Source organism: Anarrhichthys ocellatus, unplaced genomic scaffold (assembly GCF_004355925.1).
Source record: "Anarrhichthys ocellatus isolate YVR2014 unplaced genomic scaffold, GSC_Weel_1.0 scaffold7, whole genome shotgun sequence".
Taxonomy (NCBI): domain Eukaryota; kingdom Metazoa; phylum Chordata; class Actinopteri; order Perciformes; family Anarhichadidae; genus Anarrhichthys; species Anarrhichthys ocellatus.
The window spans coordinates 10,408,201-10,513,765 of record NW_022280037.1 but is presented as its reverse complement, the minus strand read 5'-3'; the positions used below and the strand labels follow the sequence as shown (position 1 = coordinate 10,513,765).

The following is a 105,565-nucleotide window of genomic DNA, read 5'->3' as shown; positions in this document are numbered from 1 at the left end:
GGGGTTAAACTATATACTGGAACGATGTCTTCACATTTCTAAGAGTTATGTATCTTGCCTAGGTAAAAGTATGACATTGTATTTTATTTATTTACTGATATCTTGCTCTCACTCGAGTTTCCACCTTTTCAATCAGAAAAAAAAGAAGAAAAAAAAACCTGTGTTGCTGCAGAGGTAAATTCAGAGGTATTTTTGTACTCTTCCTTCCATGCACTTTGCTGTATAGTTCTATTTATGGAGACTTCTACTTGTACACGTGCAAAAGGCCAATATTAAAGGTGTCACTATGGACTGAACAGAGTGCCTGTGGAGGGAGAGGCGTTGGCTGCGGCCGCCCACACTGACGAGCTCTTCGCTCAACTCAAGAGTTTCTTCCTAAAATGGTGCATAACCATTTTTAAAGCTGCATTAATAGATTTTTGGCCGCTTGGGGGCAGCTGAAACCTTATAGACCGGCATCACATCGATGTGTCGGGCGCCTTGATGTTTTGTGCCGATGAGGTCTATAGAAACCTGAAGTCCTGATGCTGCTAGCTGTTGTTTCGCTAGCCTTTGTATCTCAGCACAAAATGTAGGGTTTCTCTCATCTGTATGTCTGAAAAATGTTAATCATGTTCCTGGGTTCCACTTTTTGAAAATACATAAATGAGTATCTACAAAGTTCAACGCTTCACGATACCTTCAAATTAAACAATTCATTTGTTACAGAAAGCTATTGCCCCGACAAACATTTTCCTAACTTTCTGCCATAACCATGATATACACCAACACTATCTTACAATGTAATTTTTCCGACTATTTAGCTGTAATTTCTGCCGTCACAAATCTGCTAACTTTAACCATTCGAGGTCAACGCTTAACCTCGACCATCTCGCGAGAGTTTCGCAAATCAAAGGTTACCATCGAGACAAAATCGTTCGGTGCTTTCTGACTACTATTGTTACAGCGAGCCGTTCGTCTCGCCTGCGGACTATAGCATCATTCTGTCGACCTGGTGACATTTAACCTGCAATGGTCCAAGGTTTACGGAAGCATGTTAAATGCCACTGAAAACAGATTTATACTTTTTATTGTTATTATTGTTTACCTTAATTTCCTTGTGCTTAGTTACACCTCCAGTAGACACACGTCAGTGTTAGCATTTATTTGGAGTCGTGTTTTTTAAAACCTGATGAATGTTAGTCCAATTTGATCTTTTAGCTTTGTTTTGTTGACTGCTGATGAAAATATCTGTCTCTTCAGCTGCTAAATGCTCCACTTTGGTCACAAGCTGGACGCTATCTTTGATTGATGTTTGGTGCTGTGAAGGTAGCGTAAACTGCTCAAAAAATTGGAACTGAGGGGAACTGGCAGACTTTGGGGTTTTTCAATTAGTGCAGCTTTAACAAAGAAAAATCTTAATTTTCTTGACATTACATAAAATCAAGGTGGTTCCTATATCAGATGTGTAGGTGTTTTGTTGGCAGCACTTCAAAGAAAATGACTCAAATTTGGCTTCATGTTTTTCCATAACAACCTTTGCTCATTATGTAAAGAGTGGGTGTCAGTGCTGCTCATTTTGGATTGAAACTCTTCAGTGAAGAAGCAGGTGTGGGTGTCAGAGCAGCAGATAGCTCCAGGATGAATATGAAGGTAGCCTGATGCTGAATGCTGTTTAACACACGACTGGTGCTTTTTAAATAACAAGAGTAAAAAAAACACAAATTACACTTTTAAAACTCCCAAGAAGCAGCAGAAAAATATGTTTATAACTTAATTTGAATAAAAGTGTATGTTAGTATATAGCAAATCGATTCTTGGCTAATTTAAAAATCACCCAAGAGATTACCAAAGAGGTGTGATGAAACATCTGTTTAAAAAAATGAAATAAAATCAAAAGTAAACAAAAAAAAGAGTGACAGTAAGTGGCAGTAACACTGTATTTCCACGAGGGGGATGTCAATCTCCAGTCCCTGTGGTCATCCCTTCTTCTATTTCTCTACGTAGCACTCTTCCTCCTCCTCTTCCTCCTTAGTGTTCTTCCTTTGTGGTGGGCAGTGTTGTAAATACGTCTCGTGGCTGAATCGGATGCCCCTTTTCCTGGCCCTGGACCACACCTGCTCACCCCACTCCGTCTCTGTCCTCTAACACATATATAAACACACACACATTAAGAGTAGAGTGAGGGGTCTACTGCTGCACAAGAGGGAGGACACTAGGCTGACTGTCCCATTCAGAGGCAACACAAAACCCACATTATGTACATCATTTTCAGTGTATGTTTACATAGACACAGCATAGGTGTACGGGGGGGGGGGGGCATGTCAACACGACTCACATCTCATCTAACAGGATATCTGCAGTCGCTTCATCTGAGCCAGTGTCAGTGGAAGTGTGACGTTTTTATTATCTTCTTTTTGGGGCTCACTGTTTGCCCTTTCCCTTGTTCAAATCCTAAAATATTTTCAATCTCGAGTTCAGCAGGTATTCATGATGTCAAGGAATTGCCAGTGTTCTTAGTTTTATCTTCGCCTTTAACGGCTATTTGTATATTTCATTTGGTTGTATTTTTTTATCTGTCGGGGATGTGTTGAGCTGAACGTCAACCAGTGTGTGATTGTGTGCTGTGCATGTCGCCAGGCTGTGCGTCCTCTTCGCACTCGTGTGTGTGTGTGTGTGTGTGTGTGTGTCTGTGGATGTGTGTGTAGGTGTGTGTGTATGTGTACGTGTGTGTGTGCATGCACAGGTGGGGTTGTTCTTCACAGGGGCTCTAAATTGGTTATGTTATTGTGTCTTAAAAATACATGTCTTAATTCTGTAAAAGATGAAAAATATTTATCATTCACTTCACCTCTCAAGGCACCAGTCTACCTTTTCCTTTTGTTTCTCAGCCTGCGGGGTAGAAGTGAAATATCACCGTGTAGGAATTGGACAAATGAAGTTGTGAAACACTGAGGAAAGCTTAATTGATCGGGTGAATACTGTTCTTTTTAACTTCTTTGTTTTTTCTGGCCTGCGATGAGATGTCAAAATTTAAAAAAAGCAAATTTCCAAAGCTGACGGTGTTTTGAGATCAACCCGTTCTGTTTCTTCTACTGTGGAATAAAAGCAGCTTTCTGGTTCACAAGCAAACTCTAGTTGCACTGACTAAAATCTAAAAACTATTAATCGTATCGTCACTGTCCACAAATTATCTTTTCAGGAATGAATAACTGTTTTTTTGAGATTATATGTTTTAAAAGGTTTCCACAAACAAACCAAAATCCTCAAAACTCACGATAAAAGTTAAAAAAATCTCCAAAAAAGTTATTTGGAGTTTCACAAAACAATAGTGATGGGTTGCATCAGTGCATGCTGTTATTTAATTATGTGGCAGTGAAAAAGCACAAGCCTGTCGTCCCAAACTGGTCACATGGAGGTGTGGATTTCTTTTTGTGATACACGGTTCCTGGCATGGATTAAATGAAATATGTTTATTTGATAATGGCACGTTTAATTTTGCTTTTCCCATCCAATCCAGACACTAAGTGAAACAAGTATTTTGTCCCATTAAAAACACATTGTTCTCATTTTGTAGATGCTCTTAGTTCATTTCTATGAAACCAGTTCTCTGTCTATTATCTCATAACTTTATATCAATGCTCTCCATATCTGTTGGTTGCACTTCACTGCATATCTTAAATAAATTGAATTGAATATCTGCATCAAAATCCAGCAAAGCCTCCTGGAAGTGTTAAATCAGACCACATGTTGCCTGCTGTGGGAGGTTTTTGTGTTTTTCATAATGCTGTTAAAGTAGCTGAGAGCAGAACGGCAGAGGAACTTTGTTTACAATTTGCAAACTGCTAAATATTTAGTTGTTTTTTTTTTAACAGAGGCAATGGTCCTGTAAGCTGCAGAAAAGTAACAGTGAGATTTTTGTTCAAATCCGAAGTTTATTCTGGGATTTCCTGGTACATAAAAGCTTAAATAATTATCAAAGGGTCCTGTCTATCTCACTTTAATACACTCTGTCTTTCTCTCACCCTCACAAGATATAGCCTTAAAAATGCCCTCCATTGTGCCCGATATCTAATAAAAGAGCTTGATCTTAGAAGAAAAAATCAAAATGCAGAAAAAAGCTGTCACACATATGGAAGAACATCTCCGCAAGAAAGAGAAAAAATATATATACAATAAAGATCATAATAAAACAAAACAAGTAAGAGATAAAAAGTCACAACTTTGACTTCTCTCATCATTTTTATTTAGTGAGCTAAAATGTAGAGTTGTATTGTTGACTCACTGTTTAAAAAACGTGACTTAGTTAGCAAGATCTGACTCATATCTGATAATTTTTACTATGTCATTTTTTCATAATTCTTACTTTGTAAATTAAAACTTTCCCTTTTTCTCATAATTTTGACTCAGTAAGATACATTGCTGGCTTTTCATAATTCTGATTCAGTATATCATCATTTTCATATAGTATGCATATTGACTGGCCAACAGTATTTTTATTTTTAATGTGACTAACTTTCCATCTGTTTTTTTTCTTTCACTGGCACAAATGGGCTTCCATACATACGTTATCTTCTCTGTCACAATTTCCCCAAATACATTCTTTTTTTATTTACCACCTCTGTGTGACTACTCTGATGATATCCCGTATCTATAAATACAAACCTTAAAAGTGCAAAATCCCCATGAAATGTGTCAGGAAGTGGACTGAAGTTGAGTCTCGGTTGGATTCGTCACTCGTGCTCTTTGGCTCATTGATCCATTTTTGCAGACCAAACACTGAAACACTGTTATTGCATCTCCACTGTTCGTACAGGACAGGTTTACCTGAACTGTCCTCAAAGCTCAAAGTATATTCCTGATGTCTCACCACATCACATTTAGGGTTTATTTCCTTGTGTTGTTTCTCACGGACAGGATGGAATTTAATCAAGTAAAAAAAAGAAATTTGAGAATCTCTGAATCCTTTTCAAGAATCTGTTTCTAACAGGAGGGACATTTGTTTGACTTTCAACTACACACACATACACACACACACACACACACACACACACACACCTGATCCTGTCATCACATCACTGAAGTAGTTGGGATTGTTCATTTGACTGTTTGTTATGTTGACTGTTTTTTACTCCTTTCTATGGATTCTGTTTTTATTTCAGGGAATTATGCATGGAATTTAACATTAGTTGAGTATTTTGTTATGTTTTGGTCATTTTTGTTTTTTGAGGGGGGGGGGGGGGTCAATAACTAAATAAAGGAGACAATTTGAAGAAAAGAAAACGCTTCCTTGTGTGTGTTTAATTGGCGTGCAGCCGGTTCACGCTGTGAGGAGAGAGGGGGACCAGCGTTTGACGCTGAAGAGGGCGAGAGCTAAACTGTTGCTGACGTGTCCGTGCACCAATAGGAAGCCGGGGATGACTCGCACGTTGGTACAATTGGCTTAAAAATAAAGACGACTGCGTCCGATGGGTTGCAGCGATGATTGGGTGAAGGATTGTGCATTGGAAATCACCAAGCTGGAGCTGCGTGTTTGTTAGCAGCCAGCGGCGACTGAAAGACAGACGATGCTGCAGAATGGTGCTTCTAGTTTCCTGCAGTGTTTGGGTGCCGGTTTAGCCGCTACTTAGCTTTGTGTGTGTGTGTGCAGACGCTGGGCGCCCCAGAGCTGCCAGCCGCGTCAGGTGGATGCGCCTGCAGTGATCCAGGTCGCCCCTATGGATCGCGTCCATGGATGTCTTCAAACCCGCTTTGGACAACAGTTTGAGTCCCAAGGCGTCCGTTTCCTCGTCGGAAGAAGCAGAGGCAGATGTTTTTCGCTGGCCGAGACCGGATGATGGCATCAGCGCCGCGCCGGATGCGGCACCCGCAGCGCCGGGCTTCTGGACGGCCGTGTTCGACTACGAGGCGACCGCGGACGACGAGCTCAGCCTGCGGACGGGGGACCTGGTGGAGGTCCTGTCCAAAGACTCCCTGGTGTCCGGAGACGAGGGCTGGTGGACCGGTATGATAGCAGACCGGGTTGGCATTTTCCCATCCAATTATGTGAGCAACGGGAACGGCATACCGGAGGAAATACGGGACACCTCGGAGCAGCAGTACTCACTGCCTCCTCTGCACCGTGAGTATCCCATTGTGCTAAACTAGCACAGAGCTGCTACTGCTGCTGTGTGTCTCCCCCCTTGTCGTCTGTCAGAGGGCCAGAGACACAAACCCACGTTGAGAGTGCTGTGTCATGGTAGGCGCAGTGCACTCTGGTTGGCCTAGAAACAGGCTGGCCCAGGCATCCTCACAGCTTCTGGGCCGTTATTCATCACACTGCCTGTCAACCCCAACAGCCAGCTGTGATGCACCCCACCTCAAATTGCAACGCACAATGTTGGCTGCATCCTCAGCAGAAGGATCATCTAACTGAACATGCAAGTCCTGTGCGTGCAATATTACCATTAGATATTGTATAAAGCTATTATTAGGCTCTCTAAGGAAATACACTGGCGTGGTATGCATGCAATGTCACGGTGACTGGTGGTGTTTGCACCAAGATTGTGCTGCAAGAGAGAAAACGCTCCTGCAGCTAAATGTGCAGCCAAGGCCTCAGACGGATCCAGTAAGCAGAATCAAAAGCAAATAAAATGCACTGCACTGTGGGATCGAAAGTGAGAACACTTTGGTGCCAGCTGTGTGCAAAAGGATGCTCTTCAGCAACAAAACCACGCCACAGATGATTACAAATCTCATATCAGCTTGAACAGGCAAATAAAAGTTGCATTTTAAGGTTGAACACCATTTGTTTTGTCGGACCGGACCACACCGCCTCAGCTGTCTTTGTTGGCTTTCATCTCCTCATACTCTGCAGCAGCTGGCCTATTTTCACATCCCATCCCACCTGAAATATTCATCAAGGTCAGTCTGCTTAGTAGACTGTTAGGAATCCACAATATTGGAGTTTAAAGGCACAGACATAAAGGCTGCTGTTCACAACATCAAACACACCTTTTCATTTAAACTCTTTCTTGCTTCCATCCTTCTCCCACCGTCCCAGCCAGAGTTGAGGACAGATGCTCACACTTGTGTAGTAGCAGGAGGGGTAGTTCCACCACATCCTGTATTTGGGGCAGCGGGGTGGTTTAGTGAAGGCATCCTTCAGCTGATTGACCTGGTTTTGAGGTCCTTGTTGGCAAACATTTGCCTTCCTCAAGAGTAAAACTGTGACCGACCCTGACCTTTTAATGTCATTGGAAAGGCGTGTGCAAAAAAAAAAGTACCTGCCTGATAAAGACCAATGTTGAGTGATGAGATTGTAGTTGTTTTGTCTCTCTAAATCTTTGTCTTCTATTCCTGCATCTTTCCTCAGTCCTGGAGATTGATTTCTCGGAGCTGACCCTGGAGGAAATCATTGGCGTGGGCGGTTTTGGGAAAGTCTACCGCGCAGTGTGGCAGGGCTCAGAGGTGGCGGTGAAGGCGGCACGGCGGGACCCCGACGAGGACCCGGAGCAGACTCTGGAGAGCGTGCGTCAGGAGGCCAAACTCTTCGCCATGCTCAACCATCCCAACATCATGGGTCTGCTGGGGGTGTGTCTGCTGGAGCCCAACCTGTGTCTGGTCATGGAGTACGCCCGGGGTGGCCCCCTCAACCGGGCCCTCACTGGGAAACGCATCCCTCCGTGCACACTGGTGGACTGGGCAGTGCAGATCGCCCGGGGCATACTGTACCTCCACAGCCAGGCCATCGTCCCCATTATTCACCGGGACCTCAAGTCCAGCAACAGTAAGATTCCCTCTCTCTTGCCATCCCATGGTTGTTTCTGCTTTCTGTTGAGAATTTCTCCCAAAATTATGCATGATTTTAGAGCCAACAGAACATTAATGAGCTCCAATTTTGATTATTTTAATAGGAATTATTTGTAAGGTTTGGTGATTTAGTTTTCGGATTTCTTCTAAAAAAAGACAAACAAAACAATTCTAAATACAATTTCCTAAAGTCCAATGTGACGTCTTCACGTTGCTTATTTTGTCTGACCAACAGTCCAAAACTCAAATATTTAAAGTTTACAATTGTATAAAACAGGCAAGAGTGATATTCCCTCACATTTGAGAAGCTGGAACTAGAGAATGTTTAACATTTGTTTTTCTTTAGAATTTGCTTAAAATGATAAATCACTTCTCTGAACAGTTATTACAAATTATTACTTTTTTTTTATTTTTTATTATGGGTTTTTAGTCAGAACCATCTTTGAAACACCACTGTGGGTTCTAGCAGCTTCTGTACCATTCAACGTTTTTGTCAAATGATAGGCTACACTAAAAACTTAAATACTAGTTATTTACAGCACTAGTCCTTTGTGTCCTTAGTGTGTTTCTTGCATAGTGTCGGGGTGAAACTTTCATCAACTTGATGGGGAATCAAGAAATTGCAGTATCATCAGTCTTGTGGCAAAACCTACAGTATCCTGTAATATAATTATAGATACTCATGTTTCATCCATGCTTTCTGGTACACGCTGTGATTTGCAGTGATAATAATCACTGTTTGGAAAAGAGAGCAGAAAAGCAAAAGGAGTTTGCATGTATGTTTGTGGAGCGGTTGTAATCTTGCATTTTACCCAACTGGATCCCCTAAATCCCAAGCCTATTACTGAGGATTTGTCCAGCGCTCGGCCCCAGCCTCCTCCCTATTGGTGGCTCCGACTGTACACACAACCAGCTTCTTGCCTGCCATTGGCCCTTTCTCTGATGATCAGCTCAGGCGCTTCACTTCCAATAGGCTGCTTTAAAGTGTTAAGTCAGGCTAACCAGTTGCCATCCTGGGCTCTCAGGGGAAAACCCATGCCCTCTTCACAACACAGGGCAGTGCATCATGCCAGTCCACTCTTTTCCTTTTACTTTTAATCCTTGCAAGGGTCTAATCCAGAGTTTTTCTTTCCTTTCTTACCTATGAGATCACATTTAGGTTCTAAGAAGCAGTTTTTATGTGATTAAAAACCAGTATGTTATTCATTTATTTATTTATTTATTTATTTATACACACACAAAACACACACACAAAATAGGACATAACAGTTTAAGAAATCTACATATGACCTCATTTTCTTGTCAAGTGGGACCTTGTGTGGTCTAAACCACTGCGTTGAGAAACTCTAATCAGTGATTACAGAAGTCGCTCAGGATGTGGCACACTGAGACTCCACACTGACTCCACCCTGTGACGCAGCCCTGTGGTTGGTGGCGATGTGAAGCTCGGTCCCTAAAAAAAAAAAAAGACACAAAAGTAAACATTTCTTTCCTGCAACTCTATAGCATTTTTGTTTTCTCCAAGGCTCATAAACTCTCTTTACAGCTTAATTTCCAGCCACATTAGCATTGTGGTTCCAGGGACGACAAAGACGGTCAGTCGGTCCACCAATTGTGTCCAGACTGAAGTATCTCAAGTATGGGATGGATTGTCATTAAATTCTCTACAGATACCCCAAATGAGTTTGGTGATCCCCAGACTTCCCTCTTGCATCATCATGAGGTTCCCTTTTTTGAAAGATAAATTTAACAGTGTAGAGACAAAGCCTGGAAATGGGGGGAGGGGTATGACAACTGGAATCGAACTTGTAACATGGTGGCATACGCTGTAACTGACTGTAACCACTATAAAGGCCCACTTTGGTGATTTTGAATAAAATGTCAACAAATTGATGAATTACCATTAAATGTGGTACACTTGTCCCCCACAAAATTACTGGTCCAATACTTTGTTTCATGAACAAATATCTGCAAAACTATTTTTCATATAGTTTTCAAACATTCCAATCAGCCTGAGATATACTTAGTATTTAGTGCTACTTAGCAAATGTTAGCATGCTAACTAAGATGAAAACCATAATAAACATCAGCATGTTAGCTTAGTCATTGGAAGCATGTTGGCACGCTATCGTAAGCTTTCATCTCAAAGCATCCCGGTGCTGAAGTACAGCATCATGGTGCAGCATGGCTGTAGACGGTATTGATTTCACTATTTATGGAATACACCTAATATAAAAGCCTGGTTGTACACCACATCTTGGTGTTTCAGTTTCCACTCCTCCTGGTGAAACAGCGGCGGTTGAGGTGCACCAGAGAACGCTCAGAAAGGAGACTGAGTCAGCTTCTTGTTTCTGTATCACATGGGTTTTATCAATTAACTCCAATGGTAGAAGTGTATATGTCCGATTCTTTTGCTCCATAGTCGCCAAAAAAAAAAAATTTGACCCATTTAGTACAAGCTACATATCTTCAGAACAGTCTGACACTGAAACAGGATTTTTCAGACAGACATGTCTGGGGAAAATTGACTTTGTTCGAGACCTTTCTCTGTCTCAGCAACACAATCTCGTGTGATCTGACAACTAACGTTTTGGTCATGCTAAATATGGCTGTTGGCTGTGTAAATATCTAATTTTAGCAAAAGAAAATATGAATACATTATGCAAATAGAACCCAATCTGCTTTTATCCATCCACACGACGTTCACAACTTTCCAAACGAGGTGTGGGGGATGAGGAGGCGAGGTGAACGCGCCATGACCACGCCATGACCACGCCATGACCACGCCCACTTAGGAGACAGGAAGTGTAAATACCAATTCAAACCATTGGCGGAGCTTGTAAAGCTTTTGTATATAGAGCATCTGTGGGTGTGCTCTGTACACCTTTCCCTGACTTTAATTAATGTGATCAATATGTGACACCAGAGCATGGACATTATTCTTTCCATAAAAAAATCTTTTGGCAGCATCCAACAAACACTACATTTGCTGATGTGAACTTGTAAAACGCTAAATCTTGCAGCAAACCGAATTGTAATTAATGCTTCAAAAACAAAAGGTGTGATAGCAGCAAACACTTATTCTATTTGTAAGCCACTCAGTAATTTGTCATTTAGCAGTCTTAATCACTTAATCCGCAACAATTTAGTTTGGTTTGTACCTTTCAACTATCTCTGCTGCCTCCCTCTCACACAACATGCCCTTTCATAGATGCTCTTATCGAAAGCACTGTGCATTACAGTGAGTGCATATGTTTTGCCTCAGGGGGGAATCAGCCGTGTTTGTCTCATGTTCTGCCTCCTGAGCTGCACAGGAGCAGGATTTACTTAAGCCACACGTCTGGGTTTGGGTTTCTTTAGAAAGTGCCTCTGTAGCATCAGAGCCGCATGAGCAGCAGATGAAGGGGCGCTTGATGTGCACCGCAGCCTGCAGACACACCCTCTCCACTGGGCACAGCCACAGCAGATGGCCTGGCATTGTGGATCTGAATGGGGGAGAGAGAGGGAGCATGTGGTTAGGAGGAGCGCTGGTTTGTGCATAGTGGGTTGTTTTTTAGAGCCTATCAGAGCAGATGGGTGTGTCACAACAAGCTATTTCTGTAGTTTAACTGTAGTATTGGTGTTTGTTTGAAATGTCCTGTTACTCAGTGAGATCAGTGTTTTTTTTCTTTCTGCTGTTGTAGTGGCTCACTGTCTCTTCATTTCTCTTTTTCTCTACTCTGCTTTCATCCTTCCAATCCTTTCATCATGGCCTCTCACCAACCGCACCCTGTTTTTGTTCATCCACCATGTTTTTGCGTTCCCCCATGCGTTGTGTTTTACCTTCCCCAACGTTACAATCCTTGTGATGATGACCTGAAACCTTTTTACTTTACCGTCAACCCACCTGCCAACTTGCATCCTCCACCACCACATCCTCCCAACCCTCCTCCCCATCCTCCAAACAACATCCCCACATCATCCTCCCGCTCCACCGTCCCCGACCACCTCAGTCCTGATCCTTGAGAGGGTTGAGATGGAAGACCTCAGCAACAAGACTCTGAAGATCACAGACTTTGGGCTGGCTCGGGAGTGGCACCGCACCACCAAGATGAGCGCCGCCGGCACCTACGCCTGGATGGCTCCCGAAGTCATCCGCTCATCTACGTTCTCCAAGGGTAGCGACGTTTGGAGGTGGGCAGAGGAAGAGAAACAAACTGCACCAGGTGGTAGAACTGGTCTGAGAAACATCAGACCAAGAAGCAGTTTATTCACCCTGCACAAGGAAAAGTTCAGCTCTGGCAGCAGTTGCTGTAGTAACAAAGCACAGATGAGGCTAAAGAGTACATGTAACTATAAATATGCATTCAACATTGACTTTATCCGTGCAGCACGAAAGTTCATCTTGTGTAGATTTATGTTAACAGTCTGGTACAATACAGTGTGATATAGCACTGCATATTTCAATTCATCTTTTTCTTTTCTATTTGAAGATTTAAAGACTTTTATTTGTCACATGCTCGTACATTAAAAGCAGTGAAATGCAGGTTGGCATACTCTTGAGTCTGTGCTAAACGGGCTAGTATGCAATAAAGAAATCAAGAGTGAAGATGAGAATGAGGAAAATAAATATAAAGGATGAAAATTTCAAGATGACGCAATGTAATATCTTAACGGTTGAGCTGTATGTTGGCTACGTAAAGGTGCTCTTTTAGTTGATCCAAAAGATCAATTATTGAAATAGTTTGATTCATTTCAAAATAATAATAATAATCAAAGTCATATTTTGAGCAAAAATGCCAAAACCTTTAATGCCTTTAGCTTCTCAAATGTGAGACTTTCTCTAACATTGTATAAATCTTTGGGGTTTGGACTGCTGGGAGTACTAAACAATCAATTTAACGACATCACTCTGGACTCTGAGAAACTGTGACCTTTCTATGGAGCTAACGATTCATGGATTCAATTGAGAATACCAGCAGGTTAATAGATAATGTAAATAATAATGTCTCGGCTCGAACTGCAGGTTAAACCTGCTTTAGAACACTGGAGCTAATTGGCTTTTGCTCTGTATATGAACCTCATGATGTTTGGCAACTTTTGATACAGTTCTTGCTATTGTAAGACCACAAAAGCAAAGATGACGCAGCATACGTGAATATCCTAGTATGTGATTCATTGTCACAGTGCAGTGATGCTTTGGTGTTGTCTTTTTTTCAATACATTTTGAGTTTGGGACTTTACAATGCTCTGGAGTTATTGGAAATGTCTGGAACAAAAATCCAGAATTCATAAAGTGAATAGACATGTAAAAAAAAAAAAAGCAGCAACATTTGAACAATGATTTAGAGTTTGAAGCTTCCTTCAGTACGTTGACATTCAGACTATTCAGGACAGCCCTAGCTTAAAGGCAAGTGTAGAATAAAAGTTGGTCAAATGATGATCCTAAATAATTTCAATGGTTTGTTTTGACTGGTTTAATCGTCACATGATGGTTTGCATTAGACAACACAGTCTGAAAGGATCATTTCTTCAAATGCTACCACTTGCGGTATTTCCAGGTATTATTTGATGTTCATTTGGGTTTATTGATTGATAACAGGACCAGTGACTCACTAGGTAACTAACAACAAATCCATAACTATTATCTTAACACACTTCTTTCTGGTCTGTTTGATTTGTTACAGGTCTTTTTCTCACAGTGCATCAGTGTGTGGTTTTGGCAATAGTCTCATGGATCTGTTTGCCGCTGCGCTACTCTGTTGAGATTTTCATATTTTGACCTTTTCTGTCTCGCCTTGGTATTTACATGAGTGAAAAATAGTGCCATTCTAATCCTCCTTTGACATTTCTTTTCAAGCGGCGCGCTTCGCTGTAGACTCTCACTATATTTCAGCAAACATCCTGCTTGACATTCATATATTCACCCACACATTTATTTTCAGAACCAGATTGTCAATTGTGCAATATTCAGATAGTATTTCTAAGTATTTACAGATTAATTCAGCACCTATATTCATGTTTTTCTCCCTTTTTTTAACGGTAAAGTTTTGGCGTGCTGTTGTGGGAGCTGCTGACGGGAGAAGTTCCCTTCCGTGGTATCGATAGTCTTGCAGTGGCTTATGGCGTGGCAATGAACAAGCTGGCTTTGCCCATTCCCTTGACCTGTCCTGAGCCCTTTGCACGTCTTCTGGGTGGTAAGAGACACTAAGTACTTTTATGCTCAAAGCCAAGAATCCTCCTCCAAATAAGATGGAAATTATTTGAACTGTGTCCAAACATTTTGTACCGGAGAGCCACAGGCAAACAGAAGTATCTGTTTATGTGCCAGAAAGATACCGTTGAACATTTATTATTAAAGTAGTAAAGAAAATTTAGTTCAACAACTGCAGCTAGAAAAGCCTCTGAATTCTAACCGAGTAGCATCGTATAAACAGAATATTTGATCACTTTCTGGAACCATTTGAAGGTCCAAAATGTTTTTTTGCTGAGGCAAATTTGGCTCAAGGTTTTTGAGACTGTTTCATCACGTGCCACAGAATGCTGGAGCTCAGACCCTCACTCCCGGCCGCAGTTCCCTTTAATTCTGGACCAGCTGACGGCCATCGAAGAGTCCGGCTTTTTTGAGATGCCAGCAGAGTCCTTCCACTCTCTGCAGGATGACTGGAAACTGGAGATCCAGGAGATGTTTGATCAGCTTAGGACCAAGGAGAAGGTAAAGATGAGACATTCTCTACTGACATACATGGTGGAATATATTTGCATAGGGACGTTTAAGGTTGGGAGTTCATTGCAGCTGTTTCACAGGTTCCATCGATTTTTGTTCCCTCAGGAGCTGCGATCGTGGGAGGAGGAGCTGACCCAAGCCGCGCTGCAGCAGAAATGCCAGGAGGAGGCGTTGAGGAGGCGCGAGCAGGAACTGGCCGAGCGGGAGATCCACATCCTGGAGCGAGAGCTCAACATCATCATTCACCAGCTCTACCAGGAGAAGCCCCATGTGGAGAGCCGGCAGGGCAAGTTCCGCCGCAACCGCCTTAAACTCAAGGATGGGAACAGGATCAGCTTACCTTCAGGTACTGCAGACAAACTGCAGTGTATGTCAACAGTATGCACAACATGTCTGGAATATTGGTCATCATAATAATCAAGATTTTTAGAATTGTATAGACGTAAGCTATAGAGTCCATTACCTACTTGGACATCATCTTCAAATTGATACTTTTTATCTCATAAACAGGTCACACCCACCTCCAGTTTGAGTTGAACTTATTTTATCAGTATCAGCACCCATACCTCAAATAGTGTGATGTCATCAATATCAAGGAAACTGTCAATCAAACATTGTGATATTTGAGCTTGTTGGTGTTGCCAAGCCTCGTCCCAACAGTTCACTTAATTTGATGAGCTTTCTGTCCAGCTTGTAGGCTGATTAGGTGACTCAATTGTAAAATGCACAAACAAAAAAAAGTAGATAGTGTGAATGCAGGCAATTTGTCATTGTAGATGGGAAATTGACCTTTAGCTAAGCCCCGCCCCCCTACTGCTACTCCTTAAAGCTGTCAGAGCTGCCATGGAGCCCATACAGTCAATAACTTCACTCCCTGAATAAATATTGTCTAATATTTGGCAAAACTGAAAAACGATTTCAGAGAGAAGCAGATAGAAGGGTCTACAATAAACAGACGACGGATATGTCCAGGATATCAAACTGATGTTAAAAAGACAAAGCTAGAAGCTAAAGCCTATAGATCAGTTAACCACCACATCACCTGGCAATCAAGACGGAAGACAATAAAGTTAAAGAACAAACTGTTGCTGTGAAGTGAGGTCTTTATTCACTGTTTCACTCATAAAAAAAGCAGCATGTCTATACATTCAGTAGCTAGCATAGCATGCAAGTGCTTTCGCTAGTTAATGATGTGCTAACATACTCAGCTAATGTTAGCTCCACAGCTCCTTTGTTTTAGAACAGTGTGACAGTTGAGGAGGAGGATTTGTCTGAAATTCCTCCAGTCTCCTTCCAACCTCTCCGGTCAACGAGTATCTCTCTAACATAACGTTTAACCATGACTGTCTTCAAATTATGCGATTGCTTGAGTCTATGGAGCAGATCCGGATCCGATGCTACGCTATGATTGGCCAGTCTGAGTTCGAGGGGCGGGACTGATGGAATGGTCAATGGAAAATTAGATGGCAGATTAAAAAAGGCTGGTTAGCCAACACTAGAGCGCAACAGAAATGTTGATGAACATATGTTTATGTCAGTACTGTATTTAGGCGTGTGATTAATGTTTAGCTGTGTTATACCATCATTGCTTTGGTATATTGTTGCTATGACTTCCCTGCGTTGAGGATATTTTCCGAAATTTGAACAAATATAATATATGCAATTTGGTTATTGTTATTTAGCTAGAAAGTTAAATACAGAATCTTTAGATATTGTTATTATTCGATTTTCATAGCATCATATTCCTTATTTAATGTGTTGTGTTTTTTTAATCCTTATTTAGATTTTCAGCACAAAATCACAGTGCAGGCGTCTCCCTCACACGATCGGCGTAGGAGTTTGCTCAGCAGCGGTTCCAGTCCACCGAGCAGCCCGCCGATGCTGTCCCGCCTGAGAGCCATCCAACGTAAGCGCCGTCACTGTCTTGTGTTTAAAATTGTATTTGATTTAATTGATAGTTATTACCATGGAGCACAGAATTTGTGTATTCTCCAATGATGTCTCAATTAGCGCGGTTTTCTCCGTTCAGTTATTCGTTACATTTAATGTTTGCCCTTGATATCCGTTCTCATGTTTTATTTTTCCAGTCACTCCAAGGGAGGGATACACAGCCCGGGGTCGCAACACAGGTTTCCATCAGGATGAAGACGAGGGTGAGAGGAAGGGCTCCAGGGAAAAAGGCAGAACCCGCGGGTGTGGCCCGTACAGGGAGCACAGCGCTGATGCCACGTGAGTCCAGAAATAGTCCCACCTTCTCCAGATAACCGTAATGTTTTTATGCCTCTGCGTCGATGACAGCTGTGGCAGGAGGCGTCATGTTTTCAGGTTGTCCATCTGTCTGTCTGTCTGTATGTCATCCCGTCAGGCTGTGTGTTTATTTGTAAACTACAAAAATATCTGTTTTCCATCCTTTTAACCTGACAGTGTGAAGCCTCCCCATGAAGGCAGCAGGCAGCGGTCCTGCAGCGCCCCAAACCTTCGCAGATCCCCGAGACACAGTCCAGCAGTGCCTGGAGTGCCAAGCCTTGTGGAGATGGGTAAGCAGGGCCATCTCCCTCTGTCTGACATGCAGTTTGCACACTCCACCTGATAACACAGCTGCAGTCTAAAGGTTAACGCATTGGCTGACTGGCTGGGAAAACATGGAAGGAGGAAGCGAGAGATAGATAGTTCGCTCACACACGGCTCTTAGTGGTTGACCAAAGCTCACAGATGTGCATGTTTGTGGCTGTGTGACTGTAAACAAGCTGATCCCGAAAAAGCATCATGCACACTCGGCAAAACAAACTTGGATACGGATTGCAGGCATTTTCGTGGCTCGTCCACTGTTCAATATCAACGACATTCTCTCTGTGAATATATCTACAAATACTGGTTTCCTATGTATCTGCTTCAGTTTCCATGCATTATAAGACAATATGAATGATCCTGTTTACAGAAAATGAAGACTGCTGCTTCACTACTGAGCCAGGAGCAGCACCTGATCAGTCCTACCTCTGCATCCCCTTCCACAAGGAGGGCCACACGGCGGCTGCTGACGGTGATGGAGATGAGTACTGCCCCAGCGGCCAGGTTCCAGGAACACCACCATGCAGGAAGAGTCCCGGTGGGGGCCGGCGGTCTGAGCTTGTCCTGCTGGGCTGTGGAGCTCTGCTGGCAGCCGTCGGACTGGGCTGCAACCTGCTGACTCTGGCTCAACCGGAGGAGAGCATCAAATCAAGATGGGAAGGTTTCTTCCACAGAACAGGGGGCCAGAGGCGGAGCACCAGCCCCCCGACTTGCAGACTGTTCCGGCGGGAAAGCCCGCTGAAACCTTCGGCGCCCTCGCTGCCCGAGCGAGGCTTGCCCTCCTCTTATACCCTGCTGTCCTTATCATCGGTGTCCGACTGCAACTCCACCCGCTCACTGCTGCGCTCTGACAGCGAGGAGCTGTTGGTCTGCCGCCCTGCCTCACCGCTCAGACAGCATCCGGCCGTCCAAACTCCGATCAACCCGCTGGTCAACACCCACCTCGAGAGCTTCAAGCGTAACCCCCGCCAGTCTCTCACGCCCACACATGTACCATCTGTCCCCAGTTCCGCACGTAGCCTGCGTCGAACACCATCAGACGGCGCCATCAAGAAGAGCTGCCCTTCTTATAATCTGGAACCATTGCCAGAAAAAACAGCATTAGAGAACGCAGGTAAAGTCTGGCGTCTTTTTTAATTCTAACATGTGCAGTCATAGGAGTGTTTATGTGACATTCAGTTCCCTCATAGGACATCCTCAATCATACAGTATTATTGGCATGATAATAACCAACCAAAATATTGGTCGAACCCAAAAGAATTCAGTCTGGAAATATTGTTATTCTTCCTCTTCACAACAACAGGCTTCAGAGGTTTAAAAGAAGACTGTCCAGAGGTCCCCCGGCTCCCCGATCCGAATCTTGTGTTCCCTCCGACTCCCCGTCGTCGCTGTGCTCCTGAACGCCCCAAAACCCTTGACTTTGTGGCCCGGCCTCGGCCGTCACCACGGGCGCACTGCGATAGGTTTTGGGCGGACGCGAGGCCCAGGGGAAACGGACAAAACCTGGGTAACGGCGAGTCCCCCGCCCACACCTCCAGCACAGAGACTCCTCCGACTGTGGAGTTTGGTAGGGACCCGGCGGTCCTGCCCACCCCCATGGAGGCCCCGACGCCCTACTCCCCTCGAAAGAAGGAAAACCTGTTGGATCGGCTGGATGAGGTACAGTGCCGGGATGGAACCGTACCACTCTGCAGACCGGAGATCAGCTTTCCCAAAGACTCCCCTTACCGCTACAGACCTGGATTCTGGTCCTAACTCTGCCCCGAACAGCCCTTCACCGGTCCAACACAAGGAGGGGACTGTCCCTGCTGTTAGCCTTTGGTTTCCCACAGTTCTGGGTCAATTATCAGTGACGGAATGAATCTGTTCTAGCTTTAATCAGGACTCAATGGGGGTGGCTCACCTGTCCACATCTACAATATTGCTGTTAAATTACAGAAAGTCATTTACTGTGAATATTTTACCTCACACTTATTGCAATTTGTGATAATAATTCTCATATTTGGCCTCTAAGAGAAGTATTTTAAGATACCCAGGTTTTGCATTGGAGTGACAGAACTTTCTTGATTGCTCTCACTTACACAGAAACCGTTCAAAATTATTTGTTTAGGAATAGGCTAACTACTGGCTTTATGGCAGAACGGCATCGACAGTTTCACAAAGCTTTGCATACTTTTTTTTTTGTTTTGTTTTTAATTTCAAGCTTGAGTTCCAGATTGTGCATTCAATGAAGTGCACTTTTGGAAAGCGTCATGAATGTAAAGCTTCAGGTTTCTTCCATCGTCAAAAAACTCTGTCTCTGATTCTCCGTAACTTGTCGGTAAACGCATCTTGTTATTTGAACTCCTATGTATAGTTCACTCTCCTGTGCCGGTGGCTGATGGATTTCGAGTACCTGTCATCACCAATCACTTGTACACAGCAATATCCCAGGAGATGGAGACGGGGGATGTTGTTGTATAATATCAGCACCTCCTTTAACCCGCCGTGTCAGTACAATGTCTGACACCGTCTCGAGCCCTGCACGGTGAACTTTACTATAAAGAAGAATGTCGCTGCTGCATCGGGTTTAAACTGGGACCGAAATGCTGTCAGGAAGTTGCAACCAAATATATGAGAGAGTTAAATTCCCCGTTGAGTCCGTTCTTTGTTTGTGACCCTGTCGGAGCAGCTTGTTTGGGTCCCGAGCCACCAGTTGAGAAACATTTCTCCCAAACTAAAAAGGGAACGTTGTGTTTGTAACTCTATAAATTGTCTGCCTCATAAGTTGTTGATGAAGATGGGATGTAAGTTAACGTATGAAAGTACTGTTGAATGGCACACAGGTGAAGCAGGCCCTGGTGGCGTGTGGAAGTTCATTCCTGATTATTTATATTTATTTAATTGTATTTATTGATTAATTATTTTGTATTTATTATTTAATTTATCTTTTTATAATTCATTGCATTTGCCTTGATTTTTGACACTTGTTAATGTCTATGAATGTTCTTAGAGTTAAATGTGGCTTCAAACGAGATGGAGCCACATTTTACTTGCTTCATATTGATTTGTCAGTTTCTCGCATTTAAAATAGTCAGGTTGTTGTTTTCAACATCTTTAACAAGGGTGCAACTAGCTTCAATCCTACTATAGAACTAAAGCTGACGCGATGAGTTGCTGAATCAATATTATGAAGCGAAAATTTCAAACATTCCCGATTTCCAGCGTCTCAAATGTGAGAATTTGCTGTTTTTGTTCATGTTTTCTCTATTTTTCAGACTGTTATCCTGAGAAAACAAGCAATTTGATGACTACACGAGCTTACGTGAATTGTGACGGGCAATTTTTAATTGAGAAAATAATCAACAGATTAGTCAATATCTAAAATAATCATTAGTTGTCGCTCCAAATACAAAAAACATCAATCAAATCAAAAAAGTTATTTAACTGAGCCTAATGCATTAAAACTGGTCTTTGCATTTGACTTGTTTGTCTGGACTAGACTGGGATTGTTTGAAGGGAATTCACAACACTGGAGGAATTTCCGTAAGTGCCAAGTTACTGATGCAGTCACCGGTGGGAAATCCCACCTGTCGACTGTCAAATGTGTCAAGAGCTAATTAATGATCAATTATTAGAAAATACAAACATGACTCTGGTCTTCACGCCTGTTTCTCTCTCCATTTTCAAATGTTAAGTGGCCTCTCAGCCTGGCGGACGGCATCCTCTGAGATTTGATCCGTCCTTTTTCCCCGAGAGTGACCCGATTCTACGTGTAAACGCGAATGCTTTTTTTTTTTTTGTTTTTTCTCTGAGGACTGTGCAGAATGTGAACATGCTCGATGTACAAACACAGTATTTCAACTAAGAGTGCTAGTTGAAACAAAGCTTTCTTGTCCGAGGTGTAGCCAAGGTGTCGTTATCTGTCTGAAATGTTACCACGAATAAGCTGATCTTACTGTTGCTGATGGACATTGTTCAAGTTGGGAATAATACCGTTATTGACTGACTTGTATTTGCACTGGAACACACTGATTTGAGTAAAATCATAGTAAACAATCCAACTGGGTCACCTTTACTTTTATAAAGCTCTGTGTTTCCTCGTTGAATTAATGTGTATAAAATCTATATTTTTATAACATCAATGAATCACAAGAGAGAGCGACGTCTCCTATGAAAGAGGTCTTTCACAGCGATGACCCAATCACCTGACTCCCGTGTTGAAGCATCTTTCAGCTCATTGTTTTGATTTACTGGCCCGAAACGTTACTGTTTTGGTTCACTCTCACCGCTCTCATTGAGTTGTTTGTCACAGGCAGCAGTTTTCAGAAGGAAAAAAAAAGCTACAAATGTGTCTGTACGCTACTTTCCCAGCACAGTGTAGCATTTATCAGCTAAGCAGCCGCATATTAACCTCAGGCGTTAGTGGAGAATAGCAACAGTTTGTTCTTATTATGCGTTAGCGTGAGATTTCAGTCACGGGGCCAAGCAGAAAGATCGTTACCCGGTGTTTTGAAGAACCATGTAGGTTGTTTAACAAGACTTACTGCTGTCCTGGTGGTACTTCCAGAATCCTCAAAGACTCTTCTAACCATCTGGATGAATTTTTAAATCTGTCCAGGTAACTAACGCACATTGGAGAAGTTTCCCTTATGGACTTTCTGACATAAAGGGTTTATTTTAACCCAAACCACAATCTTTTCCAAAACCTAACCAAGGAGGGTTGATGGCTAAAATGAAGGAGATTTATGTCAAAAAATCCCTAAAGGCAGACTTCTCCCATGTGCATAACTGACTGGTGGCCATCTTTGTTTGGATCAGGAAACACAGGTTCAGGTTCAGGTTACTTTTATTGGTACCTGTAGGTAGACTTGGTTTGCAATAGAGGGCGAGGCAGCCATCTCAACACAAATTACAATCAACACAGACAACAAGACCAATGTGATAAAAGTACACAAGGCTACAAATAAAATAAATAAGTACACAAACGTTTCTGTAGCATCTGTGCACTGTTTGTTCACCTGAGTAGAAGCTGAAACTCCCTGTGCAAAGGGTGGGGGGGGAGTCCTTTAAAATGGAGCCGGTCATCCGTTGCAACTGTCTGGTGTTCAGGGACTCTGGGTTAAGCTGTGACTCACCATTTGATACAGAGAGTTTCTGTTCTTTAAAGATAGGTTTCCAAACCATGACACCAAAGGAAAAAGATCAAATCGATTCAATAAAAGCACGATAACATAAGGTCATCATGGTGTTAATGTCAATGTGGAAATAGGAGTTTCCTCAAACAAAACTAACGCTGGTGCACCTTTTTGCACACGGCTACACAGTTTGCTTCAAAGTTCAGTTTTGAGTCAATATTGTCCCAAGATATTTGTAAGATTGTACACATTTCTCTGTCTGACCCTTAATGGATATGTGTTCATGTGTGTGGGCTCGTCTTCTAAAATCAACTGTCATGTCTTTGGTTTTAGATATGTTTAATTGAAGATAGGACTCCTCATTTCACAAAGTTGTCGATGACCGGGCCGTGGCTGGTCTCATTGTCCTGTAGCCGACTAACAATAACAGTCATCTGCATACTTTAAGATGGTCTTATTTTCATACCTGCTCCGACACATATTTGTAGACACAGTTACTTCTGCATTGTGACACCACGCTTCATTGTGTCATTTTCTTGGAAAATCAACTCCATGACTCAACTTATTACTCGAGCCTCACCATGGCAGCTACCGAAGGTGAAAGGGTACAAAATCATTTCAGTCACTTTTGGTTCACTTATTTATTTACACATGTCGCCTTTCGGGAACATAGGAAATCCACTGCTTCATCACAACAACAAAAAGTACTTCAATCAATAAACACATTTATTACACGCAGACCTTTACAATAAACATACAGTATTTGTTGATACAGTAATGCTGTGAATGAAGTGCTTTGTTTTGGCATCAATAAACACAAATCGCTTGTCTCTCCATTATATTTTTCATGATTTATAGAAAGTAGCCTATTTACATGTTGTGATATGTCTCTTAAGTTCATACTGCAATTAGCACCCATGTGCTCTTGATGTTCTTGCCCACAGCTAGAAACCTACTTAATGAAAGCACCTTTACTTCAGATATAATCGAGAGTATTGAAAAAAGTGTCTTTTGTTGTACTTTCAAAGTCAAAGTGTGTAGGTGGTTGTTACTCATTTACTCTGTGCCATTCAAGAGACATCTTGTGCGAGGGCACGCGCTAATTGGCAGTTACACTCGCCTGCAGACATGCTGGACTCACTCTGTGGAACTTGTTGCTCCTGTCTTTATCACAAGTGTTGGCCTGTATGTGCAATGTTTGGACTGGCAGTGCATCAGTTTGTGATGGTTAAAAAAATGCTTGGGATGGATTCATACTCGATCAATTTGGCGGTTTGGAGACAGACACTCGGCATCAGGTGCGCAAAAAAAAAAAAAATGCTTCAAGCACACAACAATGAAGTTCAATCACATAACTGGCAAACCGGATGTTGTGCAAGGCAAAAGCAAACAAATATATTTTCACACCAAGACCTCTGACTCATGGTGTGTAAGGTCTGGGTGGCACAGAATTGGGCCGAAATTAGTGACGGGTGAGAAGTCATCAGATAGCCAGTCCTTATGTCGCCTCTTTCTTTTCCCTTTGGGCATTCCGGCGAATCTTCATCTCTGTCAACTGGATGTAGCGGATGGCGTTGGTGTCTGGAGAAACAAAGACAGGAAAAGGCTGATTTATTTCCCGCTCCGACAGGAAATGGCGCATCAATATGCACATAAATCCTCCCTGAAGTGAACTCAGTGTGACATAGTAAAGTGGATGCAGGAAATAACTTGTGGAAATGTTTTTTCAGGAACTACGAATAAACATGTTTTTGTTTCCAGATACAAGGCCATGCTTTTTCTTCTAATTTATCCTGCGTGTTTTTAAAAGGCTCTCACAGAACCAATGCTGGCAAACAATTATGTTATCAATCAAGTGCAGTTATTGATCAACAGTAAAGCGCTCAATGCAAAGTGATGAACCATTTGATGAAAACAAAAGTTGAATCTTGAGAATAATTTATCATAGATGTTTTCCCTAAGGTGATGAATCCCACCTTCACATTTAAAAACGATGTTAATTAGTCCTACTCTAATTCTCTGAACAGACGGATTAGTCTTTTGTTGATCTTATTCAATCTTGTGAATGGCTCATTGAATGGGTAGAACATGGTCTCAAAAAACAATATTTCACATGGCAATATGTGTTTAAAATAACCAACATGCAGCGACCGTCATGGGACTTAATCAGGGTTTCTTTGATCATTTAAAAAACACATACATGTACTAGAGAACTACAAAAGAGACCACATCACAACAATACTTATTTTATAATAATCAAATGGGACACTGTGAGGGAGACCAGCAAGAAGCTAAGTTTGCTTTGTTGTGTTTCTCATAGCTAAGGTTCCTGAAATGAGGCCTTGGGACCGCTGCAGGTCCCCGACAGGTTTCCAGGAGGTTCCCAGCATATTATAACTTCTTTAACTTCTCTCCCTAGAAGAAGAGCATAATTAGTAACCCTGAGGAGTTTTTGGCTGCTTGTAGTGATATATGGTTACAAGCACGCAGATGACGCAATGTGCATACCTGCCAATGGTCTCACTTCATTCCACTATTGTTCAGGTGGCAGTAACATGCAAAGAAGCGTAGCAATGCACAAACAAAGGCAGGGAAGAAGCAGACTGCAAGCTAGACAAGAACGTAAACAGCGCAGATGAATCAGCTCCGTAGATGATCTTTGAAGAGAGAAATGCATTCAACACCGTTTTTCAGACCTCAAAGATTCACACAATGTGTTTTGGTGAGTAAGACTGAAAGCAAACATGCATTTTGTTTGTTGACAACAAAACTCCACAGGGCACCTTTAATAAGAGGTTCCACTGTCACGGCTGCAAACAGCTCTTAATATTCTCTGAACATCATTTTTCCTGCCAGTCACCGGCTTGCTATTCCTCTCCTGTCCTGCAGTGGTGCCAAGTGTTTTCCACCGTCAGTCGTCACCTGACTTCTACACCCACCTGCACACCTGTTTCCAGTCCCGTAATTAGCTCTCCAGCATATTTGGGCACAAAACCAATGTCCCCCCCTTTTGGCCTTAAACCCTGAACCCTCAGGGACCTAACTGATGTCGCCTGTTAAATGTTTGAGTGTGAGGCTTGAAATGGAATAAATACAAATGGGTCTGCACTTTGCTGTGACAAATTCCGTTACCATACCACCATCATAAAATGTCATGTATAATTGTGGGTATTTATTTCATATTTTTTACTACCTTATTTGAACGTCTTCCAGGCTTCTGCTTTATGAGATGAGCGGTAACTGTTAAATAATCTATTTGTTTTTGTCAAAACAGCTTCAATGACAAAATTAAATGGTTGATGAATAACTCTGTGTAATATAGTCTCTGCTTTAATGTGTTTTTATGTTCCATCTTTAACTCTTGATGTTTCTAAGTAAATGTAATATGCCAGGCTTACCACCCATGTGCCGTCCTCTTTGTTTATCTTTTTAGCTTACATTTCCGGCTTCCATGCTTCCACTGGTAACCCTGTGTTTAAGGTCATATTGCTATGAATTGTGGGTAATTCCCTGAGGCAAAGTGAAGTGTTCATAAATAATGGCTGAATTCCATTTATCTGCTTCAGTTTCATGGTTCTGGTATTAGGCATGCTGGCTCACTGACATCTCTTCTTTTCCTACTACGACAAATTAAAATGTCTACTGTGAAAAATGCCTATATACTATGCATTCTATTGAAGCTTTATTTTTATTACGACATTGCTGGATTGTTGTCCCTTAAGCAGCATTTTGATGTTGTCGTCAGGTTGTGGTAATTCTAACAACTTGATATACTGTTCGGCAGTTTAATCTATAACAATGCATGTTTTTTTTGTTGATCCTATATTTTTGTGTAAAATCCTAATATATAAAGTGACCAGTAACTATAGCTGTAAATAAATTCAGTGGAGTAAGAGGTACAGTATTCCACTCTGAAATGTAATGAAGGAGAAGGTGGCCGCAAACCAAATCAAATCCCCAGGTATGCACGTTTGTTATTAAGAACACCACCATTGAGACGGCACTCAGGCCTGACCTGATGGTTCCTGTTTGTGTGACTCCTTCAGGTAGTGCAGCGCCTTCTGGAACTCTCCTAGGTGGTAGTAGGCCACACCGGATCGGTACAGAGCCTTGAAGTTCTTCCCTTCCTTGTAAAGCACCTTCAGACAGTATTCCTTCACTCGCTCGTAGTTCACCAGCTCCATTTGCAGCAGGCAGGCTGGCGTGGGGAAAGAAGAAAAGACAGGAGGAGTGAAAAAGTTACTGATGATAATGCACGAGCCAATGTTTGAATTTCATTATACAACAGAAGTGCTGCTGTGTGTTCTGTCAGGCAGCAAGCAAAGATAGGTTCTTTGGTTAATTCTTGAATGTATAACAAATATAATAACTGAATTTGCTGAGGGGTGAATAAATATACCATCAATATGAAGTGGATATCAAAGGAAAGTGAGGCGGATAGTGGGGTAAGCCTGAGAATGACTCATACTCATCATGAATCATTCATGAGCTCAGGACTATTCCCAGAATCTTTCTCTGTTGAAAATACAGCAGATACGTGTAGTGTGTGTGTGTGTGTGTCTGTGTGCGTGTCTGCGTGCGTGTGTGCGTGCGTCTTACCGGCCAAGCTGTTGTAACACTCCAGCTCTGCGTTCTCCATGTCTCCCTTCTGCTCATCCGTCAGCGTGGTGGACTTGCTCATGGTTGGCAGGAGGGGGGACGGGGGCTTGGAGCCGGTGTCCGGATCCCCCAGCACCCTGCACAGCCCCTTGATCTCCAGCAGAGCGCGGTGATACTTGCCGATCGCCTCTCGGTACTTCTTATCCTTGTAGCACTGGGTGCCTTGGCACTTGAAGTCCAGCGCGCGTCTCACGACGTCGGCTGGCTCGTTGAGCGACGGTTGTTTGAGCATGGACCCACCATGATGCCGCTGCTGCTGGTACCTGGCATCTTTGGTCCGGCTGCTGCTGCTGCTGCTGCTGTTGGGAGGCTGAGCGCAGTGCTGCAGCCTCGGGGAGCCGCCGCCGTTGTCGGTGCGGCCGCCTCTGCCGTCGTGCCCGGGCTGGATCACGCTCATTGTCGTCGATTTTATTTTAAAGCTGCCGTGGCGTCCGGCCGTTAAATTAGCTGAGGACTCTGGAAGCTCTTCTTCACTGCATCCTCTCGGCTGCGGCTACGTCTTCTCTGTGCTCAACCCTTGCGCGATGCGCGCTCCTCCGTTGCAGCCTGTCCTCGTATTTTTTTTTCTCCCCTCCGACGAGCCGATTGGTCGATAAATCTAAGCCAGTGGTCCTATGAGGGTCCTCCAGCAGGAAGAGGAGAGGGATTGATTTCATTATCAGTTTATTTGGAGATAATTCCATCATCAGTTTGTTTGCAACTGGACCCAATATCGTATTATTCTAAACCAGATTGACACTGTTTTCTTTGTAGATAATTGGAAATTCCAATCAGCCTTATTTGTTCTGAATTGACAAAAATCACATTTTTATCACAGTTATTATTTTTTAATTTATAATTATTTTCAGTGAAATAAGATTTGCTTAATATAACTTCATATATTTTATGTTCCTTATATTGTGTCTTGTATCGTTTTGTATTCATTATAGCAAAACAAAGCCCAAATAAAACCTTTTTTTATCGGAGAATGTAATTATGAATAATGGCTCATTTTATCAGATTTCTCTGAGCCAAGTTCCTTTTGAAATTACAATATTTCATCCACCTCAAACTAAATACGATCTACAGTAAGAGGAGCATTAGAGGACCGTGAATAACAACCCCCTCCTTCCTTATACACTTAAATATCCCTTTCAGTCTCTCGCCCTTATCTCCAATCGGAGGAATGCAGTCATCTCCACTCAGATGAATCAGATCATCCAGCCTGTCGTCTCTCGCTCGAGCAGCCCGCAGCCCGCAGCCCGCCTCACCCAGACTGCTCGCATTCTGCGCAGCCGCTTTGAACACACTCTTGACAGACTCCAGCCCCTATAACGACAGGCTATGATGTCATTCAAACCGGGGTTTATTCGGGGTAATGTCGTTATGGGCCTATATTATGAAGAGGGGAGAGAGGTGATGAGTACGGCCGTCCCTTTTGCCCTGACAAAAGAGCTTTTCATGTCGACTGCCATTTGATCAACAACACTCTGTGTGTGTGTGTGTGTGTGTGTGTGTGTGTGTGTGTGTGTGTGTGTGCGTGTAGTTCGTGTATTCACCATGCTTAAATCCATCTGTCCTGTCACAGTCACAGGGCAGTAAACTCAGCTGTCTGGGTGTGTCTCTGGAATTTCAGCTCTCTGGAAATGCTGCTGATCAGAAATAAAGACCACGAACCATGAGAGGTGTTACATTTGACTGATTGCGTAATGCTCAAACTGATGCTTGTTGTTGCAATATCACGCGCCTTTAATTGGGATCTATAGGCATGCAGTTGTTGTCGTGTAGGATGCACTCATGCACAAACCCTTTCTACGTCTCTAACACAATTTAATTTAAGGGTGTTTTAAAAAAAAATAAAAGTTAAAATACAATATTGCTAAATTAGGCAAAAAAACTACAAATCATTCCGATTAATGATGAGATGTTTGCGTGTAGCCCATGGGGGTATACAATAATACTAATTAATAATAATAAACAAAAAATAATAACAGTAGTGTCTCTTTCTAAATCATGTTCTTGTTCATTGAAATTAATTAGGGACGCTTTATTCCTGCCCTTTTATTCCAATTTAACCAATTAAAACGTTAAGACGACGTCATCAAACTACGACCGGAAGCATAACTGAAGACGTCTTTTTTGTGAGACAGATTGTTTACATCATGGCGGCGTTGGATTTCAAAGGTAGCTAAAATCGGCTGTTTATTATTTGTCAGTTATCTTTGCAGTAGTGATATTTAATATAGCAGCAATATTCTGTTGAGATATGCTGCTGCGTAGATCTGCTGATGGCAGGTTCCAACTATATGTGTTAGTGCTAGAAGCTAACTTTAGCAACGATTAGCATCTCCTCCGCTTGTATTAGCATGTCGGCTAACTTAGCTAATGTTGACTGTCAACAATAACTGTCACTACAGCTTTTTAGTTAAGATAACTTAACTCGTAACGTTACTTAAGGGTTCAGCCGTTATCAGATAACAGGGGAGAAATCAACTGTTTGTATCTGTGTCATACAATACAATACTACATGGCATTCTATTCATTTTAATTTAATACTGGTATGAACTGAAATACTTCCAAACAGCAGCAAAGGCAATCGGGATATTGGGACATTAGGTTTGACTTGATTTTGTTCCGTCATGCAACATAAAGATAACACAAAATATTCACAAAACAAAACAAAAAAAAAGGTTTTAAAAACTGAAGACCCAAAGAAATGTGTTGGTGATTAAGCTCTTCTGAGATGCTTACAGTCCTGATGGCAAATTCAAAGCTGTTATTCATTATCCTCTTTTAAACAGACCCGGACATTATAACCTGATGATGATGATGATGATGATGATGATGATGTGTATAACATTAGTGCCTGCTCCGTCCATGCCTTAAAAGTGCTCGGCAAAATCCTGATATCATTTTGAACCTGACATATAACCAATGTAAAAAGATTGGACTGCCCTCAGCTTAGGACGTTAGTTACATTTTTTTTTTGGTTCAATTTGCAGACAACCTTCTTGGGATTTCCTGGGTGGACAGCGGCTGGGTACCGATTCTTAACCCTGGAAATGTACTGGACTACTTCTCTGAGAGAAGTAACCCCTTCTATGACCGAACCTGTAATAATGAGGTAGTGAAGATGCAGCGGCTTACTCTGGAGCATCTGAAGTAAGTTTATATTACACAGTGCAATTTGGTGCTATAAATACATATGAATAAAGTGTCACATTGATCTAGAGTGTTGATACTGAATGCATTGTAAGATTCATGCAAATAGACAACACCAACACAGATATTGCAGTTATTAATACTTGATCTGTTTTAACGGTCAGAGAAATATTCACTACAGATCTGCTAGTTGTAGTGATGAGTGTCAATAAAAAAGCTGACATTGTTTGTCTTATTGTCAGTCAGATGGTGGGAGTGGAGTACATTCTGCTTCACGCTCAGGAGCCAATTCTTTATATAATCCGGAAACAACAGAGACAGTCGGCAACACAAGGTGAGCAGTGTAGCGTCTGATTGCTACTGATGCTCTACAAAGTGCATGTATATTACTGTTTGATAATGATACAGTTACTCATAAGCAGCCTGGTGAATTGGAGTATCGATGATGCAGCTGACCACACGTGTCCTCCCTATCATTATTATCCAGCAACAGAGTTTATATGTTTTTATGTATTTAAATGCCAGATTTGTGATTATATGAGCTAATACTCATGGCTGTCACACAAAAAATACACACAATTGTTTATTTTAGGCTCTTTTTTTAGGATATTATTGCCACTTCCACTTTATGTTTTCATCTTCCAGTGATTCCTTTGGCTGACTACTACATCATAGCAGGAGTGGTGTATCAGGCACCAGATCTGGGAACAGTAATCAGCTCCAGAGCGGTGAGATAGTTTGATCCTCTTAAATGCACTTGGAGCAGAGTATTATAAATGTTGTTTATGGTAGATTTATATAACACAAAAATCCTGTCACATGAATCTGTTTTAGCTGTCTGCTTCCCATGGAATCCAGTCTGCTTTTGATGAGGCCATGTCATATTGTCGCTACCACCCATCCAAAGGATACTGGTGGCACTTCAAGGACCAGGAGGAGAGAGGTTCGGTTTTTTGCAGTTCATTTAAATGTACATTTGACACATTGTCGTGGTAGTGTTATTCAAAGTGAGATAGTTCCTGTAAAGCAACAGGTAGTGAAGACTACAAGAGCCAAAGTTGTGGTGTCCTGCAATCCAAGGTCTTAATAGTAGTGAGTTCAAGTTTAATATGAGCAAAAGCTGATTCACTTCTTTCTTTTTTTTTTTTTTTTTTTTTTTTTTTTAGAAAAAAACAAACCCAAGTCGAAGAAGAAAGAGGAACCGAGTTCTATGTTTCAGAGGCACCGTGTTGACACGCTCCTTTTAGACCTCAGGTCAAAGTTTCCACCAACATTCTACCAGGTACATGTTACACCGACTCACAACACTTATTCATGTCAAACTTTCTCCATCTTTTCTTCAGAAACATCCGGTCATACAATTATTTTTCAAATTATTGCGATTGCCTCGAATAATGTTTTTCTTTCTGTGATTTCAGCCCAAGCCTGGTGAGAAGCCAATTCCAGGTAAGACCTTAAAATAGTTTGATTATATTCAGATCCTGAAGTTACTTAAAAAATAAACGCTGATAGAGCTGTAAATTGGGTTATATTATATGGTTTTGCATTTTTATTTTGTGCGGTGCTTGTGGTGGTATTATTATTAACCTTAAGTTTATGTATAACCGTCAGTTTAACATTGTCTCAACATTCAGAAATTTCACACGTGACATCTAAATTTCAAAGTAGACATTCAGATTTTGATGATGTTGTGAAGATATATCCACAAACTCCACAACTTTTCCTCAGATCGTATGCTCTTGTATCGCAGTTGAGGTGAAGAAAGAGCCCGAACCCCCCGCAGAAGCTGTTAAACAAGAGGAAAGGGAACCAGCCACAAAGTCCTCCGCCCCAGCTCCGCCAAGCAAACCACCTCCTGAGAAGAGAGCAAGGCTGCAGTGAGAAGAACAGTTATGCTTCTCACACTCTTGGAAGATGGAGCAAGGAAATGTAGAGTCCTACAGCACTAACCAGCTTGGGAGTATTTCTGTTCTCTTGTCAAATTTGAAGATCGTCTGCCCCTCTGCTCATTCGATCAGTTTACAGGAGGCTAAGAATGAACTGGCACAAAATAATGCCAGTTGCTTGTCTCCGTGCCAGTACTACTTTTACATCGTAACCTAAGTCTTGTGCACGTGATCAGTTTGGCATCATGGACATTTCGGGCAGCTGTGCTACAAACAGGGCTTAACTGCTTGATGTCAGCAGACATTTAGCAGTATTCACAGAGGATGAGGGTTTTTTGATGAAGAGCTGACATCAGCATCAATGTCGGTTTACTGTCGACGTGAGCGTAATATTTGTGTTGTAATCATTTCAGAGGACAGTTTAGTTCCCAGTGTGCTTTACAGGGTGATGTGTCAGAATGCATCATCTGTAAAGCACAAAGCTTCTTGACTTCAGCACCTCTCTTTAGTTACAAATACTTTCATCTATTGTTTTGTAAGGACTATTTTTGTTTGTGTTTTTGTATTAAAATGTATCAGCTACTGTATGGTTTGGTTTTTGATTGTTGACAAGTAATAATCTTGCTTGATCAGTGTTCTGAACAGAAGATCGATCTATATATCTATATATATATATATCTATATATATATATATATCTATATATCTATATCTATCTATATATGCATACATTTCAGAGGCAAATATTGTACCTTTTACACCACTACATGTGTCTGACAGACAGCTGGAGTTACTGGTTAATTTACAGATAAAGATTTTACATTAAAAGCATATAAAACACAATGTGTAAACACAACCTTTTAAACTGGTGACCCCTTAAAGAGAAGATCCGTGTCTAGTTGAGAACCGTGTCACTTTTTTTTAGATGTCTGAGTTGTTTGCAGTTCTACAAATTATGCTCAAATGGTTTCTTTCAAGGTCCAAAGACACAATTATCAGTATTTCACAAAAAGGTTAGGGAATGGAACAAATAAAAACAAATGTGTGACTTTATCTTGACTTTTAGGACCTTTCAGTATCAAACTACCAACCCGTGTTATGTTTATTTAGCTGTATTTGTAATTCCTGAGTGCTTCCATTACGGATGGTTTTGGTTTATTCTCTAAAATCACAAAACAAATGAGCAGCAAGTGAGATAGAAAATGGGAGAATGTGTCCAGCAGGTGTCGCCATTTGGTCATATTTAGTCCGAGCTCCTAATTGCCCGATGATGCATTTGATTTCATGCATTTGTCTTTTTAGTCACTCAGGATATAATATTATTTCACCAATGGGAAAGAAAGAGGGCAACAAAAGATTTAAAAGCACAAAGCAAGGTGTATATTTTCTTTTAGCTGTTAAATAGCTGCTCCCATGCTCCTCTGTTGCGACTATCGATCGCTACTACGTATTACGGAGGCCACGAAGAAGAAGTTTCTCGCAGGGCGTGGTGGGATAGCAGTCTCCTCACAGTGGAGGACTGAGAACAGTGCCCCAGCTGGCTGGCTAGCAGCAGAAGAAGAAGATGGCTGCAGAGGGGGTTCTCAGGCCAGTGTCTGAAAACAACAGAGCACCGTTTGTCATGTTCAGCGACGACTAGCCAGCGTGTCACCCCGGTTCCGCCCGTATATTCGTCGGAGGGGACAAGACAACATGGGGTCGCAGACTCTACAGATCCTGAGGCAGGGGGTCTGGGCTTCAGTCACAGGCGGATGGTACTACGACCCCGATCAAAACACATTCGTCAACGCTTTGCATCTCTACATCTGGCTGTTTCTGCTATGTTTCCCCTTCACACTTTACATGGTGAGCCGTGCTGCGTTTGTTTGTTTTAACCCCTTTATAATCCCTTTGTTTATGTTTTTTTGTCTTGACTGTTGACACCGTTAAGTTACCGAGGCGAAGGGTCCGTTAAAGGTTAGCTGCCACGGGGATACTAACGGGTCGGTCCCTGTCTATTATCTGGAGCGGAGACAATGTAACGTCTCACCGAACTTAACGAAACGTCACGGAATATTTCCACGACACTCAAAAACGTTTCGTAAAACCAAAAAGGTTGCCGTAATTACACGCAGATAAAACCTTATTTTGCATGACACAAATGGCAAAAAATAATCTGTAAATGGCTGCCCCCCCCCCCCTGAAGTGAACCGTCCACCACATAGATAGGACCAGAATGCGCTTTTGTGTTAATTTCTGTGGTGCAGTTCAGATCCGTGAGGATATGATCAGTGGATTCCACTGTGTCAGGCTGTAATCAGTGAATTTAATTCCCCCCCCTCTTGTATCTCGTTGTTTTCCTCCTGTCGGTGGTGATTTGCGGTATCACCAGTTCTCAGGAGCTCCCAGCTGTGAACTGCAAAGAGCACCAGCTGACCAGGATGTAACAGTAATCTGGCAACTTCAATGTCCAAGAAGCAGACTCCATTAACTGGCTGCTGTTTGCTCACTTCATTTGTCACAAGGTGTCTTTGTTTTTGTTTTAAAGGCACTGCTTTGTGTTTACTTTTGCACAGCAGTAGCTCGCCCTCTAAACTGTTTAAGGACCTGACACCTCCACATAAGTTATACTCCACTTGTGCCTGTTATTTATGGGCTGTTTGTCCAAATAGTTCAGACTCCAGTACAAGTTGTAATGGCAGTGCAATCATTGTGTTTTTAACACAGCTTTTTTTTATTTTTTAAATGTACTCAGGTCAGGAAGTGGTTGTTTGCTACGCCTGCTAACTTCTATATTGAGAAGCTGGTGTTTCAAAAAAGGTTTGTGGTTTCCGTTCTATTCCTGGAGTGGAAATGCGCTGGTCAGCTCTGTGGTTTATGTCGAGCCACAGATCTGAGTGGTGCTTCACAGATGCAAGCGGTGGGATGTCTCAAGGACAGCAGAGATGCAGCTCAGGCACCTTGTGGTAAACGCACAGGTGTCTCCTTCCTGGGCAGCTTCACAACTGGAAAGAGACATTTAGAAGATGATTGAATGCTGTAGTTTTTTTTTCTTAACACGCTGGCGTCATAAATAATTGGCTTAATGGTCGCGATAATGCATTCAATCATTCTCTCAGCTGTGGTTAGGGGAGCTAACTTGGATGCAGTAGTTGGTTACAGTTTCAAGATTATGAATCCTGTCGGCGCTTGATCTGTCTGCTGAGAGGAATAATTTAAGAGTAATATACAGTCAGCGTCATCCTATTCTTTCTACATTATCAGATACCTTAAATTAACTTCTACGTCTTTTTCTAATGCCAGGCACTGCAAACGAGCATGGTGATAGTGGGAATCTACTGTGGTGTTATTGCTGCCATGTTCCTGCTGCTGAAGACGGTGAATTTCCGCCTCCACCATGCCCTGGATGAGGGGGAGGTGGTGGAGCACCAGGCCAAGGAGAGTCAGGGCAGCAGAGGTGGCACCGAGGGGGCGAACGATGTCGGCGTCACCCGTCGGCAGGACAGCAATGGCCCGGGGTAAGTTCATGTCTCGCTCGGCCCAATGGGGGGACGCGATCTCTGGCGACGTAGGACAAAGACGCTCCAGGAGTGTGACTAAGCTGCTCGGATGATGAGGCAGAAACAATTAAGGCTGTGTAGGAGTTTTGTGAATTAGCTGGAAGATGTCATGCTTCCTGACCAATGATGGCGAAGAGTCACATGGAGTTATTTAAAGGCGATGTCATCTGGAGCTGAGGTGAAAGGTCTGGTGCTCCAGTGGTGAAAAGACACAGGTTAAATAAATCGCTTTAGAGGCTTCCAGCAAATCGAGCTCAGCTGTAACGGCAGAAAGGATTGCTACTTTTCACCGTTATTTAGTAGAATCACCTGCAGAAAGGGAGAGGTCTTAAAGACAACAGACATTTCAATTTATTAGATGAGACACACCATGCATGTTTAATCACCAGTGCATCCTGTGGGGAGTTTACTTCCAAAGTATTCAGGTATTCCCTTGTTCAGTCACTTTTAGATTTTAAAAAATGTGTGCTTTTTAGTGTGTTGTTGATGAAGCATACTTGAAGGTGCCCTGTGGAGTTTTCTTGTAAACAGTATTTCTTTTAACATTCAGTGTTAATGTTGCATTGTGGGATGTTTACGTTAGCGTTGTGGCCGGTGTCTCCAAAATGTAGTATTTCACTAGAAATAGTAAGCAGTTCAGCCATTGTTTGTGTCTTTGAGGCCTAACAAACATGTCGATGCGAATGCATTTCCTCCTCGATAAAACACTTTCAAAGCCAAATTTTTTTTTGTTTTTAAAATGTTTAAAACCTGCATGGTTTACATTCAGCTTTACTTATTTCTGCTGGCGCATTGCTGTGGCTCTTGTAGGCCACGTGTAGACCAGTGATATACCGTAGTGTGAAACAGTTGGCAGCAACGTGCATCACGTCACCCACATTTATGTCTGGGCCCACTCACAGAGCATCTCCTCCATTTAAGTTCATTTCAGTTGTAAGCATGCTCTTTTACCCAGGATGCAGCTGGTTTTTCATATATTCTCACTTTTTTTATGCTCTGCTCCGATGCTATGGCACATGCGTTGTTAGAGTGGTATTCATGTGTCGTATGTATAGACGCATGAATACCGGCTCATAAAATGTCATGATAGAACTTGTCATACCTCTTATGCCACCGCTTCTTTTGGAGAGCAAATGATCCGACTAGATTTTGGATCATATTACTGCTTACATTGATATCTCTAAAAACACTGAATATCCTCAAAGCACAAACATTTCCATGAGTAACCCGTATGTTTTTTAGAGTGTGTTGACAGTGAAATATGTGCTAAATGATGCTCTGATTGGGGACATTAATGAGTTCATAAGTATGAGGGTTATTAGAAAAGCCAGTGAGGTTCCGGCGTTTTACTGCCGGAGATGTGACTCATGTTCACATTCCAGAGGGAGTGCTTAGCGGGACGCTGAGAGAAGGGAAAGGCAGCAAGAAGAGTGAGAGCTCCCGACCACAGGGGCAGTCGCAGCTTTGCCCACACATCTGGAGTTACATTCCGGGTTGTTTGAGTTTACAGTAGAGCAGACGAGCCGAGCTGAAGTTGATTAAGGGTGTTTTTTTTTGCACCACCGCCCACCCATGTTCCCCTCACTGGTCCCTTTTTCTAGTGTCCGCTCATCCGCTCTTTGCGTTCTAGTTCATTACTTGGTTGTGTTTGTGTTGTGGTTTGACCCGTTATGAAATGTTTTTGGCAAATAGAAATGATTTATCGACCATCGCTGGCAACTTGCTTGTTTCGACATACCGAATGGTTAAACAAGCACGTCCGGGCTAAAAATAGGCCGGGACAAAAAATCTACATGGATGCTTTCGTCTGTTTTTGCTCCTTCAGTTGATTTTAAAAACCCACATAACAGATGTAAAATACAGGCCTGTGTAATAAAGTTACATGATTTGTTCAGCTCTAAATTGAGTCAGGTGTGAGCCAACTGTACGTCATCCAAAAAAGATGAATTGCACTCTTCAGTCTGTGCTGTCCATTCAGATTTAAGGGAGGGGGTCCACTGTGCCTGTACTGGTAATACCAATGTGTGTGTGTGTGTGTGTGTGTGTGTGTGTGTGTGTGTGTGTGTGTACAGGGACCCTGGTGGGGGTATTGAGATGTCAGACTTCATCAGGCAAGAGACTCCACCAGTGGACTGCAGCTCCAGGAACTCCTATATTGGATTGGAGTCTAACCAGCAGGTAAGCAGAGCACTGATCTGCTGCGTACCGAATACTGGGCTGAATATAAGATGATTGTGATTACAAGACCCACTGCTCTGCTCCTTCTTTTTAGGGAAGAGAAGATAAACATACATGAATATATATATATATATATATATATATTTAATTGACGTAAACAAATTAAAGTAAGTTTTGCGATTTGTAAAATGGTGCAATGGTGACTAAATGGACAGTCAATACTCTTTAAACATAATCAATGGATTAATACATATTTAAAAAACAATAACTACTATATAGTACACTATATTTACTGTCCACCATTTTATTTGAGTGTCCAAATTCTGAGTATGCACTTCACTGCCCTCAAAAAACTCCCTCAGTGAAATGAAGAAGTATCCTTGGCATGTAACGATCCTGCAATGCTTTGAATTGTGGGGTTGTTGATGTACAAATTGCAGTTGTACGACACTACAGCACGCTGTTGTAGAGGGAGTAATGACTGTGAACAAGGGAGACGAACTGTCTTTTGGAATACGATGTCAGCCCCAATTAAGCAGAACAAACATATACTTTGTGATTGTAACACACACAATTTAGAGTCCTAAAGTAGTAATTTAGTTTGAGATGTATATACATACTATTGTGTTTGCATTTAACGAAAATTGTGTCTACGTGTCAAACTGAACTACGTCTGACTCGTACGAAGCCAGAAGGAGCAGTTTATTCACAAAATGGTTGAATCACTGCTTGTGTTACAAGTGATAAATAATCAGTAAACTACTGCTACACGCTACAGGGAACACACTTTAATCTTCCCACAAACAAGCGTCATCTGCTGAGTCCTGACTGCTTTCAAACCTCCCGTTGTACTGTGTTTACTGTAACCCATCCAAGATGCACAAAAACAGGCTAACTCAAGGAGTGCAAGTTTAAGATGGACTTTTGTTATTGCTGGACAAGAGGAAGTAGCTGCTTGTGTGTCTGTGTGTGTGTGTGTGTGTGTGTGTGTGTGTGTGTAGAGGGACCTTTTCATTAGGTATGATCCTCACGTAGCTTGCCATCAGCTGATATTTCCATAAATATTCAAAGTTATTTTGCCGTTTTGTTCTGTGAGATATATTTAACCTCTGAATCCCCACGGGTGCTGTGCTCTACGTCTTTGTGCCGCGTGTCCTTGAGTCGCTAATCAGCCCGCATGTTCTGCTCAGCTGCTGTGTACCGACTGTGGAGGGGACACCAAAACTTTTCTTTGCGATGACAGTGAAGAAGCGCCGGCTGTTTGCATTACACAAGCTGCGTCTTCTATTGGATGTTGTGTTCTCGAATGATCACACGTCTCTGATGGACATTTAACTCCAGAAATTAGCTTTTGATATCCCGACAAAAGGCTTGACTTATCTTTTTACGCAAATTTCAGATTGCATCCACCCATGGAAGATCAACAGGAGCTAAAGGTGACTATGATTACCTTTTCATGTTTACTAAAAATCATTGTCCTTTCTGTCTATGTAAGAACTGACTTGTTACAAACATATTACTTTGGTTTTACGGTCTTCTTTGTGACCCTGTGATGCATTTTCTTTTCTGCGGGATCACCACATCCCTGACCATGATCACTTCAGCTGCACGCGAGATGTGGTCTGATTCAGCGTTACTGTGTCAGTCCCACTTAGATGAGGCAGCTTCAGACAGGAACTGTAATACACTCCAATAACCAGCATGGGAGTCATGTTTCAGGAACTATTGGAAAGCTGAGAAGAAGACAATAAATATACTTGTAGCTATGCTGTTGGGTCCAATGTACTGTGTTTGAGTGAGGCGGCTGTGTGTCGTCTGAATAATTCAGCGAGTCTGTTTGATGGCATTCTAATTAGCCGGCCGTTTGGGATGACAGGAAGTGGTTATGAAGTGGGGACAATGGCTCTGCTGGGGTTTTGCTTTTTAATCTTCTTCCCTTCAAGGATTCCGTCCGCTCAGACTGTCCATCACAAACTCCCAGGAGGTATCACCGAAGAAAGACTCGATTGCAAAGAACAGTTACATCTTTATTCAAATGTTATCTTGCAGAGCCATCAGGGCATTCAGGGGATCTATTCAGACGAGGTCGTGATATTTGGTTGTTCCAGGTATACAACTTGTAGCACCTCCCAGAAGTAGTGATTGTGAGAATAAGGCAGGGCTTTCTATTTCTTTATCCTCCTTTGACGCCAGTTATGTGTGGGTGCCCAGGGTTAGTGGTTGTGAATGTATAAATAATTGATTCAACTTGTCATCGCTTAATTGCTTTCTTCCCATCTTCACAGGAGATGTGGGAAAGACTTCAGATGACATCAGTTTGACTCTTGTCGAGAGCTGCAGCCACGATCATGGTAAACACGCATGGCATTCGCATACAAACAAAAACCTTTCTCATGGTACTGGCTGTGGCATTTCAACATCGTCCTCAAATGTTTCTGTTCTTTCTGTCCGTTCAGATCTGCTATCAGACACAAAGATGTACTGCCTTGTTCCCAATGACTCCTTCGCGTCCTTGCAGCCGTCAACATCCTTGTGTCCTTCGGAGCTGTCCAGGGAGCCTGCTGATCTCTGTAACTCTGCTGCTTATCACTTCAGCCTGTCACACTCCTCCTGTGACACCGAGGTGACCACTCATGCATCAATGCAATCTCAGAGCTATAGGAAGGAGCTCCGTTCTCGGGGCCTGCCCCGGACCTCTAGCTCGGCGGGTTCTGCTTTCCCTGACCCGTGTCTACCAGACTTCACTCTGTATCCTCCACCCAGGAGAGGTGGCCTTGACCCTGTGTGTGAGCTGGAGGCCGCCAGACCACACAGGCCAGGGGTGTGTGGCAGAGACGGGGCGGAGCGGCTGTACCAGCAGGACCAAGCTGTGCCCTCCACCTCGGGAATCGAGTGTTATAGGCACAAAGAACCACGCAGAGTAGCCCGCTCAGCCTCCAGGGAGGCCGGGGAGGGTAGCTCAGGACTCTACCAGGTGGAGGTGGGTGGTGGTGGTGGGAAAGGCTCTGTTGGAGGAGGAAAGTCCCAGGGAGGGGAGCGCAGTGCTGATAGCCTGAGGAGTTTGAGTACTCGCAGTAGTGGCTCCACTGAGAGCTACTGCAGTGGCACAGACAGGGACACCAACAGCACTATCAGCAGTTTTCACAGTGAACAGACCAGCTCGACACATGTGGAGAGTCTGCTCTCACTTTCAGGGGATGAGCGCGTACGGGACAGAGGAGATTCTGCACCCGCAGACGGTAGGACTTCAAGCCTCGGCAGCAGTAGCTCTCGAGGTCTCAGCAACCTCCCCTCGAGGGAGGCCAATAAAAACCCTCATGCCAACGAGCTGACCGCTAAACAACCTGCTGACATGCCGTCGTCTGCAACCCAAGAGCTGGCGGAACCTGGCAGGTGCCAGGAAGAGCCTGGCATCAGGACCAATGCTGACGGCTCGACAGGTGTAGCTGCCCCCGAGCAGGAGCAGGTGAAAAATGACGGTCAGCCAGAGTCAGCCACCATTGTTCAGAGGACTTCCTCCCTGTCAACAGGGCGCAGTGGACGCCGGCGGACTGGCAAGAAAAGGGCCAGCAGCTTTGATGCCAGCCGTCACCGGGACTATATGTCCTTGCGTGGTATGGCCAAGCCTTGTAGTGCTGTGTTTACTGGGGGTGGAGAGGAGGACTCCAGTGACCAGAGTGAACTCAGTTGTGCCTCCAGTCTCCACTCCACCCAGCACCTAAGCACAGACAGCTCGTCTAGCACCACTTCCCGCTCCTGCCACTCACCAGAGGGCTGCTACAGGGCCCTGAAAGCCAAGCACACTGCAGCCAATGCAGCCGCGTCCTCCTCCAAAGGAAAAGCCACGGCAGCGTCCGAGGCAGGGGTGCGAACCGAAGGGAAGCGGCGCAACTCCCGCCGTACCCCCAGCACGGGCAGTGCCAAAACGCATGCCAGAGTGTTGAGCTTGGACAGTGGTACGGCCGCCTGCCTTAATGATCCCAGCCGCCTCGGAGCTCCGGCTGGGCCCCGGCCCCTTACCACCTCCAAGTCAGACCTGGAAGCCAAAGAAGGGGAAGTCCTAGATGCGGCATCCCTGCTGGGTCGGGCCTCCCAGCTGGAGTCAGTGACCCGCTCCAGAAACAGTCTGCCCAATCAGGCAGCTTTCACTGAGCCTCAGGATGCCACTGCTGCTTCCCTGCGGGGTACGTACCACACACGGCGCTCTGACATACTGTACACATTGCATTCTGTCTGCTTTACTAGTAGCGTTTGATGACAAGTCCACATTACAGGTCTTCTCTGAAATGTATCACAAGAAATGTTTAACCCAAATCCACATTTAAAAGGCCTGATTACTACACTTGACATGCACTCTATTTTGTGAATTATCAGGCAGAACTGTATCGTACTGAAATGACTCCAGACAGAATATAGTCACTATTAGCCTACGTTTGATATTTGTGCTTTCTTTGCCGATTCAGATTGTTTAAAGTGGTAACTGGATGATGCTTGTGTATTGAACATACTTAAACTTGAAACCATATATCCTGCTCACTTTACTGGAAAGCTGCTTTCTGACCCATTACCAGGAGCATACGCAGAGAACTGCAGAAATTGAGTGTTTTGGGTGTAGTCCCCCCAGACATTAGGCTTGCTTTATTATTGTGTGTGTGTGTGTGTGTGTGTGTGTGTGTGTGTGAGAGAGAGAGAGAGAGATGTTGTCTGCCTCTCTCAGTCAATGTAACCATGGTGAGTTTCCATGGAGTGACAATTCTGACCCAAGTGTAGTCTTCCTTGTGTAGATCACTATTAGCATGACGGCACAGTGTGCGCTTTGTGCTGAGGTTACACAAACGACAGCTCTCTCATTAGTGTCATACACACCGAGTCACACATAGACACTTCTTCCCCCACATTCTTCGTTTCTTGGGTCTTGTTCTTTGGCTCCTGTGTATTGTGGACATTTTACACAACGTTGGTTGTTTCTTAGCTTTCTAGAGTTTGCACCTCCTGGGATATACAGTATGAGAGGCAGGATATGCCCGGGCATGCCAACTGTTGGTTGGAAAGATTTCATAATTAGTGATTCTTGCTGTCTGGATGTGTGGTTACCTGACTCTAATAGTAGAAACCAGCATTGGTTGTTTGGTTAAATCTTTCTTTCACTTTACTTGGAGTCCTCAGTAGTGGTTATTGGTGGGAATTTGCTTTGCTTACTTGGTATTTTTATGCTTAAGAGTTACTTTATTGCCGCGAGCCTAACAATCTTTTCAGTGGATAAGTAATGCATTTTAAAGAAAAGTTAAATTTGTAAGTAAATTCACCCCTGCTCAGTTTAACACACTTGAGGGTTTTGCCACTAGAGCCTGACTTGTTGATGTAAACCCAGTCACTATTGTTAGCTAATTATAGCTAGACTAAACTAACTTAAAGGTCCCGTATTGTATAAAGTGAGATCTTCATGTATTCTTTCTATTATATAGCAGGTCTAGGTGCAATATAAATACAGTGAGAGTATCAAAACACTCAATCCACGGCCCGTATTCAGAAACTGTGCCTTTAAATGAGCCATCGGGATTTCTGTAAGGTTGTCACCGGTAGACGTGACGCTCCGTCTAGTTAACACACGAGAGCCCGGCTGCAGTGACGCTGTGAAGATGGCGACAATGCAGATGCAGAAGACCAGAAAACTGACCAATCTGGCCCTTTTTGGGGGGGGTGGGGGGGGCTTAAAGAGACGGGTGGTAAAACGGAGTGTTTCAGACAGAGGATGATTAACGCTGTATTCACATAGACGGGATGAGAAAGATCATTTCTATTTTGTACATTGAAGCCTTTTAAAACATTTTGTAGTAGAGAAGAGTTATTAAGTCAGCAGACTGACTCGGCAGTTATTGAGCAATATCTCTTTAAAGTTTGCTAACATTAGGCACCATGAGCTACTAGTCGTACCAGACCATGTACAGCGTTGGCAGCAAAACCCCCTGTGTGCAATGAATTGAGTGAGGCTGTGTTTTATTACGTTGTGAATTCAACTGTTGATTTGAAAGAGGAAGAATGTGTTATTTCATCATCCAAAAGTTACATTGTCTTGCTGTGAAGCAACTGACTCAAGAGGATCTTTGGGAAATGAAGTGTTTCATTATCTTTTATTCACCACTTGTGGCCTCAGTGGATCCGGTCCAGCAAAAGTTACGAGGCTGGCTTTGAGTGCTACCAGTACAGTACGTCCCGTTCCAGTGTTGTTCTGTCTACCGTGTTGTAGTGGATGTCTTGTTCTTAAATGGTTGCTCTCATTTCGGAGGACAACTCCTCCATTAGTCATCCAAAGTTCAAGCAGCAGGTTTTGTAATTGTTGTTGCTTTGTTTTTGTTTTTTAAATGTACCTGAAATCCAGCATAAACTATGGAAGTATCACCTCATACTAGTGTCCACATTAAGCTCTCAAAAAAGGAAACGCATCCAAGCTGATTGGCCAATGATGTCTCTCACCATGACAGCCCCGGGGAGCGAGGAGACGGTCATATTTCGCCGTGAACGTAGCACATTTCGTCGGCAGGCTGTGCGGCGGCGACACAACGCAGGGAGTAACCCCACCCCACCCGCCTCTCTCATTGGATCTCCTCTCAGGTACGCCGTGCATGGAGCAGCGACTCGTTTCTGTCGCCGTGTTGCCTGGTATGAGCATGCTACCAGGTAGCCGCTCTCTCTCCTGTCCCACACCAATGTGCGTCTGCTGCAGTGCATGACATCAAGCAAGATGTCATCTGTCATGGGATGGGTGTCTCCACTCTGCATGCGATGTCTCTCGTCCTCTTTTTCTCAAGACTCTTGTCATCCTGTTATAATATGCTCTATAATCTTTTAAGTTCCACATTTTGAGCATGGATCAAAAAAAAAATGAAGTTCTTTTAAACTCAAAGGCACAATGCCTCAAGGCCTGACTAATCTACTTGACTGACGTGCCGTGTCTCTCGGTCGATAAGACACGTAGACGTCCCAACGGTATCGCATTGCTTTGCCCTTTTGCGAGACCTCTCCAAGGAGAGAGATGAAGATGTCAATCATTTTAAAACTCGAGGGTTTAAGTCTGTCCCCACCAACTGTTTATCTTGTTTTTAACTGGAAGAGCCCTTACAGAAGGTTTAGAACACATTCTAAACCAGTTTTGCATACGTTTAGGAGAATTTTACTAAATTTTACTTTTTGTTATGTGCATCTGCCTCACTGCACCGTTTTAGTGTTGGGCGTGTGTCCCTTCCTGTCCAATTAGCAAAGAATAAAACCCCTCAGAGATATATCTCTAATAACCGACCGCATTACCGTATCTAAAGTGGCGGTTTTAGCGCCGTAAACGTTACAAACTAAGAACACGTAAAAGCTGAATGTTCATGTTCCACTTGTGCTGTGGATATACATCAGCTCCTGGGGTCCGTAGAAGTCTTTCAGTTCTGTTGTACGACTGCCAACAGCTATTCACCTCCAGCCAAGACTCAGTATTTTCTTGCATCTATCTCGCAAGGTCACATTTCGAAATGCTGAGCCTAGAAAAATGTTAAGCAAGGAAAACAAGTGTGCAGCCGGCCAGCGGTCAATAAAACTCCAAATGTAAAATCGTTCCCTCTTCCACCGATCCCTCCACCTTCCTCTGTCCCTTCACTCCAAAACACTTTTTTGACTTTCTTAATGTTGCACCGGACATCTTCGGCTTTGTCAAATAGTTTTGTCACTTTATGATTCATTACGATATTATTCATTTGAATAATCATACAACTAAGTCATCTACAAGTGGTGTAGTTAATCAGCATTACTGAGGATTATCTACAGCTTTATAGCTTTTAGAAGTCTTAGAAAAGGCTTTTGAAAACATCAAATATACACGCTTTTATCACAAAGACGTCCATAGCTGGTGCCATGATGGAGGTCCACCTGCAGTGTGAATGTGGAACATGAAAAAGAAAAATAAGCTTGTGTTGATAAAATCAGGTGACAAATCAGGTGTAAAAGATTATATATTTGTGGTCAAACATTCTTTAGACACCAAACTCAACACCTGGTGACGGCCATTTTTGCCCTTGACTTGGGGACCTCCACTATGACAAGCAGCATCTGCATCACATCACCTGAAATCCCTCTGTGTCGTCCCCCCTGTGATACCGCTGTATATCAACAGAACCCCTCTGGCCTCCATCACTTCTCATTTCCTCCCCTTCTCCCTTCTCCTCCCAACAGTCTTCAGGAGGCTCTCAGCCAGGCCTCTCAGCCTTCTGCTTCCCAGGTGAAAGGTCAGCCATCCAGAACCCCGTCCCAGGTGACCGTACTGAGCGCAAGCGCCTCCCTGCTGGCCAGGAATGGAAGCACACACCTGGAGGGTTCTCAGGACAAGGCCTCAACGGTTGGCGCTACCAGCTTGCAGGATGACTTGGGTAGGGAGTGCACGAGGACAGCCGAGATGTTAAGATAAAGGAATTTCTGATGGAAGAGAGTTGGATTGGTGGTTTGTGAGGAGGTGGATCCGTATGACAGATTTTTCGGGGGGGGTTTTCTGCTGTATTGTCCTGGTTTAATTGAAAGTGGCGGCGAGCACGGCTCCAAATATTCGAAAAATATTGGGTCCACAGAAGTGGCAAGGACCGAAGAAACAAAGGTCTTTTCTGTTTATTGTGGGCAAAAAAAACCCAAATAGGTTTCACGTCGACGATGCCTTCTTGCTGAAATGGGTTTTGCCCTCAATAAACAAAAAAAAGACCCTTTATTTGTGAGTGACGGTGGTTTGTTTCTTCTTTTATTGTTCTGGTTTTCGGTGCTTTGGTTAAAAAAGTTGGCTTGGATGGTTTGGGATTGCTTGAAGAAAGCTGGTCACGGATGTGACTGTTGCAGTCAGTCACATCAGAGCACAATTATCCTCGGTGGTTGGATTGACGCAATTGGTCAAAGCCGGGGCGCAATTATCCATGCTCCATTTATCACTGTCTGTGATATTGTCTGTCGCCAATACTTGACCTCACTTGGATGTTACCCACATGGCTGACAACAGAGTGTTACAGACTACTGTCGCTGCCTATACATTTACATGTTTCACTGATATCCATATCAGGTCAATGATTGTTTGAAAAGGAAAGATGGAGGTTTTATAAGAGCTGTTTTCCGTCCTTCCTCTGAACCGGTGGTAAATCAATTACTGCTCCTCCTCATAATTTGACCCGGAGCAGATGGCTATTATGAGAGACTTGGTGGTCTGAGCGTCTGTGTCTGTGATCTCAGAGCAATAATAATTCTTGTCTAATTTCATATGAGGTCACTACTTTGACAATATCTGAATATATGTTACAAACCTGATGTCAGACGTGAACACATGTGTTCAGTAGCATAAAGAAAATATGTAGACGTCGATGATTTGATGAGGAAAAAATGCATTGCACAAATTTAACTTGCGTCGTATCCTCATCAGATTTCCTTGAACAAATATATTTTTTATTCTGAAGCACATTTCAAAGCTTCAATCGATTGGTCATAGTTCATTTTCAGTTGCACGGTCGTTATGCAAAATAAGAATATGCTTGATTTTTACTTGTGTTCTTGTCATATGTGTTGATTCACACTGAATCATTTTGGTTCATACTTCATGTATCAGCCTCATTCCAGCTCATCTTTCCTCTCATTATCATTCAGCATCTTTAACAAGCAAACTATTAAAAATAGGAACGGCACACAGAGTTGGGATTTGCTATTGAGTTTTCATTAACCTGAGCGGGAGCCGCGTTACCAAGGCAACTTTCCTATACTCCTCCTGGACTGGTGGATATAATCATGCAGTATTTTAGGAATATATTTAAGGTATTTCTTGCAATACCCATAAGCTCAATAGATTGGAAAAAACATTGCAAGAGAAGCTCTATTCAACCCGGCAAAGGCTGTTAAAGTACGTTTGTTGTCATGGTTCTATGAGCTATATAGGTACTACATCTATATCCTGCTTTCATTCCTCATCACAGGATGAAGTACATAAAGCTCCACTGAAGCAACAGAAGAACATCGGGAACAACCTGACTGCTGTGAAGGAAATGACAGACTTGCTTATAGCCCCTTTGGGAGGAAACGCATTCTCTCAATGATCTCATCAGCTCAGATGAACACAGTGAAATGACCAAAGTTATCTAATTCCCGGGAACAAGGGACCGTGTAGTGCAATGAAATTGTTCCCACAGACAAAGTCACTCTTTGCTTCTCTCTCTTGTTGTCGTTTCTTTTTCCAGGAAAGTTCACGCCCTCCTTGTATGAGGCCGGCGGGTGTGACATGTCCCTGGTCAATTTTGAACCTGCAACCAGACGAGCCTCCAATAACATATGGTGAGTGTCGAATTGATAATTCATCTAATTGTTTTAGTGGGATTTCAAATGAAATTTTTCTCACAATTTAGCTGTCTCCACAAAATGTAATCTGACTTCTGTTTTGACTGGGAACAGATAACTGAATTGCTGATGCATGGCATTTTGTGTGGAGCTAGTGACCAAGCATTCTTGGACTTCTGCCTTTTGAATGTGAATTTGAATCTGAGAAATGTCTGTTTTTTAAATTATACAAAGTGCAAGATGAGTCATTTGTGGATTTGGAGACCATAGTTCATGTTTAAATGATGCTTGGTCAACGTGTTTTTAAATGTGCTTTATAAAAAGTTATTTCGTCATATCTTGTCCAGTAGTCGACCTGATCTTTGTCTGGAGTTTGGTGTTGCATATTTTGCCATTCTTTGTGCAGTCACTTCTCCACTGGCTCCCTTGGTGTCAACATGGCTCTAGCTTTTAAAAACAACATAACCGTACAGTACAAAAGCCAAGCAAATAGCCCATTGGCTATTTAGTTTGAGGTCACCGGGAAATGAATCATGATTTAATACAGTAAGTGCAGCAGATGCTTTTCTCTCATCACCGTGCTCATTTTGTCTAATGCCCTGCAGGGACACCGACTCCCACCTCTCCAGTTCTACCTCAGTTCGCTTCTACCCTCATGACCTGGTGAGTACCCAACCAGTGAGTGTGTGAGTGTGAGACAGGGAGAGAGCTAGACTTGCAGAGAGAGACAGAAGACTGACAAACTGAAACACACAACATACAGAGACAAAAACAAACTCTCTTCTGCATGTCTGTTTTGCATATTTCTGCATATTATTTTTAGCATTCATGGTTGTCGGTTGGAACAGTTTTCTTGCTGTGCTGGCTGTTACTCCCCTCTCCCTCTTTCGGCCCTTTTCTTGTTACCTCAGTCCAAAGACATAATCTCATTACACCAATTTTGAAATCGCTGCCAGTTGGCTCCTGAACAAGATTTAGAAAATGTTTTATTGGATTTCAAAACCCTTTACAGTCTGGCACCTCCCTACTTCTTTGATGTGCTTGTTCTATATGAGCAAGAAAGGTGTCTTGATCATCTGTTGCTGGCTTTTTAACCATTTCTGCAACAAGAATCCAGATGGCTGGGAGTGGGTGTGGCGGTGGTGTAACAGCCAAAATCCAACACTCTCAGTGGTATTTAGAGAAAACATTTGACTTTAATACTTTTTGTATTTGTCACCTCTTAACTGTATTAACTATCTTTAACTATCTGTGTAATGTTCTTATTTAAAATCACATTTGCAAAATACGTTGAGTTGTATCAATGCAGCATGAATAGGTTTTACTGACCGTGAGACAGATCTCCCTCCCTCAGATCCGTCTGAACCGTCTGCTGACGATGGACCCAGAGCTGCTGGAGCAGCAGGACGGAGATCTGAGCCCGGAGCTCCAGGACGCACCGCTGGGACAAGAGGACCCCGCAGCAACAGCTGCCGCCGGCAAAGCCAGGCAGTACTACCGCTTGTGGCTTCTGCCCTTCCTGTGGGTCGGCCTGCACTTTGACCGGCTCACCCTGCTGGCACTATTTGACAGGTAAGAAAAGTCATCGAATCTAACCTGAGACACTATAACCAACAAAAATCCATTTAATGCTAATTAGGTAATGAGAAAGTTATCAGATACCGTAGGGTACAACACTACTACTTTGCTGGAACCCCAATTTCTTAATTAGAATAATAACACAGGTGTATCTACAGATTAATATTCTGTCCATCACAGCGTTAAGCATGTATTTAATCAGGTCAGTCCCACTGAAAGTAAGGACAGTCCAAGATGGCTGCGTCACAGATTCCTACTGATAAAAAGCAAGAGAAGCAGAAGTCTGAGACAGCAGCGTAACGCCTAGAGCAATCAACTCCTAACAGACTAAACATGCTTTTAACTCGCAAATATGTTCACGTTCTTTAAATGTCACATTTCATAATATATCATCATTGTTTATGAAATTAAATGTCACAATTTATCTTGTAAATCGTTTTAGAAGGTGTGACTCTGGTTGCATTTATGTATAAATAGTCTAAAGATGTCACAATGCAACCAAAATGTTTTCCTCTTGATTCGTCTGCTGTTGAATACCACAAGGTTCCACCCTGGGCCCTATTTGTATATATTATTCATATGTGTGTGTCTATATACATTTATGTATATATATTTTTTACATTCACTATTTTCTTTTTTTATTTCTCTTGGTGTTTATTAAACCTGGTTTGGGTATTACACATTAGGGCAGTTGAGTCTTTGGCTGACTTCTCTCCGTTGCGTTCCAGGAACCGTGAGGTTTTAGAGAACGTGCTGGCCGTACTGCTGGCTGTTCTGGTGGCCTTCCTGGGTTCAGTGCTGCTGGTCCACGGCTTCTTCACTGACATCTGGGTCTTTCAGTTCTGCCTCGTCATTGCAAGTTGCCAGTATTCCTTACTGAAGGTGAATACTTGCGTTAACAGCACGTTGTGGTTGGACTTGACCTGAAAAAGTGAAACAAAGAACCATTGCTACAATTGATGCTCCAAAATGATTTGATGCTTAACTTACTCTGAACTATTCGTAATAAAGTAGTAATACTTGTAATACAACAAGTAATACTTAAGCAGAGAATTCACCTCTTTCTCTTCCTTTATTGACAGAGTGTTCAACCAGACTCCTCTTCCCCTCGACATGTAAGTAATTATAACTCATAAATCATCCATGTATCCACATTTTGGGGAGTTTTGGGCTTAAAGGTGATGCTTGTATTCTGAGTGATGGTCAGTGAAGTCCTGGATGGGGTTCACACAGTGAACAACCAAAGGTCAGAAGTTTAATGTAAATAAATAAATAAATAAATGGCTCTTAGACAACAGAAAATGAAATGGCCTTTACACTTTATTGGTGGTAGACAAATAGAGAATCAATTTCCTTTCATCTATAATATGACCTGTGGTTGTTGTTCAGTATTTTTTCTGGTTCTTGAAAACGATGTTGTTTTTCCCCTGCGAGTCTGTGTGTTCCTCCCTCCCTTGCATCAGTAACCTGCTCTGAAACGGCGTCTTTTATTAATGCAGCTCCTACTCGGCTGCAGGCACAAGCTTTAAATAGCCGGCCAGAGTTTAGACCACACTCTCTCACTCTTTGTCTGTACCTCCCTTTCTCTCCCTCTCTTCCCCCCTTCCTTCACCTTTTCTTTTCAACTCATCTCACCTCGTGGACTTCTGCCCTTCCGTTTTTCGCGACATCGTCGACACATTTTGAACAAACACGGCCTATTTAATCTGATTGTTGGTGCGTTGACTTCCTTCGGTGAAAAAGCAGGACAACTCGTAGCCTCTCGGGTTGAAACCTGCTCACTGCAGACGTACATTCTCCCTCTCTTGTGAAACCTAACACTTGAAGCTATTTCTGTTTATACCTGTGTCACTGTCCCCATGGCTCATTTGACACAGATACTAACTGAATTCTTTCTCGTTGGAATGATTATTTATTTCAGTTTTGAAATGAGTTTTATTTGTTCTACGCTTTTATCCACAATTTTATCACAATGGCTCAAGTTTTCAATATTGTTTAGGGCATGGCTTCCTATTTAAAATGTACAAGGCTGCCTGTTCTGAATACTGAGCTGTGCGGGACTGTAATGGGAAAGCCCGGCTCCTATAATGAACCATTTGTATCATCATACCCATGTCCCTGTAGGGCCATAATCGTATCATAGCATACAGCCGGCCTGTCTACTTCTGCCTGTGCTGTGGCCTCATTTGGTTGCTTCACCACGGCAGTCTGAGGACCACTTCATCCCGCTTCACCCTGTACGGAGTCGCACTCACCAACTCCCTGGTCCTCGCGTCTGCCAGGGACCTTGTCATTGGTAAGTGCACACCCCTGTGGCATTAATCGACAGTAATATTACTAATAACAACAACCTTCGTTAGTAAGGCTTTATTTCAGAAAAGCCATACATAACAGAAGAAATAACATAAAATAACACAAATGTTTAGGACTATACAAGTAGGTTAAAAGTGAGTTGGGGCTGCTGGCAGAGTTTACGGTTTGGGTTCATATGCGCACAAATGCATGCTAGAGCTAGACTGTGACCTGCCTTAGAAGTAATGAGTAAAAACTTCAAATCAATTCTAAAATAAAACATACAGCCAATGCAAACAGGTGAACAGAGAGTTACAATAATTCATTCTGGAAAAGATAAAAGCATGACTAATTTCATAGATGATATAAAATGATTTAAAAAAATGTAAACGATACAAAGTAGCTGTAGTACTTTATCAACACGACAATCAATCATCGTTATCATAATAAAAATAACTCGTACATTTCAGGTATTTGGCCTAATCACAGTTTAAACATGGCTGGAGATTTGTTGTTCCATATTTTCTGACTATCAGTAAAAAGTAGGAAATGTCTTAAAACCACACAGACATATAATGATACAGGAGAGAATTCACTGCTGCACTTTCATTGATTCCCCAACACAGGAGACAGATTGAGCTGTACCGAGATGAGGCACGCATCCACCAAAACATTTTGTGAAAGTGAAATTTGTGTATGAGCCTCAATCTCTCTTCTGAAAGCAATGTTTATTTGTTTCGAGAGTAATAAAGCCACCTTTCATCAAACAACAATCAACATTAATTGCTTGCCTTGGAGAAATGCCAATGTGCACCAATATGAACAAGTGATATCTGTAGCTGACAGTCACAGATGCAGAAAAATAAACGTCATTATCATCTGCGTTATCTGAAGGAAAACTGCAATTTTAAGATGGAAAACGTGTAAACGAATCAGTGTTTAATTCTGTGTCTCCCTGCAGTCTTCACTCTGTGTTTTCCCATCATCTTCTTCGTGGGGCTGCTGCCACAAGTCAACACGTTCGTCATGTATATCTTTGAGCAGCTGGACATCCATGTGTTTGGGGGCAATGGTGAGCGACTTGTAGATGCACAACTTACATTGCAGGGGTGACTTTAACCTCTGCAGAATGAGACAACAGACGCTTACACACCCTTGCCTTTTATATATTATGATATGGAAGGCTTCATTAGAGGCCAGAGTGCTGATTTGCATTCTGCCTGGCCTGGTGCCTGTCTGGTTGAGTGGCCTCATTGCTGACATCCTTCTCTATGCTCTCTGCTGCAGCCTCCACAAGCCTTCTGTCAGCGCTGTACAGCATCCTGCGCAGCATTGTCACCGTCGCTCTTCTCTATGGCTTCTGCTACGGAGCTCTGAAGGTGAGAGCAAATCCAACTTAGCATTTAATCTAATCTAGATGCAATGTAATCAGCTGGAGAGCATCTAACTGTCATCTAAAATGAATCTAAGGACAGAAATCCAGTCTGAATGTACTTTAAAACGATGTCCTCTACAGCTAGTAAAAAGTACTGTATTTTAACCACCACTTTCAAATTAGACCTCAAATTATAGCAGCAAAAAAACTGTTGGTGTTTAAAGACTGTGAGAGAGAAGTGTCTTAGTATTACTGCTTTATAGATGCAGTAGAAACTTAATATTCTTGGCAAAGAATATATTTTTCTTTTACCCAACTTTGCTTGCTGTTTTGGACTGCTTCCAACAGTTTATTACCAAACACATTGCAGAGCCCTTATCATCTAAAACCAGCGGCATCTGCTAACCAGCAACAGCTGAATTAATTCAAATGTCTGTATTGCTCAGCTGTTCAAACTGTAATATATTAAAAGGCATTTTAAACTCACTCTTTCAGTGCTTGTGCACATACATTTGGGTATCTGGAGTGCCGACCAACCCACAATATGAAGTAAGAAAACCCAGTCAGTTTTTTGTGGGCTGTCTAGATCACAAAACATGTGATTCAACAATACATTCAGATCTGGCTCATTAGAATATACAGATCCCCTTATCTGAGTATGTCCACCCACGGCTGGAGAACTACCTTTGCAAAGGTGCGCCATATTTTTCTCACAAGCCAATCGGAGCAGACTGGGCTTTTGCGGCACGGGGGCTTAAAGAGACAGGCGCTAAAACAGAGCGTTTCAGACAAAGAGAGAATACAGATTTAGTCGGACAGACCATATGAGATAAATATTGTGGTTTTCTAACATCCAATGTTGTAAGCAAGTTCCAGTAGAAACACAAAATACAAGTATGAACTTCAAAATGAGCATAACGTGCCCCCTTTAATGTTCACTGTTCACAAGAACAAGAGTCGACAGTCATGCTAGCAGATCTATGAGTCTGTATTTAGGCACAGTGGTGCGTTAAGCTAAATGCAAACATCAGCATGCTAACATGCTCACAATGACGATGCTAACATGCTGATGTGTATCAGTTAATGTTTACCATGTTCACCATTTTAGTTTAAACTCCTACATTTATCGAAGTTGGTGGAAAAATAGACAATATTGATATTTTTTAAATATATTAAAAGGTTGTCGTTTTCTGTGTTTTAGGAGACCTGGGAGCCTCATCACATCCCTGTGTTGTTCTCTGTGTTCTGCGGCCTCTTGGTGGCAGTGTCTTATCACCTGAGCCGGCAGAGCGGTGACCCTTCTGTCCTCATGTAAGTTCAAGTGTGTGTGTGTGTGTGTGTGTGTGTGTGTGTGTGTGTGTGTGTGTGTGTGTGTGTGTGTGTTAAAATTCTGGCACTGATGGTCATGGGTGGTGAACTCACCCATCTGGCACAAAAGCAGGCAAAAACAGATCATCAAAAGTATTTTCCATGAACCACTTGAAAGTGACTTTTCTACGCACACATGCTGTGGATTATCTCAGACGAGGCTTTTCTAAGCATTTCAAAAAGCCTGAAACTGCTTCACACAATGGTTGTAGTGTATGTGAGAGTGAATGATTATATATTCCCTCTGAGATGAATGACCCTCAGGAGATTCATGGTGTGCGAACCAGCTGATATTTTCTCTTTTTGCATCATAGCTCGCTGATCCAGTCCAAGATTGTGCCCAATTTAAAAGATAAGAACCCAGAGGACCCTTTGTCAGAAGTACAGGACCCTCTCCCCGAGAAGCTTAGGGCCTCAGTGGTGAGTTGGCTTTCATCATTTATCTGATTAAAGACAGGACTGAAGCTAGGATTGTTGTTTGAAATTATCAGACATGCAATTCAATTTGTTAAAGCTGCTACGGTCTTTTAAAGGGTGGTTTTAGTCTTTATTTCTAATCCACATTGTTTGTTATTGAATGCACAGAATGAGCGTCTGCAGTCTGACCTGATCGTCTGTGTGGTCATTGCTGTCCTTTACTTCGCCATCCATGTCAGCACAGTCTTTATTGCACTGCAGGTACAGTAAATATGTTCTTATCAATGAAAGGCTGACGCCAGTCTCATTCTTGATGATACTGAGGATTAGTAGTGGTGTAACGGTACACAAAAGTCATGGGTCGGTTCACGATCCCAGTTTATAATTCACGGTTCGGTGCGAAAACCAGTACAGTGGGATAAAAAAACAATGCAACAGGTCACAAAAGATTATAAAACTGAAAAACATCTCTTATGCAATGAAACTGAAAATACAATATACATAGAATAATAAATTAAACTCAAAGCACCCAAACGTTTATCATCCGGGTGATCGGCACATGATGAATGAATGAGCATGTTGGATGTGTTTCCATTCACATCTTCTTAAACGGTGGAGCCCTCCTCGTCTTATACACAACTGTCTCTCCGTTGCTGTTGTAGCTGACCGGGAACCGGCAGCAGGTCTTCCAGCTGCGGCGTTTCATTTGCATTCGCCATAGTGTGACAGACTCGCACACCAATACGCTCGTTGTGCTAACCTCGGCATAAGTGTTACAGCCTTATTAATGAGACAATTTTGAAAACAAGAATATGTGATGTCTTCCGCTTTTGGGAACAAAAACGAGTTAATTACAAATAGTTGCAGAGTTGTTTTTCTAAGGGCGGTCTTATGCGCACCGGCAGATTGTGTATAAAGATTAATTTCTACTGTCTGTGCTCCCTCAGCCTTTCCTCAGTTATGTCCTGTATGCACTGCTGGGGACGGTGGGGTTGCTCACCCACTACCTGCTGCCTCAAGTCCGCAAGCAGCTGCCCTGGTACTGCTTCTCCCACCCTCTGCTCAAAACTAAGGAGTACTATCAGTTTGAAGTCAGGGGTAAGTACCCTGAAGGACATATAGCAACCAAAAACTGTTTCCAAATCATACCCTTAAGTAGTGATACCAGAAGTCTGTGTTTTGTGTGTGTGTTTTGTCTTTGTCTCTTCAGCCATGGTGATTATCAACATATCACTATAATCCATTCATTTCATGTTGTATGTCAGTTCATAATATCAACAAAGAAGATAGAAAACATTTTTCTTTTGTTTTTTTGATTCCTCCAGAGAGTTTGTCCTCTCAACTATGATGTTGACTAAAGAAACGTCCCCTGTCTCTTTCCTCAGATGCGGCTCATGTGATGTGGTTTGAAAAGCTTCACGTGTGGCTGCTGTTCGTGGAGAAGAATGTTCTCTATCCACTCGTCATCCTCAATGAGCTCAGCGGCAGCGCCAGAGAGCTCGCCAGTCCGAAGAGACTTGACACAGAGTGAGACTTCTTTCTGTTTTACAACATCTTTGTCTCTCTCTCCTTTTTCTCTTTGATTATCGTATTTTCTCTTATTTTATAAGTTAATATAACCCTGAGTGGCGGATCATGTTCTCCACTAGCGTACTGCACTATACTTGTGCACGATTGATACATTAGCTTGAAAATCCAGAACCTGTAAAGCAAATTCATTTCATAACCTTTTAAAGATAAGAATCGGTTCACCTTGCAAACTTTTAAACGATAAGTCGACATTTTGACAAACACTCTTATTTGCTGTCTTGTAAAGAGTTGGCTGAGAGGAATGATGCCACTCTCATGACCGTACAGTAACTATGAATGCAGACCCATTAGCTTAGCTTAGCACAAAGAATGGAAACGGGGGGGGGGGGGACAGCTAGCCTGGCTATGTGAAGGCTATAACCTGATGCTTACTGATAAACACTCATTTCTCCATACAAAAAGCAAATTGTAAAAACAAATTGGTTGCATGGTTTTGCTGTTGTTAACTTTGGACAAAATATTTAACTGTTCCTTTATTCTCCAGTATTTTTTTTAAAGCATGCTGGTTTCATCATGATTTAAGTGTCTACCATGTTTGACTTGTATAAAATGTCCTCCAGGGTGGGCGCTCTGATGATCACAGTAGCTGGCCTGAAGCTGCTCCGTTCCTCCTACAGCTGTCCCACCTACCAGTATGTGACCATCCTCTTCACCGTCCTCTTCTTCACCTTTGACTACCGTCATCTGTCAGAGACGCTGCTGCTCGACCTCTTCCTCATGTCCATCGTTTTCAGCAAGGTGAGACGAATACATATGAGTTGTATGTCTTGTAGCGTTCTGATTCGCACAAGAGACAACCTGCATGTATTTAATATCATCATGATTACATACAAATGATTCATTCTGCCCAGTGTTTTATTTACTGGTCAGGACAAAGTATAGCAGTATTTTTATTGTTAAATATTTTATTATAATGGGCCGCTTGTTTTGTTTTACAGATGTGGGAGCTGTTTTATAAGCTGCACTTTGTCTACACCTACATCGCCCCCTGGCAGATCACATGGGGCTCAGCATTCCACGCCTTTGCTCAGCCCTTTGCTGTGCCTCGTATCCTTTCGCTGCTGTCGTTTATCACAACCTGTACTGTACACCGTGTCACCAGTTTCTTAGGTAGAGACTGATAATAGATGGTAGCATTGACGGTGTTTCAGAGAGGTATTTGACTCAAATTTGTTGTCTTTTTTGAGGCCGTAGTTGTTGATGTTGAGATGTGTTTGTAATGTTGTGTTATTGTTCCTCTGATGTTTGGAAATGAAGGTGGGCAAAGCACTAGAAAGCCTTTTTTTGGCCAACTATTATCAGTGTATGTAACTGTATGGTATTTCATCGAGCTCATTGTCGTCACAGGGACAGCAGATGTTACATACAGCGAAGCTTACATATTTTTTTTGAGTGATCCTTGACCCGAGCCCCTCCAGACTCGGCCATGCTGTTTGTCCAGGCTTTGGTGTCAACAGTCTTCTCCACTCCCCTCAACCCCTTCCTGGGCAGCGCCATCTTCATCACATCCTACGTCCGTCCCGTCAAGTTCTGGGAGAGAGACTACAAGTAGGGAAAACATATCTAAAATACTATTCCATGTTCAAATACGATACTATTTCTGTGAATATGCGTCTGAAATGTGTGATTTTTCAACCTTTTGCAGCACCAAGAGAGTGGATCACTCCAACACTCGGCTGGCCTCTCAGCTGGACAGAAATCCAGGTGAGGGCATAGCAATATAAAAAAGAAGTTTGTTTTCCCTTAAAAGTTTATCACAACAGTTCTCCGCTCTGTTTAAGTTGAAATTCCCAGCAAGACATCCTCTTATCGAAGCCGTATTTTGAGATTTAGAATGATAGAACAAGTGTATTTTTAATCCTCAGTCTATTCCAGTGATGTCGGCGAGCAATAATGTATTTTTCCCTCCTCAGGCTCTGATGACAACAATTTAAACTCCATCTTCTACGAGCACCTTACCCGCTCCCTGCAGCACAGCCTGTGTGGAGACCTCCTCCTGGGCCGATGGGGCAACTTCAGCACCGGGGACTGCTTCATCCTGGCCTCCGACTACCTGAACGCTCTGGTGCATCTCATCGAGATCGGCAACGGCCTGGTCACCTTTCAGCTCCGAGGGCTGGAGTTCAGAGGTGAGAAGGTCCACGTGTGGCACAGAAGGAAGAACGCGGTACCAAATGAGACACGAGTTGTGATTATATTACACTGTACTGTAGCTAATGCGATCAGTGTCACTATGTATTTGCAAGTAATTATTATTATTAAGGATTGATTTGCACCATCTATTAGTTTGTGTCTTTCCTACTCTCTTAGTAACAGCTATCCAGTTTCAAACTACTAGCTTTAAGGTTTAGTAGAGACATAAGTAACATCTGTAGTACCTTTCAATCAAAAAGCATCCAACTCTATAAACAGGAAGTCACTGTTGCATCTCAAGCTGCGACATAACTTCCAGAAATAACAGTTTTACAGTAAAATGAAACGTTAAATCATATATTACCTGCCAATCCCTTTTTAAATGAACATATGACTTTGGTATATATGCATACATGGACAGATATGTGTGTTTTAGATTTATTAGTGTTAGCTTGTAACTTAGCAAGCTAACGTTAGCTTTGTCTGTTGTAGCTAGCTACATAACAGCAGTTACTGGGTGCGAATATTTAGTTACAATTTTTGTTTGAACTTGCCGGTCCAACCGGCTTCTGATGTTTGTGGTTTTATTTGGCAACTTCAAAGTATTTGAAAATCAAGTCAGCATAATATTTTCTCAGTGACGTCCTCCTTCAACCGGTTGCTCAGTATTTCCATTTGTGACGGGAACTTTCCAGCATATTAGTCCAGCTGTGCTTTATCTTCCTGTGAAACACACCTGTGCACTCGTTACCAGCATGACTCAGCAAACAGTGCTCAGAGCATGTGACCGGCTGTAAACCTTTTACAGATTGGAGGCACTCCTCAGAGCATGATGCTCATCACCTGTCTGTCAGCACTTTTTCACTGTCACAACACTTTTTTTTTTTTTTTGTGTCAAAAGTGGTATTTAACCAGTTTATATATGTGTGATTCAGAAAATTAGACTTTCTCTCAATGTGCCAGTTGTCATAGTTCCAGTTCCACATTAGTGGTCTCCATATTAGTTTTGATCTGACTTTTGTTGTGTATACAGTAGCATTCTGTGTATATAATCTGTTTTTCCCGCCACAGGAACTTACTGCCAGCAGAGGGAAGTGGAGGCCATCACTGAGGGAGTGGAGGAAGACGAGGGCTGCTGTTGCTGCGAGCCGGGCCACCTCCCTCACATCCTGTCCTTTAATGCTGCCTTTGGACAGCGCTGGCTGGCCTGGGAGGTGCTGGTCACCAAATATGTGCTGGAGGGCTACAGCATCACTGATAACAGCGCCGCCTCCATGCTGCAGGTGTTCGATCTACGACGCATCCTGACCACCTACTATGTCAAGGTTAGTGGGATGTAGCAGTTAAAAAAAGAAGGTGTCACTATTATATTATTTACATATGATCTAAATGCATCATCCCTTCCTGGTCTCAGGGTATCATCTACTATGTGATCGCTTCCACTAAGTTGGAGGAGTGGCTGGCTAATGAGACCATGAAAGACGGCCTGCGGGGATGCGCAGAGAGGAACTACGTCGACCTGGATCCCACCTTCAATCCCAACATCGACGAGGACTATGACCATCGACTCGCAGGCATCTCCAGGGACAGTTTCTGTGGAGTCTACCTGGGCTGGATCCAGTACTGCAACTCTCGGAGGGCCACGGTAATAATGGACAACGGACAACACTCAGTTGTTGCAGTTTGATTTTAATCAAATGTTAAGGAATGATGTCTTAATAAGTGAAGAAATGCACGAAGAGTTTCCACCCATACTAGACATAAAAGATTTTTATGTCCTATGTAGTTTAGCACCAGTTGGGATTGTGAGTTTCATGAATCTTCCTTGTCTCCACTGTGTTTGTAGCCACTTGACAGCGAGAAAGACTCTGCTCTGGTGCTGCTCTGCTTCGGCCTGTGTGTGCTGGGGAGGAGAGCTCTGGGAACAGCTGCCCATCATATGTCCAGGTTATTTAGTAATCCTCATGATAATAAGTTAACCTTTTTATAATGCTGTGCCAAGAGAGAGTTCACTTATGTAGGCCAGACAGTGTAACACATGTAACGGAACAACCAGAATTATCTGGGACGTTCATGTCTTTGATGTTTCCTCTGTAACTTTTAAAAGCATAAAGAAGCATATTTTATTAGATAATTAATATGATGTAGTGTCTGTGCTCTGGATAAATGTATTTGCAAACCTTTTGAGTGAGAACAAAACTATATGTTCTCGATATCTTTCCATCACAGCAATCTGGAGTCTTTCCTTTATGGACTTCATGCACTATTTAAGGGAGATTTCCGCATCTCCTCCGTGCGGGACGAGTGGATCTTTGCAGACATGGAACTCCTCAGGAAAGTTGTGGTGCCTGGAATCCGAATGTCTCTCAAATTACACCAGGTGAGACGCTGCAGGTGTCATGTTGTCGATACCACATATCTTTGACCTCATTCTCTGTCAGATGTGGTCTGTAACACAATGTTGCACTTGTTCTTTTAGGACCACTTCACGTCCCCAGATGAGTACGATGAGCCGGCGGTTCTTTTCGAGGCCATCTCCTCCCACCAGCAGAACCTGGTCATCGCTCACGAGGGCGACCCAGCCTGGAGGAGCGCTGTGCTGTCCAACTCGCCATCGCTGCTCGCCCTGCGTCACGTCCTCGACGAGGGAACCAACGAGTACAAAATCATTATGCTAAATCGACGATACCTCAGCTTCCGTGTCATCAAGGTGAGAACTGCGGCAGATGAAGAATTAGCCTTTGATTCCTTGATTATTGCTGACACAATTACTTATGAGACCGTAACCTCTTGTGCTGCAGGTGAATAAAGAATGTGTCCGAGGCCTTTGGGCAGGGCAGCAGCAGGAGTTGGTGTTCCTGAGAAACAGAAACCCAGAGCGCGGGAGCATTCAGAACGCCAAGCAGGCTCTGCGAAACATGATCAATTCCTCTTGTGACCAGCCCATCGGATATCCCATCTATGTATCGCCGCTGACCACCTCCTACTGCAACTCGCACCCCCAGCTCGGACACATTCTCGGAGGCCCTATCAGCATCGGGAACATCCGAAACTTTGTTGTCAGCACCTGGCACAGGTCTGTTGGCGCTCTCAAAAACACAAACTAAGTGGTTGTTAATAATGTTGTTAAATAAGATTTTCACGCTAGAGCCGATTTGTGATCTGTTCGTGTTTTCTTTTTCTTTCTCTGTGTTTTCTAATCTGACTGTAGTTTATCAACGGATGATATTCAAATTATCTTCTTTTAGGTTACGGAAAGGCTGTGGTGCTGGCTGTAACAGTGGCGGGAACATCGAGGATTCCGATGCAGGGGGGATGTCCTGTGGCAGTGGGAATGGGACGGGGGGTGACTCTCAGCAGAGCTCAGTGTCGCAGGGTGGCACCTCCGGACCCGCCCCCTCTCATACTTACCAGCCGCACACACTGGGTGAGAACTAGCGAACCTGACAACCACTAATATTATGAATACTATGACGAATTCATATTTTTGAGTTCGGTTTTGAATTTCACCGGAGCTGCCTTTAAAATAAGAATTTAGATATACAGTAGTTATTTTAGTTTTTGATATGCACTTGGATGTGTAGTTTAGAAGATGAAGGTATGATAGGCAGGGAGGGTCTAGTATAGGGCACTATTGAGTTGCATTATGGGATATGTAGGATCCAGTGTTTTTGGAGCTTGACCCATACTAGTGACTGAAATCCAGGATATCTCGTCCACCTTACCATTTACAAAATCTGTCTCTCGTAAGTCCCCACATTTTATGAGATTGCGACACTAAATCAATCGGAGTTCTGCGTCTGACTTCACCACCCTGTGTCCAGGCACCAGTCAAAGTTCCCAGTCTGTCCAGTCGGGTTTGGTACGCCACTCTCCTGCTCGAGCCTCTGTTGCCAGCCAGTCATCCTCCTACCGCTACAGCAGCAGCCGTCACTCCTCCCTGCGCACCTCCACCACGGGCCTGGAGCCCTGCCGACGTTCCTCCACCAGCCAGCTGTCTCTGCGCACGCTCCCCACCTCCCTGCAGCTCCGGCTGGGCTCCACCTCTGACCCCTCCGCCTCCCTCTCCAGCCACAGCATCCCTCCCTGCAAACGCCACACGCTGGTGGGCCTCTTGGGCAACGACGGCATGTGCAGCACCGTGACCGATCCCCTCAGCCAGCATCATCACCATCATCACTACCCGCAACAACACCACCCCATGATCTCCACCGTGCGCAGAGATGACATCTCCTACAGAGTGCAGGTTGGTAGACATTATGTACAAATGAGCAGGAAAGAAATCATGTCCACATAACAGACAGTTAGCGAGTGAAATTTAGAAGCAGACTTTCAGTTTCACGCATTAATCTACATCAACAAAGTGTTTATTCTGTTTAGTCTTTCGGCCTCAGATCTTTAGCTCACAAACAGATAGACCTACCTGATATAAAAAAGGGCAACGCTTATATTATTGAATATATTTTCAACAACCATCACAATATAATCCTGTTAATGCACCTTATAAACTATTTAGTGACTATCAGCATGCTGACACACTAAACTGACACAATGAACATGCTAAAAATGATATTTGCTGATCATCAACATGCTTCCATCCTCATTGAGAGCATGTTAGCATGCTGATCTTAGCATTTAGCTGAAGTACAGCCTCACCGAGCCGCTAGCATGGCTGGAGACTCCTAATCTTGTTATGCATGTAATTTAAATATCGACCATTTATTGACTTTTAGAGCAAATCATCTTCTTCTTAAAACTCTGTAATTACATTAATACTTTACTGAAATGAGAATTTGTGACAAAAAGTAGAACTTTTACTCTTTACTGCTGATCTCGTTGCATGCCATGTCTTTCTGTCGCTCAATTTTCATTATTTTGATGGCATGTTGCCTTTTTTTTTTTTTTTTTTTTAACGTGGAGATAAATATATGGGGGGAGAGAGTGATATGACATGCAACAGGGGTCCTAAAGTTAGGGTCACGTCTTGACCACCAGGCTGCCAGGACATCTTAAAACAAAGTTTTAAAAGACATCAAAGCTAACGTATGAAGCATCTGCACTTGTTTCCATGCCTCTGAATTCGATGTTTTTAAAAAAACTGAATTGCATGTCAGTCATTTCTTTGACTGACGACCCTCAGTCCTGCTGTGACGTAAATATAATTCTTCCGTGGTGTCGCTCAGGTTGCGGATGTCGGTCAGGTGCTGGAGAACATCAACTTATCGAAGCGGAAGGAGCTGCAGTGGCCTGACGAGACGATGAGACTGAGGGCAGGACGGACCTGCTGGAGGGACTGGAGCCCCTTAGAGGGTATGGAAGGACATGTAAGTCTTCATCGGCAGCCTTATAATGCAAGTTAGATTTATGAACAAGCAAATATTGCTGTGTTTTTTCACATCCTGTCAGCTCACACTCTCACACTCTCTGACCTCTTATGCAATGACTGTGATTTTGCTTGTACTTGTGTCCTATTTGTTGGCGTGTAACACCCTCTGTGACCTACTTGCTCTGTAATAAACGCCTCATAAATTTGATTGGAGGATTCCTCTCACTAAGCCGCCTCCTCTGTTGCCCTCTGCAGGTGATTCACCGGTGGGTGCCTTGTAGCCGAGACCCAGCCAATCGCTCCCATATCGACAAGACCATCCTGCTGGTACAGGTGGAAGATAAGCTAGTGCCCATTATTGAGACTGGGGTCATTGAGTTGGGTGCAGAGGTTTGAGACAAGCAAGCACACGCATCACACAAACACAAACACACACACTTGTGTGTGAAGACGAAGCCAGACCTCCCTGGCTTTCAGCAGGACGCAGGAGCCTGCAGACAAACAGGAAATGGGAGCTCTCCCCCCTCCCCCGTTCCTTATCGCTGAGGGGGAAAGGAAGCCAGGGAAAAGTGCAAGCCGAGGCAGAGCATACGTTCATCCAACATCCTTTACTGCATCGACACACATTAATAATATCTGCCTTGATTTGCGTCTCAGAAATGCTGCATGACAGTAAACAACCCTTAAGTTAAGTTAGTTCTTGCTACTGGTAATTCATTTCTATGCATTTCAGACAATATTTTGTTGGCAATTCTGACAGTGCTGAGTGTAAAGAGCGTGTGGAGATTTTTTTGTGTTCCGTTTGTCTTTAAGTAATTTGCCAAAATAAGCCTGGTATTGAATATCTGCCGTGGTTTCACACATGTGAAAGCTGTTTTTCTTCTCTTTTTTCTTCGCTGCCAAGACTGCAGAGGAAGTTGTGATGCACAACAGATTGAAGTCAGAGACTTGACGTTGATGCGCTCAACAAACTCCTCTGGGTTTTTTTTTTTTGTCATTCCGTTTGGATTAGTTCAAGATTTGCAAGATTACTTTGCGCTAAAAAAAAACTTGCACTATAATTTTAGTTTTTTTTAATTTACAGTGATGCACTACACTCTTTAAATAATGTCACATTTTATTTATTACAGACTCTGAATGGCCATGGTTACCGATGCCTTGGGAAAGAAAAAAAATGCAATCATTCTGTTTTCAGCCATTTTTATTTTACTATTTTATGTTTGATAAACTTGAAAATAACTTTTTACTGTATATGATTATATATCTATATAAATATATATATTTACTCAAATATATATATATATAATGTCAATGTATAAAAGATTTTCTTTTCAATATTTATTACTGTGAACATGGTATTTACACTTTGTTACATCTTTTTTTTTCATTTTGAGACAAAGGTTAATGTATTAAGGACCATTGGTTGAAAACAAGATGCCGAATTTTTGATGGACTGTTTCACTATTTAACTTGATTCTTTTCTATATGGAGAAATAAAAGTTTGATTTATTGCCGACATCTTTAATGCGCCTCTTCTGATTGTTTGTGTATTTTTATTTAATTCTCCGAATTTTTTTTGGAGTCTAACCCACTAAATGAAAGGATACACAACCAGTGCACATGTAGCATTGTGTAAATATTTAGTAAATATACAAAATGTTGCAGGAGAGACCAAGTTTAAAGGTGCTAAATCTGAAATGTAAGGCATTAATATAGCAGCAAACCACTATTTGCTAAGTAAAAATGTAATGGAGTAATGTCTACCTGAGCAGAGAATGAAACCACTCTCCCTGTGTGTGTTGTTAACCAAGCTTTTCTGTGCTTTGTTTATGTAGCCGGTCCGGCTGCACGTGCACGTGAGTCCCTTTTTGTGTGCCCTACTGGCTAGCTTTTCGCTGCCGCTCTGCATTGCGCTCAAACGGCGGTTACAGCTGATGATGCCGACGGCGGTGTCATGGAAGCGTAACGCCGACCCTCTGTTTCCTCCTCAGGTCAACGCTGTTAACTCTGTCAACATTGTTGCTGTTGTTTGCACCGTTTGTGCTGCTAGCCACCGGCTCAGCCATCGGAGGCAATCCCTCAATCATACATTTGCTCAGAATTTGTAATTCAGCACCTTTTTAAAATGAATCTTGTGATTTGCAGGTGCAAGTGGTTTGGGATTTTATGGGTTACTTGCTGTAAAAGGTTATGGCAGAGTGAATCATATGTCCTAACCGCCTGCTTAAACAGGTTCGAAAGAATTGTGTAACATGCTGCAAAATGTGTCACATGCTGTTTGTGCGAATAATCTTCAGGAAAAATGACATTCATATACAGTATGTACTCGAGTCCTATCTGTAAGCTATTAAATAAATGTCGTGTAAGTATAAAGTAGCAAAAAATTTGAATACTCAAGAACAAGTAACTCAAAGTTGTACTTTAGTAAATGTAATTACATACCATACTGCATCAGACTGTTAGTAAGGGCAAAATGCATTGGTTTATTTCATAAGTAAACTTTGTTTGTTTAAAGAATAGATTGTTTTTCTTAGAAATTATAATCCATAGTAATCTAGTCAATCTATGTTTCACTTGAACCAGGAAATAGAGGAGCTCATACATGTTTTGTTGCTCTTCAACCACATGACTGTTTACAGTGACGCCCCGCCCCCGAGCCCTCTGATTGGCTGCTGCGCGAGAATTCCTATCGACTGTTTTTCCCGACGTCATATATAAATGTCCCACTGACTCCTGCTGAGGACTTTCACGTCAGTTCGTTGGCTGCTTTCTCTTTCGCACACCACAGCAAAGGAAAGGTAAACATGTCGTTCTCTGTTTGTAATTTACCCAGGATTAGTTCGGCGTATTATAATAATATTATTATATAATAGCTAGAACAGCTCCTTAAAAATACAGTGTTTTTTTTTAAGCTTGTTGGGCTACCAGCTAAGCTAGCTCTGTGCCGATAACATCACGTGACATCCAGGCAATCAGGTGGTGTGTTTGTGTTATTTCGTGCTTAGCTTTCGTTGTTTTGTTGCCACCGAACAGTCCAAAACAACCCGCTTTATTCTAACAGCGAATTTGACATTTGAGATATTTGAATCATCCCTGTCGTTCACTTGGGGACTTCGACAGAAGGCGAGGACATGTTGAACCAGGTCTTCTTCGCCCTGCTCGGCCTGAGCCTCGGGCTGGTAAACGCCTTCCCCTCGCAGGACCCAGACGGGGGCAAGAACTGGGTGGTTATCGTAGCTGGCTCCAATGGCTGGTACAACTACAGACACCAGGTGAGAGAGTGAAACTGCTCCCACAATCTCAATGCATGAACAAGTGCAAACTGTGCATGATGTGACGTTGCTATTTTTATCATTGTTTCTTGATAAGATCAACTTTCCTCTTAGATACTCAGTTTTTCCAGCAACTGACTTCTCCATATTGCTCTTTCTCGCTCTCAGGCTGATGCTTGCCATGCCTACCAGATTGTGCACAAGAATGGCATCCCGGATGAGCAGATAGTGGTCATGATGTACGATGACCTGGCAAAAAATGAGGAGTGAGTTGACATTTTTTGTTTCTTTGTCATACTGAGACTTCTTCTTTCCCCCGAAGTGTTCAAATCCACAATTGTATCGTAGTTCTATTATTTGTTGACCTTCATTCTTCCCTGTTTGCAAGTTAGTAGACTGTGCAAAGAAACGTCAGAGACTATACTGTACACCGTTCCTAAATGTGACACAGCACACACAATGTTTATGTATGCTGTGGTGCACGTTTCAGTTTAAAGTCCAATTACAGGATTTGAATCTCTAACTTTGCCATCAACATATTACTGTATATAACTGTTAAAGAGTTCCACAGTGTCTTAGATAGTGTTATATAGAGCTAAGCATTAAAGGTGATGAATAATGATGTCAGCTATGTATATTTCATTTAACGTCTGCTCATCTTCATGAGCTACATGATCCAAATACTGGAGTTCCTGGTTCAAAACTACTATGTGTATCGTCTTAAATTAGTGACATGAAGTGACCGTTTAGTCGGGAGGACGGGCCTCCTGAACTTGATTAGGTGTAATCTGCTAGAGAAAAGAGGTCTCACTCTGTCGGCGCTGTTGGAACAACAGGAACATTATGATTGTACAGAAATGTAACCGAGTGGAGTTTTGTAGCTGTGAGCCACACAATAATCGCACGCTCGTGTTGACATTTCTCGTGTCTCTGTGGCGTGTCGGCCCGGTGTGGTTCATCGTCAAGAGCAGCAGCACTCAGAGCAGGCAGCACTAACAGGCCGAGTTAAAGAGGTCCACCGAGAGGAGTCTCAAGGAACTCATTTCAGGGCTCCTCTCAGTGGATTGGAGTTAAATTACTGCCATGGTGACTGGGTGAAGGAGCAGTGGTGAAAGCAGACCCGTCAGTTTCGGTCAGAAATAGGATCACTGTTACACAACGTGACACGCAGCAGTGTTAGACGGCAATGATTGTCCACTTGCTCAGGAGCAATGTTGGCGGCTTTCTTGTAATGTAAAAAGTTGCTGGAATGTATGAAAAGGGTTCTATGTGTAGACCAAAGCTTAAGAGGGGAAACAACGTAAACTCTGCATGTTAACTATCTCAAATGGTTAAATAGAGCTGCAACTAAAAATATTCTTATCAATGTTACTTAGTTATTTTCTGTCCATATGCTGTTTGTACAGTACTAACATCTTATATGTGTGTGTGCAGAGAAGTTGCAGATAATGGATTATTTCCACTGCATGTTAATTTGATATTGATAACCAATGAAAGCTGTCAACTATTATTAGCCGTCTACACACTTTAGCGTTGTCCCATGAGTCCTTGCGTGAAACTCTTGTCATAATGTAGTCGGGTTGTAGAGAGAAGTCGTCCAACATTTATTGTTTAATATCTGTATTGTGCTCTTGCATGGCTTACAGGATTATCACATATTGGATTTGTGGTTTATAACTAACTATTCAAAGCGATGCAGGAAAGAGCGCAGCTTGCACGGTTACTCATACAGACTGCAGAAATCAAAGGCCACGGTGCACTTTCTCACACAATAGAGCCGCTGTTGTTGAGAGTAGCAGAAAACCTGAAGTGCTGTAGTTCTCATCAGATTCTGACATGATACCGGATGAATGATTCACCGATCAAGTGACAACGTGTTCTGTCAGCCTTTTTTAAACTTCCTTCTGCTTATCTGACTCATATTCTCTATTCCCAGAAACCCCACCCCTGGGATAGTGATCAACAGGCCGAATGGCACAGATGTGTACAAAGGAGTTCCTAAAGATTACACTGGAGACGTGAGTGCTTCAGTGCAAATAATTGTACAAATCAAAGCTCTGAAATGCATGTTTTTGATGTTGGAACAGATTTGTTTGGAGAGACTTTTTGATTTGTGTCGGGGTGTTCTCCTGCAGGATGTGACCCCACAAAACTTCCTGGCAGTGCTGAAGGGAGACTCCTCAAACGTCAAAGGTGGCTCTGGAAAGGTTTTGAAGAGGTGAAGTGATGGAATGAAACCAGTAGAGGCGTAGTGAGATCAGAGCAGCACAACACCTGCTTCATCAAGATACCGTTTCTAACTTTGCTCTATTTGTTTTGGCAGCGGCCCCAGCGACCACGTGTTTGTGTACTTTACCGACCACGGGGCGCCTGGTATTCTGGCCTTTCCCAATGATGACGTGAGCACTTTTTCGGCTTCCTGCTCTTGCTAATGTTCACTTCTGAGCTCACTGCACCAACCCAAAATGTTGTTGACTTTGTTTCATTTGATAGTTATCTCTTTGTTTTGTTTGCTTATGTATTTGAGCACAAATTTAACTTCTGATCAGTATTGTGACATTAAAAAAACCAATAAACTGATCAAGAGCAGCATAGCCTTTTACACTTTATGAGTATAGTTTAAACATGGTTTCCTGCAAATTTTCTATTTTATGTCGACTAAGAAATGAAGACTACAAAACCGAACAAACCGGGATGTGCACAAGTTTAACACATCTGTTTACCAATGCTGTCCTCTCTCTGCAGCTCACCGTGGACGATCTCCAAAGCACCATTACATACATGCACGAAAATAAGAAATACAAAAAGGTACGCAGCAACATTCTGTTGATTTTTAAATGAAAAATCGAATTGCATTGTTTTTGACTGACATTGCAATTTTCAATGAAAAACATATTAAACAGATTGTGGTGTGCTTTTTGAATGGATCTGTAACAAACAAAGATGTTTTTTTTTTTTAGTTTTTTTTTTTAAACCTGTAGAATATGATGTGTGGGCCCAAACATCTCTGCAGCACCACAGTATTTATTTAAAATGGTAGTTTGACAAACATTTCACTTCTAACAAATATTGCACCTCCTGCGATTTTAAAATGGCAGTAGGCCATATTGAGATTTTGATAACAGCCCTCGTGTTAACATGCCTACAGTATCTAGGTCAGTGATAAAAGGTGCATCAGGTGGTTGTGTGTCTGAGCTGTGAGAGCAGATCATATGACTGGTTTTTGTCCCCGCACACATCCACAGATGGTGTTGTACATCGAGGCCTGCGAGTCCGGCTCAATGATGGAACACCTGCCTGCTGACATTGACGGTGAGTTGAACTTTACCTCTTGAGACTCGCGTTCCAGTAAAACCAAGAGGTAATGAAGCGGCAGCGATCAACAGGAAGCGCCAGTCCATGAGCTACTTAAATCCTCAACAACATAACACTTGACTTTTCCTCGTGACCATTTCACTTTATCTATATTTGCTGAACTTTAAAAAAAGTAAAACTGCCAACAATCAAGAGTAAAAGCTCACGTGATTTATTGTTTTTAGCTTTCACCTCCTTTTTTATTTCATTCTTCGTCATGTCTGGGCTGAGCTCAGCACTGTGGTCTGGTTTGGGGACTTCACTTCAGTTTTTGACTCTTAGTCCTTTGGTGTGTCAGACAGTGCAGTCAGCATTATTGCCTGTGTTTGTCATGTGCTTGGCCTCATGTGACGAATCAAGGTTCTGGTGTTGTTACATCCCTTTTTTTTTACCGGACTTTCATCTGTAGTCTAAATCAGATATCTTTATATTTCTGGAACATAATCACTCTTTAACTTGCATTTACCTCTGAGTGAGTTCACAAACTGTCCTTCAGTTTCAGCAGACATGCGAGTTGTGTTTAGGTCTCTACAAAATACTACACAGCATAACATGAGAGTTTATATCTTTTTTTTTTTTCTTTTTTTTGTAGTGTACGCCACCACCGCCTCCAACTCGCACGAGTCCTCTTACGCCTGCTACTATGACGAGAAGAGGGACACGTACCTGGGAGACTGGTACAGTGTCAACTGGATGGAGGACTCCGATGTGGTGGGTGATGTGTCCCCCTGTTTTATGTCATACAAGTTATTACAATCTGGTTTAGCTTATGAAAATTGAGATGGAAAATCGTGCGTACACCGTGATGAATACAGGGCTTTTCCCGTGTCGGCTTCACAATAAGCTACCCCCATCGTATGCTTTTTAATGTTACCGAGCAGCAGAGGAATGTGTTTGGTTGTTTAGCAGTAACTTCTACAGCTTTGATACGAAGTAAACAGTGAGGCTGATATCAATTAGATACAATTACAAAAGGTATTGCTGAGTACAATCCCCTGAGCGTGTGAAGGTAATTTGAATCCCCGATACATAAACTATCAAAAACATGGTTTTATTCCGTGAACATCTTACAGATGTTAACTTTCACACATGGAGTGACATTTCATCTGCTTTCAGCTCTTACTTTTCAAGTGTTGGTTCAACTACCTTTAGTGCTCACATACAAACATAAAACTACATATTTAAATGCCTTCAGCAATTTACAGTTCAGCTGCTTTTCAGCTCCTCAATGATTTGCATGCAAAGATGTATAACATTTTAACTTGTTTGACTTTTATCAAAAGTAAGCAAGCTAAACTTTTGCCTTTTCTCGTTAACTTTTAATTCCTACATTTTTAATTGTAAGTTTACAACTTTGTTGTCGACTTATATTAAAGAGTACAATAGAAACTGAGACTCTATAAAGTCCATTAAAGGTTTGTTTACTTACTGTTCCAAACACCTGGTCTTAACGGGACAGGAAAAGGAAGTGGTGAACGTTTCCAACAGCAGCTACAGTAGAGTAGTAACTCCTGTGACCCCTCAATATACAAGCATCCCAAAACAGAAAGTGAATAATAAAACAATCAACAAACAACCGCTCTGTTTAGTCTGTGATTTTCTGAAAAATCTGAAAACCTGTTAATGGTAATGTTTTTGTCACATTGTGCTTCCAGGAGGACCTGACAAAAGAAACTTTGGTGAAGCAGTTCAAGATCGTAAAGAGCCACACAAACACCAGCCACGTCCAGCAGTTTGGAAACAAGGTGAGAGAAAGAATGAACACTGCTGAGGAGGGAACATGTCGACTTGGCTGTGATTTTTATGCCTCTTGCTGTGGGGTTTCCTGCTCATATTTAGATACTTATTTTGAGTTTCTTACTCTCTATACAGACGATGGCCCACATGAAGGTCATAGCGTTTCAGGGTAACCCCAAGGCCAGCAGCCAGACTGCTCCTCCGATGACCCTGCAGCCAGTTAAGAATCTGGATCTGACCCCGAGCCCTGACGTTCCTCTGGCCATCCTCAAGAGGAAGATGATGGCCTCCAATGACATCAGAGTTGCAAGAGGGCTGCTGATGGAGATCAACTCCCACCTCAAGGTGAAGATTGGCAGAGCGCTGTGGTGTTTCTGCTGTCGCAGCATGTCACGTGTTTCAGGTCCTCTGTGGAGGACTGTTCACGTCACGTAAATCTCATCTATCGTTGTGTGTGTGTTCAGGTCAGGGAGGTGCTGGCTGAGACTATGCGCCGGGTGGTTGAGAGGGTGACCGGCAACAAGCTCAAGGCCGACGAGGTTCTCAACGAGCGAGCCGAACTCTCCCAGCATCAGTGCTACAAGGCTGCAGTCGACCACTACAAGCACAACTGCTTCAACTGGCACAGAACTGAGGTAGAGCTGCACAGAAGGGTCACATTTAGAAAGTGTTTGTGGTTAACGTAACGGTGGACTGGTAGGGTATTTTCTTCTTTTTTTATATCCTACCCGTTCGCCCACAGCTAATACTTGTCAGCCTAATGAATGAGAAACTCTGGGTCGTAACTTGTTTACAAAATGTTCCCGTGTATGTGTTTATTCAGAAAAAAGGTTTCCTTTCCCCTTTCTCTGGAACTGTTTGACATTTGGAGCGCCACAAATGCGACAGGGGGGAATAAACTTTGGTCATTTACATTTCATTATCACCGACTGGGGGGACGTTTCTTTGACACGTGTGATGTCCTCTTGTGTTTCAGTATGAATACGCTCTGAGACATCTGTACGCTCTGGTGAACCTGTGTGAGAGAGGATACTCTGCAGACCGGTAAGCGCCACTTCCCACTGAACAAACTAGTTTATTAACCTGCCTAGTTTAGGCAAGAAGTAATGTGATAGTGGTTCAATCTGTATAAAACTACATACAATTCTAAGACGCAAAGGAATACTTAGTTATTTGTCCTTAATATTTGATACTGAAACCCATTGTGTTGTTGGTCTGCAGCATCCAGCTCGCCATGGACTCAGTGTGTCATTACAGCAAGTAAAAATCCATGAACGTCTCCCATCAAACTGCTTCTTCCACGTGTCATGGCCCGGGAAGGCGGAGCTTCTCTTTGCACTGCTAAAGAACCAATCTGTCGTGGAGTTGACGTTATTGTTTTGTCAACACACTAACACGTTTCTTTTTTTACTTGTGATGTTTTTTTGATTTTACTGAGAACTTTTAAACTTGTTTTATGATGAGTTTGCACTATCACTGTGAAAGGCTTGTGGATGATATTATACTGCTTTTGATTATTTTTAGAATGTAGGATTGACAATTATAGCATGAAATTCATGTTAATTTATTTTGCTCATAGCTGTATTTGTGGTATGGACCACCTGGCATGAATGGTTGATTGAGATGTAAAGGACGTCCCACTGATGTTGAATGTTTCTTGAACTTCAAGAGACTTTGTAACACAGGAATCTTGAAATAAATCGGAAAGACCAAAACTGCTATAAAAATTAAAAGACTTGTGAAACTTTTTTCTCTCTGTGACCATTCAGCACGTTTTTTTTATATTTGTTAATATCACGTTTTTGGGATAATATTACACTTGGTGAGATGCTTGCTGTTATTAAAAGACTAAGTGTGGACTCCTGTCTGACGGGCAGTTAGACCCACATGGACCTCCTTTAGCATAAACCACTGTCAGCTTTATCAGAGCATGTTTTAACAGCTGCTACGTTTTACAGAATATTTCTCTGTGAGAAAAGATTTTAAGAATATTTAGCATCTGAATCTTTGCCCACATTGCCCTCTTCTTCCTTCCCATTAGACTGTATGATGCCTTGATTACGTCCTAGCTGATTACATGTAACTATACCTAAAATAAAATACACACAGGGCCTCCTGTGATTGGCTGGTATTAATGTTAAAAAACATCCATGTCAGAGAATTTGACACTGCAAATTCTTGATGTAAATGCCAAAAGTACTTTGACTTAAATTCAGTTTGAGTGATAATGTGCATAACCAACAGAATTAACAAGATGCATATTTAATTAATGTGAAAATGGTTTATCCTGTGAAGTATCTCATCTACTGGATTAATTGGCTCATGCACAGACATTCATGGTTCACAGGCAAGAAATCCTATTGACTTTGATGATCCCCTGACTTCTCCTCTAGCGCCACCATGAGGTGCACATGACCAGTTACTTGCAAACCCAATTACATTATCTACTGTCATTAGTCCCTGTGCCACCGTTTGTCTGACTGGTTTAGATCGATTTTTAGTTATCGAATGAATTGACAGATAGTACAGCATCACAGATGTCAAAAAATAAATGCGTTAAATAATAAAACTCCACGTGAAGTAATGAAATTGCGCTATCTAGTGGATAGTTTCTGATTTCTGAATCTTACAATTTAAAAAAAGTATGATGAAGCTGAATTGAATTTGTGTGGAGGTTCTTTATTTGGATTTTCTCTTTTATTGATGTCCGGCTGTATTATTCTGCCCCTTTGTTAATTATTACGGCCTTTCATTATTTTACTATTTATTATATTTGCCTTTTAATTACCTACAATGTGTATATGTTCATTTGTATTTGACTTCACATCAAGTCCCTCAATTCACTCAAAATATGTTTTGCCTATAGTTATAACACTTTGACGTTTGAGCCTAATTAAAAAATGCACATTCATAGGTTTCTGTGATTATTTTTTAATTAAGAAAAAGGAGTATTTTAAAGATTTTTATTTTGTAGCTTTTTTGTGTGGAAAAGAAACACACAATATACAGATCATATTTATTAAAATATGTCTAGAGGTGATGTTAATATCATTTGTTAGTTTTTATCATTACATTTATCATTTAGCATAGCTAGCCAATACCCTCTACAGTATTTCCACCGCTGACTAACTGTTACGGTTGAGATGGTCACCCTACCAGGACGGGATGGGCCTCCCTCCTGTAGCTAGCTGTTCTTTGCCTGACGGTAATATATCTATGAACTTTCAAATATCCACTGTTTTCTTTTGAAATTTGATTGTTAACTTTATTTGATCAAGAAAGTGGATAATGTGGTATTTGAAATTGAATGGGATTATATACAAGACATTAGCTTCGAATTTTAGGAAGGCAAGAATCTCTGATACCCAATTCCGTGGAAGCCGTCCTGGTAGGGAGGTGGCCTCGTTTAGGACCCGCCCTCTACTTCCCACCCACGTCATAAAACAGGAAGGTAACTTGGCCGTAACCCGTCCTGGTAGAATGAAAACACGACAGACCGTAGAAAAGCGTAACTAGCAGACAGACTATAGCGATACATCACTCAAAGAACATTAAACGGCTGGTCGTGTTTAACGGCTTTGTTAGTTTCCAACTGCTTTCACGAGTGAAACAGGCTTTTTAGCTCGCTACGTTAGCTTGTTTGCTAACTTTAACATAAATCCGGATTGAGATTCTTCCACAGCTGGCTAGGTTGCGCAAGACGTCTATCAAGTCCTCTCGTTTATTTAACACTTCAACATGGGATCCAGAGCGTCCACGTTACTCCGAGAAGAGGAAATTGAAGAAATTAAGAAGGAGACTGGCTGTAAGTTGAACTTGGACTAATGGTGGTGGAGATCATAAGTGTGAGATATGTTGCCTTTCACTGTAACGTTACTTAACCAGCTACTTGTTAAGCCTAATATTTCTTCAGTGAAACCCATAAACCACGTACTTAAAGGAACTTAATCAAAAAGCATATATAGCAGGACTCTCTACTGTCTAACAGGGAAAGAGTGCACACACACACAAGCTCTGAATATGACTCCTGGAAGTGTAATGAGGGCTAGTATTTGGGTGAAAAGAGTTATTTTTGACTGAAGCGATGAATGCCTGTTATCTTCTGGTGATCTGGACTTGTTTGGTGTCCTCCCCACAGTCTCACACAGTCAGATCACTCGCCTGTACAGCCGCTTCACTAGTCTGGATAAAGGAGAAAACGGCACCCTCAGGTAAGCAGTAACACAACCACCACTGTGAGAATAAAGACGTTAAACAGCCAGTTGCTGAGGCTGATTAGTTCTGGTTACACTTGACAGGTAACCAGACAAGACATTGTATTTATATAATCTATTCTGGAGGACAGATTGGGTAGTTACATGTCTGAAGTGATTGCATTTTGGAAAAACCTTTCTTGTGTGGGTTGTGATCCAAAGCAGTTCAGTGGTAGATCAAACATGTTGATTATCTCAATTAAAGCTTTGCAAAATTGTCTTAAACAAAGACGAATGTACTATTTGAATAGAAATTCAATGGGGCAGCGACACTGCATTGTCATTAAATAGCGTTGTCAGCCACAATGTGTTAGGAAGTCACTCACTCTCAGATGGGGATTGATGATTAAATCTTTATTATCTGAGCGCATTGAGATTTTGAAGTTGAGACCTCAGTGTGACATTTCAATGGTTTGTGATTAACCTCTGGCTCTTCCATTAGTCTGGACAAAACAAACAATGGGTAAAGAAAAAGGTAATCATTAAAGCTGCTAAAATATTTGTTTCGAACTTTGTGTCGCACAGCCCTCCGATCTGGCCTCGGGGGTTTATTTGCATATCGGTCTCCAGGGTAAACCAGAAATACATCCCTCTCTGGATTCAGGGAAGTCGTTCTTTTGAAAGACGTTGTGTTTACACATCACACGTTCTTGGTTCTGCTTGTTCTTGCTCCGGTGTTTTCAGTCACAGCACACGGTCAGGTGACCTTCTTATCCTCCATTAGTTGCCACAATAGTGAGATTTTACAGATATCCTCGCTGACCAACTTCCGTTATTCCCAGCCAAAACTATTTTCAAAAATGTTTGTGCCATCCTGTTTTCTGTTCTTCTTCTCCTGTTTTCATATTTCAAATCAAGTCAGGTTTTAAAGAATAACGAGGACATTGCTGCATGAGCTTTGTACCGTATTGCATCTTTTTAAGGTTGACCACAGTGTGAAATCTGTATTCATTTGTGGTATTGTCCTAAATTTACAATATCTAAGTGTGTTGTAATCTCATATCGCCTCATGTCTGCAGTCGAGAAGATTTCCAGAGGATCCCGGAGTTGGCCATCAATCCGCTGGGAGACCGGATTATCAACGCGTTCTTTCCTGAGGCGTGAGTCGTCCCTGTTGTTGCGCTGCTGTCTTTGAAGATCTTGTTTTTTTTCGCAGGAGTTTGCATTATTGGTTTGAGTCACAACCACCACAAATCTGAGCGAGGCCACCGGGCTTTTCTGTTGTGGCTGTCTGACTGCAGACTTTTTCTGCCAATCCTGTGTTTATGGGGGAAACAAATCAACTCTTTTTTTGACCACCGCAGGTTCCTTCTCTATATTCTGCAGTTTGTTTTTGCTGTTTTATCATTCTGAAAGTTGAAAACCAGATGTTTCCAAATTTATCATTAAAATCCCAAAAAGTCAGATGTGTAGGCATCTTATTTGAACCGTGGCTTATAGATGTGTTCTTGTTCCTCTGGTTTTGGGTTGTTTGCTTCAGAACAACTTGAGGATAGAGGTGGGGAGAGTGTCTAACTCTCTAATATGGTGTTAGGTTTCGACCAGTTTGAGCTTTCATTGTGTTGCCACAGCAGCTAGAATGAAAAGGCAATCTGAGCCGCGACAAACTTTGTAGCAGATCCTTTTTTTCCTCTGCTTTAATGGGCTGTGTTATAATATTCTGTGTCTCTGGTTTTTAGAGAGGACCAGGTGAACTTCAGGGGCTTCATGCGGACCTTGGCTCACTTCAGACCAATCGAGGACAACGACAAGAGCAAGAACGTGGCTGTCAGCGAGCCACTCAACAGCAGGACAAACAAGCTGCTGTGTGAGTGTAGAGCTCTCTCACACGCGGGCGTGTCTGGGCTGAGCCGGTGACCAGTGTCGTGAACATTCACCGGATTTAATCGTGAGATTAACGCTGTCTGACATGGCTTGTACATTTCTATTCTATTCTATTCTTCCAGTTGCTTTCCGTCTGTATGACCTGGACAGAGATGACAAAATCTCTCGGGATGAGCTGCTGCAGGTGAGTGGTTTGGTTTGTCATGTAAATAAGATGCTGAGTCACGGTACGGTTTGTGGAAACAACGTGTTCACGCAATCGGAAAATCAGCCAGATGCCTCTGAAAATACTTGCTATTCAGTCTATGTTTAACAAAGGAACAATGCTATTGTGCAGCATGTCAGAATGCTCCGTAGAGAGAGGGATTTGTGCCGGTAATGATGCGATATCTTAACTACAGGTTGATTCTTCCCAGACAGACTAATATCCTGTATTTGGTCTCTGGCCGTGTTATTTGTTGTCCCTCTGTGAAGCCGTTTCGGTGACATTGTGCGACCTGTAATTGCTCTAAGCTCGGAGTTAAATGACTCAGACGGATCTCTTGTTTTGCGCAAAACACCTCAGTGTGTCAGTGTGAGCCTCCAACGCTCTAAACGTGCAGCTCGCAGTACTGCTGCCTGTTCTTCAGTAAATATGTGTTCGCTGTGTTTATGATCGTGTAATTCATACAGTCATGTGTGGCTCCTGCTTTACTATAACTACAAATTATCTTGCACCAGCACCATATTGTTTGTGCAAACATCACGACTATTGTTTAATCTTTGCCAGCATTCATTAACCATGAAGAGACTTGTTGTTCATGCCTTCCAGGTCTTGCGGATGATGGTTGGTGTAAACATTTCAGACGAGCAGCTCGGCAGCATTGCCGATAGGACCATACAGGAGGCTGACACCAACGGAGACAACTCCATTTCCTTCAGTGAATTCATCAAGGCAAGTCGTGTGACATTTTACAGAGAACAGGACAGAACTTTTCTGCATAGTTACAACACACACGGGATGAATTCTTTGAGGTTCATCTAAGCGTTGGTTTTCATTATTTTGAGCACACGTTTCTTAATTTGTGAGTCAAATGGATTTAAATATTGAAACTGATTCCACATCCTGATACTGTTATTCCCCCCAAAGTGCATGCTTAATGTTTTGTGTGTTTGAGTTAATATTTAGCTAAATGTTTTTCAGCCGATGTTGAGCTATGTTTGAACCTGACTGTGTCTATTACACATTACAGATCATGGAAATATGTTTAGTATCTAAACTTACTCTTTTTGATTGTTTCCTCAGGTCTTGGAGAAGGTGGACGTGGAACAGAAAATGAGCATCCGGTTCCTACATTAAATAAACTTTTATTATTGTTATTATTTTGGTTAGAGCTTCAACATATCGGTTGATTTCAGAACACGGCCTCATGCAGCTTGTCATAGCCCACACTACGAGAACACACCGTCAGACCGAGCGTTGGGTAGATCATGTTACAGATCTGGAGGTTGTGCTTCTGCACTGCTCTGTCAACAAAGGGGAACGTTTCGTGCCTTGGGTTGTTCTATGCAATATGAATCTTTTTTTCCTCAATCATGGAGCATTATTTATTAGAAAACGTTTAGAGGGTCCCAGTTAGTACCACTGCTGTTCCACTTTTCACATGGATTTGACAGTACGGTACATTAAAGCTTTTTGCTATTGCAGTGAGTACGTTTATTTTAGGTTTAATCATGCGGTTTAATGGATAGATGGCACAGGATGTGTCCTCCGTATGAATATGCAATGGCTCAAAGTGAAACTTATTAGATGTTTGATTCCACTTCTAAACAGACAGTGTTTTTTTTTTTTTTTTGGACTTGTGGCAGAGCAAGTCAGACCAGAGCAAGTGGAGATCTGCTCCACAGATGTTTGTGTGTAACTCACTGAAGTGCTGTGGCTTTGGTTCCCCTTTTATAAGTTATTATCTCAACTGTAAACCAGAACCTATCGCCGAGTTTGTGTATTTTTATTTTTCATAGGGGTTAACGTAGCTACTGCCAATAGATTGTAATTACCTGTTTCAATTGTTGGACTCGAACCAAAGTGAGTTTTACCCTCTTTCAACCACTGATTCATCACGTGTGTGGTGATGATTAAAGAACTCCGTGTTCAGTTCAAAACTGTGGCGTTAAGAAGATTTCACAAAAACTGCAGCTATCTCTTTGGCTAGTGTGTGTTTCTTCCCTAGCACCTGTTCTTACTCATTTGCTGAATGGTCTCGCTAGGATTCAGCTGCCACCGTGTCCTGCTTTCCAGATTGAGTCTTAAAGCCCTGGCTAACAGTGTCGGGCCCTGTGAGGGAGTTTGTGCTGTGGATTAGTTAGTTTGTAGACTTAGAACAGGTAACCCCATGATAACGTGCTATGGTTCTATATATCTGATCAGTTTTCCTGTGGCGAAGGAAAGTGTGTGTTGATGTATGCACTGCTTCAATATTTGTCTGGCTGTTTCTTTTCCCATCGAATAGTTCCAGAGATAAAAAAAAAAAAAAAAAAAGAATCTAATGCTTTAAAATATATATTTTCTGTACAGGCTAGTGTACATGAACTGTGCAAATGGCTGACCCTTTAATCTTTAATGTGAGTTTGTTAAATCATTAGAAGATCACCTTCCAGCAGCTGAGTGCAGGAAATACATGGTGACCATTTTATTAATCATTATGTGATTATCAATCAGATATGATTCACACGTTATGTGACGTTGGTCTAGGTATTATCAAAGTGATTCATAAATTTGATTTGAATAAATGATGTGCCATGCTTAATTTGTGTCAATTCATTGGTGAAGTGGTTGTTTTTAACCTTCTGGTTTTAATTTAGTCCTTAGTCTCTATGAACACTTATCTTAGGCCCAGGTTAAAGTAAACTAGGGCTAACGATGACGGGCTGACTTGGGCTACAATGTGTGCTTTCCTTTGTTACCACACCTATTCTCATAAGAGATGATGTACTTAATACTCTGTAATACCCTGCTGTTACTGGCTAGTTAACTTTGCAAAGTTTAATTTTACATGAAGAAAAAAAAACAAAATTAGAACAGGGTTGCAACTGGCAGATATTTCCATTATTAAGTGTTTTGTCAGTAAACATCAGAAAGGTGTTGGGAGAAATAGTCCAAGATATTAATTTTATTATTAGGTTTATACAGTTTAGCTTTATGAATAATAAAAGCTACATAAATATACAAAATATATATTCGGTTGATGCTAATCAATCAAAACAAGCTAGTTAATTGTTTCAGTGTTAACTCAACTAGCCCAGTTAGCTAGACCACCTAGCATAGCATTAACAGACCTCTAACTATACCTTAATAATTTACTCTTTAAAGGGCTCTACTTCAGAATTTGTGTTTTTAATGCTTATATACATTCTGGGTTTGATACCCACACACTAACCTACAGTTAAAATAATTAAATAATGCCTTTCTTAATTATTCTGGTCATACTTGTGCTGTCAGTTGGCGGCAGTAAACGCACCACAAAGCTGATTGGTAAATGTCAGACGTAATGAAGAAGTACATCCGGGGCGGGCTTTTCAGTTTGATTGACAGGTCATCGGCACAATCGTAACGCTCTTCCGTTGGCTGGTAGTAGCAGAGCGAAAATGGCGTAGGGTGGAGGGTGTGCGGAGACTGAGGGGACGAGGGGAACCTTCTCCTCTCCGGGACGCAGGGAGGGAGAAAAAGAGAGACCTTCTCCGTGGTTTATCGGTGTATTCTTCTCTAAATGTGTCCTCACCGGGCGCGGCCCCGAAACCCGGCGTACGTCCAGTTTGGGAGAGCTGAATGTGTCACCGTAGAAGAAGAAACCCCTCTGGCTTTTATTTACCGTTGTGAGCTGCAGCAGCTCGAACCCCAGTGGAAATACCTCTGCATCATTTCGGACCAAGGTCAGTGCTCTTCAGTCATAGCCGGACCCTTTCTGCACATTTTCCTTGTTTTGGGAATTGGCAATGTATTTTAAAAAAAGAAAGGAAAATTCACTCCTATATTAAATATGCATTTTGCTAATCGAATAATTACTAGTCACAACAATCAGTATCTACAAAAATTAGACAATGTTTTTTTTAGGCTGTAAATTAGAGCTGTTTATTGAGAAATAAGCAGATTTCTAGATGATATTATTAATATAATCTTGTCTTTCAGCTGCTCATCTTTAGAAGCGACTGATTCAAATTATATAAATTCTATAATAATGAAATTACGTGTACATTTTTATTCTAGGATGGCTTTTTCCAGGCAATGCAGTTGTGAAACCAGCCAAAGCCCCGATTGGAAGAGCGTCTCCCTTCAAATTAGCACCATCGACGGATCACTTCCACGACCACCCAGACCTCTGGAGGTAAAGGATGAGGAGTCATTGTGAAGATGAGCCCCTTGGGCTTTTGGGACACGGGTGCCCTCCTTCCTGCTGTTGCTGGGACATTGGCCCCGTCTCCTCCACAGCATCCCCCCCCCCCCCCCCCCCCCCTGTTTCTGCCACGCGATCATCAGTCAGGACATCTGCCAAGATCTAGTCTGACCTCCATCTGCACACTCTGACTACGTGTATATGCAGCCAAAGGCTCAGTTCTCAGTGTGATGGACTGAAAGTCTCCATTATTTTGGGCATTTTCAGTCAGATCTGCGTTAGACTGTAATCTGGCTGTATGTAAACGTAGTCACTGATGCTTCCTAAATAGTAAAAAGATCCCCACCCGCTTTGTAATTAGATCAAAGCAGTTTGATAATGAACAAACTGCTGGGAAGAGAGTAAAGACACAAGATACTGTAGCGAAGATCAAGGCCTGTGATGAAATTAGACTCATAGGATGTGTTTTTTGTTTTTTGGGGTGGGGGTGGGGGGGGGGTTTGCACTACCTCATCGCCATCAGTGCAAGTAACTTAATGGTTGTCAAGCGCCACAGCAGTTAAATGTTGTCCTGGATATATTTAGTTTTAGAGGGTTAATAAGTGAGGTTGTTGACCGGTGAATAGACGGCCGAGCAGCCCAGAAGCACATGATGCGTACTGTCATGTACTGTAACTACAAGCATTATGAAGACTCACTCAGACTGAGCTGTCCTATGCATCTGTTCTAAAGGAAGGTCACGATGTAGTATTTCTACTCCACGCTCCCATTTTTGCATTTCGGTGCTCTCCTTTTGTCAAGTCTGCAGGTTTATTCACAAATTTAAGGTCGAGACAGAATTAGAAATATTCCCCTTGTGACTTTATCCTTGATGTCACTAAACTTTGGCATTTTGCAGTGTTTAAAGTTAGTCTTTTATTCTGAAAGTCCAGTTTTCTTCCCTCACTGTTTTCTTCATTTTGTCTTTCCGCCCCATGACTTACTTTTATTTAGTCTTTCTCAGTGGATTTGTTCTCATATTGTTCTTTTCCTTTTCAACATGAGCTCTCATATCAGACACGGATGAACATTATTTAAACGCTGCAGGTAGAGACAGACTTCACCATTTGATTCCTCTTGTGTAGAGCCAGGCGACAATTCAATATGTCTATTTATCGTCTTTCAATGGAATCATTTGGTGATGAAATCAGTTGTCGTGAAACACAATTACATCGTCTAAATTGATAATAACAAGGACGTACTGACTCAAATTTCTTAGAAAATCTGATTATTTTGCACTATAGTTCTTAATTAGATGAGAAAATAGTCTTTGAAAATACTCAATATGTGAAATACTCTCCATATATTGTTATTGAGATATGAAATAAGACAAAATAACTCAGAAGTAGAAGTAAGTGAATGTGTCGTCTCAAACATGCGGCTTGGTCTCTGCCTGCCAGTAAGACGAGAGACACCAGAGCTGGAATAGCAGCTCCTTGATTCATGCTTTCTGTGGATTTGTCCTTACTCAAAGGAAACCCTGCTCTCATTTCTTCAACTTTTACTTTCCTTACTTTTTATATATATAAAAAAAAAAGAAAGAAAAAAAAATCACATTTACCGGGATTTGTGCAATATTTGATCTTAACTGTCATGTTGTTGACCAAACTGTATATTGTATAAACAAGTGACAAGTTGTTTGAAAGCAACAAAATCACCAATGTCTTCCATTAAGATATGTATAGACTCATGTGCATTAGCTTATTTAGCGGGACTGTGGTGCCAGCACCACAGTAGCCATGCATGACCAGTAGTGACGCTTGCTTCATGAAGAATAGTGAAATCCAATTCTAGACTAAACTGGAGCTCAAAACTGTGGAAACCACTTCCGTAAAGTAGATGACGGTAGATTTACGTACTCAACCTTTTTGATTTAACTACATTTAGATACAGCTTCGCTCTACAATCTTAAATGAATGCAAGGTCTCCTTTTTATTCCACGTTTAGGCTGTGGAATAAGGAGCGTAATAAAACCTATAAAGTATGACACAATCAGGATATGCAAGTGTTAATATAAGTGTTAATTCAAGTTTGTATAGGCGGATATGCTCAATATGAGTACGCTATTTCTAACAGGACTGCTGTAGGATTCTTATTAGGACAAAAGCTTGAGAGATGTCCTAAATTATCTTTATGAACTCTCAAGCACCAAAATAATTCGATAGTAATCATGCGACAGTTAAATAGCTCTCAAAAAAGTCCCAAGTCTCAGCTGTGACATTGATAGAAACCTTTAGAGGAATGTTCTAAAAGAATCGATCTTTAATCTTAGATTTGGATAGAATTGGTTGGGGTCCGACGTTACGTTTCAGTCCTTAGAATTAAGATCTCATCATGACATTGTATTGTACATAATACCTCACAGTTTTGAGATTCAGAGCGAGATATTTTAATCCATACAATTGTATTTGATTATAGTTTTAGAAGCAATAACCTACAATAATGCATGAGTTTAGTGCCAGGGTGTACGTGTTAAAAGGAGTCTCTCTCTTTTTTACACCTCCGGGCGGTAGCTATCTTTTAGTCACTTTCTTTGGGAGCCGTATAATATTTGGCTTTAGAATACAGTATCGCTTGTGAAGGTCTGGGATACTACCTGCAGAACAAAGTGTGTGTGAGGGCAGCTGTAGCATCGTGTTTTACACACTTACATGTTTCTCCGCCTTGTATTCTTTCAACACCAAAACTATAATGTAAACCGATCGGTACATGAGAGATGCTTTGAATTTAAAATCCTTTGTAGCATTTTTACATCCCCCCTCCCCCCTTCCTTTAGAAATGTAGACTTTCAGTAACTCTGTGGCTGCAAAGGACTTACTGAATGAACTTGACACTTGTTTGAAAAGCACTTTCTCTCTATGTACTAACTTGCACTGTCATCACCACCATCCTGTCTTGAATACTGTGTTCTAAAAACCCCGTAATGCTCTTTGTGGGGATTTATAATCGCAATTTATAAACAAGTAGCCGTCTAGCAACATGAATATATGGGGGTTTAAAAACAACAATAATATGCATGATTTAGCGGAATAATGAATGATTTGTATTGCATGCAATAATCCAACTTTGTAATGTGAATGAGTGTAATTAATTATGTTCATATCAGATGTTCTGTGACAAGGTGACAGCCTGGGGACGGTTGTTTGACACAACAGCAAGCGTGCTGAAGTAGCTTTGACCACCACTCGTGGTTTTTACAGAGTAAATTGCACCGAAAAAAGAAGTAACGGAGAGTAGTTTCAAGTGTTTCTGCTCTCTCTCTGTTGTGTCGAACATGACCATGGCAGTACAGCCACAGTGCAGCTGAAATACACTGATCAGCCTTCGTTCCCATGAAGAAAACAACTATACAAAAGCTTATAGGTTAAATGATAAATGACTTATTTTGTTGGTGAACTTGTCCACCGAGGAGGTGGACTGTGTAGAAACTATGCACTCCAGAGGGAGGACATGGGCATGCTTATTACATGTGAGCCTCTTGTCTGGTTTTGTATGAACAAAAAAAAAAAAAAAAAAGAATCTATGAGAAATTCAGCAATAAAATGCAGCATGGTGCCAATTGGAGGGCTGGGTGTTGATGTTTACTTACAGTTTGAGTGCTGTTGTGGAGTGAATGACATAATGTACATCATCAGCAGTAGAGTAGAAATGGTAATGAAAAAAAGCTCATTACCACTCTCAGGCTGTACGCTATGGACCTGGAGGCAACTGGCGTAGCTTAGCATAAAGACTAGCAGCAGGGCCAAACCGCTAGCCTGGCTATTATAAAGTATAACATCTTGGCTACCTGCACCTACAAAGCTCTCGAATTAACAGATTGTGTGTTTATTAAATCCCCTCAAAAGAAGAAATGGGAAATCAAAAGGGAGACAGTGAAATACAAGTGATATAATAGTTGTTGGGAGTTTAGTTTATGAGACAGTTTTTCATATACTGTATATAGTAGATAGTCAGAACCACTAGGCCATTAAAACTAAGTTTCAGGGTAGCTATAAACACTAGATACTAATGGTGGCCGATACATTTACGTTAGTTTTAGAGTGTTTAAACTGCACCACAATAAATCTGCAGACATTGATCCAAACTAATGAATGAGACCCAAAGAGCATTTATGTGTATCACCGAAAATTTTTAATGGAAACAAAACACGGAGAAGAAACAACGACAATTTACAACCCAAACTGGTCTACAAGAGGGACAGAGTAGAGGACACATGGTTGAGGTTGTGTGTGCACACTACTTGATGAATTCACTGCCAACACTCCTGTCAGCCAATCTGCTCTTCATGTGTGACATCTGATCCAACTGTGCTTCAAACTGCTGCCTCACCTGCAACGAAAAAAAAAGACAAATCTTCTTACATACAGTCTGTATAAAATATTGTTTTTTGGCCCAAAGCATCCATCATTCCTGCCTGGATTTACTTTACACAGTAGTCCTTTGACCCACTACAACATGTAGGAAAAGTACAAATTCAAAGGGAACTGGATTTGATGAAATGCTGAGTGCCACTTAATCAAGAGGCTTCCTCAGAACAGCTGGGGCTGATGGGTAATAGCGCAAAATTAGAGCTCATTCTCTTCAAGGGGACAAAATGTGTCTTTTAAAAGGACTCGTTGTTTACAGGTATTTCATTAAAATGCATAAAAATGTCTGGATCAGTAGTATTAGATTGAAGTGAAGCACTGCAGTTGTAGGTACAGGTATAAACAGTATGAGATGTGGTTGTGTCACCTTATTCATGCTTTCTCTGAGAGGCTTCATATCAAATTTCAGTGAGGATGCCGTCACCATCGAGCTGCGGTTGAGGATGTAACTGCGGAGAGAGAAAATACATTCATACCAACAATGTCCATAAAATGAATCGGTGGAAAAAAAACATGAATTGGCTGTTTTGATCCGTAACATGAGCTTTAAAAAAAGCAATTCATGGGATGAGCAACACTCATAAAGCACCCGTTTACTTTAGCCATCTAGACACTGAAGAAGTCAATATGCTCGTGTGCTCACGGAGGCAGCGGAGCTTACCAACTGATGTTTGCTTTGTGGAGGAGAAACATGGAGCGAACCGTGGCCAGACGCCACGGGGCAGAGTGAATGACTTTCCCCACAGCACAGCGGCAGCCGCGACATTTTAGAGAACTGTAGATGCTGAAAGGAAAACCAGTAGGACACAGACAGAAACCGTTAACCTGTAATCACAGTCAACAGCATGAAGAGGTTTTATGTGGGACTACTAGAATTTAGAGCCTTTCAATATTTTAAACCTAAATCTGATATTCCATTATCGTGTATGGGGATGTTATGTTATATGCATTACTTTATTGTTTATATATGTGTGTGTGTGTCCTTCGAAAGGTTGAAGACAACAATGCTCTAAAGATGTATATGCTAATTTATTTCAATAACTTTATGGCGAGTAAGTTTCAGGCAGGAAACATAATAGTAACAAATAGTATTTTTTAAACATTATTTAACTTTCCCCACATGAGTTGGCAACTGACACTGTTTTTTTAAGTATATTTTGGAGCTTGTTTTTCTCACTCACCAACTAGTCATTTCCCCTTTGTGTCCTGACTCCATGGCATCACTGATGACCACATCGTTGGTCACTCCTGAGGGTAGACAAGCAGCAAAGTATTGATTAGTATCGTATTGGGATGAAGCATGTGATAATCAGCGATGTGGGGAGGGTACAGGAGCACATATTAGAAGTCTCACCAGGAAACAAAGTGGCAGAGATAAAGACAAAACTACATTTCTGCAGAATGTAATATGTTTTTGCATCTAAAAGATAAAACAATCATAATAAAATGATTTACTACAAACTAACTTTACTGTTATTTGTAACTTTAGACAACCAGGCCAACCTAGTTAATGTCAACTGAAGCAAACTTACTTATACACACGATGGAGTCCATACATTTAATCTCCCCACAGATGCCGAGGGAGTCCCCCAACACAGCGTGGCATTGCTGACAGTGGAGAGTCATCCGCTGTTTGTGTTCAGCCATCTTTGCTGCGTGTGTACGTTGGATTATAAGGCTCTCGTCAAATTCCATGTCAAAGGAGATTTACAGAGCAAAAGCTAGCTGGCTCGTTGTCCCGCTTGAGAATTTGAACTCGGCTGCAGAAAGCTGGACGTCTCTTCCTCGTATTTTACCCCCTTTGACGTGCTGCAACGTCAGTGTGCTCGATGTAAACACCGCCACCACGTGGAGTAATGTGTAAATGCCGATATACTGGCAAAGAAAATCCGTTTCAACAAAATCAAGTGATTAAAAAAAGCACAATAAAAAGTAAAAATAATATCTGACTTATCTTACGCGTCAAAATTCAAGCGAGAACGTTAACGTACTGAGATAAGTGGCTCAAATGTTACATTACGTTAACAATGGGCGGAACGCCAAAAAAAAAGTATCTTCGCTCTGATTGGCTGCGAGCTACATCCGGTCACGCGCAGGAGCCAATCACACGGCTCCCGCTGCTGTGTTTTGAATCGGAGTACTTTTGAACCGTTAGACAACCACAGCTCGCGGTGCGTGACAAAGTAAACGTGTGTATGCTGATTTCTTCCTCACAAAACGGAATAAACTATCACACCGAGATGGATTTGGACTCCATGAAATATGCAGAGTTGAGGAGCCTCGCTAAGGAGCTCGGGCTCAAAGCGAATATGAAGGTACGTTTACGTAGGTTTACTTATTTCTAAATTAATTCAGAAATACGTGCAGGTTATTTTCCAACTGTGCTAAGCTACGCTAACGGTTACTCTAATTATTCTAATTAGCTAGCTAACGTTTGCATTTGGTGAAATCTACTCAACTAGCTAACATTGTTTTCTTTGAAAACAGGCCGATAAACTCCTGAAAGCGATCAAGCAGCATTATAAACGAGAAAATGACAAGCAGGAGGAAGGACAGGTAACTTCATCATGGCCACTGGTTCTGTTTCACTGCTAAAATCAATTTTAAATCGTGTCCTTTTTTAATTAATACCTGTACCGGTGTATTGTTGTGGTGTTTTCCAGCTACAAGAGACCGATGTTACTACCGTTCAAGAAGACGAAAGTGTGACACAAGACTGTGCTCAGGAAAATAAAGACTCATCTGGCAATGAAGACGTTTTCAGCCGCGCTGTGTTTGTGAACACACGCAGAGGCAAAAGAAACTGTACCAAGAGAAAGAGCTGGGATACTGCAGCAGTGACTGAGAGTGATGCCAGGTCACCTCCAAGTGCTACAGAGGTAGAGATCATCATAACATACTCACTTTTATATATATCAAAAACAATGTCTGCATCCTGGCACGTGTTATTGTGCATGTGTATTCCTCGTTGGCACCATATTCCAAGCTTGGTACTAAGATCCCTATACACAGGGTTGCTTTGCTGTTGTGTCAATGATTTGCATTCAGGATGTTTAAAGACTGAACATCTGTTGTTCCTTTTTAAGGGTGACACTGAAGTGGCTGCATCTAGTCCACCCCGTGGTGCTAAGAAGAGAAAAGTGTCCTCTACCAAGGATTCTGACAAAAGTGAAGCTGAGCCCCCGGCCACAGGCAGTGAGCAGCAGCCCGACATTCAGGATGAAGCACCCCTGCAGAGTGACACAGGTCAGTTGTACAAATGTGTAACTATTGATTTCTTCTGCTTTGAATAGCCTGTTCCTTCTGGAGCCCAATGTGTTGCTGCAGCTGTCTTTCTTCAGATGTGATGAAGTGCTAATCTTTAATTTGACATGCATTTTGAATGTCTGTCCAGAAAAAGCACCCAAAGTGGCCAGAGCCGGTAAAATCCCTCTTTTCCAAGGACGCCAGCAGAAGAACAAGCCGTTGTTGAATCCTGTCACCCCGAGTAAGTTCTTTGTTTGTTGCTCTCTCCCAATCTTCTTTTAAACCAACGATTCAGAGACCACATTACAGTAAGGCAGTGGTTCTCCCACACTAACTAATCAAAATATTTTTTGTAAATTACGTCTCTTTTATAGACTTTAAAAAACTCCACGAGGCACAATTTAACAAGATGGAGTCGATTGACACCTATGTCCAGCGAAAGACCAAACAGATGGAGACTTCCAGAAGTTCAACTAAAAAGCTGAAGGTACTCAAAAGCTTCAAACCCGTTTAGGATGATTTAATCCATACATATTTAAGTTCTGTTTGTGAACTCGGTGTTTTGGTTTGTTTTTTAAATTTATGTTTCATTTTAGAGGCTTTCAGCCAAAACTAAACCGCAGCAAGTTGAGGGCAAAACTCAAGTGGTAGGTATCCTCACCAGCTGCAGCATATAGACCACATCCAGAGTGCAGTGAAGGTGATGGACTGAATTCATGTGTTCTACAGAAGGCGAATCAGAGTCGTGCTTCCATGTTCAGCCCTGTCTCAGTGACCAAGAGACCAGCTGAGGACAGGCGCACGTTGCCCTCGGCCATTAAAGCTCCTCCAAATAAACCTGCAGGGAAGGAAGATGCTCCGTTCAGACCATCTGTCCTTTCCACTCGCAGGATCAATGTTCGGTGAGTCGCTTTCCTTCTCGGCCACTCTCTTATGGAGAAATTGTTTCATAACATTCTTACAAGGAACTTTTCAGGATGTATTGTTTTACAACATTGCGTCAAATGGCCCTTTTACACCCTAATCAACAGAAACATACCCTGTAATTTAGATTACTTTGTAGAGCTCTATTCCACTGACATGAAATGCATCTCTTTGCTATGTGGTGTTCAATGCGACGCTTTAACAGCCACATGTGTTTGCAGGTTCTCAGAAGCCACTCGTGACAACAAGAACAACGGGTCCTCTGTGAAGACGCTGGCACGCAAGACGCTCTGTGTGACCTCCAGCACCCCACAAAAACAGCCCGCTGATGGAGGAAGGCCCAGAAATGCCAAGATTTCAACTTTCTCTGCCCCAAAATCTCCAGGTACCTTTGCCTTTTTAATCCTTGGAAATGGATCTTCATTTGCCAAAATATGTGCGTAAAGTGTGATTTAATTTCTCCATCGCTTAATTCCAAAGGAGCGTTTGTTTTCATCGGCAACACAAGTACTTCAACAACCCCCGGAACACAAAATAAGTCAGGCTTTGATCTGAAAGCCAGTCTTTCTCGTGTCCTCGCCTACAAGCCTCATTCAGGTACAACGCCACGTATTATTTCTGTTTCTCTGAAATATAGTTTCAGTAGACAGACAAATCACAGTTTTTATGTTTCTAGGTAAACTCAAGCCGTTTGGAGACATCCAAGAAAACGCAGCAGCCAACAAGTCACTGATTGGCAACTCTCATCAGAAGAATTACAAACAGACCAAAGTCCAGACACGGTATGTTTAAACTGAAAGCACACACTGGCTGATATAGATTAGTCTCCCATTAGAAATGACTCGTATAACATCAGTCTCTTATCTTATTTTAGGGGGGACAGGAGAGCAAAACATGCCGAAGACCGGAAGCAGAAGAAAGCAAGTATGCTTGGGGCAAGAAGAGGCCTTGTCATGATGTAAAAACATCGTGCTTGTCTGTAGACGTTTTGTACAGCCTGTTTCTCCAGTGTAAATATTTTGACGCTTTCTTTCCTGCAGTCTCTTTTAGTCTGTCAGGAAGCTCTCGTTTTCTGCTTCTATCTAACCTACCAAACCATTTCTTTTAGATTTGACTCATGGTGTAGTGTTAACACCTTATAGCTCTCACTGATGCTTTTTATGTGTTTTTGTAGAGAATCGATATCCTGTTTTGCTGTATTTAAAACTGTAATTTTGTTCTTATAATTTGATGTGCTTTGTTTTTACCTTTTTGGAAAGACCGATAAAAAGAGTCCCTTGTCTGCGTTCTCCATTTTTAAGTTTAAGTTTCTTTTGTGGTTTAGTCTGGATGATGTAAGGAAATCTGTTCCACAAAAAATGTTTAAAAGTCACATGAGATGTATTTTTTTTTATTGTTCATGGTTCTGGTTTTAGATCTGGTTGTTTAACATCTGTTGGAGGAAAATGTGTCTCATACAAGTCTTGGAACAAGATAAACAACTTTTTAATTTTTTTAAAGCAGCAAGATGGTCTCAATTAATGTCTTGTAATAAAATATCATTTTATAACAAGTAACTTCCTCAGGGCTTTTACTTCTGCAGGTGGCACACAGTTACTAAAGTACCCCAGTCCATGTGCTAGAATCCAAATATACAGTGTCTTAAAAAAATAAGTGTTACCAGGAATGATTGTTGGGATGTAACTGATTGTCCCCAAGAAGGTGGTGGACTTGTTTATTGGTAGTTTCAGTATAACCTGGCCATTATTGAATAACCGTTCATCTGCAGTGTTTCAGCAGTTGCTCTCAAATGTCTGGATTTCTCTTGTACACCTCGTAGGCAAACTCCTCAGTGTGAGCATAATCTTTGCAGACCGCAACAAAATCAATCTCCAGCTGGAACGGACCGTCTGCTTTATCCCCCAAGGTAAATCCAATGGTGTTAACCTGCAAATACAAAAAGATGTGGTAAATATAAACTAATCGGCACATGAGGTGAACAAAATGTATTTGAATGATAGTCAAAGGTTGAAAGATATATTCAGGTAATTGTTACTTTGCCTCTCTCTATATTTGATGCCACGTTAGTTTGACTTTAACTCTACCTTGTCCAGCCAGAGAGGATGCTGGTCGTCTTGTATCCTCCCACGATTTGTAAGGAAGAACTTGGAGAAAGGTATCTGTAGATGAGTAACACACTAGGGTTAGAAGGACTGCTTACATTTCATAATAGACAAAAGAAAAAACAAACTGCTTTAACTAAAAGCATAATTGTGGCAACACCATCTCCAAAATCTGTGCGATTTCTTCTGGTACATCAGCATAGATCATGGCACTAGAACCCTCATGATTTTATTTAGCTTTTGCGTACCTTGACATCTTGCCAGTAGGGGCCTCCCCTGGTGTACAGGAAATAATTGTATATGTCATCTTTCTGGTGTGAGAAGTATGTTTCTGTGGCAATATTGATCATCCACGGACGTCCGTCACCGCGTACTCGCAAATGCAGGGTGTTGAAACTGGACAAATCATTGTGCTTTTTTCTATCGAATGAAACCTAGGAGAGACCAAACGTTTTGGGGTTAAGTGCAGGTCCAGAGCAGCTGTATCTGCCAAATAACTGCCACTTCCAGACCGTGGGTGTGGACAGGTTTTCATTGTAATACAAAAGCCAAAAAATGATCAATATAGGATGAGGAGGAGGAACTAGTCAGTATTGGGAATTAATAATGATGGCAGTTGGTAAACAGATTTCTGGCTCCCTGCCAAAGTGGCTAGATCTAGGTACATGCGACATAGAAGATCCACAATTATCAATAAATGTCTAAATATCTGTTTACTTGGAGAAAATGACCTATTAATATAAACATCATGATCCATAATGGTTGGGAAATACTTATGCTTATATTTATGTATGTATTGGGCAAAAGTAGACATATTTAAATGTATTGAGTTGTGATATCGGCCTCTGACGAGACATTTCCAAAGAACGTGTTCAGTATCTTCAATGGTGCAGGATTCTATTATAGTAACTCCCCAACCTCATTAGAAGTGAGTGTATGATTTCTAAACCTGGAAGAAAAAAAACAGCAAGGCACTAACCAGTGATTGCTTTGAGCGCATGGTGCAGTAGCCACTGTAGCGCGTTTCTCCATCCCTTGGAGGTGTAGAGCTCAGAGTCCCATACAGGAAACAGGTATTCATGTTTTTGCCGAGCTTCAAGTAAGCTTCACTTTGGCCTCCTATCTCACGATCTGAGGACACTGTCCACTGGTCCAGGCTCTCTGGGCCTCTGAACTCCCATATCACTCGGTTCTGCTCCAACATGTGCTCAAGGAGGGGTTTGCCCTGTGGACCAACCCAGCGGTCAGAGAACTCCTTCTTCAGCAGTGTGAAATGCTTCTTTATCCCCTCAAAACCCTTTGAGAAGCCAAAGTTAATCGGCTGCCCTGGGAACTTGTCCTCTTTGGGCTGGCCGGGTCGTCTATACTCGCCCTGACTCACAGCTCTTCTGGGCGCAGTGGGAGGAGTGATGGAGGGGAGCAGCAGCTGGTGGCGCTGGATGGAGCTCAGCAGCCTCACTGAGGGGAGACGTGTGATCTTTGGCAGAGACATTTCAGCAGTGATATGGACGGTTCACTGCTGGGATACATCACACAGAAAAATAGTGTCATTACACCCGAGGTTTCAAAGTGGTTATGGATTATCAACGTTAAGTATCTTGAAATTACAAAAGAATAAAATGTAATCAATTATGATTTTAACTAATAAATTGCACTTGCCGTTTCACTTAGACTTTCTACACTAATTCATACACTGATGTCCTCTTGGCATATGTGCTGTATTAGTAGCCTATGTCTTCACATACAGTGCAAACCAGTTTCTGGTAATGATTAAAAATATCTATGTATTTACTGAAACTTTGATGACACTTTAAATCTTTTGCAGTTGTTTTTACTTAATTGTTACATTTACATACATTATATAAATAAATACAAAGTATTTGCTGGTCTGAGCTTAACACATGGCAAAGAGTTTGAGTTAAGATTTGCTCTTATTATATAGGAGAATATAGCAGTTTTTGCATTCTTCATAATGTTGAAACCTCTAGTTAGTACATGAATGAGTGAGACCACATTTTGAGAGCATTTAAAAACATAGCTAACGTTGCAATGAATATGGTCTACATAAACGTTACTCTGAAGAATAACAATGGGATATTGAATAAATGTTTAGTATAATCTGTTTCTACTTACTGTGATCATGCTGTAACAAATGGTGACGGATGGATATTTCCCCGACTTCGGTTCTTGGATTAGTCTGACAAATCCATTACGTTATCTCTTTAAAACACTGTTATGGATTGAAAACATGTATAAACTGGTCGTGTGCTGATCTCATTTACAAATACAAGAACTCAACTCACGGAGCTACAGATTGAAGCTTCAACAGTAAAATGTTGATTTATCGTGGACCTTGAAGATCGCAGTAGTGCACCCAAGATGTATGTCCTGACTGACACACTCACTATCAGTATATAGTTCCATTCTTAGCTAACCGTCAATGTCCTCGTATTCTTTATATCAACTATATCAATAAAGTAATATGATAAGTGTGCAAACATACATATTATTTTTTATTTCTCTGGAAGAGCCATAAACCCCAATTGTAGCTATGATATAAGTGCGAGCGCGCATGCTCAGTACTGCCTTTGTGTGACTGACTGCAGAGCCAACTAGCTCGAGACTAGCAAGCAAACGGCTAGCCTCAAACATTTAGACGCCACAGAGGTAGCTAGCAGGTTAGCTAGTGCAGCTAATCATGGTGAATGTAAAGAAGCGGAAAGGTCGAGTCGTGATTGACTCTGACTCCGAAGACAGTGCTAGCGACGATAATTTAGATCAGGTAGGTGCGCGTTTTTTCCCCAGATTTTGTTACAACAGTTCGCTAATTAGCTAAGTTGTGAGCACTTTGAGGGGAAGCTAACGTGTGCTAACGGACTGTGGTTTGCCTCGCTTGAACAAGCTGAGAGTTGGGCCTGTGTTATTTACAGTCCTCGCTTCCTTTCTTTCTCAGTAAACACCCCTTCTCGATGACAAATAAAAGTGTCTCTCTAAGGTATGCAGGACGGAGGAACGTGTGCGGTTGTTGTTCAAAAAGCAGTGTCTTTGCATTAGCCTGCTAAGTTATGCTAACGTCAAAGGTTACACTCCGAGAGATTCCCTAAACGCAAGCGATCATCATCAACCACCAAAATGCCGCGCCATGGGGCCTTTCACTGATAATCTGCTTGACAACTGCCCGTACACCGTTTGGGGGGGATTTGTTTGTTAGTGTTCAGATTGTGAACGAGAGCGGTAACGTTTGCACACACACTGAAGTCGTAAATGGAGAAGGAGTCGCGCTTGAATTAGCGAGAAGGAAGAACCCAACAACCTTATCTGCCGAATGACGTCATGGGCGCAGAGCTTGTAGGTCTATTTCGGTGTTGTTGTCAAACAAGCTCTTGGCTGAGCGGCGGGAAGGAGCTCTCTGCAGTCTAACGTGTCAGTCTGAGGAGCTGTAATACACGTACAGCTTCAGTATAACTGATCACCATTAAACCCCACATGTGCATTGTACCTGACAGTACACTACCAAAGAGTTCAGCTTAGAGACACAGGTAGTGATAAACAGAAGAGTGTTTCCCTTGGTTGCCCAAATCATCAGTAGGATTTTATTTGTGTGTGTATATGGGCTGGTTAATGTTCTACGATTGTGTTTTGAGATTACATTGATGAAGACAGCTAATGCAGAGCAAATGTTTGCAGTATTTAAAACACTGTCTCTCCCAGTTTTGATTCTGATACTTCGACTTTGCCGATACAAAGAACTGATCCAATACGAGACGAGCTGCAAACCTCTATGCGTTTTTATCTTATGTATCATGAGGCCAGGGGTGTATTTGCAGCTATAAATGGAGTGTTTCTGCCATCAGCCCGCTGCGACTGATGGCAGAAACACTGTATTCTATAATGACATCGACATGTGAATCAGCCACCGATGCGGTCCACTGGATCAGTGCATCCCTACTTTGGGACCATCTCTACGGACTGCAGCGTTTCCACGATCGTACAGCAGAGAAGGAATTCAGCTATTAGCACATACACTTTTGTTATTTAGCTTCACATTCTTGCTTCGGTGTAGGATCTGTCTCAGGGATGAATTCATATATTCATTCTTGTTTGCTCACATGTTGTTTGTTACCGGAGGTTTGTCCCTCTATATGCGTATTACAAACTAGACTAGTCAGTCCTTAAATATAACCAAGGGCCGTGTGCATCTAACCTCTGCATGTGGCTTGAAAAATGAGATCCCAATGCACCTTCCATGCGGTTTGGGTTTATTTTCACCTGTATTTAAGATGTTCACTCAGGATTGGATCCAAGACACATTTTATTAAGTATGAGCAGGGCTTTACTCGCAGGAGGCATTTTCCTCCTTTTTTCCACGGGTGATTATGAGTTTACTGGGTGCTCTTTCTGAACCACATCGCTGCATTCTCATTTTCAGGAGCTCCTGTCTTTGGCAAAGAGGAAGAGGGTTGATTCTGGTGATCAGGAAGAGCCGGTCAGCAAACCTGCAGCTTCTACAGACTCCGAGACATCCGATAGTGACGATGAGGTATGACAGTCGACGGTATTCACTTTTCTGTTTGGGACAGAACAACTTGGACAGCTACAGCTATTTGATGAATCAAACTGAATTTTTCACCCCTTTGTCTAGTGGACCGTGGGTGGCACCAAAGGCAAGAAGAAGGTTAAACCAGGGAAAGGGTCTGACAAGAAGAATGTGACAAAGAAGAAGGTTAATAAAGCAACGGCGTCTGGCAGCTCAAATGGAGACAGCTCAGCTGAGAGCTCTGCACCAGAGGAGGGTACGTCTTCAGCTTTTAATGGGGGGAAAAACTAGAGTCAAGGAACTCGCTGTCAACAAATTGACACACATGTCCTCGGGTTAATGGCGTCTTACATAAAGTGCAAAGCAGAGTGGCGAGACATATTCTGAACTTTAGATTACACACATCACCAGGGTGCCATGTCCACGGGTATCAGGTGGCCTGGATTGGGTGACTCACTCACTCATCCCTTTTATCCGAGCTGGCACGCAATGTAACATCTAAGCTGTTAATTGTATATTTACATTGTCAAGCTATATAGTGGGTCGACGTGTTTATGGAAAACCGGGACAAGTCTTTGAGAAATAGTTCTGGAAACGTGGTCAAAATCCAGAGCAAATATTGAAGATGATTTAAGATATAAATGACAAGAAAAAAATTATCTTTAATTGCTTCCATTCAATTTAATAAAACAACAAAGTAAACAAATACAAATATTTCTTCTAGATCTAGCAGTTAGATTTCAGCTGCTTAGTATCCACTTTTTAAAATGCATGTCTCACGGCTGAGAGTTGTACACAAAGTCTTTTAGGAGACATGTGAAATTGGTGTATGAGGAGCACATTGGGTTAAAATACATCAGTAGAATTCGGTCTGCAATCTGGATAGGAACTGAACTCCGCTGATTGATTTGTATTTGTGCCGATGAATCGCTCTTTATCAGGCGAGGTGTCTGATTCCGAGAGCAACAGCTCATCCTCCAGCTCCGACTCGGACTCCTCTGAGGACGAGGTGTTCCAGGACGGTTACGATGACGACTTGATGGGAGACGCGGAGGACAGAGCTCGCCTGGAGCAGATGACGGAGAAAGAGAGAGAGCAAGAGCTGTTCAACAGAATCGAAAAGAGAGAGGTGCTAAAGAGACGGTGAGTGGGAAAGAATATTACATTTATCTAAAAACAGCATTGGTTCTGCTTTTACTCAAATGTTCCTAAATTAATAAACATGCATGCAATAAGATTAAGGCAGAGTCTGGCACGTTAACATTGACCGCATTATTGAAGACGATGTTTGTTTTTGACAGTTTTGAAATCAAGAAAAAGCTGAAGACGGCAAAGAAGAAGGATAAAGAGGAGAAGAAAAAGAAGCAGGAGGAAGAGCAAGAAAAGAGGAAGCTATCTCAGATTCCAGATACACAAGTGGTGAGTCCAGTTTCAGAGACATTTCTACAATATTAGACAGATATTGTATGACATAAATGTGTTTTACTGTGCTCCACTTCCAAGAATCATGCATAGTAAAAGGTGCTTGGATATCAAAATAGTGCTCAACAGCCTCTGCACAAAACTATTTTGTCAGTATTTTTTTATAGATTCTATTTTGTGTTGATTTTGTTGTTCTTTAAATAAGGTTAAGCTAATGCAGTGGTGGTGTTACACCTTTTCTTTATGCTGAGTGTGTCTGTAATATCCTCCCGTCTCTAGGTTATGTCACACAACAAGGAGAGACGATCCAAACGCGACGAAAAACTTGACAAAAAGTCTCAGGCCATGGAAGAGCTCAAAGCTGAGCGCGAGAAGAAGAAAAACAAAACAGGTTGGTGTGAGTTTTACTTCCTTGTGATTTTTGTGACAGTTCAGTCGGTATCAAAAGATGACATTTCATCTCTTTGGTGAGCAGCGGAACTGTTGGCCAAACGCCAGCCCCTGAAGACCAGCGAGGTTTACTCTGACGATGAGGAGGAAGAGGAGGAAGACGATGACAAATCATCCGTCAAAAGTGACCGGAGTTCCCGTTCATCGTCTTACGATGACGACGAGTGAGTTTTCTTCTGCTCTTATTGACAATAACACGTAACACTTTTCTCTGGATTTTCAAGTAACGTCTTGACGTCTTGTGTTCCGCGAACAGTAAAGAAGAAACTCCACCCAAGTCGCAGCCTGTTTCACTACCCGATGAGCTCAACAGGGTCCGCCTGTCCCGACACAAGCTGGAGCGCTGGTGCCACATGCCCTTCTTTACTAAGACCGTGACCGGCTGCTTTGTGAGGATAGGGATCGGGAACAGCAGCAGCAAACCAGTTTACAGGGTAAGCCTGGGCTCTAGGGAACGTGTTCAATATCAGATGATGTGCTCTTTTATAATGGTGATAGTGAAGAGCCGCAACTCTTCAGAAATGGATTAAATGAAGTCTGATTTGTGACGTTTGATTTAATTTGAGTCCTCCCTTGTTGTTGAAAGGTTGCTGAAATTGTGGACGTGGTAGAGACGGCGAAGGTTTACCAACTTGGAACAACGCGAACAAACAAGGGATTACAGTTAAGGTGGGTATAGTTAATACATATTAAAGTAGGTCATCAAGAATCTTTTCCATCGTCCCTGCTTACCAAAAATGTGACCTTTTTGTTGTCTGTCTTCCTCAGGCATGGCGGTGACACACGGGTGTTCAGGCTCGAGTTTGTATCAAATCAGGAGTTCATGGAAAATGAGTTCATGAAGTGGAAAGAGGCGGTGAGTGTGTTTTTGAAAAAGCAAAAATATGAGATGTTGCATCAGTTTAAGTAGGATCTTGAATTTCTTCCAGAGACACACGATGAGCTGTCTGCTCAGCCTGTGAAGAAGGATTTCAAGTTTGGGGGTTTTGATTTTAGTTTTGTTTTCCAGATGATTGTTGCTGGAATGCAGGTACCAACTCTTGACGAGATCACCAAAAAGGAGCAGTCCATCAAAGAAGCTCTGAACCACAAGTTCAATGACAAAGACATAGAGGATGTAAGTCTTCTTCTCCAGGTGTTAATGGATTTTCTCTGGTCTCATGCATCATGCAGTTGAACAAAAGTATGTTTTGTCTTTACTCGCTGCAGATTGTAAAAGAGAAGGACAGATTCCGAAAAGCGCCACCGAATTATGCCATGAAGAAAACGCAGTTACTCAAAGACAAGGTAAAGGACGGTTTGCTGAAAGCAACTGTCAAAGATTTGTCTGAGAATCTGTAATGACCCTAACTCTTATCTATCAGACTCTTTCTTACTCATTTTTACCCTCATTTTGATTTGAAGGCCATGGCAGAAGAGATAGGAGATGGTGACAGAGTGAAAGCGATCCAGGATGAGCTAAACGAGCTTGAGGAAAGGGCCGAGGCTCTGGACAGACAAAGGACCAAGAGCATCTCTGCCATCAGGTACACAAGCCACAGTTATAACTGTTGTTATGTCTCTTTTTAATAAAACAGGGGCTTCCTGGATTCAGACACATGGTTCTAAACTATTAAAAAAAATGTTTTTCATGGCTGCAAAAGCTTACCTAAAATATTTCATCCTGGGAAGGAAATAATGGAAATTTCAACTTTCATTTAAAATGAAGTCCACAGCATCAACATTCAAACCCTACAATGCGTGGTTATTGTTTATGTCATATTTCTATACACGGTTCTTAACATTATGGAGCCGATCGTGTTTTAACACAGAATTATTTTTTGGTTGTATTTATCATCCAGCTACATCAATCAGAGGAACAGAAGCTGGAACATCGTTGAATCTGAGAAAGCTCTTGTGGTAAGTGTCCTTCATCTAAATGCTGCTTTGACTGTGATGATTTCTGATATTCAGGCTGGGATGGTGAAAGATGTTCAGGAATTGATAAAGGGAAAACTGTGCTTCAAAATACAGAAATGTGAAGTGCCAGAAAATGTATTTGTTTGAAACATCAATATCGCATCCTGTTGACATCCCGTAGTTTCTATTTGAACTGAAGAAGTGCGAGACAACCACTACAACAATGTTACTGAAGGATTGGAGGGGACGGTTCCTTTCTTATTGACAACCCACCAAGATCTGGAAACATTACGCGGATGTTTTTCTAATGTGACAGAGTTCAGATGTGCTGCTGTTAACTTAAGCCCACTAACAGCAGTGTGTGTGGGGAGACAGCAGTCCTGTGTGCCCCATGCTGTAGTAATATAAATCCCCCAAATGTCCCAATAACATTGTGTCGATTTTACTGCAGTTGTTATCATTACAGATCAGTCAGTGTACCAACTGCTGTTAAGATAACCTCATTTGTATTTACTTCTTTATTTTCTCACAGCTTGAAGGACAAAAAAATGCCAAAAACCAACAAATGGACCCTTTCACACGAAGACAGTGCAAACCCACCATGGTGTCTAATGTAAGATTCCTATGATTATTTCATGTAACATGTCCACTATGTACAAACTCATAAACACTGCTGAATCTAATGTTGTTCATCTCTTTTGTTCACCTGCTCGTTTTGGTTCTGCAGGCCAGAGACCCTTCAGTCCACGCAGCTATTCTTGCTCACCTGAACCAGAAGTACGGCTCTGGGTCGGCAACGGACGCTTCTGGCGCTGACATAAACGAACTGGTAAGCAGGAGAAGCAATAAGAGACACTCCCAGTGCGTTCACATAGAAGATGCTTGTGTCCACATTGTTGTTTTGACGGGAAGCTGCGTGCTTGTTGCACCATTTCTGTGCTGATGCTCCGGCTGTGGGGCGTTTCGTTTTTTTGTCAGATTTTGATTTGTTGATTGCAGGAAGATAATGTTTTATTCAAAGTATCTAAATGTCTAATCTTTCCTCTGTTTGTTACATTACAGGGTCAACTAAACTCAAAAGACAAAGATGGCCCCAAGCCGAACACTGACCTTTCAGAGGACTTGTTTAAAGTTCATGATTTTGACGTTAAGATTGACCTACAGGTTCCCAATGCAGGTGAGATTATCTTTTACCAATGCTTTTTTTTATTTTTTACTTGCTCAGCTTGCATGTATATTTTACCAGGGCTGGTAAATATGGAGAATATTACAATATTTTTCACCGTACACCTTGATATTGTGACGATACTGTAGGGTTGACTATTGGTGCTTTCACAAAATATTCACACAATGAGATGTTTGATAAATAATCATCAGTAATGTGGATACATTGACTAGGTGGATAAAGGCAAATAAAAAAAAAAAACAGCTTTAACAATCTGGTAAGTTCAGGAAATTGCGTCATTTTACTGTAATGCATCCTTTAAAACCAGGAAAAGAACTTCTAAGCCGATATCTAGCCTCGTATCATGACATCGATATATTGCCCGGCCCTATGCTTTACTTGGCTGCAGCACAAGGTTGGTTGTGGTATGTTAACCACAGCACTCTAGAAACGAGACGTATCAATATCACCTTTGTGCTCTGCAGAGGCGAAGTCTTTGTCCGTGAGCTCCAACGCGTTGCCAGTGAAGGACGGAGCTCCTCGCAGGTCCCTCAATCTGGAAGACTACAAGAAGAGGAGGGGCCTGATCTGATGTGGTAGTCCGTCATTCAGTGACGGACTACAAGAAGAGGAGGGGCCTGATCTGATGTGGTAGTCCGTCATTCAGTGACCACATTGCATGTGTAATTGACTGTGCAAGAGGGAGCGAGAGAGAGAGTGTGTGTGTGTTTCTGTGTGTGTGTTCGTGTATATGTGTGTGGTTGAGAGAGTGGGTGGGTGTGTGAGTGACTCCCAGAGGATGTATGTTTGAATGTTGATACAGACTGTTTATCTGAACACAGAGGAAATACTGATTGAGCAAAGATAACATTTTTCTCAAAGGATCTCTCGGAGGAAACTTGTCCAGATATTTGTTGTTTTGTTATTTTTGCATTATCACACACAAACTTGTTTATTGAGTTGTGTTTTTTTTATGTATTTAACTTCTTCCCCCCCTTTTTTTGGGATCTTCTGGCGCCCACTCCATTTTTTTTATTTGTTTTTCCTGAAAGGACAAAGCGCTTCATTACCTTGAACAAGGACACTATGCTAGAAGACTTAGATTGTTGAGGTATTTTGAAATGACTGGACTGGATATCTATTGGAGCTGACCAGCTTGACCTCAACAATAGATTTACTGTCCAAAATCTTTTCCCCGCTATATGTGTGATCATCTGCTCTGCCCCTTCCATCCTGATTTTTTTTTAACAGCCTTGTGAGTTTTGTTTTTGTTTTGCGGAGTGTAGATGATCACTATCTCTGATGCGACCGTGGCTCTGGCCCTCCATGACAAATGTGAAACGTTCTGGACATTTATCACTTTTTTTAAGTCTTTGAAACGACTCTATTTCAGAGGAACCCTTTTCTATGACTGGTTATAAAAGTGTTGCTTCCTTTCTGTTATCTCTTTGTTGGTTGTTCATTGGATAACTCTTCCTGCCCTAAACTCCCAGAGCAGATTCTATGTGTTATCGATTGTGTCCATAGTCAGTTCCTGTATTGATGTGGCATGCCATGTAAATATGCATTTTGGAGTGAGTGCGGGAAATAAATAAAGAGGCACTGTTTCATAACGTCTGTGTCAGTTTGTCTATTTTCCAATCTAAAGGTGAGACACGAGCCACCAGCTGAGGTTATTATTTAATCAGATTTGAAACAGACTGAAACAGACTGAAATTACATAATTTCATTTACTATTGTTAGTGCAATTAAGTACCTTGAGTTTAAATTGCTTACCTACATTTTTTACATTAATATATATATATATTTTTTTTTTTTACTTCTGCCATAGAAGTAGATACAGAATAGTATTACACAGTCTTGTTCTCATTGTTGTACTCCATTTAATGGCTCTTGATAGAATAGTTTTTGTTAAAGGGAGAAGTTGGTGAATACAGTATCTGCTTGCTATTAAACAACAAAATATCTAAATACGAAATCTACTTTTCTTCTATTTATATTCACAGTACACAAACGAGCAGGAGGTGGCTGATGTGTTTTGTAAAACTCATTTTTGATCAGGCGTCTCTGAAGGCGCTCTGTTGTGGGGTCCTTCGTTGCAGCGCTTCCTGCTCCACGTATTGAGAAGATCACCAATATCCTCTTTGACAGATATGACATTTGATCGTGTTTCTCCAAACGGCATTTCTCCTCCATGTTCACCAGTTGAACCCCGGCGGTAGCCACGTGACCCGGGATATTTGGACATTTGGGACGTCGTGTCTGACGGTACGTGAGAGGCTTTCCTCTTTAGTAGCCAGCTAGCACGTTAGCTTTAGCACTGATGGAGCTCATCCTGTACCAACTGTGTTTACTTTATGATAACGTAATTCTAGCTGCTGACGACTCCTGTAATAACTCTAAATCTCAACATTAACTGTCCATCAGTTGTCATCCTGTTTGTTCAGAAGAGATAACGTTGCACTCCCAGTTTTGGATTATTTAGCTCTTGCTCCTAGAGTACGTGTTATAAATGCACCTGCTGTAAGTTGCATTGGACAGAATCTGCCAAATGAATGTAATGGTGTATTAGATGCAGGGAGTATATATATATATATATATATATATATATATATATATATATATATA

General features: G+C 42.1%; 10 protein-coding genes across 14 annotated transcripts; 7 read left to right on the top strand and 3 right to left on the bottom strand.

Moving 5' to 3' along the window:
• Nucleotides 1–5,431: 5,431 nt before the first annotated feature.
• map3k9 (mitogen-activated protein kinase kinase kinase 9) lies at nt 5,432–19,973 on the top strand. The gene is made up of 11 exons (XM_031847319.1): nt 5,432–6,100; nt 7,334–7,747; nt 11,763–11,943; nt 13,798–13,946; nt 14,289–14,464; nt 14,582–14,822; nt 16,260–16,382; nt 16,564–16,705; nt 16,901–17,013; nt 17,415–18,158; nt 18,348–19,973. Exons 1-11 carry the CDS (start codon nt 5,710–5,712, stop codon nt 18,797–18,799), a joined length of 3,126 nt encoding a protein of 1,041 aa, XP_031703179.1. The 5' UTR covers nt 5,432–5,709; the 3' UTR covers nt 18,800–19,973.
• A 2,698-nt stretch (nt 19,974–22,671) lies between these two features.
• On the bottom strand, nt 22,672–27,609 carry ttc9 (tetratricopeptide repeat domain 9). Its single transcript, XM_031847423.1, has 3 exons — nt 26,761–27,609; nt 26,177–26,359; nt 22,672–23,742 (listed from the first exon to the last, which is right to left on the bottom strand). The coding sequence occupies exons 1-3, from the start codon at nt 27,215–27,217 to the stop codon at nt 23,660–23,662; spliced, it is 723 nt and encodes a 240-aa protein (XP_031703283.1). The 5' UTR covers nt 27,218–27,609; the 3' UTR covers nt 22,672–23,659.
• Nucleotides 27,610–28,916: 1,307 nt separating this feature from the next.
• med6 (mediator complex subunit 6) lies at nt 28,917–32,434 on the top strand. The gene is made up of 8 exons (XM_031847422.1): nt 28,917–28,983; nt 29,802–29,961; nt 30,204–30,295; nt 30,607–30,689; nt 30,796–30,904; nt 31,128–31,243; nt 31,380–31,407; nt 31,712–32,434. The coding sequence occupies exons 1-8, from the start codon at nt 28,962–28,964 to the stop codon at nt 31,840–31,842; spliced, it is 741 nt and encodes a 246-aa protein (XP_031703282.1). The 5' UTR covers nt 28,917–28,961; the 3' UTR covers nt 31,843–32,434.
• A 908-nt stretch (nt 32,435–33,342) lies between these two features.
• Nucleotides 33,343–65,205, top strand: pcnx1 (pecanex 1). 4 transcript variants are annotated; one of them, XM_031847283.1, is made up of 36 exons: nt 33,343–33,690; nt 35,128–35,342; nt 37,457–37,562; nt 38,962–38,998; nt 39,848–39,913; nt 40,019–41,746; nt 44,045–44,174; nt 45,777–45,970; nt 47,801–47,894; nt 48,503–48,560; nt 49,252–49,469; nt 50,204–50,357; nt 50,558–50,590; nt 51,600–51,771; nt 52,729–52,839; nt 53,055–53,146; nt 54,344–54,453; nt 54,825–54,930; nt 55,096–55,188; nt 55,875–56,025; nt 56,313–56,454; nt 57,078–57,255; nt 57,456–57,564; nt 57,936–58,065; nt 58,163–58,221; nt 58,431–58,646; nt 59,722–59,975; nt 60,065–60,295; nt 60,497–60,597; nt 60,880–61,030; nt 61,130–61,360; nt 61,452–61,726; nt 61,899–62,077; nt 62,475–62,896; nt 63,834–63,974; nt 64,232–65,205. In XM_031847283.1, the coding sequence occupies exons 1-36, from the start codon at nt 33,538–33,540 to the stop codon at nt 64,370–64,372; spliced, it is 6,981 nt and encodes a 2,326-aa protein (XP_031703143.1). In that variant the 5' UTR covers nt 33,343–33,537; the 3' UTR covers nt 64,373–65,205. The 4 variants fall into 4 exon arrangements, with proteins under 4 accessions (XP_031703143.1, XP_031703142.1, XP_031703145.1 ...); XM_031847282.1 differs by having other exon boundaries at nt 49,237–49,469; XM_031847285.1 differs by lacking the exons at nt 44,045–44,174; nt 45,777–45,970.
• A 1,462-nt stretch (nt 65,206–66,667) lies between these two features.
• On the top strand, nt 66,668–74,083 carry lgmn (legumain). The gene is made up of 14 exons (XM_031847393.1): nt 66,668–66,774; nt 67,097–67,248; nt 67,417–67,514; nt 69,185–69,266; nt 69,384–69,466; nt 69,572–69,647; nt 69,994–70,056; nt 70,494–70,560; nt 71,195–71,313; nt 72,258–72,347; nt 72,475–72,684; nt 72,804–72,974; nt 73,316–73,383; nt 73,561–74,083. The coding sequence occupies exons 2-14, from the start codon at nt 67,108–67,110 to the stop codon at nt 73,601–73,603; spliced, it is 1,311 nt and encodes a 436-aa protein (XP_031703253.1). The 5' UTR covers nt 66,668–66,774; nt 67,097–67,107; the 3' UTR covers nt 73,604–74,083.
• A 1,699-nt stretch (nt 74,084–75,782) lies between these two features.
• chp1 (calcineurin-like EF-hand protein 1) lies at nt 75,783–81,202 on the top strand. The gene is made up of 7 exons (XM_031847430.1): nt 75,783–76,144; nt 76,478–76,550; nt 77,612–77,692; nt 78,272–78,399; nt 78,539–78,600; nt 79,228–79,350; nt 79,702–81,202. The coding sequence occupies exons 1-7, from the start codon at nt 76,078–76,080 to the stop codon at nt 79,753–79,755; spliced, it is 588 nt and encodes a 195-aa protein (XP_031703290.1). The 5' UTR covers nt 75,783–76,077; the 3' UTR covers nt 79,756–81,202.
• A 3,127-nt stretch (nt 81,203–84,329) lies between these two features.
• Nucleotides 84,330–92,914, top strand: nusap1 (nucleolar and spindle associated protein 1). The gene is made up of 12 exons (XM_031847385.1): nt 84,330–89,507; nt 89,680–89,748; nt 89,856–90,071; nt 90,279–90,438; nt 90,587–90,679; nt 90,813–90,925; nt 91,035–91,085; nt 91,168–91,340; nt 91,584–91,747; nt 91,843–91,959; nt 92,039–92,144; nt 92,237–92,914. Exons 1-12 carry the CDS (start codon nt 89,388–89,390, stop codon nt 92,322–92,324), a joined length of 1,470 nt encoding a protein of 489 aa, XP_031703245.1. The 5' UTR covers nt 84,330–89,387; the 3' UTR covers nt 92,325–92,914.
• oip5 (opa interacting protein 5) lies at nt 86,817–89,208 on the bottom strand. Its single transcript, XM_031847434.1, has 5 exons — nt 88,725–89,208; nt 88,374–88,440; nt 87,854–87,976; nt 87,560–87,641; nt 86,817–87,154 (listed from the first exon to the last, which is right to left on the bottom strand). The coding sequence occupies exons 1-5, from the start codon at nt 88,885–88,887 to the stop codon at nt 87,062–87,064; spliced, it is 528 nt and encodes a 175-aa protein (XP_031703294.1). The 5' UTR covers nt 88,888–89,208; the 3' UTR covers nt 86,817–87,061.
• On the bottom strand, nt 91,683–96,838 carry ndufaf1 (NADH:ubiquinone oxidoreductase complex assembly factor 1). Of its 2 annotated transcripts, none has more exons than XM_031847414.1 (5): nt 95,598–96,838; nt 94,444–94,980; nt 93,713–93,898; nt 93,447–93,521; nt 91,683–93,288 (listed from the first exon to the last, which is right to left on the bottom strand). In XM_031847414.1, exons 2-5 carry the CDS (start codon nt 94,954–94,956, stop codon nt 93,148–93,150), a joined length of 915 nt encoding a protein of 304 aa, XP_031703274.1. In that variant the 5' UTR covers nt 94,957–94,980; nt 95,598–96,838; the 3' UTR covers nt 91,683–93,147. The 2 variants fall into 2 exon arrangements, with proteins under 2 accessions (XP_031703274.1, XP_031703273.1); XM_031847413.1 differs by having other exon boundaries at nt 94,444–94,983; nt 95,598–96,837.
• On the top strand, nt 96,050–104,550 carry rtf1 (RTF1 homolog, Paf1/RNA polymerase II complex component). The gene is made up of 18 exons (XM_031847360.1): nt 96,050–96,246; nt 97,894–98,004; nt 98,107–98,257; nt 98,943–99,144; nt 99,303–99,420; nt 99,703–99,814; nt 99,899–100,037; nt 100,130–100,307; nt 100,460–100,542; nt 100,642–100,729; nt 100,883–100,990; nt 101,083–101,160; nt 101,278–101,399; nt 101,715–101,772; nt 102,305–102,385; nt 102,500–102,601; nt 102,835–102,949; nt 103,423–104,550. The coding sequence occupies exons 1-18, from the start codon at nt 96,163–96,165 to the stop codon at nt 103,527–103,529; spliced, it is 2,037 nt and encodes a 678-aa protein (XP_031703220.1). The 5' UTR covers nt 96,050–96,162; the 3' UTR covers nt 103,530–104,550.
• Nucleotides 104,551–105,565: the final 1,015 nt, after the last annotated feature.

Excerpts from the sequence above, each read along its gene's own strand:
- map3k9 (XM_031847319.1), top strand. The coding sequence starts at position 5,710 with ATGGATGTCTTCAAACCCGCTTTGGACAACAGTTTGAGTCCCAAGGCG. Across the intron at positions 6,101-7,333 it reads CTCACTGCCTCCTCTGCACC|TCCTGGAGATTGATTTCTCG; the intron begins GTGAGTATCCCA and ends ATCTTTCCTCAG. Across the intron at positions 7,748-11,762 it reads GGACCTCAAGTCCAGCAACA|TCCTGATCCTTGAGAGGGTT; the intron begins GTAAGATTCCCT and ends CGACCACCTCAG.
- ttc9 (XM_031847423.1), bottom strand. The coding sequence starts at position 27,217 with ATGAGCGTGATCCAGCCCGGGCACGACGGCAGAGGCGGCCGCACCGAC. Across the intron at positions 26,360-26,760 it reads GTGTTACAACAGCTTGGCCG|CCTGCCTGCTGCAAATGGAG; the intron begins GTAAGACGCACG and ends TCCCCACGCCAG. Across the intron at positions 23,743-26,176 it reads ACACAAACAGGAACCATCAG|ACACCAACGCCATCCGCTAC; the intron begins GTCAGGCCTGAG and ends TTGTTTCTCCAG.
- med6 (XM_031847422.1), top strand. The coding sequence starts at position 28,962 with ATGGCGGCGTTGGATTTCAAAG. Across the intron at positions 30,690-30,795 it reads CAGTAATCAGCTCCAGAGCG|CTGTCTGCTTCCCATGGAAT; the intron begins GTGAGATAGTTT and ends AATCTGTTTTAG. Across the intron at positions 31,244-31,379 it reads TTCCACCAACATTCTACCAG|CCCAAGCCTGGTGAGAAGCC; the intron begins GTACATGTTACA and ends CTGTGATTTCAG.
- pcnx1 (XM_031847282.1), top strand. The coding sequence starts at position 33,538 with ATGGGGTCGCAGACTCTACAGATCCTGAGGCAGGGGGTCTGGGCTTCA. Across the intron at positions 33,691-35,127 it reads TCCCCTTCACACTTTACATG|GCACTGCAAACGAGCATGGT; the intron begins GTGAGCCGTGCT and ends TTCTAATGCCAG. Across the intron at positions 51,772-52,728 it reads TGCCAGGGACCTTGTCATTG|TCTTCACTCTGTGTTTTCCC; the intron begins GTAAGTGCACAC and ends GTCTCCCTGCAG.
- lgmn (XM_031847393.1), top strand. The coding sequence starts at position 67,108 with ATGTTGAACCAGGTCTTCTTCGCCCTGCTCGGCCTGAGCCTCGGGCTG. Across the intron at positions 72,975-73,315 it reads TCAACTGGCACAGAACTGAG|TATGAATACGCTCTGAGACA; the intron begins GTAGAGCTGCAC and ends CTTGTGTTTCAG. Across the intron at positions 73,384-73,560 it reads AGAGGATACTCTGCAGACCG|CATCCAGCTCGCCATGGACT; the intron begins GTAAGCGCCACT and ends GTTGGTCTGCAG.
- chp1 (XM_031847430.1), top strand. The coding sequence starts at position 76,078 with ATGGGATCCAGAGCGTCCACGTTACTCCGAGAAGAGGAAATTGAAGAA. Across the intron at positions 76,145-76,477 it reads AATTAAGAAGGAGACTGGCT|TCTCACACAGTCAGATCACT; the intron begins GTAAGTTGAACT and ends TCCTCCCCACAG. Across the intron at positions 79,351-79,701 it reads CCTTCAGTGAATTCATCAAG|GTCTTGGAGAAGGTGGACGT; the intron begins GCAAGTCGTGTG and ends TTGTTTCCTCAG.
- oip5 (XM_031847434.1), bottom strand. The coding sequence starts at position 88,887 with ATGGAATTTGACGAGAGCCTTATAATCCAACGTACACACGCAGCAAAG. Across the intron at positions 87,977-88,373 it reads AAAGGGGAAATGACTAGTTG|CATCTACAGTTCTCTAAAAT; the intron begins GTGAGTGAGAAA and ends TTTTCCTTTCAG. Across the intron at positions 87,155-87,559 it reads TCAGAGAAAGCATGAATAAG|GTGAGGCAGCAGTTTGAAGC; the intron begins GTGACACAACCA and ends TTTTCGTTGCAG.
- nusap1 (XM_031847385.1), top strand. The coding sequence starts at position 89,388 with ATGCTGATTTCTTCCTCACAAAACGGAATAAACTATCACACCGAGATG. Across the intron at positions 91,086-91,167 it reads TTGAGGGCAAAACTCAAGTG|AAGGCGAATCAGAGTCGTGC; the intron begins GTAGGTATCCTC and ends TGTGTTCTACAG. Across the intron at positions 91,341-91,583 it reads ACTCGCAGGATCAATGTTCG|GTTCTCAGAAGCCACTCGTG; the intron begins GTGAGTCGCTTT and ends ATGTGTTTGCAG.
- ndufaf1 (XM_031847414.1), bottom strand. The coding sequence starts at position 94,956 with ATGTCTCTGCCAAAGATCACACGTCTCCCCTCAGTGAGGCTGCTGAGC. Across the intron at positions 93,899-94,443 it reads TGCGCTCAAAGCAATCACTG|GTTTCATTCGATAGAAAAAA; the intron begins GTTAGTGCCTTG and ends GGTCTCTCCTAG. Across the intron at positions 93,289-93,446 it reads ATCCTCTCTGGCTGGACAAG|GTTAACACCATTGGATTTAC; the intron begins GTAGAGTTAAAG and ends TTGTATTTGCAG.
- rtf1 (XM_031847360.1), top strand. The coding sequence starts at position 96,163 with ATGGTGAATGTAAAGAAGCGGAAAGGTCGAGTCGTGATTGACTCTGAC. Across the intron at positions 98,005-98,106 it reads CATCCGATAGTGACGATGAG|TGGACCGTGGGTGGCACCAA; the intron begins GTATGACAGTCG and ends CCCTTTGTCTAG. Across the intron at positions 100,730-100,882 it reads TCATGAAGTGGAAAGAGGCG|ATGATTGTTGCTGGAATGCA; the intron begins GTGAGTGTGTTT and ends TTTGTTTTCCAG.